Below are 128,415 nucleotides of genomic sequence, written 5' to 3' on the forward strand. Positions count from 1 at the left end.
GGCCTCTAATGGATCCTTTAAATTTCTGCAGTATCAGTTGTAATGTCTCCTTTTTCATCTCTGATTTTATTTATTTGGGTTTTCTCTCTCTTTATCTTAGTGAGTCTGGCTAATGGTTTGTCAATTTTGTTTAACTTTTCAAAAAAACAACTTTTTGTTTCATTGGTATTTTCTATTTTTTATTTTAATGTGATTTATTTCCTGCTCTTGTTTTTACTACTACTTCTATGAATTTTGGGTTTGATTTGCTCTTGCTTTTCTAGTTTTTTAAGATGCATCTTTAGGTTGTTTATTTGAATTTTTTTTCTTTTTAAAAATTTTTTGACATAGACACTTATTGCTGTAAACTTTTCTCTTAGTACTGCTTTTGCTGTATCCCATAGGTCTTGGTATGTTATGTTTCAATTTTCATTTGTTTCAAGGAATTTTCTTAATTTCTTCATTGAGCCACTGGTCATTCAGAGGCATATTGTTTGTATAGTTTCCAAAGTTCCTCTTGTTATTGACTTTTGATTTTATTCCATTGTAGTCAGAGAAGATACTTGATATGATTTCAAAAGTTTTGAATTTTTAAAGATCTATTTTGTAGCCTAACATATGGTCCATTCTTGAGAATGATCTATGTGGTGAAGAGAAGAATGTGTATTCTTCAGCCGTTGGATGAAACGTTCTGTAAATATCTATTAGGTCCATTTGGTCTTTAGTTTAGATAAGGTCTGATATTTTTTGGTTGATTTTCTGTCTGGATGATCTTTTCAGTGTCGAAAGTGGGATGTTGAAATCTCCAACTATTGCTGTATTGGTTGTCTATCTCTCTGTTTAGCTCTAATAATATTTGTTTTATATATCTGGGTGCTTCAGTGTTGGGAGCACATGTATTTACAGTTGTTACATCTTGATGAATTGATCCCTTTTATATCATGACCTTCTTTGTTTTTGTCTTGAAATTTATTTTATCTAATATAATTATAGCTATTCCTGATCTTTTTTGGTTTCCATTTGCATGGAATATCTTTTATCATCCTTTTCAGTGTTTATGTGTTTTTACAGGTGAAATGTGTTTTTTCACCTGTTTTGCAGGTGAAATGTAGGTCTCACCCAAGGCCTATTGGTGAGAGTCCTGAGAGTCTTGATGTTTATTCAAGCCCCAAGGACTATTTAGTGAGAAAATGATGAATCCTGCCAGGACTAGGTCTTCCCCTTCAGTGAAGCAGTTCCCTTCTGGCCTAGGGTGGGTTTAGAAGTGCCATCGAAGGGTGAGGGCCTGGGGTCAGGGGTTTTAGGAATTTGTTTGGTGCTTTATTTTACTGGGGCTGAACTGGTACCCAGATTGCAAGACTAAGTCCTCTCTGCTTTTCCCCTTTCTTTCCTCAAGCAGAAGGGCTGTCTGCTCATGGGCACCACTGGCCTGGGGCAGTGGTGACTATACCCTGACTACCACTGATGTTTATTCAAAGCCCAAGGGGTTTTTAGTCAGCAGTTGGTGAGTCCTACCAAGCCTGGTTCTCTCCCATCAGAGCTGCAGGTTCCTTTCTGGCCCAGGATGGGTCTAGAAATGTCCTCCAAGAGCTAAGGTCTAGAATCAGGGACTTTAGGAGTCTGCTTGGTACACTTTATTTGACTGTGGCTGAGCTGGATACCCAAGTGTATTATTAGTCCATTCTCACACTGCTATAACAATACTACCCTTTAAAATGTAATTTATAAAGGAAAGAGGTTTAATTGACTCACAGTTCCGCATGCTTGGGAAGGCCTCAGGAAACTTAGAATCATGGTGGAAGGTGAAGGGGAAGCAAAGACCTTCACATGGTGGCAGGAGAGAGAAATGCAAGCAGGGGAAACACCAGACGCTTGCAAAACCATCAGATCTTGTGAAAACTCATTCACTATTATGAGAACAACGTGGGGGAAACCACCCCCATGATCCAATCACCTCCCACTAGGTCTCTCCCTCAGCACCTGGGGATTACAATTCAAGATGAGATTTGGGTGGGGACACAAAGCCTAACCATATCACCAAGTTGCAAGACAAAGTCATGTTTACTCTTCCTCCTCCTTTTCTCGAGCAGAAGGTGTCTCTCACTGTGGCCACCACAGGTGGAAATGTGCTGGGTCACACCTGAAGCCAGCACAATACTGGGTCTTGTCCAAGGTCGTGGTGACTACAGACTGGCTACCACTGATGTTTATTCAAGGCCCAAGGGTTCTTTAGTCAGCAGGTGGTGGATCTGCCAGGATTGCAACCTTTCCTTCAGGGCAGTGGGTTCTCTTCTGGCCCAGTGTCGGTCTAAAAATGTTATCTGGGAGACAGTGCCAGGAGTGGGGGCTTTAGGACTCTGCTTGGTGCTTTATTTTACAGTGGCTGAGCTGGTATCCAAGTTGCAAGACAAAGTACTCTTTGCTCTTCCCTCTTATCCTGGAGCTGTGAGCTGTACTGCCTGAAGTTGGGGGAGGGATGATGCAAGCACTCCCTTGGCCACCCCAGCTGGTGTCTTACTGGATCTTGTGCACCCTGAATCCACTGGCTGTGAGCCCTGCACAGTACCAGGACTTGCCGGGGAATTGCGGTCCTTGTGGACTAGACTGCCTTTCAAATTCATTAGGACCCCAGAGTGCTTTAGCCAATGATGGTGGGCCTAGCTGGAAGTCAGGTTCTGACTGCTGGGATGGACAATTCCCCTCTGGCTAGGGCTTGTCTAAATGCTCCCTCTGTGGGCACTGGCCAAATTCTGCCCTGTGTTGCTTTCCGCTATGTTAGGGGAGCAGGGAGTTCCAATGCAAAGTCCCCCAATCACTTTGCTGTCCTTCCCCACAAGTGCATAGATTCTCTCTTCCTGCCACACTGCCTGACGATGAGAGAGACGTGGTATAGGCAATTCAAGATCGTCTTTCCTACTCTCTTCAGTACCTCTTTCCTTGATGTGATGTTAAAACTAGGCACTATGATTGCTCACCTGATTTTTGGGTCTTATGAAGGTGCTTCTTATGTGGATAGTTGTTCAATTTGTTGTTCCTGCAGTGCAGATGATTGCTGGAGGATTCTATTCAGCCATCTTGCTTTACCTCCTAAGAGAGAATAATTTCACCGTATATAAAGAGCTCATACAAATTGATAAAAAGGTGAAATTTAAGAAAGCAAGCAAAATATGTGAACTGGCATTTTAAAGGAGACGATGTTCAAAGGACTGATGAATATTTGAAAAGATACAAGAATACATAATGATAATGAGAACACATAGACATAGGGCGGGGCATATCACACGCCTGTTGGAGGGTTGGGGGCTGGGGGAGGGATAGCATTGGGCGAAATACCTAATGTAAATGATGAGTTGATGGCTGCAGCAAACCAACATGGCACGTGTATACCTATGTGACAAACCTGCGTGTTGTGCACATGTACCCTAGAACTTAAAGTATAATAATAATAATAATAATAATAATAATAATAATAATAAAAGATGTTCAATGACAAAACAAGATGCAAATTTAACCCTCCCTGCTTTTTTTGCAGATGTCAGAAGAGATGGATAATGTTACAGCTGAAGAAATTACAGACAAGCATCTCCAAAAAGGTTCTCAATAAGTATACCATAACTCTGATACTCTTCATTTTTATTTTTAAAAGATGTAAATGATTAATCCTGTGCCAGGGTTTCAGCTGGGAACACAAATTTCCTAAGGAATCAGTTTAAAGAGAAATTAAACGTCCTAAATAAAACAAGATGGGCATAAGGAAATACATAGAAAAATCAATGGATGTAATAAAGCTGAATTTAATTTTCTTTTTGTCACTGCACACGTAGAGAGATTCCACTGGCGGTGAGACTGTTTTAGACCACAAAGATACATAGGTGCAGAACCTGCTTCAGCAAACTTCAAATCTCAGGGAGAAAAATACATAAATAATGGTTGAGCTCTGGTTCATTCACCAAGCAAATATTTATTGAGCATGTATTATATGCCATCTGCCATTCTAAGTTATGGGAATAGAGTATAAACAAAACCAACTAGTCATTTTTAAATTTTACCAAGAAATACTGTGGTTAAACATGGAGATTCTCGTGACCTATAGTTAGTTATTTAGCTTTATGCTTACCCTTTATTTCTACAAACTTCTCTGTAACCTTTAAGCACTCAAAGGCAGGGAATAGAAAAAGTAAAAAGCAAGGCAAAGTGATCAATAGATCCTTAATTTTTTACTGTACCTAGGGGATTGCATGATCTTGCATGATCTCTTTTATTCCATCCAGTGAAGGAGCAGAAAATAACACATGACTTGGAGTACACACAAGGGCTTCAGACTTTTTTTTTTTTTTTTTTTTAAGAAACAGAGCCTTGCTCTGCTGCCTAAGGCTGGAGTGCAGTAGTGCAGTCATAGCTCACTGCGGCCTTAGACTTCTGGGCTCAAGCGATGGTCCCACCTCAGCCTCTCAAGTAGCTGGGACTACAGGCATGTATGTTAATTTTTTTTTTTTTTTTTTTTTTTGAGACGGAGTTTTGCTCTTGTTGCTCAGACTGGAGTGCAATGGCGCGATCTTGGCTCACCGCAGTCTCCGCCTCCTGGGTTCAAGTGGTTCTCCTGCCTCAGCCTCCCGAGTAGCTGGGATTACAGGCATGTGCCACCATGCCCAGCTAATTTTGTATTTTTAGGAGAGATGGAGTTTCTCCATGTTGGTCAGTCTGGTCTCAAACTCCTGACCTCAGGTGATCTGCCCACCTCGGCCTCCCAAAGTGCCGGGATTACAGGCGTGAGCCACTGTGCCTCGCCCCTCAATTTTTTTTTGTAGAGACAGAGTCTTGCTATGTTGCCCAAGCTGGTCTCAAATTCCTGGCCTGAAGCAATCCTCCTGCCTCGGCCTCCCAAAATGCTGAGATTGCAGGCATAAGCCTTCTTTATACTCTATAAAACTTTCCTTTTCTCTAATAGTTGCAAAAAGCAGGGGTGAGAATTTTGTAATGATTTTACAAAACTAACATAATTAAAATGGGTATCCAGAGACTTATCGCTCTTCTTTTTTAGATTCCTCTCTTTTCAGTTTAATAAAATTGAAGTAACCAGGCTTTGATATTTGTGTATTAGTATACTCCACAGAGATGTCTCACAGATTTTTAAAATCTGAGCTTTGTTTTTGTTTTGTTTTGTTTTGTTTTTGGCCAAAGATGGGCTCTGGCAAGTAGCTGAGGAAGCAACAAAAGAAGGTGACAGAGACCTACTATGTACCCACAATAATTAAAAATTTAAAACAGAGGGCTGAGTGCCGTGGCTCATGCCTGTAATCCCAGCACTTTGGGAGGCTGAGGTGGGTGGATCACCTGAGGTCAGGAGTTTAAAACCATCCTGGCCAACATGGCGAAACCCCATCTCTACTAAAAATACAAAAAAGAAAGTTAGCGGGGTGCGGTGGCGCACGCCTGTAATCCCAGCTACTCGGGAGGCTGAGGCAGGAGAATCGCTTGAACCCGGGAGTGGGAGGTGGCAACGAGCCAAGATGGTGCCATGGCACTCCAGCCTGGGTGACAAGAGCAAAACTCTGTCTCCAAAAAAAAAAAAAAGTTTAAAAAGAAAGTGACAGAGGATAGAAAAGTTGTCACAAAGAAAAACAAAAATCAGTGCTGAATGGGTGAAGGTATTTATTCCAGATGGAAAAGGGGAAAGGACATCTATTGGTCTTAGAGTCTAAGCTCTTGTAAGACAATAACCTAGTTTTCATAATTGTCATGAGGCTTAGAAATGCATGCAATTAAAGAATTTAATAAATACTTTTGCTGCTATTGTTGTTTAATTATAATAAAGTGTCATAAACTCTTTATTATGTTGGTTTCCCGATAGATTTAGATGCAGAAGAAAATCAAAATGTAGTAAAGACAATGAGAGGCAAAGTGAGAGAAAAGCTAAAAATTTCTAAGGTAATGCTTTTTAAAATTTCCTGTTTTCAAATTTACTATTTAAATGAGACATTTAGCACAGTAAAATTTTCTTTGTCAAAAGAGAGCTGAAATTCTGTGTTAATATAGCTCCTTAATTCCTAAAGCCTTCCTATATATATATTTTCCTTTTGTCTCATAACATCCTTATAATGTCAAACCTAAAGCCAGGAAGAGCTAGGTGATTTGGTCATAGTAATTATAAATGATATTTCAGTATGTTTGCTGGTATTTCATATACACATACCATACTTTTTAAAAGAAAAGCATTGCAAAGTATTGAAATTTATAAATTTTGGATAAAAGACTTATGAGCACCATTATGTCTATTTCTGAAAAGATTTATTTCTGTTGTGTTTCAGATTAATAAAGGTGAAAAATCTTCAATGGAGCAGCTCGTTGAGAGCAAAATATATCAAAGGTCCAAGGTGAATAACTTTTCTCTGTTTTTACTTTTTAAAACAGCTTTATGGAAATATAGTTTACATAGCAAAACTTCACCCATTTGAAGTGTGTGACTCAATGATTTCTAGTAAATTTACAGAATTGTTTAATCAATACCACAGTTTAATTTTTATCACCCAAAAAAGATTCCTCTTTATCAGTGATTGCCCATTTGCAATCACGCTCTATTCTTACTTGACATTACTTTTTATCCTAAAAAAAATTATAATAAAATATTGTTAAAAGATAAACTTAGGAACATTAAAATTTTAAAGAGTTTATTTGAACAGACAACAATTCATGAATTGAGGAGTGCCAGTCTGCAGATGGTTAGGGCTCCACCGAAGGGGCATGCAGGGAAAGCTTTTAAACGGTGCATGCGGAAGTAAGGCAAAGAAAACATTGATTGACTAGAATGGAGCAGTAGCCTTAAAGTTCCTCGTTAGAGATTAGTTGGCAGTTTCTGATTGGTAAAACTAAAGTTTCATTTTCGTTGGATAGGGCCATTCACACTGAGTTGGGTTTTGGTTTGCTTACATAGGAACTCAGGGCCCTAGAGCTGCTTCCGTCTAATGGTCTCCCAATTAATTATTTTCGACCCGGCGCGGTGGCTCAAGCCTGTAATCCCAGCACTTTGGGAGGCCGAGACGGGCGGATCACGAGGTCAGGAGATCGAGACCATCCTGGCTAACACGGTGAAACCCCGTCTCTACTAAAAAAATACAAAAAACTAGCCGGGCGAGGTGGCGGGCGCCTGTAGTCCCAGCTACTCGGGAGGCTGAGGCAGGAGAATGGCGTGAACCCGGGAGGCGGAGCTTGCAGTGAGCTGAGATCCGGCCACTGCACTCCAGCCTGGGCGACAGAGCAAGACTCCGTCTCAAAAAAAAAAAAAAAAAAAAAAAAAAAATTATTTTCACAATGTTATAGGTGATATCCAACTTACAGATTTTTAATGTGTAATCAATATTTGAAAAGTCAATGTGTAATCACATATTTGGAACTTGAAATGACAAAACAACTCATATTTTTAGAGAGTTATATTATTTAGAGTACAAGCTAAGTAGCTGTAACAAAAAGATTCAAAGTAAAGTGTTTTCATTAAGATAGAAGTTAGCTTTTTCTCTAACATAACAAGTCAGTAATCGGGGCTGATAGGAAAGTTTTGCCATCTCCAGTATGTGGTTTCCATCGGTGAGTCCAATGGCAAAGCTCTAGTTTTCCATTTGCTAGCGAAAGGGAAGGGGGAAAGAAAGAACCAAAGGATTTTAGGTTGATCTTTTAGGGGACAAGACCAGCAAACTGCACATATCATTTCCACCAAATGAATGTGGAAGAAGTGTCTAGGTTCCACTATTAGAGATGGGAGAAAAGACTGTAAAGAGCAAGTAATAGTTTCTGCCACAAGCACCTAGAGTATATAACTGCATATTTTAAAATGCAAAGGTTTTTTTTTTTTTTTTTAAATTTTTCTTTGGCTCCTCCACAGAGCCCCTCTTAGGTACTTAATAAAAATTATTTTAATTAAATGTAAAGGTAAAAGCAGACTAAAAAGTGATGTTTATGTGCATGTTATTCACTTAACACATGAATTAAAACATGCCTAAATTGGATTTAATTTCACTACGAATAGTAAAAACTATAAAGAGTTACAAAGTTTGTCAAGGTCAATCCATTGAGTATCAGGAAAAGGGATTAAAAGGAAGAGAAATTGACTTCTAAGAAACACAATCCCAGTTACCACACAGGGATATCTGCTCAGGAAGCAGATTTAAGCAAGCGATTTTGAGATGTGCAGAGATGATGGGGCGTAAAAGTATATACTGACAGTTCATATAAGCAGCACTGTTACAAGGTGAATAACTTTTAAGTTAATGTCATGCCTACATTGTAGGTACAAACAGAATATAAAGATAAGCTTTTATCTTATAAGATAAAATCTTATAATTTTATACTTTATAAAATTATATCTTATATAAAATTGTATCTTATAATTTTATAGTTTACATATTTTAAATTATTTGATTCCTAGAGACTATGAGTTTTACTTTTTATTATGGAATTGATTGCTTTCCCAAGCCTTCCTTAAAACAGTTCATTTTAATATATGTGTGTGAGAAAGAAGTGATGTGATTTATCAGTTCAAAGAGTCAGACTTTACAAGAGTGAAAAATGAGAGCTTCTTTATCAGTGGGTTTACAACTAAGAATATACCACTTTTCAGACTTTTAATTGCTTCTAACTCCATGAAAGATTGTGGGCTGAGGTGGCAGTCTGTGTGTGTGTGTGTGTGTGTGTGTATGTGTGTGTGCACGTGCACACACGCGCACACCTTAACAGGACAGCACTAAAAAGGAGAAAAAAGAAAGCTCCACTGGAGCCAGCATTTTGGTCAAACTCTTTCCTCCCAGACTAGAGTGAGGAGATAGTTTGGGAAGATGAAGATTTTGGCTCTATATTCTGGCTTTTCTTGCAGTTACCAGAACATTAGAAACAGAACAAAAATAAAAAATTCATGAACCAAACAGACTCAAAGCTAAATGTACCTTGATATTATCTGCCTTGGTGCTCCCTGTTCGCTAGCGAGATAACAATTATGTTTACCCTATTACAGAAAAGTATTTCCTTTACTTATAAGCAGAAAAAGCATTTATTTCAACACTAAATACTGGTTTATCATAGTTGTCTCCACAGACTGAAGTCTCATTGGATGAAAGTCTTTCATTTTTCATTCTGAGTGGTGAAGAAGGTTCAGCTTTGGGCAAGTCTTCAGAGCAGGTTGGATTTATTCTCTTCCCTCCCACCATCTCACTCTCAGGAAAAAATGATTCCTTATTAAAAGCGCAGAATGAAATACTTGGATGGGAGATGAAGTTTTATTATCATGCCTCTTCTTTTTGAATTGAGAAGCCGTTCATAATAATAAAACCTAGCATTTTATTGAGTGCGCTCTGAATGCTCAGTGATTACTAAGTTTTTAACGCGGATTGTAGCATTCAATCCTCATCTTAACTCTGAGGCAGGCCTTATGCTTATCTTTACAGGTGACGAAAATCAGGCAAAGAGGGTTAAGCCTTGATAGAGCTGGAAAGTCTAGGCTGTCAGCTCAAAAGCTAATCCAATCCCAAGGCCTCTTCTAGTCAGTCTCTCTCAGTCCCCCTCAGACTGTGTAGTCTCCCTGTTTCTCTGGGGTTGCCCTTTCCTCCAGTCCTACTTAGCCTCACTGGTCTTTCCCATCTCCTCTTGACTTGTCTCCCTATCTGCTGTTGTTCCTGGACACTTTCTTCTATCCCTCTGTACCTTCCAGTCTCCCCACAGTCTTCTTGAGCCCCCTGCTACCCAGTACCTCCTATTCCCAGTAGTTCTACATAATGTCTCTTGCCACCTCTTGGGCCCTCCAGATCCCTCAGGTCCCCTGTCAAGTCCCTCTGGGACCCCCATTTGCCTTTCTACTTCCACCTCCCAGTCCCTTCCAGTCACCTTTCTTTGCATTCTGCTCCAGTTCTTTCATTCTAATTTTGTTATTGTTGTTTTTCGCACAATTAAAAAAAAACTCTTTTAAAATTTTGAACAAGTAAAACATACACAGTATAAAAACGTAATGCAGAAACCCACAAGGAAGAAAATAAAAATCACCTGAAATCCCACTAACCTAAGATAGTCACTATTATCATTTTTTTCATACTTTTCTCTATGCTTAGCCCTGTACATGCACACACACAGTTTTTATTACTATTATACTTTAAGTTCTGGGATACTTGTGGTGAACATGCAGGTTTGTTACATCGGTATACACATGCCATGGTGATTTGCTTGCACCCATCAACCACATTAGGTATTCTTCTAATGCTATCCCTCCCCTAATCCCCCACCCCCTGACAGGCCCCAGTGTGTGATACTGCCCTCCCTGTGTCCATGTGTTCTCATTGTTCAGCTCCCACTTATGAGTGAGAACATGCAATGTTTGGTTTTCTTTTCCTGTGTTAGTTTCCTGAGAATGATGGTTTCCAGCTTCATCCAGGTCCCTGCAAAGGACATGAACTCCTCCTTTTTTATGTCTCCATAGTATTCCATGGTGTATATGTGCCACGTTTTTTTTTCATTCGGTCTATCATTGATGGGTATTTGGGTTGTCCAAGTCTTTGCTATTGTGAACAGTGCTGCAGTAAACATAAACGTGTGCATGTGTCTTTATAGCAGAATGATTTGTAATCCTTTGGGTATATACCCAGTAATGAGATTGCTTGGTCAATAATGGTATTTCTGGTTCTAGAATCTTGGGGAATTGCCACACTGTCTTCCACAATGGTGGAAGACACTCCCACCAACAGTGTGAAAGCATTCTTATTTCTCCCTATCCTCTCCAGCATCTGTTGTTTCCTGACTTTTTAATGATCACCATTCTAACTGGTGTGAGATGGTATCTCATTGTGGGTTTAATTTGCATTTCTCTAATGACCAGTGATGGTGAGCTTTTTTTTCATATGTTTGCTGGCTGCATAATGTCTTCTTTTGAGAAGTGTCTGTTCATATCCTTTGCCCACTTTTTGATGGGGTTGTTTTTGTCTTGTAAATTTGTTTAAGTTATTTGTAGATTCTGAATATCAGCCCTTTGTCAGATGGATAGATTGCAAAAATTTTCTCCCATTATATAGGTTGCCTGTTCACTCTGGTGATAGTTTCTTTTGCTGTGCGGAAGCTCTTTAGTTTAATTAGATCCCATTTGTCAATTTTGGTTTTTGTTGCCATTACTTTTGGTGTTTTAGTTATAAATCCTTTGCCCATGCCTATGTCCTGAATATTATTGCCTAGGTTTTCTTGTAGGGTTTTTATGGTTTTAGATCTTACATTTAAGTCTTTAATCCATCTTGAGTTAATTTTTGTATAAGGTGTAAGGAAGGGATCCAGTTTCAGTTTTCTGCATATGGCTAACCAGTTTTCCTAACACCATTGATTAAATAGGGAATCCTTACCCCATTGCTTATTTTTGTCAGGTTTATCAAAGATCAGATGGTTGTAGATGTGTAGCATTATTTCTGAGGCCTTTGTTCTGTTCCATTGGTCTATATATCTATTTTTATACCAGTACTATGCTGTTTGGTTACTGTAGCCTTGTAGTATAGTTTGAAGTCAGGTAGCGTGATGCCTCCAACTTTGTTCTTTTTGCTTAGTATTGTCTTGGCTATACAGGCCCTTTTTTGGTTGCATAGGAAATTTAAAGTATTTTTTTCTAATTCTGTGAAGAAAGTCAATGGTAGCTTGATGGGGATAGCATTGAATCTATAAATTACTTTGGGCAGTATGGCCATTTTCACGATATTGATTCTTCCTATCCATGAGCATGGAATGTTCTTCCATTTGTTTGTGTCATATTTTATTTCATTGAGCAGCGGTTTGTAGTTCTCCTTGAAGAGGTCCTTCACATCCCTAGTAAGTTGGATTCCTAGGTATTTTATTCTCTTTGTAGCAATTGTGAATGGGATTTCACTCATGATTTGGCTCTCTGTTTGTCTATTACTGGTGCATAAGAATGCTTTTGATTTTTGCACATTGATTTTGTATCCTGAGACTTCGCTGAAGTTGCTTATCAGCTTAGAGAGGTTTTGGGCTGAGACGATGGGGTTTTCTAAATATACAATCATATCATCTGCAAACAGACAATTTGACTTCCCATCTTCCTATTTGAATACCCTTTATTTCTTTCTCTTGCCTGATTTCCCTGGCCAGAACTTCCAATACTGTGTTGAATAGGAGTGGTGAGAGAGGGCATCCTTGTCTTGCGCCAGTTTTCAGAGGGAATGGTCCAGCTTTTGCCCATTTAGTTTGATATTGCCTGTGGGTTTGTCATAAATAGCTCTTATTATTTTGAGATGCGTTCCATCAATACCTAGTTTATTGGGAGTTTTTAGCATGAAAGGGTGTTGAATTTTATCAAAGGTCTTTTCTGCATCTATTGAGATAATCATGTGGTTTTTGTCATTGGTTCTGTTTATGTGATGGATTATGTTTATTGATTTGCGTATGTTGAACCAGCCTTGCATCCCAGGGGTGGATAAGCTTTTTGATGTGGTGCTGGACTTGGTTTGCCAATCTTTTATTGAGGATTTTTGCATCGATGTTCATCAGGGATATTGGCCTGAAATTTTCATTTTTTGTTGTGTCTTTGATAGGTTTTGGTATCAGGATGATGCTGACCTCATAAAATGGGTTAGCAAGGAGTCCCTCTTTTTCTATTGTTTGGAATGGTTTCAGAGGGAATGGTACCAGCTCCTCTTTGTACCTCTGGTAGAATTCGGCTGTGAATCTGTCTGATTCTGGGCTTTTTATGGTTGGTAGGCTATTAATTATTGCCTCAGTTTCAGAACCTGTTGTTGGTCTATTCAGGGATTCAACTTCTTCCCAGTTTAGTCTTGGGAGGGTGTGTGTGTCCAGGAATTTATCCATTTCTTCTATGTTTTCTAGTTTATTTGTGTGGAGGTATTTATAGTATTCTCTGATGGTAGTTTGTATTTCTGTCGGATCAGTGGTAATATCCCCTTTATCATTTTTATTGCATCTATTTGATTCTCTTCTCTTTTCTTCTTTATTAGTCTGGCTAGTGGTCTATTTTGTTAATCTTTTCAAAAAACCAGCTCCTGGATTCATTGATTTTTTGAAGGGTTTTTTGTGTCTCTATGTCCTTCAGTTCTGCTCTGATCTTAGTTATTTCTTGTCTTCTGCTAGCTTTTGAATTTGTTTGCTCATGTTTCTCTGGTTCTTTTAATTGTGATGTTAGGGTATCAATTTTAGATCTTTCCTGCTTTTTCTTGTGGGCATCTTGTGCTATAAATTTCTCTCTAAACACTGCTTTAGAGATTCCGGTATATTGTGTCTTTGTTCTCTTTGGTTTCAAATAATTTATTTATTTCTGCCTTAATTTCGTTATTTACCCAGTAGTCATACAGGAGCAGGTTGTTCAGTTTCCATGTAGTTGTGAAGTTGTGAATGAGTTTCTTAATCCTGAGTTCTAATTTGATTGCACTGTGGTCTGAGAGACTGTTATGATTTCCATTCTTTTGCATTTGCTGAGGAGTGTTTTACTTCCAATTATGTGGTTAATTTTAGAATAAGTGCGATGTGGTGCTGAGAAGAATGTATATTCTGTTGATTTGGGGTGGAGAGTTCTGTAGATGTCTGTTAGGTCCACTTGGTCCAGAGCTGAGTTCAAGTCCTGAATATCCTTGTTAATTTTCTGTCTCATTCATCTGTCTAATATTGACAGTTGGGTGTTAAGGTCTCCCACTGTGATTCCGTGGGAGTCTAAGTCTCTTTGTAGGTCTCTAAGGACTTGCTTTATGAATCTGGGTGCCCCAGTGTTGGATGCATGTATATATTTAGGATAGTTAACTCTTCTTGTTGCATCGATCCTTTACCATTAAGTAATGCCCTTCTTTGTCTTTTTTCATCTTTGTTGGTTTAAAGTCTGTTTTATCGGAGACTAGGATGGCAACCTCAGCTTTTTTTTGCTTTGCATTTGCTTGGCAAATCTTCCTCCGTCCCTTTATTTTGAGCCTGTGTGTGTCTTTGCATGTGAGATGGGTCTCCTGAATACAGCACACCAATTGGTCTTGACTCGTTATCCAATTTGCCAGTCTGTATCTTTTAATTGGGGCATTTAGCCCATTTACATTTAAGGTTAATATTGTTATGTGTGAATTTGATCCTGTCATTATGATGCTAGATGGTTATTTTGCACATTAATTGATGCAGTTTCTTCATAGTGTCAATAGTCTTTACAATTTGGTATGTTTTTGCAGTGGCTGGCACTGGTTTTCCCTTTCCATATTTAGTGCTTTTTTCAGGAGCTCTTGTAAGTCAGGCCTGTGGTGACAAAATCTCTCAGCATTTGCTTGTCTGTAAAGGATTTTATTTCTCCTTGGCTTATGAATTTTAGTTTGGCTGGATATGAAATTCTGGGTTGACAATTCTTTTCTTTAAGAATGTTGAATATTGGCCCCCACTCTTTTCTGGCTTGTAGGGTTTCTGCATAGAGATCCACTGTTAGTCTGATGGGCTTCCCTTTGTGGGTAACCTGACCTTTCTCTCTGGCTGCCCTTAACATTTTTTCCTTCATTTCAACCTTGGTGAATCTGACAATTTTGTGTCTTGGGGTTGTTCTTCTCGAGGAGTATCTTGGTGGTATTCTCTGTATTTCCTGAATTTGAATGTTGGCCTGTCTTGCTAAGTTGCAGAAGTTCTCTTGGATAATATCCTGAAGAGTGTTTTCCAACTTAGTTCCATTCTCCTCGTCACTTTCAGGTACACCAATCAAATGTTGGTTTGGTCTTTTCACATAGTCCCATATTTCTTGGAGGCTTTTTTCATTTCTTTTCATTCTTTTTTCTCTAATCTTGTCCTCATGCTTTATTTCATTAAGTTGATCTTCAATCTTTGGTATCCTTTCTTCTGCTTGATCGATTCAGCTATTGGTACTTTTGTATGCTTCATGAAGTTCTCGTGCTGTGTTTTTCAGCTCCATCAGGTCATTTATGTTCTTCTTTAAACTGGTTGTTCTAGTTAGCAATTCCTTTTTTTCAAGGTTCTTAGCTTCCTTGCATTAGGTTAGAACATGTGCCTTTAGCTCAGAGGAGTCTGTTATTACCTACCTTCTGAAGCCTACTTCTGTCAATTCATCAAACTTACTCTCTGTGCAGTTTTGTTCCCTTGCTGGTGAGGAGTTGTGATCCTTTGGAGGAAAAGAGGCATTCTGGTTTTTGAAATTTTCCGCCTTTTTCTGCTGTTTTTTCTTCATCTTCATGGATTTATCTACCTTTGGTCTTTGATGTTGGTAACCTTTGAACGGGGTTTCTGTGTGGACGTCCTTTTTGTTGATGTTGGTGCTATTCCTTTCTGTTTGTTAGTTCTCCTTGTAAGAGACCCCTCTGCTGCAGGTCTGCTGGAGTTTGCTGGAGGTCCACTCCAGACCCTGACTGCCTGGGTATCACCAGCAGAGGCTACAGAATAGCGAAGATTGCTACCTATTCCTTCCTCTAGAAGCTTCATCCCAGAGGGGCACCCACCAGATGCCATGCCATCCGGAGCTCTCCTGGATGAGGTGTCTGTCGACCCCTGCTGGGAGGTGTCTCCCAGTCAGGAGACACAGCTGTCAGGGAACCACTTAAGGAGGGAGTCTGTCCCTTAGCAGAGCTCGCGCACTGTGCTGGGAGATCTGCTGCTGTCTTCAGGACTGGCAGGCAGGAATGTTTAAGTCTGCTGAAGTGGTGCCCACAGCTGCCCCAGGTGCTCTGTCCCAGGAGATGGGAGTTTTATCTATAAGCCCCTGACTGGGGCTACTGCCTTTCTTTCAGAGATGCCCTGCCCAGAGAGGAGGAGTCTAGAGAGGCAGTTTGGCTACAGCAGCTTTGCCAAGCTGCGGTGGGCTCTGCCCAGTTTGAACTTCCCCGCGGTGGCTTTGTTTACACTGTAAGGGAAAAATCCACCTACTCAAGTGTCAGTAATGGCGGGCACCCCTTTCCCCACCAAGCTTCAGTGTCCCAGGTTGACTTCAGACTGCTGTGCTGGCAGTGAGAATTTCAAGCCAGTTAATCTTAGCTTGCTGGGCTCTGTCAGGATGGGATCCGCGAAGCTAGACTGCATGGCTCCCTGGCTTCAGCCCCCTTTCCAGGGGAGTGAATGGTTCTGTCTTACTGGTGTTCCAGGCACCACTGGGGTATGGGAAAAAAAAAAAAAAAAAAAAAAAAACCTCCTGCAGCTGGCTCAGTGTTTGCCCAAACAGCCGCCCAGTTTTTGTTGAAACCCAGGGCCCTCGCACTTATTCTAAAATTGATCACATAGTTGGAAGTAAAGCACTCCTCAGCAAATGTAAAAGAACGGAAATTACAACAAACTGTCTCTCAGACCACAGTGCAAACAAACTAGAACTCAGGATTAAGAAACCCACTCAAAACCGCTCAACTACATGGAAACTGAACAACCTGCTCCTGAATGACTATTGGGTAAATAACGAAATGAAGTCAGAAATAAAGATGTTCTTTGAAACCAATGACAACAAAGACACAACATACCAGAATCTCTGGGACACATTTAAAGCAGTGTGTAGAGGGAAATTTATAGCACTAAATGCCTACAAGAGAAAACACAAAAGATCTAAAATTGACACCCTAACATCACAATTAAAAGAACGAAAGAAGCAAGAGCAAACACGTTCAAAAGCTAGCAGAAGGCAAGTAATAACTAAGATCAGAGCAGAACTGAAGGAGATAGAGACACAAAAAACCCTTCAAAAAATCAGTGAATCCTGGAGCTGATTTTTTGAAAAGATCAACAAAATTGACAGACCGCTAGCAAGACTAATAAACAAGAAAAGAGAGAAGAATCAAATAGACGCAATAAAACTGACAAAGGGGATATCATTACCAATCCCACAGAGATACAAACTACCATCAGAGAATACTATAAACACCTCTATGCAAATAAACTAGAAAATCTAGAAGAAATGGATAAATTCCTGGACACATACACCCTCCCAAGACTAAACCAGGAGGAAGTTGAATCCCTGAATAGACCAATAACAGGCTATGAAATTGAGGCAATAATTAATAACCTACCAACCAAAAAAAGTCCAGGACTGGACGGATTCACTGCCAAATTCTACCATAGGTATGAAGAGGAGCTGGTACCATTCCTTCTGAAAGTATTCCAATCAATACAAAAAGAGGGAATCCTCCCTAACTCATTTTATGAAGCCAGCATCATCCTGATACCAAAGCCTGGCAGAGACACACACAAAAAAAGAATTTTAGACCAATGTCTCTGATGAACATCGATGCAAAAATCCTCAATAAAATACTGGCAAACCAAATCCAGCAGCACATCAAAAAGCTTATCTACCATGATCAAGTGGGCTTCATCCCTGGGATGCAAGGCTGGTTCAACATACAAAAACCAATAAACATAATCCATCATGTAAACAGAACCACTGACAAAAACCACATGATTATCTCAATAGATGCAGCAAAGGCCTTTGACAAAATTCAACAGCTCTTCATGCTAAAAACTCTCAATAAATTAGGTATTGATGGGACGTATCTCAAAATAATAAGAGCTATTTATGACAAGCCCACAGCCAATATCATACTGAATGGGCAAAAACTAGAAACATTCCCTTTGAAAACTGGCACAAGACAGGGATGCCCTCTCTCACCATTCCTATTCAACATAATGTTGGAAGTTCTGGCCAGCGCAATCAGGCAGGAAAAAGAATAAAGGGTATTCAATAAGGAAATAAGGAAGTCAAATTGTCCCTGCTTGCAGATGACATGACTGTGTATTTAGAAAAGCCCATCGTCTCAGTCCAAAATCTCCTTAAGCTGATAAGCAATTTCAGCGAAGTCTCAGGATACAAAATCAATGTGCAGAAATCAAAGCATTCTTATACACCAATAACAGACAGACAGAGATCCAAATCATGAGTGAACTCCCATTCACAATTGCTTCAAAGAGAAGAAAACACCTAGGAATCCAACTTACTAGGGATGTGAAGGACCTCTTCAATGAGGACTACAACCCACTGCTCAACGAAATAACAGAGGACACAAACAAATGGAAGAACATTCCATGCTTATGGATAGGAAGAATCAATATTGTGAAAATGGCCATACTGCCTAAGGTAATTTATGGATTCAATGCCATCCCCATCAAGCTACCAATGACTTCCTTCACAGAATTGGAAAAAACTACTTTAAAGTTCATATGGAACCAAAAAAGAGCCCACATTGCCAAGACAATCCTAAGCCAAAAGAACAAAGCTGGAGGCATCATACTACCTGACTTCAAACTATACTACAAGGCTACAGTAACCAAAACAGCATGGTTCTGGTACCAAAACAGAGATATAGACCAATGGAACAGAGTAGAGCCCTCAGAAATAATACCACACATCTACAACTATCTGATCTTTGACAAACCTGACAAAAATAAGCAATGGGGAAAGGATTCCCTATTTAATATATGGTGCTGGGAAAACTGGCTAGCCATATGGAGAAAACTGAAAATGGATCCCTTCCTTACACCTTATACAAAAATTAATTTGAGATGGATTGAAAACTTAAATGTTAGACCTAAAACCATGAAAACCCTAGAAGAAAACCTAGGCAATACCATTCATGACATAGGCATGGGCAAGGACTTCATGTCTAAAACACCAAAAGCAATGGCAACAAAAGCCAAAATTGACAAATGGGATCTAATTAAACTGAAGAGCTTCTGCACAGGAAAAGAAACTACCATCAGAGTGAACAGGCAGCCTACAGAATGGGAGAAAATTTTTGCAATCTGTGCAATCTACTCATCTAACAAAGGGCTAATATCCAGAATCTACAAAGAACTCAATCAAATTTACAAGAAAAAAATAAACAACCCCATCAAAAAGTGGGCAAAGGATATAAACAGACACTTCTCAAAAGAAGATATTTATGCAGCCAAGAGACACATGAAAAAATGCTCATCATCACTGGCCATCAGAGAAATGCAAATCAAAACTACAATGAGATACCATCTCACACCAGTTAGAATGGTGATCATTAAAAATTCAGGAAATAACAGGTGCTGGAGAGGATGTGGAGAAATAGGAGCACTTTTACACTGTTGGTAGGACTGTAAACTACTTCAACCATCGTGGAAGACAGTGTGGCAATTCCTCAAAGATCTAGAACTAGAAATACCATTTGACCCAGCCATCCAATTCCTGGGTATATACCCAAAGGATTATAAATCAGGCTGCTATAAAGACACATGCACACGTATGTTTATTGCAGCACTATTCACAATAGCAAAGACTTGGAATCAACCCAAATGTCCATCAATGATAGACTAGATTAAGAAAATGTGGCACATATATACCATGGAATACTATGCAGCCATAAAAAAGGATGAGTTCATGTACTTTGTAGGGACATGGATTCAGCTGGAAACCATCATTCTCAGGAAACTATGGCAAGAACAGAAAACCAAACACCGTATGTTCTCACTCAAAGGTGGGAATTGAACAATGAGAACACTTGGACACAGGAAGCAGAACATCACACACTGGGGTATGTCATAGGGTTGGGGGAGTGGGGAGGGATAGCATTAGGAGATATACCTAATGTAAATGACGAGTTAATGGGTGCAGCACACCAACATGGCACATGTATACATATGTAACAAACCTGCACATTGTGCACATGTACCCTAGAACTTAAAAAAAAAAAAAAAAAAAAAAAAAAAAACCAGGGCCCTGGTGGCGTAGTCCCCTATGGGAATCTCCTGGTCTGCAGGTTGAGAAGACCATGGGAAAAGTGTAGTATCTGGGCCCATTCCTCATTGCACAGTCCCTTATGGCTTCCGTTGGCTAGGGGAGGGAGTTCTCTGACCCCTTATGCTTCCTGGGTGAGGCAATGCCCTACCCTGCTTCTGCTCACCCTCTGTGGGCTGCACCCACTGTCTAACAAGTCCCAGTGAGATGAGCCGGGTACCTCAGTTGGAAATGCAGAAATCACTGGCCTTCTGCGTTGGTCTTACTAAGAGCTGCAGACCAGAGCTCTTCCTATTCCGCCATCTCGCCAGCCACCAGAGGTTTCTTTTGTTTGTTTTGTTTTGAGACAGTCTTAGTCTGTCACCCAGGCTGGAGTGCAGTGGCGCGATCTCAGCTCACTGCAACCTCTGTCTCCTAGCTTCAAGCGATTCTCCTGCCTCAGCCTCCTGAGTAGCTGGGATTACAGGAGTGTGCCACCACACCTGGCTAATTTTTGCATTTTTAGTAGAGATGGGGTTTCGCTGTGTTGGCCAGGCTGGTCTCAAACTCCTGATCTCAGGTGATCCACCCACCTCGGCCTCCCAAAGTGTTGGGATTACAGGCGTGAGCCACCACACCTGGCCACACAGTTTTATATAAGCAGAATCACAGTAGTCAATGGCAATTCCATTTTTCCAGTTGCTCAGTTGAACCTTGGTCTCATCCTCAGATTTCCTTTTACCCACATGCTTCAAATCCAATTTCTCACAAACCCTGTTGGTTCTGCCTTCAAAGTATTTCCGATTCGGATCCACTTTTCACCAGCCTCTCTGGTACTTCACCATAGCCTCTCATCAGAATCATTGCCACTGTCTCCATCTGTATTCACTATTGTCCCTGTAGTCCATTTTCCATACCATATAGTCATCAGAGTGACCCTGTTAAAATCTAAGACATATCTTTTTTTTTTTTGCTTAAAACTTCTAATGGTTTCCTACCTCACTCACAGTAAAAGTCCTTACAGGGGCCTTCAAAATCTACATGACCTGGTCCCCTTAGTACCTCTCTGACTTTTATTTTTCACTACTCTCCCCTCTGTCGTCTGACACCAGCCACATTGCCTTCCTTCCTGTTTCTCATTTACCGCAAGCTCCTGCCTCAGGGCCTTTGTACTGAGATGTCTGCCTAGAAAGCTCTTTCCTTTTCCTTAAGCTGTGTCCCCCACTAACTTTGGATTTCTGTTCAAATGACGTATTATTAAAGATGCTATGCCTGACAACCCTATCTAAAATAGTACTCCCAACCTACCCAGTCTAGCATTCTCTATCCTCTTACCTTGCTTTATTTTTCTTCATAACACTTATCACCACTTAATATATAGTTCTTTGTCTATTTGTTTATTTTCTTCCTGGAATATATTAGGCACACAATGAATATTTGAATGAATATTGATTAAATGGGTATCAAACATTCCTGTGCTCTTAATCAGTCATCTGACTTCCCTGCCTCCCACAGTTTGGGGTAAGGGATAGCCTTTTCTGGAAAAACAAAAGCAAGCCCTGTCTCTGATCCTCCAACCCAGCAGAGTATGCCAGGGCTAGGTGCTGTGGCTGTGGCCACTTTTCCTTCTTGTAGGGCAAGCATATTAGGTCAGTAGGATTAAAGAGTGGGGCAAATGGGCTTCTTGGGCATGAGGAAGTCAAGGTTTAGATGTGAGCTGTTTAGAGTTGTTTGGAAAAGCCGTCTGCCCTGCAGCTAGTGACTACTGTCCCCATCACAGAAAGGAGAATGCTATTCTTTTTGTAAGAGGCTGAGTTTGAGTGTGGTCCCTTCCTGCTGGGAGAAAGGGGAACCCTGGTTCCACATATCTCATCTGGGCAACCCAGAGTGAAGCCTGGGGTTACTTTCAGAAGGTTCTGCTTGTCACACCACAGTTAACAAGGCATGTTCCTGTGAGAAGGAGCAGGGACACTACCCCTTTTGTACAGCACAAAACTCACTTGTATCCATCTAGACGTGTATCTTCTGACCCCATTCTCCCTATCACATAATAGCCAACAGCACACACATTGCTCTGCTGTCAGCTGCAGAGTGAAGACCAAGAAAGTGATCTGGGATAGCAGATGGACTCAGACTAAGTGAGAAATAGTTGAGCAGGTAGGACTTGTATTGGTCGAGATCACAGCTTGTCTCAAGCTAAAAATATAGATAGATTGGGTAGGGCTCATAAAAAACAGACCCGCAGAGTCATAACTAGGCTAGAGTCCCAGATGACAGCCCGACATAGTCTACCATCAGGGCAGACCTTAGCTCTGAAGGCAGGTGGAAAGCCCTGGCCCACACAAGGGGTGTTTTAAAGGAAGCTTGGTTATGAGAGCTCCAGTTGGAGCAAAGAGGCCTTTGTAGTCTGTGACTGAAATCTTCAAAGAGAACCCCCATGTGGAGATCCCCCAAACCTTGCTCCTAGATATTGGCATACTTTATTTGAATTCTGAAAAGGATATCACAAAGATTTCTGGATATAAAATATCCTGATTTCATGGCAGGGATATAGGAGGGAGGGTATGATTATATGATTTTATATGAACCTAGTTGACGTTTAATGACATTACTTATTTAACTTTGTCAGTATTGATCAAGGCCATGTAGGATTCTCTATTCAAAGGAATTCTGTGATTAACTTGTTAAATTTTATTATTTACCCTAAATGTTTGCTTTTGAGAATCGAGGGATTTTTGTCTGACTCACACACTGTCTCTGTTGTTCAGTATGTATATATTTCAAATTAGATAAAATCATCCAAAAGAATGATTTTGCTTTCATGAATAGACTCATATTAAATTTATGAGTATGATATATTCATTTTAATATTTAGTAATGTATCTGTTTCCACATCTATGTTCAAATTGTTTATAACCTTTATATATATCATATATCAGAATTTCACTATAATCACTCTGCTACACTTCTATGCTGAATCTTTTCTTTCTTCTTTCGTTTTTTTTCATGAATACCTTGTAGAAAAAAGCATGCCTACTCGACAGCACTTTAGGTGGTACTGTTTTCTGAATGATGAGGAAAAAAGGGATTTAGGGTCACATGGTCTGATATATTTGGACCCTGCCCTACACTGTATTCTCAGTAGTTGAAATATTACAGTTCAGTATCTCAGAACATTTTCCATAGGGGAGGAAGGGCTATTTCAGTAGTCTTTCAGTGAAGAATTACAAAGATGGGCTATAGAAAAATCATATTTTATAATACTATACCTTAAATGAGTTCTAAGTTCAGTGAAATTTCATTGTAACACAAGTTCAGCTAAAACTTGGTCTGTGGGTGGCAGGATCAGACACACAATTCACAGTAAGTTTCCAGTACATTTCATTTATATGCATATTAATCACTGGAGACAAGCATGTAAACTTATTTTCCTTTTTGGTATTCAACAGAGACCAGTAAAAGATAGTTATCCCAAATGCTTTTCACTTGGTGTTAATTTACAAAATGTTGCTGAGAGTGAAGATGAAGAGTTTATGGAAGAATTCATTTTGACAGATTTACTCAAAGTAAAAGCTGCTGACTATGAAGATGATCAAGAACAAATAAAAAAACAGAAGGCAAATATTTTTGTACCAAGTAGTTCTCCAGGTAACATTCTTTTCCAGTAAAATATTCAAGTCATTAATGAATTATGTTATGGAATAATAGCTTTTCTGTAAGCTGGATAAATAAAAAGTACTGATCTAAAATTATAGTAACTTTTCTATATTTGTTTTTCATGACTTCCCTGAATTAAGGGAACTGATTAAGAGAACTCATTCTTCATTGAAAAAATATACACACATATATATATATATGTAGAGAGAGAAAGAGAAAGTGAGAGAGAGGCTTTCTGCTAGACTTTAGTAGTAGGGTGTAATTATAGTCGTTTGTACTACTTATTTGGTCAATATCCATTGAATATTTTGGACTTTAAAGTAATATCTAAGTTTTATTGTTACTAAGTGGTCAACCAGCGCAAACTGCCAAAAGATATGATGCCACGTATTTTAGAAGATGAAGGATTCTATATTCAGAGAAAGCCAGAAATATATAAAAAGACCTGCAACAAAATGGAAAATCGCCTGCTTAAACTAGAAGAGGCAAGTGCACCAGCTAACAAGTTAAAACACTGACTAGTATGTGACTTATTTAGCAAAATATTTAATTACTATACTTAAATATTTTTGATAGGGAAAATGTTGGTTTGGAGAGACTGGAGAAATAATGTCATTACCTACACCTATTAAACAGTCATGGAATTTCAGACTAAACATAAGGAAGGAACCTTTAAATCCGTTACTTAAGACCATATACAGAAAGGTAACCAACAATTTATTTGTAATTATGGTTAAAATTCTTGTAAAATCAATTATATCTGGTGGTTTTGTGGTGATGATTTATCCTTTAAAGATACTAAGTCTACTAATATAATATCTAAATCATGATGAAATGTTAAATAGCCCTTAAAATTATAGTTTCAAGGAATATTCAATGATATGGGGAAATATCCAAAATAAAATCTGAAGTGAAAAAAGCAGAATGCAAAATTATGTATGATGCTAATTTTACAAAAATAATGAATAAATGAATGATACTCAAGGTAACCACTATTGTAACTTCTACCACTATACATTACTCTTGTCTGTTAGTTTTACCTGTTTTATATAAATGAAACAATAGAATAGGTACTCTATATTGTTGTGTACAGCAATAGCTTGTTCATTTCTGTTGCTGTATAGAACTCCATAGTATGAAAAATACATTTATTTATTTATTAACCATTCTTTTATTGATGGATATAAGTTACATCCAGTTTTTGGCTATTACTAATAACACTACCATGAAAATTTGTACCTCTTCTGATAACTGTATGCATATGCATTTTCTGTTGGGTAAATATCTCAGAGTAGAAATGCTGGGTTATAGTTTTGTATATGTTTAGTTTTACTATATAGTGCCAAATGGTTTTCTGAAGTGGTTGTACCAAACTATACACAAACTAAGAAGTGTGTGAGAGTTTCAGCTGCTTTGTATTCCTGTCAACATTTGGTATATCTGTCTTTTAAATCACAGCCATTCTGGTGTACATAAGATGTATTTCACTGAAGTTTTAATCTGCATTTCCCTAATGACTAATGAAACTGAACACCTTTTCATGTCCGTTGGCTATTAGGACAGCCTCTTTTATGAAAGCTTGGTTAAGACTTTTAACCATTTTTTTCTTATTGGATTGTCTGCTTTTTCTTATTGATGTGTTGATTTCTGGATATGAGCCCTCATATAATCTACTCTATGGCTAATCTTCTGACTGTCTATTTTAGTCCATTCTCACACTGCTGTAAAGAAATACCTGAGACTGGGTAATTTATAAATAAAAGAGGTGTAATTGGCTCATGATTCTACAGGTTGTACAGTAAGCGTGATGCTGGCATCTGCTTGGCTTCTGGGGAGGCCCCAATAAACTTCTGGGAGGCCTCAGGAAACTTGCAATCATGGTGGAGGACAAAGAGGGAGCTGGCACTTCACAAGGCCAGAATAGGAAGAAGGGAGAGAAGAGGGGAAGTGCCACACACTTTTAAATGACTAGATCTCATGAGAATGCTACCACTAGAACAACCCCAAGGGGATGGTGTTAAACCATTCATGAAGGACCCACCCCCATGATCCAATCACTTTGCACCAAGCCCCACCACCAACATTGGGGATTACAGCTCAACATGAGATTTGGGTGGAGACACAGATCCAAACCATATCACTCTCTTACCTGTGCTTTTTGATGGGATATTCTTAATTTTAATGTAGTGTAATTTACCATTTTCTTTTTCTTTAGGGTTAGCACCTTTTATATGTTGTTTAAGAAACTGTGCTAGGCCGGGCGCGGTGGCTCAAGCCTGTAATCCCAGCACTTTGGGAGGCCGAGACGGGCGGATCACAAGGTCAGGAGATCGAGACCATCCTGGCTAACACGGCGAAACCCCGTCTCTACTAAAAACACAAAAAATTAGCCGGGCGAGGTGGCGGCGCCTGTGGTCCCAGCTACTTGGGAGGCTGAGGCAGGAGAATGGCGGGAACCCGGGAGGCGGAGCTTGCAGTGAGCTGAGATCTGGCCACTGCACTCCAGCCTGGGCGACAGAGCGAGACTCCGTCTCAAAAAAAAAAAAAAAAAAAAAAAAAAGAAACTGTGCTTACTCCAGGTGCCAAAAGTATTCTTCTGTTTTTATTCGACAGAGTTTATTGTTGGACCTTTCTCATTTAGGGTTACCACCCATCTGGAAAGTACTTTCTGTGTATAGCATTAGGTAGGGGGTCACATTTCATTTTATCCACATGGATATCCAATTGATTTAATACCACTTATGGAAAAAAATCAATAAATCTTTTCTCATTATAATTCATTGTCATCTTTGACATTAGTCAGCTGACCATCTGTGTCTTTAAAAATAAAGGACTAGTCAATGGAAAGACATCCCATGTTCATGGGTTAGAAGACTTAATATTGTTAAAAATATCCATATTACCCAAAGTGATCTGCAGACTTAGAGCAATCCATTTCAAACTCTCAATGACATTTTTTTACAGAAATGGAAAAAAATCCAATAATTAATAAGGAATCTCAAAGGACCTTCAAAGTAGAAGCTTTATATTCCTGACTTCAAAATGTATTACAAAGCTACATTAATCAAAACAGGATGGTACTGGCATAAAGACAGACATATGGACCAATGGAACAGAATGAAGAGCCCAGAAATTAACTCACGTATATGCAGGCAAATGATCTTCAAGAGGATGCCATGACTACACAATGGAGAAAGGATAGTCTCTTCAACAAATGGTGCTGGGAAGACTGGATAACCACATGCAAAAGAATGAAATCAGACCCTTATCTTACATCATACACAAACATCAACTCAAGATTGAGTAAAGACTTAAAAACAAGACCCGAAACTATAAAACTCCTAGATGAAAACATGAAGGAAAGCCTTTATAACATCGTTCTTGGCAGTGGTTTCCTGGATATGACACTAAAAGCACAGGCAACAAAACAAAAATAGAGAAGTGAGACTACAACAAACTAAAATGCATCTGTTGCAATAAACGAAACAATCACCAGAGACAGAAGGCAACCTATGGAATGGGAGAAAATATTTGCAGACCATACATCTGATAAGAGGTTGAAATCCAAAATACATAAGGAACTTATTGAACTCAGTAACAGGAAAACAACCCAATTAAAAAATTGGTAAAAGACTTGAATAGACATTTCTCCAAAAAAACCAAAAATGCATACAAATGGCCAACAGACATATAAAACATGCCTAACATCACTAATTGTCAGAGAAATGCAAATCAAAACCACAAGAAGATACCCTCTCACCTGTTAGGATGGTCATTATTTTTTAAAAATCCCCTGAAAATAACAAGTGTTGGCAACAATGTGGAGAAATTAGAACCCTTGTACACTATTTGTGGGAATGTAAAATGGTGCAACCACTATGGAAAATAGTATGGAATTCCTCTGCAGATTTAAAATAGAACTGTAATATGATCCAACCATCTCACTTCTGGGTATTTATCTAGAAAAATTGAATTTAAGATTTTGAAGTGATATTTGCATTCCTATGTTCATTGCAGCGTTATTCACAATAGCCAAGAGGTGGAAACAACCTAGCTGTTCATTGACAGTTCAATAAAGAAAACGTGGTGTATGTAGCCATAAATAATAAATCTTGTCATATGCTAAAACATGGATGAAGCTTGAAGATGTTATACTAAATGAAATAATCACAGAAGAACAAATTCTGCATGATTCTGCTTATATGAGGTATCCAAAGTAGTTCAGCTTCATACAAGCAGAAGGTAGAATGGTAGTTGCCGGGGGATTGGGGGAGAGAGAAATAGGGAGTTGCTGTTCAAAGGGTATAGAGTTTCAGTCATGCAAGATGAAAAAGCCCTAGGGATCTATGGCACAACATTGTGCTTATAGTTAATAGTACTGTAAACTTAAACATTTGTTGAGGGGAGATCTCATGCTTGGTAATTTTTACCACAAAAAATAGGACCATTCAGATTTTATATTTTCTGTAATTTGTCTTCTACTTTTACTTTTTAAAAAATTATTTTTTCTCTCTGAATTTTAGTTTGCATATATTCTATTGACGTGTCTTACCATTCACTTACATAGTTTTCTGCCATATTTTATCTATAGTTAAATCCACCCAATGATTTATTTCCCTTTCTTTACTTCTTTCATATATTTAAAATGTCCCCTTCTTCACCTTAAGAAAAAGATTTGGTGGTGTTTATTTGCCCTTGTGTTCTTTCTAGTATAGGCTTAATTTCTAAATTTTAAATTTAGAAATTTTTTTGCCATTTTCTTTCACCTAATTTCTGAGTTTAATTCTGATTTATGTTTTAAATGTCATATAACTTCCATATAAATTCAGCTCACTGTGAAAACCACATTTCTATTTATATCTGGTTTTGGATACCCTTCTGGTGTGCTTTGATTGCCTGTAGGCTGTTATTTTGCTCTTTATTCTTTTTTCTTATAGAAACTTTGATGGATTTAATGTTGATCGCTTTCTTCCGCTTATTTTTATATAAAATTATTTTTCCTAAACTTTTATAAAAAGTCTCAGTTCAAATAACTTTTCTATTTTCACAGACCTGTTGTTTTTGTGTCGTGTTAAAATATATTGTGGCTGGATTTCTGTAATGTCTTGGCTCTATTCCCTTCCCCAGATTTTTTCTGAACCTCCTCTTTCCTTAATTCCTGTGGTCCCCTACTTCTTAGTTTCAATTTCACTCCCAGTAGTTTCTATTCAGTGTGAAGCCTCATTCTGAAAATTCCTGGGAGCTAGACTCCTGCAGCTCCTTCAGTGCTTAACCCAACCATCCACAATTGGAGTGGACAAAACCTGTTCCAGTTTTAGCCGCTGTTTTTAAGTTGGCCTCCTGTACTTTCTGGTGCATTTCTGTTGGCTCTTTCGGACTCTTGTCAGGTCTTTCGGACTCTTGTCAGGTCTATCAGATGTTCCATTGCTTCTCTCTGCTGTCTCCCACACAATCGCCAATGCTATTCAGACCTTCTGAGTACTGATGATTTGTCTTCACTGACTTGTGTTTTGGGTTTCATGAGGCATTTCTTGAGAACTACTTCTGTTATAAATCTTGTCTGTGGATTTTTGGTTTTGCTGTCTAGTTGCTCTGCCTCTTTTAATATAGGAATTTGGGAAGATCTAAAACTGTACTGCCACCATATTTTCAGACCAGCCCATCTGCTGACTTCTTAATTTTACATATTTTCAATACATTTTTTGCTTGAAAGTGTTCATTCGACATTTAATTCTTCTGTAAATATTCTAATTTTCTTGAGATGTATTTAGTCTTTTCATGGGTTTTTGCTTCTATTTTTAATACAGTAATAATACCTACTTTAAAGTTCATATCTGGTAACTCCAATATTTGGATCATTATGAATCTTTTTATTATCTGTTTTTGCTCTTGGTTTTGCTCATTTAGTCTTGCCTGTTATTATGACAGGTGATTTTAAAAATTGTATTCTACATTATTATATATGAAAAATTATAGAAGCCCTAGATGATGTTGTCTTCCACCAGAAATGTCCCATCCTTTGCTTTGTTAAGCGTGTTGAGTGAGGATGATCATCTTCATCCAACTAGGGACTTAACTGATTTAAAGACTGAATTACAGTTTTGGTAAGGCTCAGTCTGTCTCTATATTTTCTGTTTACCTAGCATTTTCTCTGCTTGACTGCAAGCAGGGCAGGGTTTTTGTTTTGTTTTATTGTCGGCTTGTTTTATAATTTATTGCTAACACCTACCCAAAGGCCTAGCATTGAATGAATGCTTGTGTTATTTGTAATAGAACTCGTCACCTCAGTGCTCTATGCTTTTAGGGTCCTAATATAATTTAGAAGATAAAGACTGGCAGAAGTTCACTGGCGTAATCTTAGAAAATGTTATTTCCTACAAGGTGCTTATCATACCATGAGAGACTAGCAATATCTCTGCCCCATCCTAATTCATAGTGGAACACAGTTGTCAAGATTTTATAAATGGCACCACCATACCAAACATTACAATATCTTCATGTATTTTCCCAGTTGGTTTACTATAAAAGAATCAATTACCATGAAAATATAAAAACATAAAAGAATAAAAGAGGAGGGAAAAGCCCTGCTATTTGTCTTATTATTTGATATTATGTGGCATAATTTCTAGACTTAATAGTGACAATGCATTTTATCTAAATTTTGCTCTGGATATAGCAGAGATATTTTGGTGTAATTATCTGGGATCATTGCTTTTAGGAGAGAGGGCTTTGAAACAATAACAATTTGTTGAATGAATAAATAAATGAACAAATGCGTCATAAAAAGTAAATGCATAATTTACAATTATTGGAGAAATATTAACCACCATTCAGGTTAACCTTTGTAATAATCTAGAATCCCAAGTTGGAAACCACTGGGCTGAACAAGTAATTTCCTTTTAGTGCATCTGTTCTAGCTTCATCCAAGCACAATTACAATATTTCATGGACTGCTATAATTTGGAAAAAATGTAAAGGCCATCTCACTAACTGTCTAAATTGAGTTTTAAAATTCATTCTTGCAGCTCCTGGGATTTGAATGTGTCTCCTCTAAAATTCAGATTTTTTCAGTGTGATAGCATTAAGGGGTAAGACCTATAAGAGGTGATTAGGCCAACTAAGGCACCTCCGCCATTGTCAATGGGATTAGGTGCCCTTATAAAGGGGCTTTTGCCCTTCCACCATCTGCCAGGTGAGGACACAGCATTCTTCCCTTCCAGCGGACACAGCTAAAAGGTCCACACTGGACATGAGATGCGGTGTCTTACTCTTGGACTTCCCAGCCTCCAGAACTGAGAGATAAATTTCTGTTCTTTATAATTTACCTAGTCTCAGGTACTCTGTTATAGCAGAACAAATTGACAAAGACAGTAGCATCCTTAACAGATTGTGTTCTAGATTTTGTGTCAGACAAATGCCTCTACCTGCCTTTCTCTTCTATCTTCTTCACATTTTTCGTGTTGCCCAGCCAGCCTTGAAGGAAAAGCTGATCTACGGTCTCTCTCCAGAATAAATATAAGGGCAACCAAGGTAGATATAACAGTTGTATGCATATCAGAGTCCTGTCTTTGCTGCTGCCTCTGCCAGGTACTTTAACAGCTTGTTGTACCTCTGCTATCCCAGGTACCCTATTTGCCTGCTATTTGCTGATTAGTTTCATCTGACTATTTGACGATGACCTTCCCTCTGCTCCCATTTCTAGCACTCTTTTTATATATTTATGTAGATTTTATGTATGTCAACCAGCTTGGATGTTTTTGTACTTTTATGTAGCCTTTGATTCATTGCTGCCTAAAGCTTTATGCTTTTGGTATAACACACTTACCTAGTTCTAGAAGCCTACTTAACCCACTTAGTCAAGGGCTGCTTTTAACCAATGTGTCAGGGAGTTTGCTACCTCTCAAAAGAATTCATTCTAATGTTGGACTTTTTTTTTTTTTTTTTTTTTTTGACGGAGTTTCACTCTTTTTGCCCAGGCTGGAGTGCAATGGCACAGTCTCAGCTCACTGCAACCTCCACCTCCCAGGTTCGAGTGATTCTCCTGCCTCAGCCTCCTGAGTAGCTGGGATTACAGGTGTGCACCACCACACCTGGCTAATTTTTGTACTTTTAGTAGAGATGGGGTTTCGCCATGTTGGCCAGGCTGGTCTCGAACTCTTGACCTCAGAAGATCTGCCCGTCCAGCCTCCCTAAGTGCTAGGATTACAGGCGTGAGCCACCGCGCCCAGCGGACAATTCTAATTGTTCTTTGTTTTCTGTTGTTAAAGTCTGTCTCCAGGTCACTTCTACTTATTTGACCTTGTTTGGCCATAGGGAACACATAAAGTACTTCATCTATGTGACAGCTCCTCAAATGTTTGAAGCCTACAGTCACTTCCACCTTTAGTTTTTGCTCTCCAGTCTAAATTGCCTTCTTTGGTTGTTGCTAGATATTCCACCACCTCATTTACCCTCCTGTAGCTTCTTAGTACTGTAGTCAGCAGGTGCTGAAGAGGCCAGGACCAAGGGCAGAGGCTTGTGTCACTCCATTAGAAACCCAAAGCAACTGAGCAACACAGTTATTCAACCAGTGCTGGATCTGCTTAACAAGACAGGATTCTCTAGCTTAGGAACTTTAATTTTCAGAAGTTCATTTACAATTTAGTTGTTTTAAACTGAAAATGATTTTTCCTTGGTGTTTTCTTTCCTGTTTAATGGCCAATTTACCAACTTATTACCTATTGCCTAAATCTCTCAGGTGAAATCAAGAGCAGGTTTCCCCTTTTATGGGTTGGCTCTTACATAGAGAAGAGACTTACCAACCATAAACAAGCTTTATTGCTGTTTGTCTGCCTCCCTGAAACCCAGTAAGGAAAAAGCAAAGGTTTCTAACTCAGGAAAAAGTAAGGAGGCAGAGATTTGGGCACCGTACAGATGGCTTTCAGTCCTTGAGGAGCATTGGGTCTGCCACACCAGGTTAGGGGTGAGACAACATTAGGTGTAATAGCAGTGGCACAGACTGAAGAGCATATTACACCATATTACACCAGACTTATCCAGAGAGTGGGCTCAATGTGCTCCTATTTGGGTTGATGCATTCATGGCTTTTATCAGGAGTGCCTAGGCATTGATGAATCAAGCTGCATATGCTAAGTAACTCACCAACCCTTGTAAATTGCATTACTGAAAACCAATGATATTGAGCACATGCATATTCAAACATGTATATAAATTCAAAATAGTGGACTAAATATATATATATTTTTATATATATATATTTTATATATATATATTTTTATATATATATATATATATTTTTTTTTTGAGACAGAGCCTCGCGCTGTCGCCCAGGCTAGAGTACAATGGTGCGATCTTGGCTCACTGCAACCTCCACCTCCCAGGTTCTAGCGATTCTCCTGCCTCAGCCTCCCGAGTAGCTGGGATTACAGGCACCCACCACCACGTCCGGCTAATTTTTGTAGTTTTAGTAGAGACAGGGTTTTGCCGTGTTGGCCGGGCTGGTCTTGAACTCCTGACCTCAGGTGATCCACCTGCCTCAGCCTCCCAAAGTGCTGGGATTACACAAGTGTCAGCCACCACACTCAGTCTATTCCTTTACTTTCTTAATAAACTTGCTTGTACAAAAAAAAAAAAAAAAAAAAAAAGGGTGGTCAGGTGTGGTGGCTCACACTTGTAATCCCAGCACTTTGGGAGGCCAGGGTGGGTGGATCACGAGGTCAGGAGATCAAGACCATCCTGGCCAACATGGTGAATCACCATCTCTACTAAAAACACAAACATTAGCTGGGTGTGGTGGCATGCGCCTGTAGTCCCAGCTACTTGGGAGTCTGAGGCAGGAGAATCACTGGAACCCGGGAGGTGGAGGTTGCAGTGAGCCGAGATCGCACCACTGCACACTGCATTCCAGCCTGGTGACAGAGTGAGACTCGTCTCAAAAAAAAGATGGACTGAAACAGATGAATCATATTCCATATGATCTAAGGCCTATGGACTTCAGAAATTTAAGGACAATCTGGTATCCAAATGGAGACAATCTCATGTACAAAAACAGGTGCTTTTCTTTTTTCTTTTTTTTTTTTTTTTTTTGAGACGGAGTCTTGCTCTGTGCCCCAGGCTGGAGTGCAGTAGCGCAATCTCGGCTCACTGCAAGCTCCGCCCCGCTGGGTTCACGCCATTCTCCTGCCTCAGCCTCCAGAGTAGCTGGGACTACAGGCGCCCGCCACCTCGCCCGGCTAATTTTCTTGTATTTTTAGTAGAGACGGGGTTTCACCGTGTTAGCCAGGATGGTCTCGATCTCCTGACCTCATGATCCGCCCGTCTCGGCCTCCCAAAGTGCTGAGATTACAGGCATGAGCCACCGTGCCCGGCCAAAAACAGGTGCTTTTCTTATAGGAATTGCTTAGAGGGCCCAGTCTCCTGAAGATAATTTCCCAGAGGATCACCAGTGTATCCATTTATAAACAATGTTTTAATAAGTAATTCTCTTTTAACTCTGGCCCACGGTTCTATACACCATTTGTCATAGTGTTTCCATAGGAAATTATTTTTGGTTTTATAACTTGAAAGTCCAACTTCCACTCCACCAGCACACAATGGTGAGATAGATGACAATAGTTAATAGCAAGATGATTAAAATGCTGTAATATAAATATATTTGATGAAATTAAGTCATAATCAATTTAAGGAAAAAGAATCAAATTATTGTTTTTTGTTTTCCTATATCTCTTGATTTTCCTTCAATTGAAATGTTACTTTTATAAAGAAAAGTTTCTTATAATTTCAAAAGAAACTGAATCAAATTAACATCATGCACTTATTTTTCTTTACAAGGCAATAAAATATGACCTGGGAAGTTCATTTATGAACAAAATGGAAGGTCCAAGGGAAATATACCAATTAGACCTCAACATTGTGGGTTTGCAATTCAGCCATCATCATCTCTTCAATCAAGAACAAGTATTATGTGCTAGGCTTCTCCAACTATATGAATGTTTTCAGGACAGGCAGCAACAGAATGTATCTCAGCTGCTTTATGAGAAGGTGAGAATGGCTTTCATTATAAAGCTAAACATTTAATATTGAAAGAGAAAAAATTCCTTGTCCAGAGCAAATTATCAGAACATTTTCTAAATATTTAAGTAGAACAATGGTTCAATTTCAGTTTCTCTGAAAAGAAACTGTAGGAATTGACTGACTGGGGAGAAAGCTTTAAATATATCCAATGGCATATTTATTTACCACAAATGGTTTACTAATCAATGGTATTCTTGGTCCTATAGCTCAAGAAGAGTATTTGAAATGATTGTTACTGAAAAGAGCCATGTGGCTTTTTTAAGTCTTGTAATAAAGTATTTTAATTAAAATATTAGAAATCTTGAATCTCGTAACAAATCTGAAGAGTCTTGGTCCGAAGCTGATTAATCCAAGTAGTCATCTCATGACATCATGAGGGTTATATGAAGTCTGAAGAGAAATAGGAGGAGTACCCACTGATTACTTTTACAAACTTGTGCCTCATTTAAACTCTCTGCTAGGTTTCTGATACATGAGCATGTTGTTGACTAGTGTTCTCTTGGGAAAGGTATTTTGATAGTATGTCTCATTCAACTAATGAATACATTTGAAATCAAATACTCATAAGATATTTAATGAAACATTCAATCCCGATGGAGCCACAAAGCCATTTCAATAAACTGGACATGAAGTAATTATGAACCTTCATAAATATCTGTTATGAACCTTCATAAATATCTGCTTTTTTATTTTTATTTTTGAGATGGAGTCTTGTTCTGTCACCCAGGCTAGAGTGCAGTGGCGTGATCTTGGCTCCCTGCAACCTCTGCCTCCCGAGTTCAAGCGATTCTCTTGCCTCAGCCTCCCGAGTAGCTGGGACTACAGGTGCCCACCACATGCGTGGCTAATTTTTGTGTTTTTAGTAGAGATGGGGTTTTGCCATGTTGGCCAGGCTGGTCTCGAACTTCTGACCTCAGGTGATCTGCCTGCCTTGGCCTCCCAAATTGCTGAGATTACAGGTATGAGCCACCACACTCGGCCAATATCTGCTTTTTTTTTTTTTTTTTTTTTTTTTTTTGAGACGGAGTCTCGCTCTGTCGCCCGGGCTGGAGTGCAGTGGCCAGATCTCAGCTCACTGCAAGCTCCGCCTCCCGGGTTTACGCCATTCTCCTGCCTCAGCCTCCCAAGTAACTGGGACTACAGGCGCCCGCCATCTCGCCCGGCTAGTTTTTTTTTTTTATTTTTTAGTAGAGACGGGGTTTCACCGTGTTCGCCAGGATGGTCTCGATCTTCTGACCTCGTGATCCACCCGTCTCGGCCTCCCAAAGTGCTGGGATTACAGGCTTGAGCCACCGCGCCCGGCCAATATCTGCTTTTTAAAATACAAGTTTAAAACCCACAGGACTTAATCCTTTTTTTTTTTTTTTTTTTTTTTTTGAGATAAGGTCTCATTCAGGCTGCAATGCAGTGGCTCAATCATGGCTCACTGCAGCCTCAACCTCCCAGGCTCAAGCTGTCCTCCCACTTCAGACTCCTGAGTAGCTGGAACTACAGGTGTGCACCACCACACCTGGCTAAAGTTTTTTTCTCTTTCATAGAGACAGGCTTTTGCCATGTTGCCCAGGCTGCTCTTGAACTCCTGGGCTCAAGTGATTTGCCTGCCTTGGACTCCTTAAATGTTGAGATTACAGGTCTGAGACACCATGCCCAGCCAGGAGTTAATCTATTTGATTTGATGGAGCAACTGTGTGGGAGAACTTAATAGATGAACACCATGCATTAGCAATATCAGAATATTTCCTAAAATCAATATTGGATATTCTAACTTTTAGTAAAATATGGCCATTTTTTAAATGAATGAAGGAAACAACTCAGATTAAAATGCAGGTCATTTAAAAAGTGATTTGATCTACAGATTTCTGCTTTACAGAATTTTTTCCAATAATATTATAGAATCTTTAAAGTCTTATCTAACAATATCAATTGTAGTTTATTAGAGTACCATCTATTAAAGTATATATGGACTCTAGGTTTATTTTTCATGTATATGCATGGCTCTGTGCATAAAATAAAAACTTTTGGGGTTATTATTTGCAATATGTTTCAGTATTATTATTGTATTAGGAGCCAAATGTAATTTCTTAGCAGATTTTTACTTGTTTTCAATTTATTCTCTTATATGAATATAAATATTTTCTCTACCTCCCAGTAAATTGTAAAAAGAGAAATGTGGTTGGAAGTGTGCATAATCTTCTCTTCTAAGGTGGAGAAGAGCAGTGGGGAAGAGAAGAAAAGGCCACGTGGTGCAGAGCGTGTCCGTCGGCCTCCCACCAAAAGATTAATTTCTTAAACATGGATAATTTAGACACTGGGTGTGAAATGTACGGCTTTGCCTGTTCCCAGTGTTTTCAAACCAATTCAGAGTAGTGGAAGAGTCATTGGCATCCAAAAAATTCTTAAACTGAAATATGCTCCTTTATATGAGTATGAATTCCACTTAAAGAACAAAGAGGGATGTTGCTGATAGTATGAGAGAGTAGAAAGGATGCTCAGCTATGCAGACTTCTGCTCTTTTTCCCTCTAGCTTTAAAAAATTGTACAAATAATACAGGAATACATTCACACTGGAAAAGATTAATTGTAGAAGTGTCAAGATGTGAAAGCCCTAATTCATTCCACACCTCATAGTTTGGACATCCTTTAGCTCTTTAAGTACATCCTTAAAGTTCTCTTCTCCCTGTATTTCTATATGTATGTATGCCATGATTGTTTTTAACATAAATTGGATCTTACCATATGTATTATTTGGCAACTTGGTTTTTTTTAGATACAGCATCTTGTTATGTTGCCCAGGCTGGACTCAAACTCCTGGGCTCAGGCAATCCTCCCACCTCAGCCTCCCAAGTAGGTGAGACTACAGGTGTGCACCACCATGCCCAGCTGGTTTTCTGAAATTAATACTCTATCTTGGAACTTTATATGTATCACTATTATATATATATGTCCATAATATAGGTTTATTTCAATATATTTAACATATTTAATCACTCCCATTCAATGGCACTTAGGTAATTTCTTTATGATTAATAATGAAGCAGTGAATATCCTTGTACCTATATATTTGAGCACATCTATGAAAACTTCTATAGGATAGACCCATAGAAGTGAAGTTGCCTGGTCAAAGTTAAGGGTATATGCAGTTTAAACTTTGTTAGAAAGTGATAAAATGCCTTTTCCAAATGTTTTTCCAATTTGGATTTCCACTGGCAAGGCAGGACAGAGTCCACTTCCCAGAGACTTCACCAATATTCAGTATTATTTTCTAGCTTCATCTTTAATTAATTCATGAGTTAAAAAATAATATATAGGCCAGGCACGGTGGCTCACACCTGTAATCCCAGCACTTTGGGAGGCTGAAGCGGGTGGATCATGAGGTCAGGAGATCGAGACCATCCTGGCTAACATGGTGAAACCCCGTCTCTACTAAAAATATAAAAAATTAGCCTGGTGTGGTGGCGGGTGCCTGTAGTCCCAGCTACTGGGGAGGTTGAGACAGGAGAATGGCTGAACCCGGGAGGTGGAGCTTGCAGTGAGCCGAGATGGCGCCACTGCACTCCAGCCTGGGTGACAGAGTGAGACTCTGTCTCAAAAAAATAAAAAATAAAAAAATAGTAATAATAATATACATATATATTTTTTCTAGATGTAAGTCCATAAAAGAAGTATATCTTTTAAATATGTTTTATATATTTTTGTCCTATTCTGTTACTTGATTTAAACTTTATTATATATTTCAGCGAACATTTTAAATTAAAAAAAATTCTTTTTGAGAAAGGTCTCACTCTGTCACCCAGAGTGCAATTATAACTCACTTCCGCCTCTTAACTCCTGGGCTCAAGTGATGCTCTCACTCAGCCTCCCTAGCTGGGACTACAGGTACATGCCACAACAACCAGGTCATTTAAAAAAATTTTTTTAGAAACGAGGTCTTTCTATGTTGCCAGGCTGGCCTTGAAATCTTGGCCTCAAGCAATCCTCCTACCTCAGCTTCCTGAGTTTTCGGAATTACACGCATGAGCCACTGAACTTGGCAAGCATTTTACATTTTTACGAGGTCAAATCTGTTAATCTTTTCCCTTGTGAATTTTAGATTTTTTTTGTTTGCTTCCTAAGCTTCCTAAGACCTTCTCTAGCCCAAGTTTATCAATTAGCCTATTTTTGGTTGCAATTCAAGGAAAACTTCATCTCAGTTACTTCAGACAATAAGGAAAGGCATTACCTCATATTGTCCAAGTTAGGGCAGCTCTAGGTTTGGTTAATTTGGTGTCTCGACAATATTATCAACAACCCTAGCCTTTTCTGTCCTTCTCTTCATCTTCAGCAAGTCGACTTGGGGTTAGCCCCACTCATGGAAGCTAACCAAGTGGCTGCTCCAGTTCAAGGCATGCTGGTCAGATAGATAATATGCAGCGTAGTGTCTCACATTGAGAGCCTTCTCCAATCTCTCTCTTGTCCTGCAGCAGATTTCCCCTAATATCTCATTGACTAGAATTATTTCACATGATCATGCCTAAACTGTTCATTGGCAAGAATGAAATTGCTGCAAATAGCTGCACTAATCAGTTTACCTCAAAAACACATGGAAAATGGTTGAGCAATTGAGCAAAATTGGTGTTCTGCCAACCAAGAAAAATGATCCTTTAAGGACAATGAATAGTGTCTGACAGACCAAAATTATAAAGACTTCCTTTTATATATCCTTGTGGTGTATATTATATATGTGTTTGTATATGTGTATACATATGGATGTGTGACTATATGTGTGTGTGTGTGTCAAAGGGCATGTGTGTATATAATCTCCAGCCTTTTCTATCTAGAGTTTATATCTGTGTCTCAGGTGAGACTGGGCTCCAACTCCACTCTTTCTCCCAAAAGATCAGCCTAATATCCAAATACCATCATTTATTTCCCTATTGATTTAAAATACTAACTTTATCCTATACCAGCTGCACATATTTATTAACATATAGGTTTGCTTGAGGACTAGTATGGTCTAGTTCCATACTGTTTCATTACCATATTTAATTATTAAATTATATGTCATAGCACAAGTACCTCCTCATTGTTGTTCTTTTCTAGAATGTTTTTGGATACCCCATAGATTTTATCTTCCATATGAACCTTAGAATTAGCTTGTCACCTTCTATTTTTAAAATCCTGTTACCATCTTTATTGTGATTGTGTTGTAGTGTTACATTAATTTTGAAAGAAATTTGATCCTCATAAAAATTGGGTTTCCTCTTCCAGGAATATAGTTTGTTTTCCTATGTTTAGGTCTTCTCGTATGTCTTCCAGTAAAAGTTTATATCAATTGACTCTAGTCTTGAAGTTCCCACAAATTACCCCTACCTGTGACAGACTTCTCCTTTATGTGTTTTAGGGCCTAGTTTCCTCCTATTCTATTGCTCTATGGATGTTACTCTGTTTTATACCTTCTGTAGTATATCTTGTTCTCTTGATTTTATTCTTCTTGTTTTCCTACATTATGCACTTATCTGTAAAGACAGTTATCAGTATATTTATATAGATATTGATGTGATGATGGCAATGGATGTGGATAAAGACAGACATATGTTTTTTCTGTAACTATGGGATTTTAGGTGAAAGATAAGATTGGTACCTGTGCTCAATATTCCTTCTTGATCTAATGACATTTCTTTATATCAATTGATGAATTGATTGTCTAGTAATGTTCAAGATACTAGATGTTATTAGATACTAAATTGATGTTTATTGCCTACATAGATATTGAGGCTCTTCTCAGTTCCTCCCCAAGGTGCTTATATAAAATATATTGTGGAAGATAAGCCAATAATACACACAAAGTTATACATTTGTTCTGCTGCTGCACGCACCTTGACCTATAGGTGAGCTGGAGTAATGGTAACAGGTGGATAAAATATACCAAAGAGCTCTTTTTTTGTTGTTATAGCTGAAAGCACTGACAGATGCTACTGAATTGTCAAATGAAAATTCAGAAATAAACCAGCTGACGAGAAAATCTTTACAAGATTATTATTGGCAAATAAGGTAGGTTTTGAGCCATTCATGTTCATCAAGCATTCATTAGGTAACTTCTTTAGACAAAGTACTGCACTTGCTATGGAAGATAAAGAAAAGTACACAATCCCTACTTTTTAGGCGATTACAGAAATGGTTTCAATCTTTTTTAAGACCCACGTTTGTGTAAAAATATTTCACAGGGGTGCCATGTGAAAGTAATTCTAGTTTTAACATCCATTGATTTTTTTTAAAAAGTTGAAGAACTATAAGTTCATGAGTACTTTGAAATTGACTTGGATTATATTGATCTGAAGTGTTAGTGTATATTTGATAATTGGTGCACATTTACACATGTGCCAGATATGTTATTATTTCAGAGTCTAAAGACACTATTTCACAAGTAGTGGATTTAAGGACCCCTGTAAAAAGCATGGTCTACAAGTTGGGAGCCATTAGCATATAGACTGGAAAGCGAAGTTATGAAAGTGTGAAATAACTGGAAAAGTAATTCCAAGACAAAACATATTCATGTGTCACAGAATCTCTAAGAGCAGGAAAATTCACTGGAAGGTATTCGTAATCAGAAGACAGCCTTCATTCAGATTTCTGACATGAATTTATACAACTTATTTAGCCTAAAATCTATCTCAGATTTAGAATTTAACTTAAAATAGTCCCAGATTGGCATTGGCACCAAACAACTGGCAAAGCAAATACATATTTTTCCTGAAAGACCACAGTTTTAATCCTAGCTCAGAGATTATTCAAAGATATAACACTTTAAGGAACATGAGCTTACAGTTTACAACCTCTTCTATCACACACGCACAAAGACAGCATGAATAAGAGCCAGAAGAAATAATAGAAGGCTCATACAAAGCAAAAGCTTAAGAAAATAGAATGATCAAATATAGAAAATAATAGAACTTTTAAAAATATGATTTAAAAATAAAAGACAAGCTTGAAAATATGATCTACAAACAAGATAGAGTAAATTACTGAGTACTTCTTGAGCTATTTTTATATAAGAAGAACCAAAGAGAATTTATAGAATTGAAAAACATAAAGTGAAAATTAAAAAAATTCAATGGAAGGAATTTCTAGGAAGATAGAAGAAGCAGCAGCACTAGGAATTCATCTCCCCACCTAGACAGCAGTTGTACTAGCAGAGAACCTGTCTGATGTAACTACAGTTGTCCCTCAGTATCTGCAAGGGATTGGTTCCAGAACCTCCTACAGACACCAAAATTCATGGATGTTCAAGTCCCTTGTATAAAACGACATAGTATTTGCATATAACCTATGCACATCCTCTCATATACTTTAAATCATTTCTAGATTACTTATAATACCCACTACAATGTAAATGCTATGTACATAGTTGTTCTACTGTATTTGTTTTTTCACATTATTTTTTACTCTTGTATTGTTATTGTTATTGGCTTTTTAAAAAATGTTTTAAATCTGAGATTGGTTAATCTGTAGATGCAGAACTCATGGATATGAAAAGCCTATATTTTGGAACTCTGGAGTGTATTGAAGGCTTGCAGCATCCAGAGGAAGGCTTGGGTGGTAAATTGGGGTTAATTTTGGTCAATGTCAGCTGTTAGCACAGTAGCAGCTATCTCCCCACCCCTACCCCTCAGCCCCATGGCAGGCAGCTGTGCACATGTTCCTGGAGTAACCCACACACATTTTTCAGGAGCCCAAGGTAAGCAAAAAGGACCTTATCCTACAAATATTGGGAACATGTGCTCTGATCACTGCTTGCTTCTAATCACAGAGGTGCAATGAGAGGGGGACCATTATTGTTGTACTTTTCCCCATTGTTGCAAGCCCCTCTATCTCTGGATAAAGTGACTTCCAGGGGATTTAAAAAGCTGGTGCCCCTTCCGCACCCCTTCATTATTTCTTTTTCCTCTTTTGGGATCCAGATATTAAAGACTATGACATTTAAAAGCAACTGCATATACAGGGAAAATTAGAAAGTGACCACACTGCACAGGGAAAGGCATCGACTCAGAAAAGACCTGAGAGGACCTTATGTTTATACCTCAGCCTGATCCTGGGCACAGAGACAGCTGACAATGATGTTTTTGTTTGTTTGTTTGTTTTGGAGACAGAGTCTTGCTCTGTCACCCAGGCAAGAGTGCACTGGCACGATCTTGGCTCACTGTGACCTCTGCTTCCCGGGTTCAAGCGATTCTCCTGCCTCAGCCTCCCAAGTAGCTGGGACTACAGGCGCATGCCACCACGCCTGGCTAATTTTTGTATTTTCAGTAGAGATGGGGGTTCACCATGTTGGCCAGGCTGGTCTCGAACTCCTGACGTCAGGTGATCCGCCTGCCCTGGTCTCCCAAAGTCCTGGGATTACAGGTGTGAGCCACCACACCAGGCCATGATTTTTTTAAAAAATAACAATAACAAAAAACAGCAAGCCCTGGGAAAGGAGGACAATGTGATTTCTAGAGTTACCACATTATTAGATTCAAATATCCAGTTTTCAACAACAGAAAAACACAAAGGTGTACAAAGAAACAGGAAAGTATGGCCAACTCAAAGGAAAAGAATAAATCAACAGAAACTGTGCCAAAAAAAAAAAACCTACTAGATAAAGACCTACTCGATGGCAGATCTACCAGATAAAGACTTTAAAACAACTGTCTTAAAGATGTGCAAAGAACTAAAGAAAGATGTCAAGAAAGTCAAGAAAACTGTATGTTAAACCATGCATAAACAAAATAGGCCAGATGCGGTGGCCCCAAGCCTGTAATCCCAGCACTTTGAGAGGCTGAGGTAGGCAGATTGCTTGAGGCCAGGAGTGCAAGACTAGCCTAGCTAACATGGTGAAACCACATCTGTACTAAAAATACAAAAATTAGCCAAGTGTCGTGGTGTGCACCTGTAGTCCCAGCTACTCTGGAGGCTGAGGCAGGAGAATTGCTTGAACCTGGGAGGCAGAGCTTGCAGTGAGCTGAGATTGTGCCACTGCACTCCAGCCTGGGCAACAGAGTGAGACTCTGTCTCAGTAAATAAATAAATAAACAAATAAACCACATATAAACAAAAAGGAAGTAACAATAAAGAGATAGAAAACTGAAAAAGAGAATGAAGCTGAAAAGTATAATTGAAATGAAAAAGTCACTAGAAAGATTCAAAGGCAGATTACAGCAGGCAGAAGAAAGAATTAGTGATCTTGAAGATAGGACAATGTAAATCATTGAATCTGAGCAACAGAAAGAAAAAAAAAATGAAGAAACACAAACAGAGCCTAAGAGACTTGTGGAACACCATTAAGTGGACCAACATATTCATTGGAGGAGATTCAAAAGGAGAAAATAGAGAAAAAGAAAGAAATGAAGATAAAGGGTAAGAGAAATGAAATAACAAAGAGATAAACAGAAATTAACAATAAAACTATAATAGGGAAAATCAATACACTCAAATGTTGGATAAAAATTGATAAACTCTGGGAAAGCTGATCAAGTGGAAAAAGTGAAACAGCACAAATATACAATGTCAGGAAAAGAAAGGGAACATTACTATGGATGCTGTATATTTTAAATAACTTTATGCTAAAGAATATAAACATTTGTATGGAAAAGACAAATCTACACAGAATACAGCTAATCAAACATATTCAAGAAGTGAAAGACAAGGAAGAAAAGAAAAACCTTAAGTAATTCAATAATTGTTAAAGAAATCAATTTGAAACCTTTCTGCAAAGGAAACTCGAGGCTCAGATGACTAGAGTACTTTCTAGAACATTTAAAGCAGTGGGTCTCAAAGTATGGTCCCCAGACCAGAATCATCACCTTCACCTGGGAATTTGTTAGAAATGCACATCATCCAGTCTACCACAGACCACTGAATTGGAAACTCTACAGGTAGGGCCTGGCAATCTGTGTTCAGCCAGCCCTCCAGGTGATTCTGATGCACAAAAAAGTTTCACATCCTCTTATTTAAAGACAAGTACTCTTCTTCACAAACTCTTTCAAATGAAAGAAAAAGAATCTACATTTTCAGCTCGTTTAATGAGGTTATCATATCCTTGAAATTAAAACCTGGCAACCGTATAAAAATATTGCAACTGAATTTCATTCATGAACATAGATACTAAAATACTAAACAAAATTTTATCAAATAATACATTATAACCAAATTTGGATTATTCCAAATTGGAATAATCCAAGGAATGCAAGGATGGTTTAACATTAGAAATTAATTAGTGTAACTTAACATACTAATACAATATGTTAATTAGCGTAATTTAACATACTAATATAATGTGTTTGCAAAGTTATGAAACATAGAAGAAACTTTTTTAAAACAGTATGTTACTTCAATATTCTAAAAATATGATTATTAGCCTATCAGGCAAAGTACCTTTAAATTTGAAGCAGTGTTCTAATTGTTAACCTGAAAAAAGTGTAATAAATACATTATACAATTTCCAGGAAATCTGGAAATACATGGAAGATAGTGTATTTATTTTATTTTTTTCTGATTAACAATTTGATCCATTGCTTTCAGTTTAGAGGTACTTCATTCAAATAGGTGTCAAGAGGTTGAAGAAAAATTGAGCATATGAAGACTCAGAACACTTAAGCAGTTTTCTTAAGTAAGTTGGAGAACCGCAGTTAACACTGGGTTTGTCGACTCCAAGTATCTTGCTATCCTTTCTACTATATCACACTTCTTATGGCACTTACTCAGAATGACCACACTCCTTTAAGTATTCTTGTTTCACACTTCAGCTACGTGAGTGGACTGGGAGGTAATGGAAGCTTACAAAAAAATGTTGGTAACTGGAGGCTTACAAAAAATGTTGGTAACATTTACAATAAACACCTGTTATCCTGAAGTACTCTGAACCTTGATATCACATGGGGAAACAGACATTGAATGACTTATTACAAGTGTGATGAATATTTAAAAGGAAAAGCATGAAGGGATATAAGAAAATTTAATTTTGTTGTGGGGGCTTTCAAGCAAGGCTGTACTGAGGAAGTGATATAAACTGAGTTATGAAATATATATTTTCTTTTTTTTTGAGACAAGGTCTCCATCTGTTGCCTGGCCTGGAGTGCAGTGGCGCAATCACGGCTCACTGCAGTCTCAACCTTCTAGGCTCAAGTGGTCCTCCCACCTCAGTCTCCTGAGTAGCTGGGACTACAAGTGTGCACCATCATGCCCGGCTAATTTTCATAACTTTAGTAGAGACAGAGTTTCACCATGTTGCCCAGGCTGGTCTTGAACTTCTGGGCTCAAGTGATCCACCCCACCTTGGCCTCTAAAATGCTGAGATTATAGGCATGTACCACCATGCTTGGCCTTGAAATGCATATTTTCTATCTTCATGCACTTTAACTAAATAAGAATCCCTCCCCAGCACTTTCTTAGTGTGACTCAAACTCTATGGTACTAGGCTACCACCATCCTTTCCCATCAAGACCTCTTGAGATTTTGGCATCCTTAATCTAAGCCAATACCTCACCAGTGGCTTTGGAACCATCCAACTAGAACTTAGGTGGCAAAATAAAAGTTGTGGGAGCATGCATTGGAAGGGACATGCACCAGCTGATTTGCATCTTCTTTTTTGTAAATAATGAAGTGCCAACCAGAAATTAACTAAATCCTGAATAGACAGCGAGCACAATTATCAAAACATAGGGGCTTTCCACTCCCTTTCTTTTATTGCTCCTTTCTTCCACTATTGCTCTTCTCTCTTTGGTACTTCAGAATCTTGTAGAGTTCTGGCAGGACTCATTGGCTCACGCTTATAACCCCAGTGCTTTAGGAGGCCAAAGGCAGATCACTTGAGGTCAGAAGTTTGAGACCAGCCTGCCCAACATGGTAAAACCCCATCTCTACTAAAATATAAAAATTAGCCAGGCATGGTGGCACATGCTTGTAGTCCCAGCTACTTGGGAGGCTGAGGCAGGAGAATTGCTTGAACCCAGGAGACGGAGGTTGCAGAGAGCTGAGATCGCACCATAGCACTCCAGCCTGGGCAATAGAGTGAGACTCTGTCTCAAAAAAGAAAAAGAAATATCGTAGAGTTATAGCTAGGCTATTTGTTTTCTCAGGAGCATTTGCATTTTAGCAGGGCACTTTTGAATAGTGAAAAGCCATTAAGTCATAAAGGAATGAATTTCTAATGGAATTGCAGTGGGTAACATAAAATATAGTAACATGGGGTTCAGGTGTGTATAAAATGAAAAAAATAAGGTGGGGAGGGAGTTCAAAAGAGTTATTGCAATCCATTCTTCCATGCCACCTTTGAAGGCTTTTAGTTCTAATCCACTGACAAATTTTTGCTCTGTTATTTTTGTTGTAGTAATACAAAACAGATGTATGACTTAGAAAGGGGAAAGGACCTCTCCCTACTACGCAGTATATTACGAACTTGGAAACAGATTAAATCTCTTCGACAGCGACAAGGGTTTACAAGCACCCCAATAAAGTTACAGGTTCAGAGGTAAGTGGCTGCTCTATTTGCTCTTATTGGTCTCCTGAGGAACTGCTCATGAATAAGTAGGAATTCACAGTGACTAGGAAGACATCCAGAAGCTAGGAAACTATTCCACGTAGTCAACAAAGAATTTGTATCTTAAATATATAAACATATATATATGCACATATATATTGAATATATAAAGTGGAATTCTTACAACTTAAGAAAACCCAATTAAACATGGGGAAAGAATTTGAACAGACACTTCACTCAAGAATGTATAGGGATGGGAAATGAACACATGAAAAGATACTCAACATTGTCATGTCATTCTCTATTGTCATGTCAATAGAGAAATGCAAATTAAAACCACAATTAAACAGTGCTACACACCTATTACGATGGCTAAAATCCAAAACTAAAGGAAAGAAAAGACAAGACATTAACAAATGCTGGAAAGGATGCTGAGCAATGGAAACTGATTCATTGCTGATGGGAATGCAAAATGGTACAGCCACTTTGGAAACAGTTTGGCACATTCTTTTAAAGATGAATGTGGAGCCAGCAATCATACTTTAGATGAAACACATGTTAGATAATTTGATAAAATCATAAAACCATGTCTGATGGAGGAAATAATTTCAATTCAAACTCAAACACTTAAGCTGTTTGTGAACTCACAGGGAAATAACTAATTTTCTCCCCACAATCCATTGTCCTGGGTCTTTTGGTTTTCAAAAGAATAAAAAGTTAGTACAATTTCAGGCAAATAAGAAAAATGTTTATTTTGTTGATTTTTTTTTTTTTCCTGCTGCAGTGTTTTGTTGTTGTTGTTGGTTTTAACAAAAGTGCTTTGGACGGTTTCTAAACCTAAATCCAGCATTGAACTTTATCTTAGACTCCTAAATTAATGTAAATGTAATGACTTGCTTCTAATCCTTTAAACCAACCTGACACACCCATGCATCATGAATCCTTGAGCAACAAAGAGGAGACACAGATGTCATAGGGTTACCCAAAACAATGTCTTTGGACCCATATTGCCTGCTCAACACTAACTCTTGTTGCCACTATTCTGAACTCCAGTCCCACCTGAGGCCCTTCGCATTTGTTCTTCCTGACATTCAACTTTTCCAGCTAACGTTGGCTTGAATTCGTCTCTCCAGACTGCCTCTCAGCTAAATACCACACTGTCATTCACCAGGTTGGCCCCAGCTGGGCTAGCCCCAGCAACCCTAAATTGGGGCATTTAGTTTAAGCAGTTAAAAGTATCATTCTGATCAATTAGAGAAGCTATCTATTTGAAGATGTTTCTCGGAACTGTTTCCTGGCCAACTTTACCACTGTTGACCTCACAACACACCTGGTCCTTGTGAGCCCTCACTGAATAAACTTGTAGCTAGGCTTCCTGGAGAGATAGTACTCATGATAAGAAGGCGTGGTACCTAGACACTGAGCTCAGGTTATCATTTCATCATGTATTTGGTTTGGGGCATGTTGAAGTTGATGTGCCTTTGAGATATCTCTAAATAAAGCAATTGAGTGGGCAGCTAGGTCCATGGTCTGTGGCATAGTAAATAATCATAATTGAAGATATGAGTGTGTATGAAACTGCCTAGGGAGAAGGCAGAGAATAAGATGAGGAGAGACCCCAAGCACTGAATCTTGAGAAATTGGTTTGAATAGCTTGGTAGAGGAGGAGAAACTAGAAGGACAGAGAAGCGCCTGTTATAGAGTATTTTGCCCCAGAGGCAAGGAAGCGGGAGTGTTTTAAGTAGGAGGAAGTGGTTAGCAGTTATTATCAGTTAAGTTCACTACTAAAAATGTTCATTGGATTTCCTGACATGGAGATTATTGATTATCTCAGCTAGAGCAAGTTTTAGAAAGTTACAGGAGCAGAAATGAGGTAGCAGAAAGTTGAAGAAATAGCCCTGTCTTCTCGTGCAGGTGGCAAACTCTCCTTGTTAAATGTTAGCAACACTGCATTCAGCTTAGAGAGACTGGATGTGTCAGTCGCTATAGGTGATAGATTGTATTGTCTTCTGCCCCTGAACCCAAACCACAGCACTGGCAAATAACACAGAGAACCCAGATTTCTTATATTGTCTTCACTCATGTTCTCTGTTTGGCACTGGCTACCTGGAGAAGATTCAGATAACTGCCAAAGAAACTTTTAAAATGAGAAAGAAAATGCAAGCTATGCAAGCAGGAAATGCAACAACATTTGATAAAATAGCATCAGGACCTTCATCATTTCCCAGAGTCATTTGGCTCAGAATAGAAAGGAGGAAGCGATAGACCCTGCCGCAATAGTTTCCCTCAGAAGAAAATCTGGGTATAACACCCATTGTCTAAGTTACTCATAACACTTATTCCCTAAATTATTATAGATTGAAATCACTTAGGAAGTTCTAAAACGACTGTTCTAATTTAATTAGTATGGGGTATGGTCTGGATATCATGAGTTTTAAAATGCTTCACTGGTGATTTTAATGTGTAACAAAGGTTAAAAGCCATTGGTATTAAAGAACAGCAAGTTAATTGATGTCATATTGATTGCCCTGAAACCAAAGAAAATAATAACATTTATTAAGTGTTTGTTTTACTCCAAGTCCTGGGTTGAGCACTTTACTTAAATTAGTGTATTTAATCCTCACAACAACCTAATTTTCAGATAAGAAAAGTGAGGCATAGAGTTCTTAAGTAACTTGCCCAGATTCTGTAGTGCCATTAATGAGGCTGGGTTTTCAGCCCAGGATGCTACCATACAGATAATATCTGCACTTAGTCACCTGTATTCTATTTCAGAAGGCAAAAAGCATATAATAGCTTTTAAACAGCTCTATTGAGATATAATTCACATACCATATGGTTCACCCATTCAAAGTCTCCAGTTCAATTGTTTTTAATAAATTCCCAGAATTATGCAACCATCACCGCAATGTAATCTTAGGATGTTTTAGTCACCCCCAAAGAAATCATCTTCCCATTAGTGGTCACTCCTCATGTGTGCAGACATAGGCTTTTCTTTCTTTGGGTATATGAGTGGAATTCCTGGGTCATATGGTAACTCTGTAGTTAACATTTTTGAGGAACTGCCAGACTGTTTTCCAAAACAGCTGCACCATTTTACATTCCCAACAGAGCATATAATTCTTTTACCAAAGGATTTCCTTCTTGAATGATTAAAATGGAAAACCAACTTATACTGAAAACAATAAACTTTTACACTACCAGAAAAACTTGACTCCTAGATCAATAATTTTCTGACACTGTTCGGATAACTGAGATTTTATCGAACTACTAATAAAAGAGGAATAATAGTACTTACTTCATAGGGTTGTGATAATTAAATCAGTCAATACATGTAAAGTACTTACACTATTGCCTGGCACATACTTAGTAAGTACTCTATAAGGATTAGCTAGTAGTAGTAATAGTAGCAGCAGCAGTGGCAATAGTGCTAATGCCATGAACTGTTTACTGTTTATGCACAAACACCAACTATGACTTACCATTTAATATCACCATGATCACCTGCCCTTATACCTGCTCGGGTTCTCACAGCTTCAAAAATATGAGAGAAAGAAAAATGAGAGGAAACAGGGTATGTGTCCTTTAATTTTTATCTCCCCATTCCCCTGTTACTTATTCTCACCAGAGGAAAGGTTTCTTGATGCCCTTAGAAAGGGCTGTAAACACTAATGGTAAATGTACTGAGAAAGGAGAAATCTCTGGAAGCTGAGAACAAGCTTATAAAGTTTTTTTAAATATTTATCAAATTGGTAATTTCCTTAGAATGTAAAATTACTTGTAAGAGATTGGTTTTGTGTGTATACGTGTGTGTGTGTGTGTGTGTGTGTATGTATGTGTTTTGGCAAAAACTGAAACAACTCTCAAATACCTCCATTATTTCTGCTTTCAATAATTCTGTTTATTATTAATTAGGATAAAAATGAATAAATGTGATGAACAAGAGCAAATCACAGAAATGTCTGAAACTGAGAAGAAAAATGAAGGAAAAGAACTTAATGGGAAAAAACAGGAGGTATTTATATTGCAAAATAACATTAAACTCAACTAGTTGTAATATTTTATTTTTTGATAGAATATGAAATCTTGGTATTTCTAACAGTTATCCAACAAAATGACAAATACATGAAATAAATGAATTTTAAGAATAAATGTCCTACACAAGGGATATACATGATAAATTATATATTTATTTTTTTATTTCTAGAGCCTCTCATATCTAGCTTCAGATGAAACAGAAATTGAAAGAATAAAGCCAATTGCCTTGAGGCCACAACTTTCTTTCACTGCAGAATTAACAAGCTTATCCAAGTGTTCATTGTAAGCATGTTTAAATTATCTATTAATTGGATTGTTTTTAATAATAAAGTGAGATTTTTTGAGTGAGTGCCATATGCCAGGCACTCTAAGTTTTTAAAAACACATTTTCACATTTAATTGTCACCATAGCTCTATAGAGTTCCATATTATCCTTATCTTAAAGCAGGAATGTAGCTTATGGGAAGTTAAATTGCCCAGGTTCACACATCTAATACATGACTGAGGTGGGACTTAAACCAGTTTGGTGTTCTATAGAAACTGTGGTGTCTTCACTGCTAGGCTTCATATATTGATAATTTGTGGGGGGTTTTTTGTTTTGTTTTGTTTTGGTTTTTGCTATGGTAATAATTTTTGTTCGGGTATAAAAAGATATAAAGCCACTGTAAAAAGTAATACACCATTGCCTTTGCTTGTTAAAGGAACTCTGGCTCTCATAAAAACTATTTCACATCAAGAGGGCCGGGCCCCCTAAACAATTTTCTTCTTTGACATTACAAACTTCTTTACTTCCCAGTTGTGATTTCTTCCTTGAGCTATAATGTTTTCTCTCTTTGCCTAGAACAGTATGCAAAAACGGACATCGTAGGTAACCCCATTTCTCCACCTACTAGGCCTATGGATCCCATCTCCCTTAAAGAGGATATGGCAACTTAGAGTACTAGGTCTAAGTTTTCAACATCTCTCTCCCATGGCACACTTGGTACCAGTCCATCTTTGAGTATTGGGAATGTGCATCATTTAGCAGTGTTGGAACATACTGGGTACTCAATAAATGTTTACATTTATTAAATGAATGAATGGATGATCACATTAACAACCAAAAGAGCAGCAGACACAAAGTCACAATTATCACCACCCACTTTCTGACCAGAGAAGTGCAGCAGTGAAGAAATCCTTTATTTGTTCTGCACCTCCTTCCAAAAAGGGCCTGAGATATTTTGTTATGTAGGACACTCATATAAAAGGACTATCTAAATAAGGGTAAGAATACAGGAGCCATAAAATGAAAGTTGGAGTGAGAGAGAAGAAAGAGGAGGAATAAGATATTTGTGCTGGAAAACCTAGACTAAAACTTAGTGGAAGTCAAGGCAAAAGGATGTATGGTGTTTTATATCTTTGCAAAGCCATTGCCATCTGAAGATAGCATTGCCGTCATCTATTTAAAATATCCAATTGAATAAAAACTCATTCTCCAGAAAAGAATAATATGTCGATATAGAGGATAGAAGTGAAAAGAATAGAGAGATTAGAGAGGAATTAAAAAGAGTTTACAGGTGAAGAGAAAGGCAAGATTTCCTGAAGATAATTATAACCCTGAATCAACAAATTTTTATAATCAATTCATGAACTCATTGTTAAAACTACTTTTAGAGGGCAACAGAAAGGGTAGCTTTTACTTAGATATTTCTTGAAAGGTAATTGGGAATATGGTCAAAAGAGGCCAACAGGGAGATAAGAATAAGTAATCTTTTGTCCTCTAACTCTTTGAGAAGGTTACAGAGATGGACGGGTAATAGGGTAGAGACATACTGGGCCCATAGGGTGATTAGACCGGGGAGCAGAAGGGGATTTTATGTTTCAACTTAGGGTTTATCTTCCACCCAGCCTTCTCCCTTCTGAAAAAGAGGATCAAGTCTTAAACATCATTAGGTGAGTTCTCTTGCAGCTAGGAAGATATTCAATAAATGTTGGTTGACTGAATTAAAGAATGAATGAAAGACTCTAGGAGTTTTATATCAGTCAAGGGATCAACTTATGCCTCAACAAGTGTTTTCCCCAGGGAAATAACCTGGCTTGCTCCTTTGATCTTTGGGTTCAGAGATAGCGTGGCTTCCCCACTGTCCTGGAGAAAAGGGGTACACAGCCTAAGGTGATTTACAGAGACCTTTAAGAGAACACAGCAAGCCTGTTGCCGTAGAGCCACATCTTTGAAGTTATTGACAACATGGTGTGTGGAGGGTTGTGTGTTTGTGTATGTAGTCTATGTGTGTGTCTTTTTAAAGTTAGAAAATATTTTTAAATTCTTGATTCAACCTCCCCTCGCCATTCCCAAGCCCCTCAGTTTTTTCCTCTCGTAAGACATGTGGTAGATACGTGGTTTAGTCTCTTTAAACTGTAATTTAGTGAAATAATAGCTGAATGATTTATAGCACCTTGATTTTAGTTCTTCTAGTTTTGAATGCATATTTTGGGTACATCTCTTTCGTTAAAAACATTTGACTGGGAAGAAGAAATTTTTATCCACATGTAGACAAGTGTTATTTGATGTAAAGATAACATTTGTCCTCTGAAATTATCTTCTGTTTAACATGCTAATATACATTTTGAAAGAACAATATGTTATGTTTATTGTACTTTCTAAGGGTGATTTAAAGGTTTATTTAATTTTTAGAGATGAACAAAAAAGAAGAGCCAGAATTCAGAAGCTCAAATACTTTATTAAAATATTTTACAACAATAAACAGGTTTCTTGTACTTCAGTATCTCCCCTACAGTTTGATTTTAAAGTCATGTTTCAGCAAATTTTCAATATTCAGTTAATATATTGGCCTGAAGTGATTTGCTTGGAGGTATGCCATTGTCATTTACTTTCGTATCTTATTTTATGCCATACATAATTTAAAATTTTTTGTCAGCTACAGTTATATGTGATCAGTAATTTCTTTGATGTTAAGAGATGGACTGATCTTTATGTGTAGATGATATTTATAAATGTATTATTCACCACCAGTCTCTTATACTGTAAGTACAAAGTTATTTGATTTGTAGTGTTCCAAATACTCCTCTCCTGCTAAAATTTCTGCACCCCTGGATGTGCAACACTACTATTCATTTGCAATGAGGTGGAAAAGTGCTGTTTAAAGTATTATGAGTATCATAGCTATTTTAAGTGTTGAATGATTTCTATAATATGAACTTCCACATCCCTGACTTGGTGGCTTCAGTCTCTTGCTGTATTTGTTCTTCCTCTTTTTTTGGATTTTTAGGTCCCTCTAAGAATCAGATGAAAGAATATACATACAAAAGATCCCCAGTCTCTGTGCAAAGATCCCACTGTAAGAACCCCCACACTAATGGAAGAAGAAAATAGGATGATGGAGAAAAATGAGAGACAGTAAAGGAGTCTAGACAAGAAGTCCTGGTGGCAATAATGGGGTTAAACTTGAAGCTAGACTAGAAAAAAAAGTTAGGAGGGAATAAAGATTTGTGTGTAGGAAGGGAGGCGCTTGAGGAGTAGGGAGATAATTGTAGTCACAAATATAAATCAAAATTATTTTTATAATGCCGAGAATAATTTTGCTCTCTCCCTGATAGATGTTCTATTCATTATTCATGTATTCAGGTTTCCACCATCTTACAATGTCCCTCTGTTGAAATTCCTACATTAAAAATATGCCGACTTTCCACACTGCATTCCTAATACAAAAAAACAAAACAAAACAAAAACAAACAAGAACTATACTTTCCTACTGTTGTCCCAAAGTAAATTGTGATATAATAATCCAATCACGTGAAGTTTAAAATCTGCCTCCCCAAATAGGTAAATGTGTATTTTGAGTCCTTTATCATCCTATCACTTAGCACATGAGCCTAACAAACTAAGAAGCAGGGAGGGAGAGGAATCTAGTTAGAGATAAATTCACCATTAGCAAATGCAAAAATTCCAAAATAAATCGATATGACCTAGCCTAACAGACTTTAACCTACTTTTTTAATTCTTTTTTTTTTTTTTTTCTCAGATGAAGTCTCGCCCTGTTGCCCAGGCTGGAGTGCAGTGGCGTGATCCCAGCCACCACAACCTCCACCTCCTAGGTTCAAGCAATTATCCTTCCTCAGCCTCCCAAGTAGCTGGGATACAGATGCCCGCTACCACGCCCAGCTAATTTTTGTATTTTTAGTACAAAAATACTAAACGGGGTTTCACCATGTTGGCCAGGCTAGTCTTGAACTCCTGACCTCAAGTGATCTGTCTGCCTCAGCCTCCCAAAGTGCTGGAATTGCAGGCATGAACCAACATGCCTGCCTTTAATTCATTTCTTACTACTACTCTTTATTCATTCATCACTTCAGCCAAACTGAGCTGCTTGTCTTTTCCCACATGTGCTTGTAATTTCCTACCTCTTAGCTTTTGTACATGTTAGCTGCACCATTTAAAAATGCCCATTTTTTCATTCTTACCACTTTTAAGATGCTCAATCTCATCTGCATCATGGGGGACAAGACTGGCTCCTGGGAACCCTCAACTGATAAAATTCTCTATCTCAGTACACTTACCTTGCTGTGCAGGGGTTGGCCTCCAGCCTTGTAGTCCAAGAACCTGGGTTTGACAGTCCACTGAGAATGCATCCTACATACCCTAAGCAAATTCACAAGGCTGAAGTGTAAATGCCAACTCAACAATTGAATATATCAGTTCATGTTCTCTGAAAGTTAGCCAATTTACTAATTTATAATTAAACTTATTTCACGGAGCTACAACTCCTACAAACCTTTCTGCAGTAGGGATGCCTTTGTCAAAGGGACCAGTGTGTTGTCTTAAATTCTCTCTTACAAGGAAGTAAAACCAGATAACCAGAAAAAATATGTGCCTCTTTGACTTTCCTTTCTCTTTGCTGTATTGGCTAATAAGTCATCACGTTGATTGGCACATTCTTTCTTATCTTTCAAGGAGCAATTTTCCCCTCTGATTTCCTTCTTAGAGCACATATCACTGTTTTCCCAAGCACTGACAACACGGTATAGGTCAAAATACGATTTTTTTATTGAAAAAAGTTTGCTTAGGCTGGGCGCGGTGGCTCCCACCTGTAGTCCTAGCATTTTGGGAGGCCAAGGCAGGCGGATCACCTGAGGTCAGGAGTTTGAGTTCAGCCTGGCCAAAATGATGAAACCCCGTCTCTACTAAAAATACAAAAATTCGCCAGTCGTGGTGGTGGGCGCCAGTAATCCCAGCTACTCAGGAGGCTGAGGCAGGAGAATCGCTTGAACCTGGGAGGCAGGTGTTGCAGTGAGCCAAGATTGTGCCACTACACTCCAGCCTGGGAAACAGAGCAAGACTCCATCTCAAAAAGAAAAAAAAAAGAAAAAGAAAAGAAAAAAGTTTAGCTTATAGTTATGGCAGTGAAGTTACATGGAATTGTAGTAAAAAACACACCATATAGAATTAGAAAACCTGGGTTTCATGCTCAGTGAACCTCTATGGGACTGTCTACTCAGCACCCCCTTTTCCTTTCTTCTGGAGCTTTTCCTGCCTGCCCGCTCCCATAGCTTGTTTAACTCATCCTTGAATTTCATGACCAATGACTACCTTTTTCCTAAGCAATTCAACCTGAGTCTCAGCCACTTATAATAAAAACAAACATATTTTCATATAGAGCTTCCATTTCCTCACTTATAAAATGAGACTGTTTATTTCCTATAATTTTTATCAGATTTACATGAAATCAAAAATTTTAAAGTGCTACACAAAATTAAGTTACTATGATATTATGTTGTATGTACCTCATATATGTATTCTCAGAACTGTATTCATAATCCATTATATTCAATTCATTTTCTATGAAGTCAGTAAAAGGGATTACACTTTCAAGGACATGACTGGCCGCTTTTCTCATAATCATGTGGATGAAATGCTATAGAGCAATACTTATTTTATATTCTGGTATTTTAAAAAAATAAATATAAATATGTTGTTAAGGGTGCTTATTTTTTCCTTTTTCTATGTTGTATTTTTAGTGAGCTATCAGCCATTTCTTTTATATTTAGGTTTATGAAAAAAGTAAAAGAACAAGCTTACTGGCAAAACTATATTTACCTTTACCTAACTACACAGAGCTGAAAGGCAAAACCGTTTTGCAATATGTAGAGTTTAGCTCTGATAAGCTGGTCATGCCTGCCGACGGAGAAGTAGGAAGCAGTGAGTTTATTAAAAATACTACATTCCCCCTATTTTCTTCCTGAGTACCATATTCCTAAATGACCCTGGCTCACTCACATAAGTACAAAATCCTGTATTTACAATATTCTTTTTTTTTTTTTTTTTTGAGACAGTCTCACCCAGGATGGAGTGCAGTGGCTCAATCTCAGTTCACTGCAACCTCCACCTCCCAGGTTCAAGCAATTCTTGTGCCTCCAGTAGCTGGGATTACAAATGCCCGCCACCACGCCCATCTAATTTTTGTATTTTTAGTAGAGACAGGGTTTCATCATTTTAACCAGGCTGGTCTCAAACTCCTGATTTCAGGTGATCCAACCCCTCAGCCTCCCAAAGGGCTGGGATTACAGGCGTGAGCCACTGCGCCTGGCCCTGTGTTTACAGTATTCTGTTAAAAATGAATTAAATTATTCATTCAGATGTTAAACTATATTGTTTAAAGCTTTGTCTTGGGTCAGATTTTTGGGAAATTTCAAATGAGCAGTTAGCACCCATGCTTTTTGTAGGCCATCCAAGACAAGGACAGAATGCTGTCTGGAAAGCGAGCTCTGCTTTTGAGTGGGCTGGCTGCTCTCCCTCTACCTCTCCTTTAGTGAACCTATAGGTGCTCGCTGACATATGGATTTGTCTTTGAACTGCATGGGGAAGGGAAGAAGAAAATGAGGGAGGGAAGAAAAGAGGGAGGGACAGAGAAAAGGAGAGAAGAAAGAAGGGATGTTTCTGTTATTCGTTTTTCAATTGCTTTTACTCCTCTTATACAGTTAAATGTAAGTTAGTGCGTCTCTGAGAGCACTGTCATTCCTCTCCTTCTCCCCATTATTCCTTTCTTTCACCTTCCTAGGGGTTTTGAAACTACTTGGGCCTTTTTGGTGAAAAGTAAGGAAGTATGAATGAGTGAGCGAGGAGGAGAGGGGAAAAAAAGGGCAGAGAATGAGGGAAGAATAGAGTTTGCTTCAAGTCCAGATGAAGCAGAAAAATAAGCTTATGGAGACCTGGGAGAAAAGACTCAGGACTCAAAAAATTTAGGGAACACTGGGCACTCAGCAAAAGTTTTAAGAAGTATTGTTAAACTCTGGAGATTAGATGCAGAAGACTTGGGAATGTAGGGAAGGAGGAGAAAGAACTGCTTGCTGGCCTCTTTTTCTGCTGCCAATAGTCCTTTCTTGCTGGAAGCCTCTCCCACAGAGAATGGTTAAGAAGCCTCCAGGCATAAAAGGAAGAAAATCGTGATATTCATCTCTACATATCATCTCAATCTTTACCTTATCTTTTGTAGTCCTTGAAGGATTTTAGAGAGGAGATGAGGGAGAGCACTAAGATAAGAGTGGGGTTAGGGCCAGGCGCGGTGGCTCATGCCTATAATCCTAGCACTTTGGGAGGCCAAGGCAGGTGGATCACCTGAGGTCAGGAGTTCAAGACCAGCCTGGCCAACATGGTAAAATCCCATCTCTACTAAAAATACAAAAAATTAGCCAGGCGTGGTGGTTGACACCTGTAATCCCGGCTACTCGGGAGCCTGAGGCAGGATAATCACTTGAACCCAGGAGGTGGAGGTTGCAGGGAGCCAAGATCACCCCACTGTACTCCAGCCTGGGCAACAAGAGCGAAACTCTGTCTCAAAAAACAAAAAAAAGAGTAGGGTTAGCACAGATCTTCCTTTGTGTTCCTAGAATTCCACAAGTAAAACTCAGGAAAAAACCCACAATGTGCTTCAACTGCACTTAAATCAATTCATATGTTTTTAATGCCCTTTATATACAGATGTGCCTTTTCTTCTTGAGGGAAATGGAACTGAAGAACTCTGTCTTTTGACATCAGGAAAACTTAGCTATTCTCTATCATGGAGCTTAGATGAAAATGGTCTTCCTCTGATACCTATGTCACAGTCATTGAGATCTTCTTACTGCAGGTAATAAACTTTTATCTTTGAAAAATAATGCCAGGTCTCAGCAAAGCATCACACAAAACATATTATGTGTAAAAGAGAAAACTTGAGCAGGAATAGGAAGAGTTTAGTTTATTTGAATGTTGATTTATCTTTTATTTAAATCATTCTACTAAGGTAGTATGTGTATTTATATGTAAGAGAATGTGTCCCTTCAATGCTTGGAATTGTAGCCACACAGATGATGAGAGAGTCATTCCCAGAGTCCTTCACTTGTAGGCAAAGGTCAAGACTCCCAGGAATTTATTTCTGGGGCCTGTATATCTCCCAGTCATTCTGGATTAGCAAAGAACCATTTATGCATTATCATGATTCTGGGAGTTCCCAGAAGAATTGGGGTTAATTTTCAGATTAATTATTTGTGGGATTACTAGAAATAAGTACAGTAAATTCTATGAAAATGATGATAATGCTGGCTTCCATAATGTGCTATGTTTGAGGGAAATGGTAAATATAAAGGAAAAAGTTTAGTTCATCATTTAAAATAATGAACAATGATAACAAAAAGATATCCTCTCCCCTCCCCATCTTAACACATATTTTTAAAAATAAATGGAAATGAAAAGCGTCATACAACTATATGGCATTCTAGAAAGGGCAAAACTATGGAGACAGTAGAAATATCAGTGGTGCGAGAGGTTCCGGGGGAAGGGAAGAATGAATAGATGGAACACACAGGATTTTTAGAGTAGTGAAACTATTTTGCATAACATTATAATGGTGGATACATGTCATTACACAGTTGTCAAAACCCACAGAATGTACAACACCAAGGGTGAACCCTAATGTAAACTATGGACTTTGAGTGACAATGATGTGTCAATGTGGGTTCATGGACTGTGAAAAAAAGGTACCACTCCAGCAAGGCATGTTGACAGCTGGGGAGGCTGTGCGTGTTTATGGGTATGGGGTGCATGGCAACTCTCTGTGCCTTTTGTTCAATTTTGCTGCAAATGTAAAACTTCTCTAAAAAATTTTATTTAAAAATATAGTTTTGAAAATTGTTACACATAACTAGATTAAATGGAAATCAAAACTGAAATTAGAGAGTGTTTAAAAAATAACAAGGAGAACATTATATATAAAAACTAGTAGCATGTGGCCAGAGTCATAGTAAGAGTTCATAAAGGCTTTTCTTCGGTATGTAAGAAATTGAAAGAGAAAAAAACTAAATGGCAGTAGCACAAGGAGATCATTGGTGTGAAAGAAACTGAGGTCGTAGGGATAGTTTACTTACGAGTTTGACAATAAAAAATATGCTAAAAAAATAACAGAAGACCAAAAAATCAAGGTACAGATTTCTTAAAAATTGGGGCCATATTTATGTTCTTAAAAGAAGTGATTAAAAGTGATGAGCTTACAAAAGATTGAAATCAGTGGGGCAAAAAGACCTAATATATTGGAAAGAGTATGAAGTCCTTCAGAGTCCGGAAGGTATCAAACCAGAACCCAAGTGAATATCTGTGGTTCTGGAGAAGAGAAACTCTCTCTTCCTCAACTCAGGGAATGAGACAGTCACCACTATGAAGACAGAAATGGAACTTTGATGAATGTCCTTGTTTTGCTAAGTAAATGAGGTCATCTTCTTAGAGACCTGGAGAAGGGCATTTTAAGAGCAAATCTTACAGTTATTAAAGGTCATTCATTTTGGAGCCAGTGGAAAAGTTTTTAATACCCAGAACTATTATTTTATTATATTTCTTAATATTTCTCTAGCATAGTCTCCACAGCAGCTATTCCTAATCTTTGCCTCATCATAATATTCTTCGCATTTTTCTTGGAATGAGATGTTTGTCCTTCTCACTCTGAGGCTAACTTTTATGCAGGTAATTTGGAACTCTCTGTATTTTACAATTCTACTGATGCATTTATATCCTTTTCTTCCATTATCTTCAACTTGTCCATCTCCCTAGGCTGTTGGTCTTTTGTACCCAAAAGCCTTCTTTGTTTTAAAACGAACAAGCACAAACTCAAGCACCTGATTAAATCCTGAAGCCCATTTTGGCTAGTTTTTCCTGCCAGAGTTCTCCTGTGTGTGGCCTACTGGTCTGCATACATTCCCTTCACTTTCTGTTCACACATTCCCTTCCTAACCCTACCCACTTGTCACTGAAGGTTACCAGCAAGTGACCTTCAAGCCATATTCATTGGCTTGTCTCCATTGTCTTACAATTCCTATTACTTGGAAACTCAAGCTTACAAAAGATTGGAAACAGTTATATGCAAGGGTGGGACAGATGACAGATTTCAGCAGGAAGTATATTGCAAGAGAGGTTTTCAAAGTCCAGGGCCCTCTCTAAGTCAAGCTTTAATACCACGTTAAACACAACTCTCTGGCTGGGCGCGGTGACTCACTCCTGTAATCCCAGCATTTTGGGAGGCCGAGGTGGGAGGATCACCTGAAGTCAGGAGTTTGAGACCAGCCTGGCCAACATGGTGAAACCCCATCTCTACTAAAAATACAAAAATTAGCTGGGCATGGTGGCACGTGCCTGTAGCCCCAGCTACCTGGGAGGCTGAGGCAGGAGAATCGCTTGAACCTGGGAAGCAGTGGTTGCAGTGAGCCAAGATCATGCCATTGCACTCCAGCCTGGCGACAGAGTGAGATTCTGTCTCAATAAACAAACAAATCAAAAAACAAAAAAACAAACAAACAAAAACCACACCTCTCTTATCTAAATGATCATTGTCTAGAGTTTTCATTTTTAAACATGAAACAGTTTTTCTTACACTCGCTAGTTAATAACATTTTTAACATTTAATAACATTGACTTTTATGTTTACCTTATTTCTTATTTCCCATCCTTCATTCTCGATTTACTTTTCATGCTGAAAGCATGCTCCTTTAATGATTCTTTCAGTTAGTTTCTATGGATAGCAAAATTCTTTAGCCTTTCTGGATCTAAAAGTGTCTTTATTTTGTCCTCATTCTTAATAGTTTAGGTGAGTAGAAAATTTGAGGATGTTCTTTATTTCCCTTTAGCACTTTGAAGCTGTTACAGTACTGCATTATCTATTGGGATTTATCATTGCTATTTATAAGTCCGCTATTGGTCTAAATGTTGGACTTTTATAGGCTATATTTTCTCTCTGATAATGTTGAAATATTTCACTTTAATTCAGAGACAGAAAGTGGAATAAAGGTTACCAGGGATGGGGAAGGGAGAAATGGGGTTATTGTTTAATGTGTACAGAGTTTCAGTTTGGGATGAAGAAAAAATTCTGGAAATAAGTAATGATGATGGTTATACAATGCTGTGAGTATACTTAATACTACTGAATCGTACACTTTAAAATGGTGGTAAATTTTATATTATGTATCTTTTACCTTAATAAAAAAGGAAGAATTTGCCATGAAAAAAATTTTGCTTTATCCTTAAAGTACTGAAATTTTACTATACCATGTATGTGTGGATTTATCATTATTCCTTTTCCTGCTTAGCAGAATAAATTTTATGTTTAAAGACTCACATCTTTCATCAATTACAGAAACGTCTCAACCGCTATTTCTTCAAATATTACTTCTTCACTATTTCCACTCTTCTCTCCTTCAGGATTTCTTACTGAATTTGTATTGGAGCCTCTCAGTCTATTATTCATTTATTTATTTTTGAGACAGGGTCTCACTCTGTCACTCAGGCTGGAATGTAGTGGTATAATCATAGCAGCCTCAAGCTCCTGGACCCAACAATCCTCCTGCCTCAGCCTCCCTAGTAGCTGAGACAGTAGGCAGGTGCTACCACGTCCAGCTAAATTTTTTCTTGCTTTCTGTGTTTTCTTTTTAAGAGACAAGGAGGTCTTGCTTTGTTGCCCAGGCTGATAAACTCCTGGGCTCAAGCGATCCTCTCACCTTGGCCTCACAAAGTGCTAGGATTACAGGCCTAAGCCACTGAGCCCAGCCAAGCCTCAGCCTAACTATTATTTCATATTTTTATGTTTTTATTTAATCTGCATCCTGGATGAATTTCTGGGTACTATTTTTTAGTTCCTTAATTCGTTATTCAACTTTGTCCAATATAAGTTTTATTTGACTTTTATGTTATAATTTTTACTTTTATTTTCTGCTGCCAAGTTTTCTGTTTGATTCTCTTTCATATCTACATTTTCTTATTTCATTTTGGCATTTTGTTCCATTATTTCTTGCATTTAAAAGTGAATTATTAATTTTCATTTGTTTTTACATCTTAAGCATACTTCATTAAAATGTGTTTGGCAGACTTCCATAAAATGAATTTCAGCTAGAATTAATTTAATGTTCTGATAGTTGATACTGTTGATTATTTTTCTGAGCGTGGCTTCATTGCTCAGAAGTTTTGGTTAGCAGGGTCATTTTGAGTTGGAGAACTTTTGGGTGATTTTGATTTACAGGTTTCTGGGTTTTTGGTGGGTTTTTTTGTTTGTTTGTTTTGTTTTGTTTTGTTTTGTTTTTGTTTTTTCTCTCTCTCCTTCTGTATCTACCCCTCCTTACCTGATGGTTCTGAATTTGACTTCATCTGTCCTCCTAAATCCAGAAGTGGGCCGTAAGCCTACTTACTGGGTAGGTTGGGAGGTTGGGTTGTTACACTGGGTTGCTATTGGAGTCATCACAGATCTAGGCAACTGGTGAGCTGTGAGCCTGGTTCAGTTCCTCATTATGAGGCAGTGTCTGTGTCCCTTTGCCTCTCTAGACTCATAGCTTTCTAAAAGCCACAGCCGCATGCAGTGGTCAGTATTTTTTTTAAAGGTCCCTTTATTTAAGCCCCACCCACGCCCTCAAATCTTTGGCTTAAAATGATAAGCCTGGTGCTAGTTCCCTGTCTCAGGAACTGAGCCCACAACCACCATGGACTGCTCATCAGCCTGAAGCCCAGCAAGCCCACAGTGCTATCCCCACTCGCCACTCTGCCTTTCTTTTCCATTTCTGGTTCACAGGAATGTTTATCTTAGCTCTCAGCACAGTTATATTTTTAACTGTTTTTTAACATCTTTATTGAGATACAATTCACAAACCATAAAATTCAGCCAATTAAAATATGCAATGCAATGGTTTTAATGTATTCACAGAGTTGTACAACCATCATTACAATCTGGAAATGGATGGTGGTCATGGTTGCACCACATTGTGAGTGTACTTAATGCCACCGAATTGTGTATTTTAAAATAAAGTGGTAAATGTTTTTTTTTTTTTTTTTTTTTTGAGACGGAGTCTCGCTCTGTCGCCCAGGCTGGAGTGCAGTGGCGCGATCTCGGCTCACTGCAAGCTCCGCCTCCCGGGTTCCCGCCATTCTCCTGCCTCAGCCTCCCGAGTAGCTGGGACTACAGGCGCCGCCACCTCGCCCGGCTAGTTTTTTTCTATTTTTTAATAGAGACGGGGTTTCACCATGTTAGCCAGGATGGTCTCGATCTCCTGACCTCGTGATCCGCCCGTCTCGGCCTCCCAAAGTACTGGGATTACAGGCTTGAGCCACCGCGCCCGGCCTTTTTGTTTTGTTTTGTTTTGTTTTTTTTTTTAAAGTGGTAAATGTTATGTATATTTTACCTCAATTTAAAAACATGGTGGCTGTGGCCTTGCATTTGGGTGTATAAGCCGAGGTCTTGGGGCCTGCTAGAATTAAAGCTCGCCTCTTTCTTGGGGCCATGCTATACTTTGATTCTTTTGTCGGAAATAAGATGTAAATATCAGGGCTGCATTAGATAAACAACAATCAAAGAGTTTTCCATGCCTTTTATAAAGTACTGCTTCCAGCTCTCCGTCATCAAAGTAGAAATCTTCAATTGAAAAGAAGAGAGGGGGAGGGGAAAGGACGAGAGAAAGGGAGGGAGGGAGGGAGGGAGAAATCTTCAATCATTTGACTGGTTTTGACCCAAGGAACAGCACTGCTGTGAACCATAGCCCACAGCTATAGGAGCAGCTGGGGGAATCATTGTAGCAAGGCTGTGAGATTTTTATTACTTTCTCTGAGGCAGAAACCATGGGACTATGTTGAAATTCAATTACAACTTTCTTTGTTGTTTGTTGTTTTTGTTGTTGTTGTTAAAGGATATAATGGGAAAAGTTTCTCTCTAATCTATTCGTTAAGATTTAAGCTTTACCTGAGGCTATCTTCTAGGGGATCTGGGCTAAGATTGTTTCTGGAAGGAAAATTTATTACATGATGGTGTCAAGGGTGTCAGGTCCTAGCACTCTTGTGACATAGATATCAAAACAGTTCAAAATGAGGGCAGACATGGGAAGCAAAAGAAAAGAAGAATATGCAAACTTCACCTATTAGTAATTTTCCTCACATCTTACCATACCATACATTGGCTTTTGCAGCAATAGCCTCAGAAGATTCATCAAAGAAATATGAACGAATGGGAAGGAGACAGTGTAAAATGTGTGCCCATGTTTGGGCTAAGACGTTGTTGAATCCATGTCAAAACTGTATTTCTGGAATCCCAATTTATAGACAGGAACCTTTCTGGACTACTTTATAGAAAGGATTGTAGAAATTTGGATCGTAGTCCAAATTCCTCTAGTTACACATGATAAGACAAATTCTCTATGAAGAGACAGATTAAATCGCTGGGATAATTGATGGCTCTAAAGAAATCCTTACTCATTAGAGTTGAATTCCTTTTGCACTTAGTCGCTAAGAATATTTTATGAGTCTAGCCTATCTTTTACAGCTTTCCAGCTTTTGAGATTATCTCATGGCTGGGCACAGTGGCTCATGCCTGTAATCCCAGCACTTTGGGAGGCCAAGGCAGGCAGATCACGAGGTCAGGAGATTGAGACCATCCTGGTCAACATGGTGAAACCCCCTCTCTACTAAAAATACACAAATTAGCCAGGTGTGGTAGCACTTGCCTGTAGTCCCAGCTACTCGGGAGGCTGAGGCAGGAGAATTGCTTTGAACCTGGGAGGCAGAGGCTGCAGTGAGCCGGGATCGCGCCACTGCACTCCAGCCTGGCGACAGAGTGAGACTCTGTTTCCAAAAAAAAAAAAAAAAAAAGATTATCTCATATGATCAAGGATGGTCCTCTGGCACATACTTACCCAGTTACTTGCATTACTTTCTGTTATGTTTCCACTGTAAAGATGTAGCCTAAAAGTGGTTTTTATTTTGTGTGCTTTCTTAATTTTGCTTAGATTAAATTTCAATATTGTACACCCTGTGAAAAGAAAATATTTTAATAAGTTACTATGCTTAGGGTTTACATAATACATCCAATAAGCACCATTCATTTAAGCATCTACAATATTTTAGCTGTTATATACAATATAGATGGCAAGGATCAATATTTACGGACTATTCTTAATAAGGTTACTGTCTCTTACAAACATTTATCAAAAAGCTATGATACAAGTTAGAGTGAGAACTAGGAGAGATATCACATCTCAACTTTCTATTTTATCCATAAATACAGAGGATGGATAAATTTTATCTTCAAATACCCAGAATGGGTACGTTTTTACCCTATATAACAGTGTATTGTATGTAATACATATATTGTTTATTGTATGCGAGTTCACAAAATATTTTCTCTATGTTAGTATGTTAAGGAATGTAGATGCGAGAAGTGTTCCTGGAATTCCATGGCTCATTAATGAACAGAAGCTTTTTGAATGGGCAAATGAAGTCAGAATTGATCCAAATAATCCAGAATATTCTGATTTAATGGAATTTGTTATGGTAAGTTAAAGCAAGTATCAATACTGTAAACATATTCTGTTTCCTAAGCTCTACCCCCCTTTCTCCCCTATAGTTTGCTATATATTTTTCTAGGCTCTAGGGTTTATGTAAAAGTAAATCTGAGGACAGAAATCATTTTCAACTAGTGTACAATACTGTAAAGACAATTAGAAACTCAGCAACTGAAATAATTCCTCCTTTAGGCCTGATGGATGGTCCTCTGCCACTACTTAGCAGCCATAGCACATCCGACAGTCTTTTATGCTAACATCTATTGTGCAGTTACCATGTGCCAGCCATAGTATTAGATACTGAAGATATTGAGATGATTTATAAATACACTCCTTCTCTCAGACTCTATTATGTAGTCACTTCTACTCTTCTTTATTGCCAGCTGAACTGCTGTATGTACCTCACACATGCTTTCTTCATACCTTTATTCATGCCACTGCTCTGCCTAGAAGGGCATCCATAACAGTTACCTTATTCACCCTGTAAGTCTAATAAATGCTTCCCTGGTAACCTCAGTTAGGCACTGCATCTTCTTTCCTTGCTTTCCTGTTAACCTTTCTTCTACTTTTTTAAAAAATCAACTCTTATGACTCTAATTTCATTCTGCCTTTTACTGTAGGTTTTTTTTTTTTCAGACGGAGTCTCATTCTGTTGCCAGACTGGAGTGCAGTGGCGTGATCTCGGCTCACCACAACCTCTGCCTCCCAGGTTCAAGCGATTCTCTTTCCTCAGCCTCCTGTGTAGCTGGGATTACAGGCACGTGCCACTGTGCCCAGCTAATTTTTGTATTTTTGATAAACGGGGTTTTACCATGTTGGCCAAGCTGATCTTGAACTCCTGACCTCATGTGATCCACCCGCCATGGCCTCCCAAAGTGCTGGGATTACAGGTGTGAGCCACTGCACCTGGCCTACAGTAGTTATTCATTCATATATTTTATTTTTCCTTGTGGAACTACAGCTAATAAATCTGTGTCTCTCTGATGGCAGCTAGCATTATTCCTTGCATGTACTATGCACTCACATTTGCATTTGTTGAATAAAACAATCCATAAATTAGATTGCTGCAAGTAAGCTCCCTAGATTAGAGCTTCTCACCTGAGGTGCAGAATTGGTTATAGGTATACAGAAGTATTGATCCTCTCTCAACTCAGGACAACCGGATAGGAACACTCTCATCTGTCCTATCAGTGTACAATACAAAATTCAGTGTACAGTACAAATATTTTCGTTTTCTTTGTAACTCATGACTGGGAAAAGGTTGGAAAGCCACAAAGGCTGGATTCTATTTTGTTTTGTTTTATTTATTTATTTTTTTTATGTTCTACACTACAAATTCAGTTGCTCCATTTCCTACTTATATTGCCATTCAGATCTCACAGTTGAGGGGGAAAAAGTCTTTTGAAGTAATTCCTGAATTTTAAAAAATTAATATTTTAAGTAAAGGCTTTGCATTTTTATGTTTTACAGTACATGAGACTTAAGGGGCAAGATATTCCAAAGTATTTTCGTCTTGAACAGTTGCAAGATGAATTTAACTTTGTTTCTGAAGAGGAAATGGCAAAGAGTAAACGTTTCCAGCTATTGCAACTTAGAAATGCAGGTCAATTAGATAATTTCCTTCTACAGCAAATGCCCCTCCATGACACAGAGATTCCAGATTTACTCTTCCAGGTATTTGGTTTCTATTTGAATATGGCTTATTGTATGATAAAGTTAAGTTTGCTGCTTTAACCCTATCTTAATTTATTTCTGTTTTTTTAAGCTAATAATCTATAGACAGATTTCCTCCCTTCTCTGTAGACATTAAAAATGTACGTATCTCCCAAATTCCAGAAATTCTTCAGCTTGACTTTACAATTTAGTGTTGTCTAGTCTATTCAGTATTCAGCAGCCAAAATCCTTTAGGCATATTCTAAATTTATGTAACTATTGTATTTTTGTTATCATAAAATGTATCACCGATTTAAAAGCGGCTTTGGGAGTAAGGGGGAGAGACACTACCGCAATAAATTTAAACATTACTTATAAAGCCCATCTCAATGTTAGAATCTTTAAAATATTTCTAAAAGAAAGCAAAAGCTGGAATGCACAATAGGTTCTCAGCAGCTGGTGCCAGCTAGCTCTAGCACACTATCAAATAAAGCTAGCTTTTCATATTAGTTGCTTTAAGTTTGCTACTTGGTGAAATTTGGATATGGATCAAATATTAGATAATACTGGAGAATTGCTGGTGGTGCTTATGGCATTGTGGTTATATAGAAGCACGTCCTTAGTCTTTGGAGATTCATACTGAAGTATTTATCTAGAGATGCTTAAAGTGTCATGATGGCTATAATTTACTTGAGAATATGTTAGCCGAAAATAAAATAAATAAAAACAGGTAAAACAAATATGATAAAATGTTAATTATTTAATCAATGGGGTAGGGATATGAATTTTAATATTTCTTTTTTTCAGTCAGGTGCAGTGACTCATGCCTGTAATCTCGGCACTCTGGGAAGCCGAGGCAGAAGGATAGTTTGAGTCCAGCAGTTTGAGACCAACCCGGGCAAAATAATGAGATCTCATCTCTACAAAAACATAAACAAAATTAGCTGGGCATGGTGGAGCACACCTGTAGTGCCAGCTACTTGGAGGCCGAGGTGGGAGGATCACTTGAGGTCAAGGCTACAGTAAGCTGAGCTCCTGCCACTGCACTGCAGCCTGGGTGACAGGGTGAGACCCTGTCTTAAAAAAAAAAATTATACACACACCCACATACACATGTGTGTGTATATATATTTTTACTTTTCTATATGTTTGAAAATATGAAAAAAATTAAACAAAAATAAATAGCATCTAATATACCAGTAAAACCCCACTAAAAATGTAATTTAATAAATATATAGGCCGGGCGCGGTGACTCAAGCCTGTAATCCCAGCACTTTGGGAGGCCGAGACGGGCGGATCACGAGGTCGAGACGGGCGGATCACGAGGTCAGGAGATCGAGACCATCCTGGCTAACACAGTGAAACCCCGTCTCTACTAAAAAAAATACAAAAACTAGCTGGGCGAGGTGGCGGGCGCCTGTAGTCCCAGCTACACGGGAGGCTGAGGCAGGAGAATGGTGTAAACCCAGGAGGCGGAGCTTGCAGTGAGCTGAGATCCGGCCACTGCACTCCAGCCTGGGCGACAGAGCAAGACTCCGTCTCAAAAAACAAACAAACAAACAAACAAACAAAAAAAACACAAATATATCACTTGTAAGAGCAATAAAGACTGTAAGATACATAGGAATATATTTGACAAAAGTTGTGCAAAAACTCAACAGATAACATTTTGAAGTATTTTTGAATGATATACAAAAGAATCTGAGTAAATGTTCATTGATAGGAAGAGTCAACATTGTAAACTGCCAAAACTACCCATATTAAGCTGTAAATATAGAAATGCAATTCCCAACCAAAGAAATAGAATAGGCTTATTATGCATATGTGGAAATTTTATATTTGACAGCATTGTCTTTACAAATCAGTTGGAAAAGAATGAAGGATGCATTAACTGGTTCTGGAATCGTTATTCATACATGTGGAAAGAAATAAAATTAGATTCAGATATCAGAAAAGAAATAAATACCATGTGTAGTGAAGATTACTTGTGAAAAGCAAAACTTCAAATGGGCATTTCAATTTTGGGATACAAAGGTATTTCTTAAATAAGACATGAAAAGTATAAATGATAAAGAAGAAGATTAGTTAATTTTTCTTTGAGATGGAGTCTCACTTTGTCACACAGGCTGGAGTGCAGTGGCGTGATCTCGGTTCACTGCAACCTCCACCTCCTGTGTTCAAGTGATTCTCATGCCTTAGCCTCCCTAGTAGCCGAGGCTACAGGTGTGCGCCACGACGCCTGGCAAATTTTTGTATTTTTAGTAGAGACGGGGTTTTGTCATGTTGCCCAGACTGGTCTTGAACTCCTAACTTTAAGTGATCTGCCTGCCTTGGCCTCCCACAGTGTTAGGATTACAGGCGTGAACCACAGTGTCTGGCCAGATTAATAAATTTTATAACATTAAAATTAAAAGCCTACAGATTAGAAAAGTTATTCCCTACATATATAAAATTAAAATATTAATATCCAGAGTATTGTGTTAACTCCTAAAACTTAATACCTTAAAAGTAAATAAAGTGATGTGAGGCCGGGCACGGTGGCTCACGCCTGTAATCCCAACCCTTGGGAAGGCTGAGGTGGGCAGATCACAAGGTCAGGGGTTCGAGACCAGCCTGACCAATATGGTGAAACCCCATCTCTACTAAAGATAGAAAAATTAGCCAGGTGTGGCGGCACACACCTGTAATCCCAGCTACTTGGGAGGCTGAGGCAGGAGAATCACTTGAACCCAGGAGGCGGAGGTTGCAGTGAATTGAGATTATACCACTGCACTCCAGCCTGGGCAACAGAGTAAGACTCCGTCTCAAAAAAAAAAAAAAAAAAAAAAAAAGGTAAATAAAGTGGTATGAAATGGCAATATAATATTTTCTTAAATAAAAGTTGTTACTTGCAAAAGAATTAATTTCAGGATTTCTTATGGATAATTAGAAGGACAAGTAACTTACCTTCAGATAATGGAGCATGCGTTGTTTCATGGCTGAAGATTCTAAAGTATTTACTTCATTATTTTTGTATAGTCTTTAATAATATCTATAATATAAAATCATTTCCAAGTGCTTTGGGGATATATAATACTGAAAATGCATAAATAACAAATGCAAATTTACTTTATTTAGATGAAGCATCCTGACAAATAATCTTATACTGACTATATATGTCATATTAAAATTATTGATTATAGTCAACACACGTTGACTACTTACTATATGCCAGGCCCTTTACATATATTGTTTCAATTAAGTCTCACAAACAATCTTGTGACAGAGGTATTATTATTATTATTGAAGAGGAAACTGGGGTCTGGAGCAGTTAATCAGCTTTTCCAAACCACACCAGTTAGTAAATGCCCAGGCCAACTTGAACCCAGGACTATCTGCTTCCAATGCCCATGCTCTTAACCACTTATTTTGTTTTTAGTGATACAGGGCAAATGCATACATGAAGAATCTTTTCTCAATCCTCTTCACTTTTTAAAAAATCATTTTCTCAGTCACAAATCTTGTTCTTAATCATTACTCTAATTTAAAAGATGAATGGACTTCAATCTAGACCCAAACAGAATATAGTTAGAAACTGGTTTTAGCTCATCCTCAGTGGGAGAATCTAGAAGAAATGTTTTCTTCTCTCAGTCTCAGAGTGTTTCTAGTGTCTTACACATGGACTGAAGTGACTAGTGATATTTATTGCAATGTATCATATGTAAACTCTTCGTTACATTCAAAAGTGAAACTAACAATTCTGTATTTAGGAGTATGAAAGTCAGAAAGAGAAGGAGGTATCCATTTCAGATGTAAATTCTATTACAGCACAAAGGATTAATTCTGCCAATTTGCTGAAAAAGGTAACCACACAGTATCAGAAATATATTTGCATTTGTTTTTGTGAAAACTTGTCTACTAGATCCATGGTATTATAGTCCTTCCAGAGAGTCAAATGGACGAATCCACTCACTCGTCACCTCTTTCAGATCACTGAGGAGTTTTCTGTTCTTTTCAGACCTCTTGATGAGAGTTAGGTTACTTCATTGACAGTGAACTCATTATTAAAGCACATCCCAAACTTTTCTGTTTAAACATAAAGTTTAAAGACTTCCCATCTCTTCTTTGACTCTAAAAGTTCACCTTGAGAGATACCCCATCATTTTGCCAGAACCCCTGTATTTACTGGTGCCTCATGATGTCATGGACCATAGCAATTCAGGAGATGAAGGGATGAAGGAGCTACCAGAGGCACACAGACAGTATTAGAAAAATAGATATGCTTTGAAACAAAGCCAAATAGTGAACGTTTACAAAACACTCTAGCAGAGCCTTAACTAGGTTTGAGTGGAATCCTTCACTGGATTTCATGCCTGATTTCTGTCGACCCCTCATCACGCCACTAGACTTAGTTAGCTTAGTGCAGGGGCGACATCTACAGCTCCTTAGTGCCTAGCATAGTATCTTATACTTAGAAAGTGCTGATAAATGTTTGAGAAATTAATGAATTAAAGGATGGGAGCTGAGGTGGTTTCTACAACTCCTACAAAAGTAGACTCTCGGCCGGGCGCGGTGGCTCAAGCCTGTAATCCCAGCACTTTGGGAGGCCGAGACGGGCGGATCACGAGGTCAGGAGATCGAGACCATCCTGGCTAACATGGTGAAACCCCGTCTCTACTAAAAATACAAAAAACTAGCCGGGCGTGGTGGCGGGCGCCTGTAGTCCCAGCTACTCGGAGGCTGAGGCAGGAGAATGGCGTGAACCTGGGAGGCGGAGCTTGCAGTGAGCCGAGATCGCGCCACTGCACTCCAGCCTGGGTGACACAGCGCGAGACTCCGTCTCAAAAAAAAAAAAAAAAAAAAAAAAGTAGACTCTCACCCACCTACATCTTCTTTGCGGTAGAGCACCAGAGCAGCCTTGCAGGGTAATTTGAAAAGAAGCAGGGAAAGCTACGGAAAGATATAAGAGATACATTCCAGATCCCTCATGGGGACAGGTGAGAGACAACCGTGTATAGCTAGTAGACCCCCAGGCCGGTGTGTTCTAAAGACCTGTTCTTACTACCCTGTGTGTCACCGGCAAGTAACCAAATCACTGAGTCCCACTTTATTTTTTACAAAAACGAACAATATTAATGCTTGCTTTGCTTTACATCCAATGTGAGCAGCAAATGAGATCAAACTGCAAGTATTCCTCTAGTTCGTACACTATGACTGTGAGATGGAATGTGAACTGCTGTAGCTCTCCCAGGCATGAGACAGCCCCCTTTTTCACTGGCAGCTGTGTTTCCCACTCATCCCTGACTCTCTTACTTCTTCTTTACCCTAGCTCGCTCTATTTTTTAAGTTGGGATGTGCTTTAATAGTGAGTTTGTGCTCTTGGGAAATAAAGAAGTGTTCTTGCTTATAAGAAAAGAGAACACATATCCTTCTTATCCTGTTTCTTCTTTTTTATGTAAGGAGAAACCCAGGAGGGAGGGTAGCAGACGGTTAGGAAGGACATAAGAGAGCAAGTATCTGAGAATGCTTGAACTTCATACAGGAATCCCGGAAAGGCACTTTCCAAACATTTTGTATTTAGATTTTAACTCCTTGTGAAGACTTCTTTGCTATCTGAGGACAGTTTAAAACTACAGGTTTGAAAAATAAAATAAAATGAAACTACTGGTTTGGTAGTTTTATGGGATAATTACTATAATCAAAGATACTGGAGAATTTTGCTCCTGGAGGCCTATTAGGGCCATAGGTACCTAAATCCTTCCATGGGAGGAACTCATGCAACTGTGAGTTATGTGCATTACATTTCCTGCTGTGTTACTGGAGTCAGTGATGGCTGAGGCCAGGGTTACAGCAGTACAGAATGAGGTCCCAGTAGTCTCAAATATTACCAGAGAAAACTTTTACTGAAACATTTTCTCTAAAAGGGTAGCACATCTCTTCAATCTGTCCATTTCATTAATTTATTCAACAAATATTTATTGAGCACCTACTATAATTCCTGAGCTCCTTGAGTATACTATAAGTCAGATAATGGGAGACACATTATTAGTATGTTACAGAGTGAAAGGTGCTATGAAAAATAAAGTAGGAAGAGGGAATAGGCGTTCTGGCGGAGGCAGAGGTAGGGGGCGTTGGGGTGAGTAGGGGCACAATTTTAAATAGAAGTAGTCAAAGAATCTGGTAAGAAGGTAACACTTCTGCAAAAGACCTAAACGAGATGAGGAAGATAGCCATGGAAGTTTAGGGAAAGAACATTCTAGGCCGATGGAACCAGCGTAGAAAACTCGGCATAGAAGCACACCTGGCCTGTGAGAGGAACAGCCAGGAGCTCAGCCTGCATCGTGCCAAGGGGGAGTGGGAGAAGAGAGAGAGAGTGGCCAGTGAAGGGGCCACCGAGGTCTTGTTCACCTTCAAGGGAAACAATTTGTTGTCCGTGTGGCAGGATAATTTTTAGGAGTTAGTTATGTTTTTCCCATTCGTCTCTCACCACTTCATTTTCCTACCTGCTTCAAGAAGATAACTAGGGTCTAGGTTACGTTGTCTCCAGAATGATCTTTGACAGGACAGAAAGCAGAAAATTGCCTCCAGACCTGCCTCTGTCTGGTTTCGTATCTGAAAAACTAAAGACAGGGTAAAAGGAGAAAGGGAAGGATTTCCTCAGACTAAAAAGGAGATGTTCAGAGTCCTTGGAGGAACTAAGGTCTGTGGGTTCTCCAAGTAGGAAGAGCTCAAGGAGATGGCTTCCTTCACGCACTGACTTTCTTGCCAGAATGAGGTCTTGAAGTCAGAATAGGATTGACTTGAAGGAAGTACAGAAATGGGATCACATTTCCTTGTGTTTGTAGATCAAGACTCACATCCATTACTAGTGGCTATTGTAGAAGTGGATTCACAGGGCAATCATCTCCTTTGGTGAAAACTAGTTCTGGCCACATACACTGTGAGTTAGAGGAAAAAAATAACAGAGCAAAGAGTTTAGGATGAGATGAACTGGATGTAGAAGGACAAAAAAAAGTGGAAAGAAATAAACTACCTTTGGCGTGACAGTGTGAAAGTTGGAAATGACTTTAATAATGGCAGCAAACAGAATAGTATTTTCACTTGTCTAATCCCCCACTCCATTCATTGCTTGCAAAAATTAGGAGTAAAATATAGTGGCACCAGTAGCATTGTAAATACTTAACCTTAAAATATAAACAATACATTTATTTATTAAATTCTAAAATTTTTTTAGGTGAGAAGGTTGATAATGAAGAGAATTGTTAAAATTAGCAAATGTAACTTGTCAGATATTGTGACTGATTATGAAGAAATTGTATCTACAAGGTAATTGCTAAAGACTATTAAGTATGAAATATAAACCTTTAAGATAATCTCTTTAAAATCCTCTAAGTTCTCTATTTCTATTTTAATTAAGCCATATGTCAGAAGATGCAGTTTCAGATCATAACGTGAAATACAATGACTTAAAATATTTGGTCAATTTAAAGTTGCATTTTGGGATATCTACATGATATATTTTCAATTATATAGTATTTGGGGGCAGTTTTTTTGCCCTCTCCTTAGACAGGTTTTAGGGCAAGAAAGAAAAATTCAAGAAACACGTTTGTCCCAAATTAGTTTTGCCCTAAGATTTCCTGTCCTGAGACTGCTAAGGGAAAAGATGTTGCTGCTAGCACCATGCTAAGCCTGTAATCTCCCCCTTGCAAAACAGAAAATCCTCAGCTGTACAAAGGTGCTGAGATCCACAGGCAGCAGCTGGGAGAGCGTTTGGTGAAGTCACTCAATTCTCATACTGTTCTATCTGTGAACTAAGGGTAGGAACAGGGCTGTCTCTGGGAAAACTCCTTGGAGGACACATGCAGACTCAGAATGATCAATAAGGTTTTAACTCATTTAGGATGCTGAACTCTATTGTGTTTTACTTTTCAGTCCTTGAGGGAAAAATGAGTGTGAACATAAAACTATAATTCTATGGATTTGTGTTGCCCAGGTTGGCGGCATATACAACTAATTCTAGTTTCAGAGCCATGTAGAAAATGTTAATATTCGGGCACGTTCAAGAGAATGATTCCTGAACAATGAATAATCTTCCAAAAGATCATCATGTTTCATGGCTTTACCTCTCAATGTCCATGTCTCTGTTTGGACCATGTACCCAAAGGGCAAGGAGCAATCACGGTCTCTCTCAACATGAGGGAACATAGCATCTCTTCCTTCCTATGCTAAGAAAAAGATTTCTCCTTGAGTTTAAGACAATTCGGTCTCCCCTCCATAATGCAGAGAATATGGTTCAGAATAATGGTCTCATTTCAATTACTCAAAAGACTGATATCTTTAAAACCAAGAAAACAAACGTAATGATCAATTTTTACTCTTTAGCCAATTGACAGATGCAGTTTGTCAGTTTGTTGAACCACGGAGAAAGTTAAAACCTCAGAGGAAAGAAAGGAAAAAGGTCAGAGCGCAGACGATCTCTGATGGAGATATTAAGATTCTTGTCCGAATAGTGAGGGCCTATAATATTCCCACCAGAAAAACAACAATTAATAGGTAAGGCAATATGCCCAATTTTTAGAGTTGCAAAAGGTCTACCTTAAATATGATAATTCTCCATGCTGTTCTATTTGTAAACCTTCGCACTTTGTTAATGCTCCATATACATAAAATGAATGAAAATTGAAATCTGCATTTGCATAGTCAAACCTACTGTCAGTGCCATGTATTAAGAGTTTTCTGAGGTTCAAGATTCCCAGAGTAACTTTAACATGTATATTTTGAGGGTATGGGCTGCATTCTCACCTTCTTATACTGTATCAAGTAAATGCCTTTGTCTCTATTCCCTGTTGTGAAAATTCTGAAGCTTCTGCTGCCAACTGCCCTATTCCATGCCACTGACTCTCTCAGTACTGGAAGCAGAAAGCTGGAGAAAATGAGTGGGACACTAATTTTGTTTTGGGAAATGCCCCAGGAAAGCTGTGAAGCAAATGTAGAATGGTGTGTAAAATCAGAATTGCTACAGTTACACCCTGCTGTGTTTTAGACCTGCTATTTTTAGGTAACATCTACAAATTGTATGTGCCCCAGTGGGTTTTATTTGTGTTTTGGGGGCAGAGGATACATGGGGCCAGAGTGGACATCACCAGTGGATGGGCAAAGTACAGCATTATGAATATTAAGTGCCCACATGTATTTAGTGTATCCTGGATATTTAGTGTCTCATATATTTAGTGTCAGTATGATTTATATATTACTAATATTTAGTACCCAAATGCCTTAAGAATGTTAGGCATTCCCCTCTGTCTGTGTTCAATACATGTGCCCTGCTTGCTTACATTTATGCCTACCACAACTCATGAATTCTTCCTATGAAAAACAAACGTTTTGCTTACTGGCTACTAATCTATAGTTAACATCTCTTAAAGGTTTTGCCACTGTCTTACAAATTACAGTCTTGTTCATCTAAAAGAATTAAATATGCTCAAAACAAATGCATATTTCAAAAGCTGTTTTGTGAAATAAAGACATATAAAATCCCCACCATTTTCTATAACATCCTGCTGTTAAAAAAAAAAAGAATATTGTAACACCAAAAAAGTAGGAGGGATATATTCTTAAAGTATAACTTGTAATATATATATATATATAGTGTGTGTGTATATATATACATAGTATGGTCTAGCCCTGTGGGGCTTAGTGGGTGTTCTCCCCATGTGCGGAGATGAAAGATCATAAGAAACAAAGACACAAGACAAAGAGATGAAGAGAAAACAGCTGGGCCGGGGGGACCACTACCACCAAGACGCGGAGACTGGTAGTGGCCTCGAATGGCTGGGCGCACTGATATTTATTACATACAAGACAAGGGGGCAGGGTAAGGAGGGTGAGTCGTCCAAGTGATTGATAAGGTCAAGAAAGTCACGTGATCATGGGACAGGGGGCCCTTCCCTTTTAGGTAGCCAAAGCAGAGACAGAAGGCAGCATACATCAGCATTTTCTTCTATGGCACTTGTAAGAAAGATCAAAGACTTTAAGACTTTCACTATTTCTTCTACCACTATCTTCTAAGAACTTCAAAGAGGAACTAGGAGTGAGGGAGGAGCATGAAAGTGGACAAGGAGCTTGACCATTGAAGCACAGCACCACAGGGAGGGGTTTAGGCCTCCAGATGACTGCGGGCAGGCCTTCATAATATCCAGCCTCCCACAAGAAGCTGGTGGAGCAGAGTGTTCCCTGACTCCTCCAAGGAAACGAGGCTCCCTTTCGTGATCTGCTAAGTAACGGGTGCCTTCCCAGGCACTGGTGTTGCCACTTGATCAAGGAGCCCTCAAGCAGCCCTTATGTGGGCGTGACAGAGGGCTCACCTCTTGCATTCTAGGTCACTTCTCACAATGTCCCTTCAGCACCTGACCCTATACCCGCTGGTTATTCCTTGGTTATGTTAGTAATACTACAAAGAGTAATATTAAAAGCTAATGATTAATAACGTTTATACTAATGACTGATAATGTCCATGATCATCTCTACATCTAATTTGTATTGTAACTATTCTTATTCTAACTATTTTCTCTATTACACTGCAACAGTTTGTGCCTTCAGTCTCTTGCCTTGGCACCTGGGTAATCTTCCACCCACAATATATATTTTAATTGACATCCATCATGAATAACTTGCCCTTTCTTCCCCTTTTACTGAATACCTGTGAATATTTTATCATAGACCAGATCTAATCCATAGTTCAGTATTTAGGAGTTGCGCTTCCAGAGTAGTAATTATCAAATGTTTAGCTGTAACCACACATGATATGACAATTCAAAGCAAACTCAGTAAGAACCATAGATACTAACTTATATATCTTCATAAGCACAGGAAAAACCCACCCACTCCTACCAAAACTAATATTAAAACTAATTAAGGTGTATGTCTCTATATTGTTTTTCCTGAAGAGCCTTGGATATGCCTACTTGTTCAAAATCATCTATATCTTGCCTCAGACATAAAGAAACAATCAAATCAGTAGCCTCAGATGAGATCTTACATGAGATAAGTATTTAACACTTCTATAAAGTACAATATTGATTATGTTATTTTGAATTACAATTGACTCTTAATTCATCTCTCCATCTATATTTTCTTTGGCTTCCAGTTTATTTTCCATGACACAGTAAAGGTGGCATTTATAAAATGTAATTCTAACCATTTCATTCCCTGCTCTCAGAGTCTGTGTGATAAGGTATAAGCTCCTTAAAATGGCTACAAAATCTTCAGGCATCAGGCCCACGCCTACAATCAGCCTCATCTCTCTCTCTCCTGCATATCATGCTACTCCTTGTTCCACGAGGGCCCTACTAGTTGTTTCCTTTGCCTGGAATGGCCTCGACACATATCCATGTTATTGTCCAAATGAACTACGATTTAAAGTTTCAAAGCACACGCTCAAACAATGATACTCTCCTTATTGTCACCCCCCAAAAGTTAATAATTCCTTTTCCTGAATAATTTTCATACCTTAAAGATATTTTTCTAATTTCTCACATTTCATTGCACTTGTTTGTTTACCCGTATGTTTTCCCCTGATAGACTTTAAAATCCCTAAGAGAAAGTTCTGTTTATCTTTAGATCCTAGAAAAGTACCTGATATAGAATAGACACAATAGATGTTTATTCAATAGATAAATAAATAATGGTCGTTTGAAAAACTAGAAAAATTAAGCCATGTTTTGCCAAGTAATTTCCTAGGCCTCTATCTTTATTGACTATATACAGTATTTCAAAATCTAGTCAATGTTTATTATGTGTTTCAGGATACTGTAAATCCATTCGTGGAAGTTTCTTTCCAGCACACTGTATACCAAACCAATACAGCAAGTGGATCTCATCCATGCTGGAATGAGGAAATTAAAGTAGATTTTATGTAAGTTGGAGTTCATTTTTCCATAGCTCCTAAAAAAAGAGCAATAACAAAATTATTTTCTTGAGCCACTTATTGAAAATAATTATTGAAATAGGCTTTATTTAAGCTTTTAAATTATGAAATATTTGATGCACATAAACTAATGTATATTGTATAGCATAATATATAATCTATATGTATATATAAACATAAGTTCTAAAGAAAAGTAAATGAATACCTATTTATTTACCATCCAGCTTAAAAAAATATAATATTACCAACACCTTAGAAGGCCCTTTGTGCCATTACCTCATGGCATCTTCTTTCTTTCTCCCCAGAGGTAATAACCATGAATTTGTGTTTATCATTCTTTCTCTCCTGTACGATTTTACTTCATAGGTATTCATCCCTAAGTATGTATTATTTACTTATGTATGTTTTCAACTTTATATAAATTGAGTTATATTTGTGTATTCTTCTGTAATCTTGTTTCTTTAATCTTAATTATTTTGAAAGATTCATCCATATTCATGCTTGTAGCTGTTTGCTGTGGTCTAAATGTGCTCCCCAAAATTCATGTGTTGAAAACTTAACTCCCAATGTTGGGAAGTGAGGCCTAATGGGAGGTGTCTTAGGCCATGAGAACTCCACCCTTATGAATAATGGCATTATTTAAAGGGCTTGCAGTGTAGGTTCACTTTCTTCTACTCTTCTGCCATGTAAGGACACAGCATTTGTCCCCTTTTTCCCTTCCACCTTCCACTATGTGAAGACACAGCAAGAAGGCCCTCACCAGACACCAGATGCTGACATCTTGATTTTGAACTTTGCAGCCTCCATAATTGTAGGAAATAAATTTCTGTTCTTTATAAATGACCTAGTCTCAGATACTCTGTTATGGCAGCACAAAATGAACTAAGACATTGTTATTTATTTATTTTTACTTCTATATTGTATTCTGTTGTATAAAAATGCCATAATTTATTTATACTTTCTTCTGTTGATGAACATTTGTCTTTTTGCTAGTTTTCGCCATTGCAAGCAATATTGCTTTGGACATTCTTGTACTTGTCTTCTGGAGCACATGTGCAAGAGTTTCTTTTTAAGATAGTGGCTCTCAGACCTTTTTAATGTATTCAAATCATCTAGACAGCTTTTTTTTTTTTTAAATTAGGACAGGATCTCACTCTGTTGCTCAGGCTGAAGTGCAGTAGTATAATCATAGCTCACTGACTCAAACTCCTGGACTTAAGTGATTCTCCTGCCTCAGCCTCCCAAGTAGTGGAGACTACAGAAATGTACCATCACACCCAGCTAATTTTTAAAAAATTTTTATTTTTGTAGCACTAGGGTCTCACTATGTTGCCCAGGCTGGTGTCAAACTCCTGGACTCAAGTGATCCCTCTGCCTGGCCTCCCAAAGTGCTGGGATTACAGGCATGAGCCACCACACTTGGCCTGCTTCTTAAAACACAGATTGGTAAGCCCACTTCTCTAGTTTCTAATTCAGTAGGTCTGGGGTAGGGTCTGATAATTCCATCTTTAGCAAGTTCCCAGGTGGTTCTAATGCTACTAGTCAGGTGACACTTTGAGAATCTGTTTTCTAGGATATGTGTTCAAAAGTGGAATTGCTAGGTTGTAGCTGAAGTCAGCTTCAACTTTACTAGACAATGCCAAACTCTTTTCTAAAGTGATTATATCAATATACACTCCCAACAGCAGTATATACAATTTCCTTTTGTGCCATGTCTTCAATAATATTTTGTATTTTAAAAATTATTTTTCTCAATATGGTGGATCTAAAATTATATTCTCATTGTGTTTTAATTTATAATTTCTTCTTTTTAAAGAGTCAGGGTTTTTTTTTTCTTTTTTTTTTTTTTTTTAATTAAGAGACTTTATTTTTAGAGCAATTTTAGGCTCACAAGAAAATTGGGTGGGAAGTACAGAGTTAACCCCTTCACCACAGCACATTCACAGCCTCCCTCAGCATCAACATCTGCGTTGTGTGATATTTGTTATAATCAATGAGCCAACATTGATACATCATTATCAACCATAGTCCATAGTTAACATTAGGGTTCACTCTTGGTGTTGTACATTCTATAGGTTTTGACAAATGTACAGTGACATGTATCTACCATTATAGTATCACACAGAATGGTTTCACTCCCCTAAACATCCTGTGTGCTCTGTCTGTTCATCCCTCCCTCCCCCTGGAACCTTGCCAACCACTGATCTTTTTACTACCTTCACAGTTTTGCCCTTTAAAGAATGTCATTGTGTACATCAAGGTTCTCCAGAGAAACAGAAGCAATAGGATGTAGACAGAGAGAGAGAGAGAGCGAGCGAGAGATTTATTTTAATTGGCTCACATGATTGTGGAGACTGGCAAGCCCACAATCTGCAGGGTAGGATGGCAAGCTGGAGACTCGGGAAAGAGTTACAGTTTAAGTCTGAAGGAAATCTGCTGGCAGAATTCCCTTTTCCACAGGGGAGACCAGTCTTTTGTCTATTAAGGCTTTCAACTGATTGGCTAAGGTCCACCCTTATCATGGAGGATGATCTGCTTTACTCAAAGTCGACTGGCTTACACTATACCTAAAAAATACCTTCAGAGGCCAGGCGCGGTAGTTCACGTCTGTAATCCCAGCACTTTGCGAGGCTGAGGCGGGCAGATCACTTGAGGTCAGGAGTTCAAAACCAGCCTGGCCAACAGGGTGAAACCCCGTTTCTACTAAAAATACAAAAATTATCTAGCTGTGCTGGTGGGCGCCTGTAATCCCAGCTAGTTGGGAGGCTGAGGCAGGAGAATCACTTGAACTCGGGAGGCAGAGGTTGCAGTGAGCAGAGATCACGCCACTGCACTCCAGCCTGGGCGACAGAGGGAGACTCTGTCTCAAAAACAAAAAAACAAAACAAAAATCTTCAGATAAACATCTAGAATAATGTTTGACCAAATATATAGAAACTGTGGCCTAGCCCAGTTGACACATAGAATTAGCCATCGTAGTCATATAGTTGAAATCATGCAGTATGGAGCCATTTCAGATTGGCTTTCTTCCATGAAAAACATGCCTGTAAGTTTTCTCCATGTCTTTTTATAGCTTGATTGCTTACTTCTTTTTACTCCTGCATAATATTCTATTGTATGGATGTATCACAGTTTACTTATTTATCTACATTGAGCTTCTTTTCATAGGTTCATTGGCCATTGGTATTTTCTTTTCAGTGAAATGCCCTTTCATTACTTTTGTCTATTTTTCTTTTTTTTTTCTTTTTGGAAATTATTTTATTTCTTCCATGATGATTTAGAGGGACTATCTTCAAATTAGTACAAATATTTCATAAATAATATCTAGCTGTTTTCTAACCAATTGAGTAATTTGTTGCACAATAAGCCATGTCACGTCTAAGCAAGAAATACATTAAGTTTGACTAGTAAAGACATTACATGAATTAGGATACAATTAAAATTTGCTTTAGATATTTATTTGAGGGAGAGGACACCACACTTCTACTCAATGAAGAGAAACATTTTTACAGTCCAGAGGTCTTTTATTATCATTTTTTTTAACACCAATTATGCCATGACTTCATAGGGAATAGGTTCCCCCGGCAGCTCAGCCTCCTTCCCATTGGTTCTCACAAAGGGTGCTTCTCTGAGTGGAGCAGGCTGGTGCTTCAGTTGAACCCAGGTACCTTTCTCTCTGGCTTCTTTTTCTGATCATTTTCCTTCACATGTTTCAGGAAGCTGTCTCCACTATTAGAGTGCTTATGTGCTCAATACACACATTAATTCTCTTGGCAAGAATCTTGCCCTTCTTTGTTTACAACAATGCCAATAGCATTACAGATTCTTCCAGTTTTGCCGTGGTAACACTTGTGGGCATTCCTTTTTGAACAGTACCCATTCCTTTGATGTCTACAATATCACCTTTCTTATAGATTCGCATATACATGGCCAAAGGAACAACTCCATGTTTTCTAAAAGGCCTAGAGAACAAACATCGGGTACCTTTCCTCTTTTCCTTTGTGTTCGTCATTTTGGCGAACTATGGAAGATGGCTGCTCTAGCCGAAAGGATACTTTTCTCTATTTTTCTATTGTTTTGTATTTATTTATTTATTTATTTAGTTAGTTAGTTAGTTAGTTAGTTATTTTTGAGACGGAATCTTGCTCTGTTGCCCAGGCTGGAGTGCAGTGGCGTGATCTCGGCTCACTGCAAGCTCCGCCTCCCGGTTCACGCCATTCTCCTGCCTCAGCCTCCCGTGTAGCTGGGAGTACTGGCGCCCGCCACCTCGCCCTGCTAAATTTTTTTGCATTTTTAGTAGAGACAGGGTTTCACCGTGTTAGCCAGGATGGTCTCGATCTCCTGACCTCGTGATCCGCCCGCCTTGGCCTCCCAAAGTGCTGGGATTACAGGTGTAAGTCACCGTGCCTGGCCTGTCTTTATTTTTTTTTTTGAAGCAGTTCTTATATATTACTGATACCAGCCCTTTGTCAGTTATATGTGTTAAAACTATCTTTCCCTAATGACTTGACTTTTCATTTTCTTTATGATGTATTTTGATGAAAAGAAGTTTTAAATTGTGCCAGTCCTTTCCTTTATGGTATGTCCTTTTAAAAAATCTTTAATAAATAGTGGTCCTCCTTTACTTTCCTTACTTTAGAACATATGTCAACTTGCATTAAAATTTTAGACCATTGCATTTTCTGAAGAATTAGTGAGGATATCTTTTTGAATAATATTCCTGTATATAAAAGTATTTTTAATTAAAATAGTTAATAAATCAGATTTTTAAATCCAAAAAGAAATATACACCTATGTTCCTGCTTGCTACCAAGAAGGAACAAAACAGATATAGACTAGAATAATCCTTTATGCAGTGTTTAGGGACACACACATACACACACTCGTGACCCAGTAAAATGAATCTAATTCCATTGCCACTTCCTTTAGTATTGCTATGCTTTACTGCTGGGTATAAATTTCTTTCATGAGCAGGTATGTGTAGCTATTAAACATCTAAACATTTTTTCAATTAATATGTTTCTTTTTATTTTGAAAGGTGGGAAAATTGACTTCTTATTCATACACGTAGAGCAGGATTGTCTTATGGATTAGCCATCATTTTATATTATTTTTCTATAACTTATTTTCTATAATTTCCTATGAATATTTTATATTTCATGTTAGTTCATAGTTTATATGATTTTATAGGATTTCTATGCTTTGTCCGATGCCTATGTTAACATATATCCCTCACTAACAAAGGCTAAAGGAACTCTGAAGAACTGACATAATCACTTGCATATATGTGATGACATCTTGGAGGCTATGTAAACATTCACATCCCAGCCACCCCTTCTGAAAGTGAAAGGCTTCAAATCCTAAACAGGATTTGCAAAGAAAGGGAGACCCTGTTTGTGCCATTATTTCAACTTAGGGGTAGGGGAACTATAACGAAAAACACCTTAGAATTTTGTTAGCTTAGATGCTATGGAACTTCTGCTATTAGCAGAAATCAAATTCATTCTTCTGGATTCAACATAGGCTCAATTATATTTTCAGAGTTGTTGGCCAGAGTTCCTAAACAGATATTCTTGTTATTTGGCTACCTGTCTGAATCTTGTACCTCTCACTTTGCGTTGTTCTCTGACACTTGCTTTCTTGAACTATTTATTCTTTGTGTGTGAAGGAAATTATTGACTTAAAGGGAGATCTATTATATAATATCACATAATATCAAGTTAAATAATTAACATATAAAATGTATTTGTTTGAAAAGTTTGTAAATGTAAAATATGTGGTCGTGTGTGTTTGGAAATACCTGGAATATTAATGTAGACATTAGAGTTAGAAGAAGTATACTGTATTAAATAAATTTAGGAGAATATAAAACAGTCAGTAAGATACATAAACTTATAAGTGAACTAATGAGAAGATTTGGGAGTGTTTGCATCCTTGCAATTATAGCAGTGAAATAGGCCAAGAACAATGTGGAGTACAACCAAGTGGATCACAGGCTTTGGATAAGGCAAAACCATCCAGCTACTACTTTTTGATGCCTTTGGTTTAAGACCCCAACTCCCCTCTTCTTGTGACAGTTTAGTGAACAAAAACCACAAGCAAATTGATAAGTAGTCATAATAAATAATATTTATAAGTAATAAATAATAGTAAATAATTAGCTCCATGAGCCCTTCCTGGAGGAAGAATTATGGTAACATTTGAAGAACATTTTAATAGAATACAGAATGCAAAATAATGCAGAAGGACTTAAGTGATGTCAGGAATAGACTAATAAGCTAAAAAATGTTGTAAGGATGACAGTTGTCCTTTCTCCTGCTAGCGTAGTGTTATAAATAAGTATTGCCTCCCCTGCCCTTTCTTAGGTTCTGGCAGCATGAATGAAAGGAAATCCTTGAGGAACAAAGTAGGGGAGTCAGCTAGTTATTTTATCACTAGGAAATACAAGGAAACTTCCACTTAAAATTGTTCTCTAAACTCAACTAGCATTTTTCAATCATCATTGCTTGTAGGTTTCAAAAAGTTACAGAAGCTCTTGAAGATCCTTTGAAATAGTGGTTGCTTCCTTAAGCAACAAGATTCAACAAGTAATGTCAGTGGCAGCTGTACACGGAAAAGACCTGGTCTTTGGAGTTTGTCAGAACTAGGTGGTAGTACAACCTGTAGGCCCAGCTACTCGAGAGGCCGAGGTGGGAGGATCACTTGAGCCCAGCAGTTCAAGATCAGCCTGGGCAGGATAGACCCCTGTCTCTAAAAAAGTATATATTATATATATATATGTGTGTGTGTGTGTGCATGTGTGTGTGTGTATACACACACGCACTAAATAAAAATATTAAAAAGAAGAAAAGCTGGGTTCAGATCGGGCTCTGTCATTTGCTGGTGGCATTATCTTGAGTAAGTTATTTAACTTCTCAGAGCTTCAGTTTCTCTGTGTAAAGTAACCTATTGTACAAGATTGAGATTGCCATCACTGTTAAATATTTGATGGAGATTCAGTACACAAGCTGGAGCTGAGAGTAAAAGTTCATTGCTCATGATATACACTATCCTTTCAACTACCTCCAAGATGTACTTAATCAAGAATGCCATCAGCGGACAGCCTGCAAAATTAAATGCACTCCATTATCCCAGTTTCTGCTTGGAGAAAATTAACATGGGAAAGAGAATAAATTCTGTGATTTATTTATTTATTTATTTAGAGATGGAGTTCTAGTCTTGTTACCCAGGCTGGAGTGCAGTGGCGTGATCTCTACTCACTGCAACCTCCACCTCCTGGGTTCAAGTGATTCTCCTGCCTCAGCCTCCCGAGTAGCCGGGATTACAACCGCCTGCCACCAGGCCCAGCTAATTTTTTTTTTTTTTTTTTTTTGTACTTTAGTAGAGATGGGGTTTCGCCATGTTGGCCAGGCTTGCCTCGAACTCCTGACCTCAGGTGATCCACCCATCTCGGCCTCCCAAAGTGGTGGGATTACAGGCATGAGCCACCGTGCCTGGCCATAAATTCTGTATTTAAAATCATATCTATTAACTGAGAATAAAAGAGCATTTTATCTCTATGGGAAACTAGCAGAATTTAAGATAGGTGAAAAATCTATACAATACTCCAAATAATCTTTGCAATTGATAGCTATAGTGAAAGCCTTTCTGTTCAACACTTAAACGTTTTTATTTTTCATCTTAAGAGAGATGTAAATTACAAAGCACATGCTGGCTCTAATGAAAGGTAGCAGCCAGTCTTCAAAATATACAGCTTTTCCTTAGTTTATACTTCATAAAAGAAAACAACACAGGTGATTTTATAGTTCTTTATGAATAATGCTGTTAGGAAATAAGTGGATTTTGAGAAAATTAAGCATTTGAATATATTTTTCTTATTTGCAGCTCACCAGGACATGATTATAGCTTCTCAAGCTTATCTAAAATAAAAGATAATATATATATCAACATTTTTGATGAAATGATAACTGAAAAACATGAGGTAAAGTAGAATAATTATAATAGCCAATGCTGGAATAATTCTAAGGTCAAACTGAATGAAGTCTAGTAACACGTTTGTAAATATGATTTTAGATGCAATGTCTATATCCAACATTTTCTTGAAAGGATTTGAGGCAACTTGCAGTAAAATCAAACATATGACAAGTCAGTTAAAAAATAACAGAGATCATAAACCACATATAGGAGGAGGAGGAATAAATATACCAAGAACTTGGGAGAAGTAGGTTTCTGCAATAGAACATTACATTTAAATGTGAGCTTTCTGTAGCCAATACAGAAATATAATAGGTTACATATTTCTCATTATCTGATCAAAGAAAATACACTACTACTACAAAAGAGATCAAATTATTCCTAAGGCTAAAATTCAGTTCTACTTAATCTAATTTCTAAAATTACGGACTATCTTCCTCATAGTTGTGTAAAAGTTCCTAGCACAATGCCCAGCACCCTAGCAAGCTCTAAAATAAACGTTAGTTTCCTCCCTATTGAACTTGCTACTAAAAATATAAAAATGCATACCCATAGTATCTACTCTTTTAAGGTATGTAGATTAAATGCTTTAATAGAAATGTTTTCCAAATTATATGGCTATGCTACTGAAGGAGCAATTAATTCTACCTGGAGGGACTGGGGATCCATGTCAGAGAAGTTGAACAAGACCTTGGAGAGTAAGGTACAGGAACGAGCCTTCTGTAAAAACCACTGCAAATCGTAATGACTGTTTTCCAACCCAGTTTTCCAGGAGATACAACACATATTCTTCTTAAAGAAACTTTAAATCAACCATGATAAACGCTGAGGGTAAAATATTTAGCAATAATTTGGCGATAGCTTTTCTCCAAGGAGTTAAACTGAGTAATGTTCTGATGATCAACACTGATAATGGGTAAAGCTTAGAAAACCCAAAAGAATGTCTAACCAATTTTCTCTCTCAAAAGTGAATTATCTCAAAGACTAATTTGGTCAGAATTCAGTAGCAGTTGATTAACAACTGAACCCTTGAAACTGCTTTGCATTGTTATTAGAGTGAGATTGTTGTTATTGGAATGAGATCCACATGCTTTAGGTGTCAGACTTGTTTGTGACAATATTGGCATGCTCTTTAAAAAAGGAAAGGGCCTTGCATTCTTGCCCTCCTCTCATGGACAGGGTTTTAGGGGAGCTATGGGCCAAAACATTCCATTGTCTTGTAAAAGACTAGAGCTAGGCTGAGCCCCGAGATAGCTACGCAGTTGAAAGAAGGTTTTAAGTTATCACTGAACATTATTTTGTCTAGAAATGTTTCATTTTTCCTCTGTGCCCCTCCTGTATATTTTCTTCCTGCTATCAACTGTTTTCTTACTTCCCACAGATCTCCCTTTCTTTAGTTATGTATTAGCAGAAAGTTGAAGACTTGGAACTCTCACAGACACGTAGCCTATTTTTAATGCTCGGCATGAAAGAGATGGGCTGAACTGCCTTTGGAACTGGCAGAGCAAGCCCCATGCATACTCCAGATTTAAAACCTAGGTTAACTGAAAGTCTAACAGAAATCCCAGTAGCCACGGAAAGACCTTAAACTAACCCAAAACTCAGATATTGGTTTAAATACTTTTAAAAAATAGTTATTTTCAAGATTTTAAAATTTATTAGCATATAAATTTTCAGCAATAGTCTCATAATTTTTGACTTGCCATTATCTACTCTCCTCTGACTTCTAACTTTATCCAACCTTGTCTCTCAAGTATTAAAAAAATTATTTAATTTGGAAGATGTTTGACTATTCTTTAAAGAACCAACTACTGAAATTGTTTTTACTTTTCACTTTTTTGGTTTTCTAATTCATTTATTTCCACTTGTATATTAATTTTTTCTCCCTATTCCCCCAGGACTATAATTTTTGTATTTACTTTTGCCAAATGTATTGAATGCCTAGTTTGTTTGATCTCTTGCCTTCTCATAAATAATGGAAACATTTGGAGACTATAAATTTATCTCTGTAAACATCTTAGACTATGTATTTTATATTTAGTGACTTGTTTATTTTATATATGTAATATATATTATATACATATAATTAATATATATATATTACATTTTCTTGCTTGGCCTAACAGTCTTCTAATATTGTATCTTTGCATTTTCAAATGTTTGAAAGACTTTTGTATAAACTTTTGATTTTAAATTTCAGTTTTATTACCTTGTGGAAATCATACTGTACATTTGAGCCTTTAGTTCCATGGTTCATTTAATCAAGCCACTGTCCCAACTCTGTGACTGTTAATTAACATACAAAGGTGTTCATCCTGATGACAAGATAAGGAACCCTATTGGGCAAGCTGTGTTGCTCACAAAGAAATTATCTTCCATGACAAAGATGAAGGGGTTACTTTGATTTACAAGGGGTTGAGAGACTAAGTATACAGATATCTGAGTTTTATTTATATAGAGTTATTTAAAGAGATGGTCCAATCATAACAGCACCTCTTCCACCATTTAACCATCAGAGTGCCTGGCCCTGCTTCAACTTACACCAGGATATGCAAACTTACCACATACACATTATAGCTCCGGATATTAAGTCTTGTTTTTATCACTTGATAAACTACACTAATAGATTCCTTAAAGGTTGCTTCATATATAATTCATATTGTTGATCTTAAAATTCTTTCATCGCTTCTCAGAGAGGATGCATAAGGAACCAATTTTACATACTTTTTATTTTTATTTGACTTTGAAGTTCAGGGGCACACATGCAAGTTTGTTATACAGGTAAACTTGTGACACGAGGGTTTGTTGTACGGATTATTTCATCACCCAGGTATTAAGCCTAGTGTCCATTAGCTGTTTTTCCTGATCCTCTCCCACCTCCCACCCTCCACATTCCAATAGGACCCAGTATGTGTTATGTCTCTCTATGTGTCCATGTGTTCTCATCATTTAGCTCCCACTTAATAAGTGAGAGCATGTGGTATTTGGTTTTCTGTTCCTGTGTTAGTTTGCTAAGGATAATGGCCTCCAGCTCCATCTATGTAGGGAACTAATTCTAAAGTGAACTTTGATAGAGCTATAATCTATAGCCTGAGGCAAGGTAGACCTAAGAAGCCTCCAGCATCCCTGGGACTTAGGATGGAAAGATTAATGCAGTTGAGAGCACATCTGTCAGAATTCCAAGGACTTGATTGCTACAAAGCTACCTAAGTGTGCCTATTACCTTTTAGACTAGAGCAGCACAGTCCATCTTGCTCAGCTCTATTGTTGCTGGTTAGCCTCTGGATCTAAAAGACCCTTCTCATATTCCCTGGTAAGTAGATGGGGTAACTTCTTAAGTACAAAAAGTTGGAAGGGCTCCTAATGTCCAAAGCAGTGGTTATGAACTAAAGGGAGGAATCAGGGTTTTGGCAGCTTTTTTCAAACTTCAGCTATTTTCTTTCATTTTCCCTGGATTCTCTGGCCTTTGGTTGATGAAATGAAAAATATAAGTGGCCAGAAGATCATAGGGTGCTGCCAATGGGAGGGGTGGTGGTGGGAGCGAATGCCAATCCCTTTTATGCCTAATCCCTGCTTCTCCCTACTACAAATACTTTCTCTAATTTTGAAAACAGTGTTATTGAGGAATGATTAGCATACAATGATCTGCACATATTTAAAGTATATAATTTGACAAGTTTTGATATATGTATATACCAATGAAACCGTCATCGCAATTAAGATAATAAACATATCCATTACCCTCAAAAGTGTCCGCCTGCTCTGTTGGCATGTCTACCTCCTGCCAGCAACCAGTGATTTGTGTTCTGTCACTATCGTTTCTATTTTCTAGAATTTTATAGAAAATGGAATCCTATGGTATGTGTTTTGTTTTTTTTTTTTTTGGTTTTGCTTCTTTTACTCAGAAAAATTATTTTCAGATTCATTCATGTTGTAGTTGTATCAAACAGTTCTTTTTATTATGTAGCAGTATTCCATTGATAAACATGCATTTCATTGCTTGTTTATATATTCACCTGTTGATGGACATTTAGTTTTCATTTTTTGGCTATTATAAATAAAGCTGCTATGAACATTTGTATGAAGTCTTTTTATAGACAAATGCTTTCATTTCTCTTAGTAAATAAAAATAGCTGGATATTATGGTAAATGAATATTTAAGAAACTGCTAAACTGTTTCCCAAAGTGCTTGTACCACTTTTTATGCCCACCAATAATGTAGGAGACTTCCAGTACTTTCACTTTCTTACAAACACTTCGTCAAACTTTTAAACTTTAGCCACCCTAATAGTTGTATGGTGGTTTCTCATTGTAGCTTTAATTTGCATTTCCTAATGACTAATGGTGTTGGGCACCCTTCCATGTAAATATTTATTTGCCATTTATATATCCTCTTTGGTGAGGTGTCTGTTCAAGTCTTTTGTCTATTTTCTTATTGAATTTTGGGGGTTCTTTGAATTCAAGTCCTTTGTCAGATACATGATTTGCAAATATTTTCTCCCAATATGTAGCTTATCTTTTTATTTTCTTAACAGTGTCTTTTGAAGAGCAAGGTTTTTAATTTTGATGAAGTCAAATTTATCAACTTGCTTTTGATGTCATGTTTTTTAAAAAGCTCTGTATTTTGCAACTCTGTTTCTAGGTTCATACGTGTTAGATATACATTACATATTACATATATATTTCTTTTTGATGAATTGATTCCTGTATCACTATAAAATATCTCTCTTTATTCCTGATTATATTTCTTGTTTTTAAATGTTTTGTCTGTTATAAATATAGTGACTCAGCTTTCTTTTAATTAGTGCTTGTATAATATATTTTTATTTTCTTTTAAGCTCTGTCTTTATATTTAAAATGGGTTTACTCTAGACAGTATACAGTTGAGTCTTGCTTTTTTATCCACTCTGACAATCTCTTCCTTTGAACATACGACCATTTACATTTTATGTAATTATTAACCTGGCTGTGTACCATCTTCCTATTTATCTTCTGCTTATCCCAACTATTCTTTATTCTTTTTTCCTGCCTTCTTTTGGACTGATGGCATAGTTTTATGTTTCATTTTATCTCCACTATTGGCTTATTAGCTATAATTGTTTGTTTTGTTAACTGTTGCTCTCAGGTTTACAATATTATCTTTAATTTACCACAGACTATCTGTACATAATATAGTGCCACTTCACATACAGTGTAAGAGCAGGATACTATAATATAATGCCTCCATTTCTCCCTCCTTGCATTGTGCTAGTGTTGTCATACATTCTACTTTACACAAGTCATAAACTCCACAACAGATCATTTTCTCCCAGACTATTATTTTTTGCTTTAAATAGTTATCTTTCAAAGAAATTAAAAAGCAAGAAAAACACATCTTTTCTATTTACCTTTTCTTTTTTTAAAAAAAACAGAATGACTTTTTATATTTACCTGTGAGTTTGTAAAACTATTCATCACATGATATTAAGTAATAAAAAATTATTTATTTTCATAGGATCACTGTCTCAAGAGCTGTAGTGCTCACTCATATATAAGAAAGAATTGGCTTGGATCCATTGTCTTCCCTTTTTCTGCTCTTCTGCAACAATCTGAGGTAAGAGAAAATGCTTCTTTGCTCATTATTCTAAGTTTTGATCTCTGGCTAATAGAAACACTAATAGAAACACTTTCTGTTGTCTTTGAATCAGACTCTGTGATTGGCAGGCTGGTAGGTCAGTTAAGACGATCCTGTATTAGAATGTTATGGGCTTCTGAAGTGTTTGAAGATTTGAACTGTCTCTAGACAGTTCTTCAGAGTGTTCACTAACAAAGAATAGGACAGTATCTTTAGAGTGTTCACTAACAAAGAATAGGACAGTATCTTTAGAGTGCTCACTAACAAAGAATAGGAAAACTAGTCTTAGGTCTTCAAACAACATTTATATTTGCATAAAAGAGTTCTATAAGATCAGATTCATGAAACATTCTGATTAGTGGTGTTGCTTTGTAATCATGGGTACCAGGAGTTTCAGCTTGTCAACACTGTTTATTGACCATGGTAAGACTTATGATTTGCACCTAGTCTCTGTGAGACCCTCAGAGGGCTCTGCTGTTGGGTTATTATGTAGCAGGAAAATGCCTACATGACTAGCAAAGTAGAAAAGCCCCAGCCCAGACTTCACTGTTACTTCTTCACTAAGTGATGGTAGGCAAGGCACTTGACATCTCTGACACCGTGGCAGACACTGGAAATGTGAAAATTCAGAAATGAATTTTCTACCTCAATGAGTTCAGTCTATGGAATAAAACGAACATTTCAGTACAATGTGATAATATTGTAGTGCTTTAATAGAGGTATGAGATAGGTACGTGGGAACATACAGTATGGAGTGAGTACCTTACTCTTCCTGGGTTGCAGGTGGAAATGCCAGGGGAGTGGTTCAGAGTTTGGTAGATAAGAAGAGACTAAGGAGGAGAATGAAAGATCAAAGAAGACTTAATATAGCCGATAACTTCTGAATTAAGTCCTTAAAGATGAATTTGTCAAGCAAATAAGGGCTTAACAAATTGGTCAAGCAAATAAGGGCTTAATTTAGATTGCCTTTTACTACCCTGCTTTTCCATCATGGGTTTCTTCCTGCCTATGTGTCCTGACACCCAATTTCCAAGGAGATAACATTGCTCTCAGATTTATTTCAGAGATAATCATTTAAATATATATATAAATCCTAGCTCCTTTGCTTGTCAAGAATTGTGAGCCTTGTTTATTAATTGCATGAAGTCACCACTGTACAGTGTCATAATAGTACATAAATGGCTGCCATTGTATACCAATTAAAGTGTTAATGAACTTTCTGTTCCTACTACCTGGCTGTCATGTTGCCAACTAAAGCTATTGGTAAGGAAGTGGGAAAGAACAAATATCACATAGGAGAGTAGAGGTGCCTGCACAGTGTGCAATCACATGAAGTCATGACGGCACGTGTTTCAAAGACTGGCAATAGGAATAGACATTGTTGGAGGTACAGCTACAGGGCTTCCTATGTTTGTAAGTCCCTGTGGACATTGCTCAGTCTTAGGCCAGACTGCAGGATACAGTGGTAGGAAAGAGTGTGGGCCTCAAAGGTGGACACATCTGAGTTGTAATCCTGGCTCCACTACTCATTAGTTTTGTGATCTTGCACAAATACTTCAATTCTCTGACCCTCAGTTTCCTTATTTGTGAAATGGAGATAAGGTCAGTGTCTACTCCATTGAATGATGCGATCTATATCAAGCACTTGGGGTCTTGCACATTAGTAAGCACTCAGTAACTATTAGCTATCATGTTTCTTTTGAGACAGCATCTCACTGTGTTGCCCAGGCTGGAATGCAGTGAGACAATCATGGCTTATTGCAGCCTCAACCTCCAAAGCCCAAGTGATCCTCCCACCTCAACCTCCTAAGTAGCTGGGACCACAGGTGTGCACCACCACTCCCAGCTAGTATTTATTATTATTATTATTATTATTTACCTCTTACACACACGCACATGCACGCACGCCCGCGCGCACACACACACACAAATTCCTCCTACTGTGGACCTGAGGGTTGTCTTTCTTGCTGTTATACATTTTCTCTTTCTAGACCCAATACAAAATGTAACATGATCTTTTAGCTTCTTCTCTGAGCCTGCATTAGATTTTCTAAGAGCTTTATCACTGGTATCGTAACTTGCTTGTTTCATTCCGTTCTTACTCCTACCCTCTCTACATAGTACCTATTAGGCAGGGACCCAAGGTGTCCAGGGTACCTATGAACACATCACCACAGAGAACCTGCTCATTCCTGGGCAAGTACAAATGAGTGGAAGCCCATTCATACAAGCAAGCCAGCTTTCTGTGATGGAGTGGACTCCGCTGGGCCTTAATATTTGACTGATGTTCATTTTCATCATGCATAATCCATAATCCATTATGCTGATATACTCTTTCAGATTAGTGGAACATTTCAAGTAACTATTCCACCAGTTTTGCTTGGGTATACTTGGAGTAATACTTATGTATTTCCTAAAGAAGATTCTAATGAGCAGAATTTAAAAGAATGTACATTCTTAAATATTTTTGCTACCATTGAACCTCAAATATCGTATGTCACCTGTAATCCAACACTAGATAAGGTAGGTTTTTTACATTGAATTTCTTTTATATATACCATCAAAGAAGTATAAACTATTTTAAAAACCAGTAATAATAATTTGAAAGATGGCAAAAATAAACATTGGTTCTTGATATTTTCCTGTGAGAACAGTATAGTACAATGTTGAAATACTTTAAATTTTATTCCAGTTTTTAGATCAAACAGAGGTCTTGCAGAGAGCACAGATTTTTAAAAAGAATTGTAAGGCAATGTTTCCCAACCGAAGAATCATAACTACTGTTTTTAATGATGAAGGGATACAGTTCTTAGTCACAAGATATATCAAGGCATTAAATCCACCTCAGCAACTTCTGGATATATTTCTTCACAATTCTAATGCAACATTTGTAAGTTATAATTATTTTTAACAGCTTCATTGTGATTAAAGGGCATCTGTGAAGAATCACTTTTACCTTTTGTGTATTTGGGTTCAATCTAGTGAATTGTCTGTCCTCAGAATATTTGTACTGTTTGTGAGTCATAAAGCTCCCTTAGCTGGACTCTTTAAGCTAAAATCAAAAGTTCTAATTTAGATTGCCTTTTGCTACACTGCTTTTCCATCATGGGTTTCTTCCTGCCTGTGTGTCCTGACACCCAATATCCAAGGAGGTAATAGTGCTCTCAGGTCTATTTCAAAGACTATCTTTATCTTTTAAAAAATATGTACAAATCTGAGCTCCTTTGCTTGTCAAGGATTGTGAACCTTGTTTATTACTTGCATGAAGTAACCAGTGTAGAGGGTCATAATAGCACATAAATGACAGCTATTGAATATCAGTTAAAATGTTCATGAACTTTCTATGTTAACACATTGTTTATTTGCACCCCTTTCTCCTTTCCTAGATTAGTCTGAGTCTTTGTCTCCAGCACTATAGGGGAAAAATACATAGTATAACTTCTATTGTTTGAGAAAGCACACTGTGCTACCCTAATATCTCCCTGCTGTGGCAGCTTATAATAAAGTTATATTCACAAAAATAATTGTGATAGATTTGAACCAAAAAACAAATAAAACATTTGCTATTCTTTAATATCTTAAAATGTTTTAACAGTTGTAAAGTATGTGTTTAATGTGGAAACATATTATTTTAATATTTAACATTTTAATAATTAATAAATTACTAAATAATTACTAAATAAATATAAATACAATATTATGGTTACATGCACCCTGTGCAGTCAGTCCAACTTGGGCTCAGTTTCCCAGGGACTTCACATATTGTATTAGCCACGGAACCCAGGGCAAGTTATTTTATTACTCCAAGCTTATTTCCTCTTCTCTAATACTAGAATAATAATAGTGTCTCCTTTTATAGGCTTAGATTATATGCTAAATGAGACAGTGCATGTAAAGCATTGTGCTAAGCGATGGACATACAGTACACACTCAATAAATGTGAATATTATTCTAGGACCTCATTGCTCGATTTGTATCTTTGATTCCTTTTATGCCTAATACACCGGATGAAAATGATGGTTCTGATATATGGATGACATCAGAGGTAATAAATTACATGTTATAATTAAAATGTATAGTATTTCTCTTAAGGAAACCTTTTAAAAATATTATGTATTTATATATTACTTTGCCTTGTGAAATTTAAAAGTATTTGATAATTTTATACATCATCTTCAGCTCCATAACAATCTATGGAAATAATTCATGAATACCAAAAATCTTTTCAACATTCTAAGTGGTAGCTCATGAATATTTTGACTCAACGGGAATTCCAGGAGTATAATATTATGCCATTCTCCAAAGAGCAATATGACCTGTCACTATGGAGTTGGCCAGACCCTGAAGTCTTGTGCAAGTGCTGTCACTTCCCAAAAGCTTTCCCCCATTACCCCCATGTGAATGAAGAGCTCGTATAGCAGTGCTCTTCCTTAGCACTTAAAGTCCTCTTTAGTCTGATTGCCAAATAAAATACAGGCCCCATAAGATCTTCAGGACAAACTTTAAGTAAGAAATTATTTGTTGTTTATCTGAAATTCAAATCTAACTGGGTATCCTCTAAGTTCTTTTCTAAGTCTGGCAACCCAAAGTAGAGTATTTAGAGTATTTCTTCCATTTCAGCTTAAATCATATTTGTGTCATAAACCATGAGTGTATGACTGATTCGGTTTCACAAGAAAAGAATTATTTTCTCTCACCTAACACACAGTCTTTGGAGTAAAACAAACAAACAACCTTGGTTCAATTTCCTAGTTCAAAGGCTTCATAGCTATGTGACCTAAGAGAAGTTAACCTCTTTGGACCTGAATTTCCTTATCCATGTCATACAGGAGTTTTCAAAAGACTAAATGTAGTAACATGCAAAGCATCTGGACCTCAGGAAAACTTAGTTCCCTACTGTCATCCTCTCCCTCCTCCTCTGATAAAATCCAGAACCTTCTTGGCCTGACAATGAAGACTGTTGTTATTCTGCCCTTAGCTCACCTGTTCACACAGTTCTTTCAGAAGGGCCTCCTTAACAATCCTCCCCAACTCCCATCCTTCACCATCAGGTTCAGCCAATGCACACTGATAGGGCCATATCAGTTGTTCAAACATTGCAGTGCTTCCATACTGATTAGTAAATAGTCATTGCCATGAGCTCTCTAGCTCCCCAACCCTTACCCCCACCTCCCTGGCCCCCACAGCTCCTTCTCAGGGACTGTATTGAACTAGAGAGTACGTGTCACATCATTTTTTTTTTTTTTTTGAGATGGAGTCTCGCTCTGTCGCCACGCTGGAGTGCAGTGGCACGATCTCGGCTCACTGCAACCTCCGACTCCCTGGTTCAAGCAATTCTCCTGCCTCAGCCTCCTGAGGCCAGCTGAGTAGGTGGGATTACAGGCACGCACCCAGGCCCAGCTAATTTTTTTTTTTTTTTTTTTGTATTTTAGTAGAGATGGGGTTTCACCATATTGGCCAGAATGGTCTCAATCTCCTGACCTCATGATCTGCCCACCTCAGCCTCCCAAAGTGCTGGGATTGCAAGCATGAGCCACCGCACCTGGCCACATGTCCCACTTAAATGGTGTAGCCACTAGTCAGCAACAGATTGTTGCCATCTGAACATTTGGACTCAAGTCTTTGCTAGAGTTTTGTTTGTTTGGTTGGTTTTGTTTTGTTTTGTTCCCCAACAGAATCCAGAAATCCAGAGTTTTCTATGAAAATGTTCTCTCTTTTTTTGACATTCTGGGTGCCAAACAAAACACACCAGTAGACTAGAACTAGGTCATAGACCACCAGTTGGCTACTTCTGCTATCCTTTTTCTCCCCTGCTATATTGCTGTGCTTTACTGGGCACTGTCTATTTGATCTGTTACATACTGCTCAGCTGTTCAGCTCTTTGAGTTGAAGAAGTTTCAGTCACTTTTCCTGACTAACATCCAACTCAGATTTCTTCCTTTCTTTGAGTTGAGAGTACTATATTGGTACAGGACAGGATGTAGTTCCACAGCCCAAAGGATCACTTCCTGCAAACACTGTATGATTCCCTATCAGATAAGGTTCCTCAAAATACCAGTCCATATGTCCCTGCTTGCCCAGGGCACTTTAATATTTGTCCTAAACAAAAACATCCCATTCTGGGTATAAATTGTCTGGTCACTCTATACAATATCTACATTAAGTGTTCTATAATAAAGGTGGCCCCAGTGCTCCAAGTCAATGTTCTCTTCCTCTAATGCCCTAGCAAAGCTGGAGCTGTCTGCTCTGCTGTCAACTTAGCAACTTGGTAAAAATAAATGTGTTTGGGACTGGAGTGAGTAGAGGTGCTCCGCATCAGTTAGATGCTTGCATTAGTCAACTTTTCCGCTCTTTTCTTTTTTTGTTCCTATTGCTTTTGTTTTGTCTTAGCGCTGCATCAGTTTGGCTATTGGAAATAAGGAGGAGCATGCCATCCTTCTCTGTAATTTCTTTCTGTATTTTGGAAAGAAGGCACTGGTCCTCTTGGGAACCTCTATGTTACAAGTAAGTGCTGGAGTTCATATTGCAATAATGTAAGCAAAAGGAAATCAGATTTCAGCTGCAAGTTTAGAAGACTTCAAACCCAGGTTTCCATCTCTTCACAAACTAATTTGGAATTTCATGGGCAAGCAATGGTTAAGAGGATAATGTTTCCTTTTGCTTTTCTCCTTTGTAAAATAGTACTAAAAATAGTGCTAATCATACTGGGAATATTAAATTACTTAGTACATATTAAGGGACCGAGAGCAGCACCTGGACTCAATAAAGGTGGTGGTGGTGGTGGTGGTGGTGGTGGTGGTGGTGGTGGTAATGTAGTAATAGTTATAATGCAGTTGTGGTGGCTGTTATCCATCCTTACCACCATGATCATCATATGGTTTTTGTTTTTTGAGATGGAGTTTCACTCTTGCTGCCCAGGCTGGAGGGCAATGGCATGATCTCGTCTCACTGCAACCTCTGCCTCCCGGGTTCACGTGATTTTTCTGTCTTAGCCTCCCAAGTAGCTGGGATTACAGGTGCCCGCCACCACACCTGGCTAATTTTTTGTATTTTAGTAGAGACAGGGTTTCATCATATTGGCCAGGCTGGTCTTGACTCCTGACCTCAGGTGATCCACCTGCCTTGGTCTCCTAAAGTGCTGGGATTACAGGCATGAGCCACCGTGCCCGGCCCATCATATGTTTCTAATAAGTGTATTTTAAGATCTATAAAAAACACTTCTCCTCATGCTCCATTGCTGAGGTTTTAATCTTATAAGAAGTGAGCCATGAATTAATGTTTCCCTATCTGAACTGTTTATAGCTTAATTTATATGCTTCTTCTACATTTGTACCACCAGACAGATATTATTTCTGAACTGTTTCTACCCCTACCATGAGTATCTTGCTAAGTGTCAGTATTTACAGTCTTGCCTTATGGTTTTTGTCATGATGATTTATTTCCCTATATTCTCTTGACATCATTTATTATTTCATTGCCAAGCTTGTTAACTATTAATAGAAGTTCATTCCCTCTATATGATCCCCTGCTGTAGTTGTAAGTGCCACTAGATGGCAGTAAACAGTCAACAATATTTTGGCAACTATTTGCGTTAGTACCTGTGGACCAATACTGCAGGAGGTAGCCCTGCACAGTTTCACCTCAGCCATGTGGTTAAGGTAAAGCCTCCTCTTTACTATAAAGACGATGAGCACAGAGACCAAGAGCAAGGTCTGTGGAGTCAAAGAGAGCAGGCTGCACAGCGTAGTTTTAAGAATATGGGTTTGGGGGACAGACAGACACAGGTTTAAAACGCAGCAATTGCTGAGCATGGTGGCTCATGCCTATAATCCCAGCACTTTGGAGGCTGAGGATGCAGGATTGCTTGAGCTCAGGAGTTCAAGGCCAGTCTGGACAACACAGGGAGACCCCACCTAAATAAATAAATAAATAAATAAGCAAGCCAGGCATAGTGACACATACCTGTAGTCCCACATACTTAGGAGACTGAGGAGGGAGGATCACTTGAGCCTGGGAGGTCGAGGCTGCAGTAAGCTATAATGGCACCACTGCACTCCAACCGGGTAACAGAGTGAGACCCTGTCACAAACATAGACAAAAAACCCAGCAGTGCCACTAACTATATGATCTCAGCCTTGTTTACTTCTCTGAGCCTCAGTTACCTCCTCATGAAACAGGAGTAGTGCCACTCACAGGCTCTTTTGACAAGCCTCTTAACCTCTGATTCTTTATATGAAAGATGGGCATAACAGTCACCCCTTCCTGCCAGAATTTGGAGTGAATGAAAGTGACAAAGTTAGTGTCAATTCTTAGCATAGTATCTGATGCATATAAATACTCAATAAATGTTAAATATTATTTAACATTATTATTATTACCTAAAAAATTTTATTCTTTGCTAGGATAGGATTACACTACAAAAGGTCTTATCATTCAGAGTAAAATAATAGCAACATAATAACTACTTTTTATTTCTCAGACTGGTTTCCTGCATACTTTCCCTTTAGCTTCTAATTGCAGATCTTGTTCCCAAATTTAATTTAATGGCTTTTTAACTTTACTTCGTTTTGTCAGAGCCTTAAGCCAATTTCCATTTCCTATCTCTGCCTGTTGTTCACCCTCAGTCTCCAAGTATATTCTAACCAAAGCAGGGATAGTCCATATAGCATCTTGTATGAGTTAGACAAAAGTGCCCTACCTCAAAACACTTCAGTATTATCTGTTGGGAAATCCTTGTAATACACTGATTTGTTAAAACAACAGCCGTGTTACCATCAGGGCACGCTTTGCAGGACCATACATGACAGCACTGGCTCACAAGTTTTTTCATCTGAATCCTCATGCTAACCTGGGGCTGAGGATTTCTGGAGCTTTGGTGTTTTTGTTTGCTTGCTTGTTTTTTCGTTTCAAAGAAAATGTAAAAGCCCTCAAAAAGGCTTTTATTTATTTTTGTTGTTTGTTTGTTATTGAGACAGGATCTCATTCTGTCACCCAAGCTATAGGGCAGTGGCATTATCACAGCTCATTGCAGCCTTGACTCTCAGGCTCAAGTGATCCTCCCACCTTAGCCTCCCAAGTAGCTGGGACTACAGGTGTGTGTGCCGCTGTGCCCAGCAAATTTAATTTGTGTGTGTGTGTGTGTGTGGTAGATACAGGGTCTCCTTATGTTGCCTGGGCTGGTCTCAAACTCCTGGGCTCAAGCGATCCTCCCACCTCAGCCTCCCAAAGAGCCGGGATTACAGGCACAAGCCACCACACTCTGTTAAAAAAGGTTTTAGAAATCAGAATCATCACAGTATAATTTCCATATACAGAAATTATTAAAATCCACCAAAAATTACTTTCTTTTTTCTCATACAGGGGCATGTGGCTTATGTAGTAACTCAAGAAACTAATGAATATTTGCTTTGGAATCCATCAACTGGCCAATGTTATAAGCAGTTTGACCCGTTTTGTCCCTTAAAAAGCGTAGATTGTTTGTTTGATGATAGAAATGTAAGTATATGGGGAAAAAAAGTCTTGAGTTCTCTCCTCAAGAGTCACCCTGGCTACACACTAGAATCACCTGGGGAACTTTAAATATGGAGAGTCTATCAGATTCCCTAGGGCATGCGGCCAGGGCAATCTTTTATCCTGAAAGCTCCTCCAGGTGCTTGTGTAGTGCCTTCAAGGATGAGAACCAATGAGGTAGTCTAATGATCATGAAACCCTAGAATCTCTTTATCTCCTGCCTCAGAAACCCCCTGGGATTCTGCCACTTCATTGAGTAGTAAGACTGTAAAATTTTGCTCCTTCCTTACCAACAACGGGCCTTGTGTTCCTATGGACCTACACTAATGTTATGTTAATGTTTTCATAGGTCTGGTTTAATATTCAACAAAATAATACACCAATGGCTGTATTTTTTGACTATTCAAAGGAAAGTTTCTGGAAGCAGTTGCTTCCAAAAAACGTTCAAGGGACAAAAGTACAAAGCATACAGGTAAATCATATTTTCCCAGGTGTGTCTATATGAGAGTTACCATTGCTTCTAATCTTTACTAATTGTGACAGCTCTTATTATGTTTTATAGTTGGTTGCTTACTGAAATATTTGGCAATATTAATAAAAAACCAGTTTTCTCTGCCATCCAGCTCATGGGCTCTTTCCCCTACTTGCAAAAAAAATAAATTGAGAAGAAAGTGACATCTCAAGTGCAAATTTAGATGCCAAAATAGAATTTAAATTTTTTTCATCATAAAACATAACATATAATGTTCAAGATGTGTAGTAAGTTCTTACTCTGATCTAGCCCTCCCGTGCCATATCTGTGGTAATGATCAAGTAGAAAAATTGACAAACAAAAAGCTTTCTGGACTCCCAACCATGATAGTTGTCTCCTGGAATAGAAACAGGACAGAAACACTAGCAGTGAGTAGGCTGGAGCAGGGATGGCAGCAAGATCTGAAATGCTTCACGAAAACCAGAGAACCAGAGCAAGCATCACTTTTTAAAGACAGGGACTGTGGTGGGGCTACTTTACTTCCATATTTTTGAAAGGAGATGGGAAGGAAAGCTGTAGACTCACTGTCTGGGGCCCAGGGGACAGGAGACCAAGAAGTAACTCAATCACTACATGGTTTGGCTAATGGATCTGTGATGTACTCAGTATTACTTTGGGAAGGCACTAGAAATACCATGTCAACAGCTGTTTCTGGATCGAGGGCCAGCTGTGGCAGGGTGTCGGCAATTGCAAAGTCCACAAATGAGGAGACAGGAGCCCAGAGGGAGGGAGGGAGAGAGAGAGAGAGAAAGGATAAGAGAGAGCAAAAGAACAATAGAAAAATTAGGCAAAAGACAATTCATAGAAGCAGTAACTTACATGCTAAACCTCACTCATAATCAAGGAAATACAATTTAAAACAATAAAATCATTGCTGGACATGGTGGCTTATGTCTGTAATCCCAACACTTGGGGTGGTTAAACCATGAGGATCACTTGAGGCCAGGAGTTTGAGAGCAGCCTGGGCAGCATAGCAAGACCCTGTCTCTAAAAATAAAAACAAAAGAATTACCCAGGCATGCTGATGATGCACATGTGTAGTCCCAGTTACTCAGGACGCTTAGGTGAGAGGACTGTTTGAGCCCAGGAGGTTGAGGTTACAGTGAGCTATGATCGCACCACTACACTCCAGCCTAGGAGCCTACTGCAAGACCTTTTCTCTAAGATAAATAAACAAGAAAAACAATAAAACTATTTCACATACATAAAATTGGCAAAAAAAAAATGTGTGATTATACTAAGTGTTGGCAAAGAGGCAGAGAAGTGGTGGGAGCGTACATTTCTGTAAACATTTTCGAAAACAATATGGTGATAATACTTGGTAAAGGTAAAGATGCTCAACCTTTGATCTGCCAATTCAATCTTCTCAGTATATACCGCAGAGGAACATTCACAGGGAGACAAGTACAACAACGTTCATTATAGAATTGCTTGAAATAACAAAAATGTGAAAGAGTTCATCAACTGGAAATCAGTACATGAGTTGTGAAGTACTTACACAATGAAATCTAACGTATGGCAGTAAAAGATGAATGAACTGAGCCAATTTACAGTTGTTCCCAATTTGACTGTCAGTGCATTACATCAGAATCTCTGAGGGTGGAACCCACATGCCAGGAGCTTTGAAGGCTCCCCAGTTGATGCCAGTGTGCAGCCAAGGTTGAGAATCACTGGCCAAGAGGCATGCATATCTACATGAAAGAATATAAAAAATGTAATGCTGAGCAAAATAAAGACATGAAATGGCATATACAGTACAAAACCATTTATGTGGAGTTTGAAAGCAATATATTGTTTATGTATATATAGATATGTGGTGATGTAGAAAAGCATTCATGGAAATGATAAATACCAAATTCAGATTAGAGGTTACTTTTGGGGAGAGAAAAAAAGGAACGAGATTAAGGAGCAGTATACAGAGTACTTCAAGTCTGTAGTATCTTATTTATTTTTTAGAAGTCTAAAACAAATATGCAAGAATGCAAAGATCAGATGTGTAGCTAGGTGGTAGGTATGCCAGGTGAATGTTCATTACATTATTCTCTATGTTTGCCTGTATAGATTGAAGGCAATTCACACTATCAAAAAGAATGCATGGTGGCTGTGGGGGAAGAAATCAAAGAGGGCCAAAGTGTATAAAGTGATGGGTTTCTGACTGGGCACAGTGGCTCACGCCTGTAATCCCAGCACTTTGCGAGGCTGAGGCAGGTGGATCACTTAAGGTCAGGAGTTCGAGAACAGCCTGGCCAACATGATGAAATCCCGTCTCTACTGAAAATACAAAAAAAAAAAAAAAAAATTAGCTGAATGTGGTGGTGCACACCTGTAACCTCAGTAACTTGGGAGGCTGAGACAGGAGAATCACTTGAGCCCAGGAGGCAGAGGTCGCAGTGAGCTGAAATTGCACCACTGCACGCCACTCTGGGCAACAGAGCGAGACTCTGTCGGAAAAAAAAAAAAAAAGTGATGGGTTTCTTTCTCCTTCAACATCTCTTTCCCAGTCTCAAAGAAGTCACTGTCAGTAGATTTTCGTGCATCCTTCGAACATTCTCCATGCAGATGCAAGCATATATAGGTATTTTTATATTTCCTATTTGAAAAGTTATTTTAAAGAAGGGGAAATATGCTTCTCTCTCTTGAGCAAGCCACATTTAAAGCCTCTACAGCCCATACGTTGCTTTGCCCATCCCAAAGCTGTGACCAAAGCATTGCTGCCTCCCAGGGGGAGAATAATCTATTTCAAAATGAGGCTCTTGTTCGTTTAATGTATAATCATTCTCTTGTTCATTCGGGTGATATTTATTGATTTCCCGCTATGAGCCAGTATTATGTTAGATGTAGATACTACAAGAAAAAAGACATGTCTCAGTGTTCTTGGAACTTGGATTCTAGAGGAAGAAACAGAAGGGAACAAGCAAGTGTAGTACAGAGTGATGAATGCTGTTACAGAAGATATGACGGTGCTTTGAGGAGTGCACAGCAGGAGGCCCTGAGGGAGGGGAGTTGTAGGGGCTTCCTGGGAAAGAGTGATGAGAAGCATGAGTGAGGAAGGGTGAGCAGGAGCTGGCCTAGATAAAAGTCAGGAATGAGAATGGTCCCGAAAGACAGCAGGAACAGCGAATGGGAAGACCTGCAGTGGCAAGGAGATACCTGTCCAGGAGCTGAGAGGCCAGGCTGGCCAATGCTGGGGTGGACAGTCCTGGTGAGAGTTTGGGCCTTTGTTCTCAGGGCAGACAGAAGCCAGCATCTCTAAGGCAAGGGCTGCTGTGATCAAAATTGTGTTTGTAAAAGCTACTCTGACTTAGGGCTGAAGCTAAAGCCTTCTGCCAAGTTGAATCTATAAATATAAAACTCATAGTTGTGTTTAACTTGTATCTCTATTTACTTCTTTCCTGTGGGTTCATGACCCTCCATCTTCTGTCTTGCCACAGACATCCCAGAATAAACCACTATCTAGAGTGAACACTATCACACACAATTGTGAACACAAATTTGAATGTGCGTGAGGAGAATGTGGGTACTCAGAGGTGGTGTTAACAGGGAAATCCCCTTGAAGTTTTGAAGGACATGAGTGCCCAGAAAGAAAGAGGCCATTGCCAGAAAAGGAAAGGATAAACACACCATCAACTTCTCAAGTCAGCATAAACCAGGCCTCTTTTTCAGGCCTGAAGGTGGCCTAACTCATCCACAGCAGTTGCCCAGTGAGGGGTGGACAGCCACTGGGGACAGTAATCAGGGAATTCCATCCACCTGTCCTGTGTGAGATAGCTGTCAGCTCCTGCAAGATGATACAAAGTCATTCTTCCCTTCCTCAGTATCTCCCATCCCCTACCATGCTGTACTGTGGGGCTCCTCCCTGTGCCTGGGACCATCTCTAATCCAGTGCTCCTCCACCATGGCAGGCATCAGAGCCAGCAGAAGGGGAACTTGTTAAAACATAAGTTGCTGGGCCTCACTCACAGAGTTCCTGATTTAGTAATCTCAGGTGAGGGCCAAGAATTTGTGTTTCCAACAAGTTCCCAGATGTGAGGTTGCCAGTCTGGAGCCCACAATTAGGAACCTAGAGGCCTATCAAATGTTGCCTCCTTTTTACATAACCCTCATTCCATTCACGAGCGGGAAACGTCTGTCCCTGTCCCTACAGCTGCCTCTTCCTCAGCTCAGGAATACCCAAAGTAAAAACTGTCTAAACCCAGCCCCTTACTCTTGTCCATGTGAGCCCTGCAAGGAGTTGAGGGTTGGGTTGGCAAGGAACTTGAGAAGTCCTCCTCTCCTCTCAGCAAATCCTGCCCAGGAAGGGAACTAGAAGAAATGTGGAATAGCACTCTTCCAGGCAAAGGCTTGGAGACAGGGGAGGTTGAGATGGATTCTCTCTCTCTCTCTCTCTTTCTCTGTGTGTGTGTACGCACTGTGTGCATACACACACACAAACACAAAGAACTGGCTTCTTCCAGCTGAAAGAAACAAATAATCAAAGAAGGAAGATGACCAACCATGTTAGAATGATGATAATATCTGATGGTTGTTGAACATTCCATATGTGCCAGGGTTTACATGTATTACTTTATTTTAAAATCTTCACAAAACCCTAGAGCAGTAGGTACCATTATTATCCCTATCTTAAAGACTCAGAACAGAGAGGTAAAGACTTTGCCAAGGTCACAGTGGAAGACACCAGTGCAGCTGCCTAAGATTATTTGGTAGAATCCATAATGTGTCAAATACTTGTTTGAAAAATGAATTGGGACACCAGGTTGTTTTACCCATGAAAATATATCTTTTGTAAACCCCATCCCGTTCTGGTGAAGCAGTGTGAAAATAAAAGGAAATCCTGTGGTCTGCATGTTACCTATGGAATTGAGTGTTTTTGCCACAGAAGCCTGGTTTGTCTTCCTCCTCATTATAGCTGGCATTCCAGGAGTGACTGTGATATAAACGTGGTCTCTAGAATCTATCCTGACTTTTGGTTGTCTATTTCAGCCTGAAGAAATAATGTATTTTGAAACTGATAAAAGCATGGTAGAAGATCTAAGGAATAGGTACTGTGTTTTCCCTAATCTCTTGTTGGGTTACCTTTCAGTCTTCTGACCCACTCCATTCAAAATACCTGCCAGGTTAGCAGCAGAAGCATGAAAAGGGTTCCAGCTGGCCCAGTGGCTCACACCTATAATCCCAGTTTTCTGGGAAGCCAAGGTGGAAGGATCACTTGAGCCCGGGAGTTTGAGACCAGCAACATAGGGAGACCTCATCTCTACTAAAAACAAAAACAAAAACAAAAACAAAAAAAATTAGCTGGGCATGATGGCATATACCTGTAATCTCAGTGACTAAGAGGGGAAGGATCACTTGGGCACAGGAATTTGAGGTTGCAATGAGGCATGATCACACAACATACCACTGCGTTTCAGCCTGGGCAACAGAGTGAGGCCTTGTGTAAAAAAGAAAAAAAAAAAAAAGTTCCATTGAACCACCTGGCTCTTGTTACATCCATGGAAAAGTGGCCCCTCTGCCATCCAGGGCATTCTTTGATGGGACAGACTAAGTTAACTCTGGAAACATTGTGGGCCCCCACTGGAAAGTTCTCAACATAGATGCCTGTTGAGCCTATAGTAATAATAATGCAGTAGTCAACACTTCTTGAAAGGACATGAAGGTAAATGACCCGTGACTTGACATCTGGTAAAAACATCCCAGTTAGGCCATAGAAACAGCAGTACTGCCACTGCCGGACACTCCCAGCCTCCCAAGCACCTACACATAAGTGCCTGAGGAAGTCAGTCAGTCAAGCCCAGAGGGCCACAGGCTTTGCAGCAGGACTCACTCCCAGGCCATGTGTGTCAGAGGCTTCTAGATCTGACTGTCACCAGTGGCTCACACTCACATAGCAGGCTGGCATGGAAGCCACTACCAACAAAGCAACACAGAGCATGACCAAAGCAACTTTGCCACTCCCTTTCTCACTAGCACACATCTCCCCCCAGGCCCCCACCTGTCATTCTTACTCTTCGTTTCCCAGTTCTGAACAAAAAAGGAAGAAATGCAACAGGGAAATGGTTCCCAACTGGCTTTCATTATAATTGCTTATAGAAACTATTTAAAAATACAGATGTCAGCGTCCCTGGATCAGTATCTGGACGTGAAACATTTTGATAAGGCCCTACAGGTGATTCTGATGCATAGCCACTATTGAGACCCTCTACAAACTCCAAACTACTTAGTTGCACTATGAACTAAGCTAAGAAGAGACCTCCAGCACCTTCTTCTATAACACACACTGCAGTTAGAGAATCAATGCCACACAGTCATCCTGCACAGGGAGGCTTTTCAGGAGAGCCCCATCAACCAACCCACACTGTGTCCCCTCTCTCTCCTCCCTGGCATATTCATCCCCAGGCACTGTTCTAGGGCCTGGATATATATGGGTAAAAATCCCTGCCCTTCTGGAGCTTACATTCAAATAGGGGGAAGCTGATCACCAAACTTAGCTGTCCAGTGCCTTGTTTCCTCCCAACTCTGCTTGCTAAATTAACTCATGTAATAATCCCATCCCTGCTAACATCATCCCAGACCAGATGTCTGGATTTTTATAAGGGCAGTTTCTTGGAAACAAAATGTCCAAGTCAAAGTCTTGAAAAGTAGGAATGTCAACCCAGTAATCAGATGGTAGGTGTTGTTAAATCACACCCAGTAGGCAGCTGCCTACACACGGGTAACTGGAAGAGAGATGTGCCTTGGAGAGTTAATTGCCGGCTATCCCCAAGAGGCTTCTTGTCTTCCCAAGCCAAGTAAGAGCCTGCCTCTCCCCAACTTCATTAATGGGAATGATGGCAGATACCTTTAGCTATAGAGGTCTGGTTTCCTCCTAAGTCCAAAAAGTATCATTCTCATACTTGAATAAAAGTCACAGGCCAGGCATGGTGGGATTACACCTGTAATCCCAGCACTTTGGAAGGCCGAGGAGGGCAGATCACCTGAGGTCAGGAATTCGAGACCAGCCTGGCCAACGTGGTGAAACCCCATCTCTACTAAAAATACAAAAATTAGCCAGCTGTGGTGGCAGGTGCCTGTAATCCCAGCTACTCGGGAGGCTGAGGCAGGAGAATCGCTCGAACCTGGGAGGCAGAGGTTTCAGTGAGCCAAGATCTCACCATTGCACTCTAGCCTGGGGACAAGAGTGAGACTTTGTCTCAAAGAAAAAAAAGTCACAAAACTCATTACATTTACTAAATGAGTTATAACTTGTCATAAAATTACCTTTGGATTCTTACCTTAGGATCGAAAGGACTCTGAAGAGTAAAGTGATGGAATGGCGACCTAAACACCCAACACATTGGAATCGACAATGTACTTTTATTTTGCGACAAATCCTTCCTAAGCTGGAATTTGGCATAGGAAGCTTTGTTTCATCTGAAGGAGATAATGAATTTGAAAGAATACTACAATTTTATTGGGTTTGTATATGATTTAATGCATTAGTGACATTTGTTTTATCTATGTTGTTAATTGCTAAATAATAGCAGTCTTAAATATTTATTTCTGAAATGCCTTTTATCTTGATCCTTAAAGATAGATGCTGTAGCATTAAAATACACTTACTGAAGAATCAATATTGTTAAAATGTCCATACTACCCAAAGCAATCTACAGATTCGATGCAATCCTTATTAAAATACTAATGACATTCTTCACAGAAATAGAAAAAAACAATCCTAAAATTTATGTGGAACCACAAAAGACCCAGAATAGTCAAAGCTATCCTAAGCAAAAAAACCCACAAAACTGCAGGAATTACATTACCTGACTTCAAATTATACTATAGAGCTATAGTAACCAAAATAGCATGGTACTGGCATTAAAACATAGACCAATGGAACAGAATAGAGAACCCAGAAACAAATCCACACACCTAAGTGAACTCATTTTCAGCAAAGGCACGAGGAAAATACATTGGGGAAAAGACAGTCTCTTCAATAAATGATGCTGGGAAAACTGCATATTCATTTATGCAGAAGGATGAAACTAGGCCCTCATATCTCACCTTATGCAAAATCACATCAAGCTGGACTAAAGAGTTAATTTAAGGCCTCAAACTATGAAATTGCTACAAGAAAACATTGGGGAAAGCCTCCAGGACATTGGTCTGAGCAAAAATTTCTTGAGTAATACCCCGTAAGCACAGGCAACCAAAGAAAAAGTGGACAAATGGGATCACATCTACTTAAAAAGCTTCTACACAACAAAGGAAGCAATCAACAAAGTGAAAAGATTGAGAGAAAATATTCAGAAACTACCAATCTGACAAGGGATTAATAACCAGAATATATGAAGGGCCCAAACAACTATAAGAAAAAAAAATCTGATTTTTAAAATAAATGGGCAAAAGACTTGAATAGACATTTCTCAAAAGAAGACATACAAATGACAAACAGGCATATGAAAAGGTACTCAACATCATGAGAGAAATGCAAATCAAAACTAAATGAGGTATCATCTCACCCCAATTAAAATGACTTTTATTCAAAAGACAGACAATAACAAATTCTGGAGAGAATGTGGAGAAAAGGAAACCTTCATACACTGTTAGTGGGAATGTAAAATTAGTACAACCACTATCGAGAATAGTTTAGAGGTTCCTCAAAAAACTAAAAATAGAGCTACCACAGGATCTAGCAATCCCACTGCTGGGTATATACCCAAAAGAAAGGACATGAGAATATGGAAGACATGCCTGCACTCCCATGTTTGTTGCAGCACTGTTCACAAGAGCCAAGATATGCAAGCAACCTAAGTCTCCATCGATAGATGCATGGATAAGGAAAATGTGGTGAATATACACAATGGAGTACTGTTCAGCCATAGAAAGAATGAGATCCTGTCATTTGCATCAACATGGATGGAACCGGAGGTCATTATGTTAAGTGAAATTAGGCACAGAAAGACAAACATCACATGTTCTCACTTATTTGTGGTATCTAAAAATCAAAACAATTGACCTCATGGAGATAGAGAGTAGAAGCTTACCAGAGGCTGGGAAGGGGAGTAGGGGGTTCAGAGGGAGGTGGGGAATGGGTAATGGATACAAATAGAAAGAATGAATAAGACCTAGTATTTGATAGCACAACAGGGTAACTATAGTCAATCATAATTTAATTGCACATTTAAAAATCACTAAAAGAGTATAATTGAATTGTTTATAACACAAAGGATAAATGCTTGGGGGGATGGATAGCCCGTTTTCCATGATGTGACTATTATGCATTGCATCATTGCATACCCATGTCAGAATATCTTCTCATGTACTCTCTCTATATATATATATATATGGTACATACACATATAGTATCTATATACACTATGTGCCCACAAAAATTAAAAATTAAAAAAATGCATTTACTTATAAACCAAGAGACTGCAAATGTATTGAAGAATTATTACTAGGACCGTATTGCATGGCATTAACTTGGAAACAGTTATATGTTTTATGATGTATAAATTACAGGTTTTGCAAAGAGATGTCCAAAAGGAAACCACTCTGCAACCAAAAAACTAAAAAAAAAAAAAAATCTCTAGTCATAGGTCAATTCCCTGTTATTGGTTCTGGGCAAGAGGACTCCAGGCAAGCTTCATTATCTTCTACATGCGAATTACAGTGGTCCTTTGGTATCATTAGGAGATTTATCTCAGGACCCCCACAAATACCACAATCCAGAGATGCTCAAATCCCTTATATAAAATGCCATAGTCTTTGCATATAATCTATGTACATCCTCCTGTATACTTCAAGTCACCTCTAGATTACTGATAATACCTGACACAATAGTTAGGTATTATAAGTAATAATTACAAATAGTTACACTATATCGTTTTCTGTTTGTTTTTTATTGTTATTTTGTTTGTTTTGCGACGAGGTCTCACTCTGTCACCCAGGCTGGAGTATAGTGGTGTGATCATAGTTCACTGTAGCCTCAAACTCCTGTGCTCAAGCAGTCCTCCTGCTTCGGCCTTCTGAGTAGCTGGGGCTACTGTACTTGCCACTATGCCTGGCTAATTTTTAAAATATTTTTGTAAAGGTGGGGTTCCACTATATTGCCCAGACTGGTCTTGCACTGCTGGGCTCAAATGATCCTCCAGCCTTAGCCTCCTGAAGTGCTAGGATTACAGGATGAGTCACTGTGCCCAGCCTGCTATTTTTTATTTTTATTTTTTTCTGGATATTTTCAATTTGTGGTTGGTTGAATCCTCAAATGTGAAACCCATGGATATGAAGGGCCTACTGTACTTCTAAATTTATACATTCAGTCAGGCCACTGACATCTTTTTGGATGGTAAAAAGACATCTCAAACTCAGCAAGTCCATAAACAAACATGCTGGGCATCTAGTATATTGTTAGGGTCCTCCTTTCCTTCTACTCTACCCCAAGCTCTGGGCGTCCTTTTACCTCTTCTTCCCTATAAACTGGCTCAGTGGGTTTTTGAAAACCTCAGCCTCCCGAGAGGTAGACTCTGTCCCCTTACCATACAATAGACTGGAGGGTGTCTGCTAGGGAACTCTCTGAGATGAAGTAAGGAATCTATTGGGAGTTGAGTACTTAGGTGGGAAGGGAGGGATCTACAGGCACTATTCACTCACGAACAGGGGGGAAGTTGTTTTTGCTTTGTTTTGCTTTATTTTAAAGCTTATAAACAATAGAAATTTATTTCTCATGGTTCTGGAAGCTGGGAATTCCAAGATCAAAGTGCTAGCAGACCTCAGAAATAATATCACACATCTACAGCCATCTGATCTTTGACAAACCTGAGAAAAACAAGAAATGGGGAAAGGATTCCCTATTTGATAAATGGTGCTGGCAAAATTGGCTAGCCATAAGTAGAAAGCTGAAACTGGATCCTTTCCTTACTCCTTATACGAAAATTAATTCAAGATGGATTAGAGACTTAAATGTTAGACGTAAAACCATAAAAACCCTAGAAGAAAACCTAGGTAATACCATTCAGGACATAGGCATGGGCAAGGACTTCATGTCTAAAACACCAAAAGCAATGGCAACAAAAGCTAAAATTGACAAATGGGATCTAATTAAACTAAAGAGCTTCTGCACAGCAAAAGAAACTATCATCAGTTCGAACATCAGAGTGAAGAGGCAACCTACAGAATGGGAGAAAATTTTTGCAATCTACTCATCTGACAAAGGGCTAATATCCAGAACCTATAAAGAACTCAATAAAATTTACAAGAAAAAAACAAACAACTCCATCAAAAAGTGGGCAAAGGATATGAACAGACACTTCTCAAAAGAAGACATTCATACAGCTAACAGACACATGAAAAAATGCTCATCATCGCTCGCCATCAGAGAAATGCAAATCAAAACCACAATGAGATACCATCTCACACCAGTTAGAATGGCAATCATTAAAAAAATCAGGAAACAATAGGTGCTGGAGAGGATGTGGAGAAATAGGAACACTTTTACACTGTTGGTGGGACTGTAAACTAGTTCAACCGTTGTGGAAAACAGTGTGGCGATTCTTCAAGGATCTAGAACTAGAAATACCATATGACCCAGCCATCCCATTACTGGGGATATGCCCAAAGGATTATAAGTCATGCTACTATAAAGACACATGCACACGTATGTTTATTGTGGCACTATTCACAATAGCAAAGACTTGGAATCAACCCAAATGTCCATCAGTGACAGACTGGATTAAGAAAATGTGGCACATATACACCATGGAATACTATGCAGCCATAAAAAAGGATGAGTTTGTGTCCTTTGTAGGGACATGGATGCAGCTGGAAACCATCATTCTCAGCAAACTACCACAAGAACAGAAAACCAAATACCGCATGTTCTCACTCATAGGTGGGAATTGAACAATGAGACCACTTGGACACAGGAAGGGGAGCATCACACACCGGGTCCTATTGTGGGGAGGGGGTAATGGGGAGGGATAGCATTAGGAGATATACCTAATGTAAATGATGAGTTAATGGGTGCAGCACACCAACATGGCACATGTATACATATGTAACAAACCTGCATGTTGTGTACATGTACCCTAGAACTTAAAGTATAATAAACAAACAAACAAAAAAACTGACAAAGAAAAAAAAAAGTGCTAGCAGAAAAGGGGCTCTTGTACATATAATACACCTTCTTGCTCTTTCTTCATATGGTAAAAGAAGCAAGGCAGGTTTTGCTTTGTTTTTAGTAGAATTAGGGGATAAACAGATAACAAAGCAGAAATATAAGCCAAGGTTTAAAATGTGGAGTACCTATGTAAAATAATCAATTTAGTAATACATAGTCTACAATAATGAAACTGGACTAAACCCTGCAGCCCATGCTCAAATCCTAGTTTAACTACTCAGTAGCTTTGACCTAGGGCAAGTGACCGAATCTCTCTATACCCTCTGCTCCATTAGAAAACAGGTATTTTTTAAAAAGTTACCTATTCTATCATTGTTTTGAGGATTATGTGAGTTAATAATTACCATAGCACCCAACACCTATTAAGTATTTAGTAAATGCTATCTATTTTTTTCTTCTATGTGCCAGGCATTGTGCTGGGCACTGGAGTTATAGTGGTACACAGGACAGATACAGTCTTGTACATCTGCAGAGATTATGGGTTAGAGAGAGACCAGAAAACAGGTAACTGCAATATATTTTATTAAATAAGCTCAGGGAAGGACAGTGTGCTACACAACCACATGGGAAGAGCATGTGAACAGATTTAAGGATCAGGAAAATCCTCCTGAGCTAAGCAATTACAGTGTGAAAGAATGGTTGTCATCTATACATTATTAAATAGGTAATTTTCCGTAGGACCGTGTTCCACAATCCTTTAATCCCGTCATGTAGTAGTCACCTAGTAAACATAAGCTGAATCGATGTTGAATAAATTGTTCTGAAATTCTCACTTAAATCCCCCATATGTAGAATCAAGTAATTTTCTCACCAGCAGTTTGCTGTCTAGAAAGTTTGTGGAATGTTACCTGTGCAGGCTTTGGACTCAGACCTGGTTGTGCTCCTCTCTATCTGTAAAGTAAGGATTATAATAATACCTACCTCATAGGGTTGTTTGAGAATTAAATATGTATGTGAAGCATTTAACTGTACCTAGAACATAATTTAGCACCCACAGACAACTATGATAGTATTTTATGAGTACTATTTCTTTGAGGTTTTTGTGATCTTTTTGCATACAGTAATTCCAGATTACCCAGTTGTAATGTGGGTTTATGTGCTGTTGTGTCTTTGATCCAGGTCACGGGATTTCCCATCCAGATGCCATACACTGATGTACAGTCAATTATTGATGCTGTTTATCAAACTGGAATCCACTCTGCTGAATTTCCCCAGACAGAGTTCGCTTTAGCTGTATACATTCACCCATACCCAAACAACATATTATCTGTGTGGGTCTATTTGGCTTCCTTAGTTCCACATCAATGAAAAGGAAGCAGAGCAAAGTAAAAGATTGTACTATAGGCCTCTAATACCAACAAAAACTTTTCTGGTACCTTGAGATTTTGCTGTTTATTCTCAAGTCCAGCTAAGTGCTGGGCCCAATTTTTTATTCACTTACAGAGTTGGGCACTATGGAGACTCGCACCTCTGAGTGAGTCTTTGAGGAGGAGTCTAGATGAACTTCTCACCAGAGACCTCTCCAGGGAGGACCTTTGGATAGTCTGGCTGTCTTGGGTCATTGTCTGCAGTAGGTCTTATTCTGGGAAAGAAGCAATTTTGGCCTCTTCTCCTAAGGCCAATGTTTCTCAAATTGTAGAATTCACACCATCTCCATTTGAATCATCTGGAGAGCCTTGTTGAAAATGCAGATTACTAGATCCCACTCAAGACCGGCTGAATCAGCACCTCCGGGAGTGAAGCTACAGAACCTGCATTATTTTCAACAAGCCCCCCAGATAATTCTGATGCACTGTTATGAGGGAGAGCCCAGCCTTATAGAATGTTTTCAGTACTAAACTAAGGCTGGTACGTTTGATGCTGGGTCTGATACAATTCAAGATGGAAGCTGCTTAAGTGGAAAACTAAAGTCATTGCCTCTTGTGAATAAAATGCTTATTTCACTGGTAAAGAAAAAAAAGAAAATCTACCATGTTGGGCTGATGTTGGCTTCTAGAAGCTTCTCAAAAGTTTGCACTTGGGATGCTACTGACATGAAATTCTTACAGCTCCAAGTATTTGGAAGGAACTCCCAGGAAACTCTAATCTAATTTCTCCCAATTCTGTGAGGGAGGAAATGGTCTTGACAAATCTCAGGACTCCTTTTTTCCTTAGTGAGCAGCCCCCAACTCTGCCTCTGGCACTTTTTGCTGCCTTGCTTTCTTAGTAGTGGCTTATCTAGATCCTAAGAGCCCCTCAAGAAAGGCTGGACAGGTCTAAGTAGAAAGCACTATACTTTCTTCTAGTTGATTGTTTTGTCCTTCATTAAAAGAAATGTGTTTATATAATTTCCTTACATATGACAAAACAACTTGTCAAAAAGAAATAATCAAGGAATATGGATTTCCAAAGGTTGACCAGAGCAATTTTGTATGAGGTAAAGATAAGAGAACATTCACCTCTCCCATTGCAGAACCACTGAGGTTTCTTGGTTCACTCCCACAAGCAGAGAGCAGAGACCCCAAATTTATCTGCAGGGAATACCCAATCTATATCCGTTTCCTAAATGTGCATGGGCTGGTGCCAGAAAAGGCCTCACTTATTTGTGGTGATGTTAGTCTTGGACCAAGCTTGAGATTACTAGAAGAGGCAAAATAGGGACATGGGTGAAGGAATGTTTTTTTCTCCCAGGTTAAAACCTAACTGTATGTATCTTGTGGCATGCATAAGAAAACTGATCAGAATTTTTACTTTTAATTTGAATGTTTTTGTTTAAATTTAATGTGAAGTTTTATTATTAAACAAGTCCCCCACTTTGATTGATTTAGCACAAAATGATGCTGATGGAAAGATGAGGACGCCAAAGACAGGCTGAATTCATACAACTCATTTCTGTACAGCTTTGAATATTTACATAGCTATTTTATTAGTTGTTCATGGTTTTTAGAATTGATAGGCTGCTTAAGAGTAGGGTAGCAAGTGTTCATAGGAAAGCATGGAGGACCTTTCTATATTGTATCCTTTTTACATGTGTGTTACTTTTACAATTAAATTTTTTCCTGAAAATCATGAAATTATCTGTAATGAATCTTTTTTTCATTAAAATGTTTCAAAATACATGATATTAAGTGGAATGTATAATTGCAAAGTTCTATATATCATTCCATAACTAACTACAGGGCATCCGTTACATGCCAGATACTGTGTATTATCTATTTAATAATGTGCTGGAGCACAGTGATGAAAAGACAAAGACTCTACCGGTGTGAGGCTGACATGTTTAAAGGGGAAACAAACCACAGCAAGTAAGTGAGAAGAGTTCAGGGTGTGATGAGTGGTCTAAAGGAAACAAATAGGATAGGATGATAGAGAAGGACTTTGGTGGGGATGAAGGGTGTAAGCAGAGCAGTCAGGGAAGGCCTAAGGAGGTAACATTTAAGCTGATATTTTTAAAATGATTTAACATTAGAATTGCATTCAGTTGCATGTAACAGAAACCTAACCACAGTAGCTTAACCAAACAGGGATTATTTTTCACACATCTGCAAGTCCAGAGGAGGCAGTCCAAGTTTGGTGCAAGAGGCCTACTAACTTCATCCAATTGCTTTGCCATCTCTAAAGAGACTTCTATTTTCTAGCCCAGTGGCTTTCAAATTTCAGCAGGTATAAAACTCACCTGAAGGGCTTGTTGAAACACAGATTGCTGGGCCCCACCCCCAGGGTTTCTGATTCAGTGGGTCTAGGGTGATGTCTGATAATTTGCATGTGTAAGTTCCCTGGTGATGCTGAGACGGCTGATCTGGGGAGCACACTTTGAGAACCTCAGTTCTAGCTTCACAACCATTTTCATGGCTTAAAAATGCAGAAAAGGAAGGGGAAGACAGAGGATGCCAACTGGTTCCATTCTTTTAAGAAAGCTTACCAAGAAGCCATGCCAGTAACTTCTACTTACACCCCTTTGGCCAGAACTGTATCACTCCTAGTCATAAGGGAGCCGGGGAGATCAAGTATTTTAAATGGACATATTGCTCTCCCAACTAAAGTCAGTATCCTATTGGTAAGGAAGAAGGAGAGGGTGGCTGTTGGGTAGGCAAATCACAGAGTCTGCCACAGATGAGAGGAAGCCAGTCATGCAAAGACCAGTGGCAAAACGCATTTGAGGTAGAGGGAACTGTGACTGTGAAGTCCTTCAGTCCAGAAAGAGCCGCCTGGGGAGGGGAGAGTAGTAGCACATAAGTCTGGAGAGGTAGATAGGACCAGATCACGTAGGTCTTGGTAAAGAGTTTGGATTTTATTTACAGTGCAATAGGAAATCATTGAAAAGTTTTAAGCAACTGAATAAAATAATATTTTTCTCTTTTATATTTGAAATTACTTTTAAAACTATTTTTTACAGATACTCATTATTTTATTTAAGTGCATAAATGTCATGTTTTTTGAAATGCAGGTTTTATTTTTCTTTCCTGGTTTTCGCTTGGGTCCCTGTCCACTGCTCTTCTCTCCCCCACCCACATTGTTCACTTCTTCTACCTTCTTAGCAACCATGTTGTATGTATCTTTTCACTTCACCAACATTCTCAAACATTCATATGCCAACACACACACATATGCACATATATGCATCTGTCTTAGAAAACTGAGATGACACGATGTATGTTTTTCTGTATATTGTTTTTTTCCTTCAAAAATAATACAACCCCTCCAAGTGAACTATTCATGTTTCCTAAAGGATGCATAACATTCTACAGTGTGGGCAGGACCACTGCATACACTTAAGGAGGTTATGCACCACATGACTCAAAAGTTTATGTGCATGGACCCCTAGAGTTGTGTAGTATGTAGAAACCTTGGTTGTAAATGTTATTTATTATAGCTTTTTCAACCATTCCCCTACTGATGAGAATTTCTTTTGGTCCACTTGGTTGACATGTTTATTTTTCTATATCCTTGCTACTTTTGTGTCTATGAGTTCTATTACTGAAAGAGGAGTGTGAAGTTGCCAACTGTAATTCTGAGTTTCTCCATTTCTTTTTTTTTTTGAGAAGGAGTCTCACTCTGCCGCTCAGGCTGGAGTTCAGTGGCACAATCTCAACTCACTGCAATCTCCACCTCCCAGGTTTAAGCAATTCTCCTGCCTCAGCCTCCTAAGTGGCTGGGATTACAGGCATCTACCACAATGCCTGGCTGATTTTTGTACTTTTAGTAGAGATGAGGTTTCGCCATGTTGGCCAGGGAGTTTATTTCTTCTTTCAGTTTTGTTAGTTTTTGTTTCATGTATTTTAAGTTCTATTGTTAGATAGACACACATTTAGGATTTATGTCTCCTTAATGAATTAACTTTTATCATTACACAATATCCCTCTTTAGTCTTAGTAATTTTCTTTGCTCTGAAGTCTGTTTTGTCTGATGTTAATGTAGCTACTCCACCTTTCTTTTGATTAGGGTTTATGTGTTATATATATTTTCATTTTTTATTTTTAACATACCTATATAACATTTGAAATGAGTTTCTTGTAGACAGCATATACCTGAGTTATGGTTTTTTGTTTGTTTGTTTTTTGAGATGGAGTCTCGCTTTGTTGCCAGGCTGGAGTGCAGTGGCGCAATTTCAGCTCACTGCAACCTCTGACTCCTGGGTTCAAGCGATTCTCCTGCCTCAGCCTCCCGAGTACCTGGGATTGCTGGTGTGCACCACCATGCCCAGCTAATTGTTTGTATTTTTAGTAGAGATGGGGTTTCACCATGTTGGCCAGGATGGTCTCAATCTCCTGACATCATGATCCATCCACCTCGGCCTCTCAAAGTGCTGGGATTACAGGCGTGAGCCACCGCACCTGGACTATGGTACTTTTTATACCCTCTAATAATCTCTTTTTTAATTGGTGTGTTTACACTTAATGTAATTATTGGTATGTTTGGACTTAGATCATTTCATTATTCGCATTTCATTTGCTGTTTCAATTCCACTATTTCCTCTTTCCTGCTTTCTCAGGTTATTTGAACATTTCTTAGTATTTCATTTTAATGTATATATTTTTGATTATGTGTTTTTGTATATAGATTTTTAAGTTTTTCTAGGGATTATCCTAATACACATTTAACTTTTCACAGCCTACACAGAATCTACTTTTTACCACTTTTAAGTGGAATGTAGAAATCTTACCACATATTCTTTTGTTCTTCTGCTTTTATGGTATAATTGTCTAATATATTTTATCTGTTGAAGTATATGCTGAAAACACTAGAAGACAATGTTCACGTGTTTGCTTTTAACCATCAAATGTATTTTAAAGAACTCAGTGGAAAAGAATGTTTACCTAGACATTTATCACTCTGTTGTTCTTCCTTCATTCCTGATGTGCCAAGTTTCCTTCTGGTATTATTTCCCTTCTGTTTAAAAAATGTCCTTTCGCAATTCTTTTAGAGCAGGTTTACTGACAACAAATCTTTGTTTTCTTTCATCTGCGAATGTCTTTAATTTCATTTCTGAATGATATTTTTGCAGGATATAGAATTCTGGGCCTGACAGTTCTTTTCTCTCAGGACCTAAAAAAAAATCTCAACCTTTATTTTAGATTAAGGGGGTATTTGTGTAGGTTTGTTACATGGATATATTGAATGATGCTGAGGTTTGAGATATGAATGAGCCCATCACTCAGGTAGTGAGGATAGTAACCAACAGTTTTTCAATCTTTCCCCCTTCTCTCCCTCCCTGCTGTAGTAGTACCCAGTGTCTATTGTTGCCATCTTTATGTCCATGAGTACCCAATGTTTTGCTCCCACTTGCGAGAATATGTGATATTTGATTTTCTGTTCCTGCATTAATTCACTTAGGATAATGGTCTCCAGCTGCAACCATGTTGCTGCAGAGGACATGATTTCCTTCTTTTTTGTGGCACCTCAGCATTTAAAAAATTTTGTTCTACTTCTCTCTGGTCCTCTTGGTTTCTGGTGAGAGATCCATCATACGTTGAATTTTTCATTTTTCCCCTATAATGTTTTGTTTCTCTCTGGTTGTTTACAATTTTTCTTTTTCTCTAGTTTTTAGCCGTTTTGTGTGTGTGTGTTTTTGTTTTTGAGACAGAGTCTTGCTCTGTCACCCAGGATGGAGTGCAATGGCTTAATCTCGGCTCAGTGCAACCTCCACCTCCTAGGTTCCAGCAATTCTCCTGCCTCAGCCTCCCAAGTAGCTGGGATAACAGGTGAGCCTCACCATGCCCAGCTACTTTTTGTATTTTTAGTAGAGATGGGGTTTCACCATGCTGTCCAGGCTGGTCTCAAACTCCTGGCCTCAAGTGATCCACCTGCCTTGGCCTCCTAAAGTGCTGGGATTAAACAGGTGTGAGCAACTGCGCCCAGCCTAGTTTTTAGCAGTTTTATCATGTATGTGGGTATAGATTTCTTTGCGCTTATCCTTGTTAGCATCAATCACCTGAGTTTCTGAATGTGTTTTTGTCTTTTCTCAAATTAGAGGAATTTCCAGGCATTATTCTCCCAAATATTTCTGTACCATATTCTTTCTCCTTTCCTTCGGAGACTCCAATGACATAAGCATTAGACCACTGGGTACTATCACACAGGTCTCCAAGTCTCTGTTCATTTGCTTCCATCTTTTTTTTTTCAGATTGTACTATTTCTATTGATCTACCTTGAAGTTCACCGACTACTCTGACATCTCCATTCTCCTAATGAGCCCATCCAGTGAGTGTTTTTAAGTTTTGTGGTTTTTTCTATTTTTTTAGTTATAAATTTTCCATCTAATTATTCTTTATGTATTCTATTTATTTGCTGAAACTTCCTACCTTTCCATTCATTTCAAGGAAGTTTTCTCTTCTTGGAGCATTACTATAATAGCTATTTTAAAGTCTTGTCAAATAATTCTCTGTCATCTTAGTGTTGGTGTCTGTTGATTGTCTCTCCCATGAGAATTGAGATTTGTTTTTGTTCTTCGTAGGCTGAGTAATTTGGGTTGCGTCCAGGGCAATTTGAATATGCTATATGTTAGGAGATTTGTGTCTTACTTAAATCTTTTGGAGAGTATTGATGTTTTTTGTTGTACCCAGGAATCAATCTGGTTGACTTTAGGCTGCAAGTTCTGGCTAGCCTTCTGTGGGTTGTGGTTTTGATGTCAGGTCCATTTTCAAAGTCTTTCAGTGCTACTCAGATCTGTCACATGTGTGTGCTGCTTAGTGGCCAGCCAGTGCTCTAAGCAGTTCTCAGAGTTTTTAGTCTTTTCAGAGTGTATCTACGTATGCACAACTCAGAGGTAGCCCAGTTGTTCATAAGCACTTTGTGGGATCATTTTCCAAAGCTGCTCCTCCCTCTCCACAGTCTCCCCAGTACTTTTCAGTTTCCTGGGCCTCCCTTTTTCAGTTCTCCAGCCATAAAGTTGTGGTTTTTAGTTACACCTCTTTGCCCACACTTCCCATTATTGTACCTCCATCCAGAGTAAGGCAGTGGAAAGACAAAGGAAAACAAACAACCACAGCTGTTCTGATCAGATAAGAGGCTTTCCTTTCCTAAGTTCTAGGCACCTGTGGGCCCCTATGACCACTGTTGTGGCTACCACCAATCTGCTGAAGATTGCCTGGGGGCTACAGCAGGAGAGAGAGGAAAGAAAGAAAGAGAGAGAGAGAAAGAGAAAAAGAGAGAAAGACAGAAAGAGAGAAAGAAACAAAGAACGAATGAACAAATGGGAATTGCCTCACTCTGAGCATTAGGAGACTCCTTTGCTGTTCCTCATAACAAAAGGGATTCTCCTAGGGCTCTCTCTTTCTGTGCCCGGGTGCCCATTTCTAGATTTCAGGCTTCCTGAATCCAGGCTGGGGGATCCTGGAGGAAGAAGGGGTAACTCACCACCAGTTTGGTGATATTTCAAATTAAGGTATTCTTCCCCAGTTGCCTGCTACTATTTACTTTACATTGTCTTCAAATAGTTGCTCATGCAGTCTGTCCAGATTTTATAGTTACATTCAGTGGGAGAGACAGGATGAAGCTGGCTTAATCCATTGTGTTAGCGTTCTCCAGAGAAACAGAACCTACAGAATGTGCATGTGCATATGTGTGTATTTACCTATCTATCTGCATATATATGTGTGTATATGTGTATATGCATATACACAGAGAGATATAGACATATAAACTAAGGAATTATATCTATATCTATAGTTATATATCTATATCTTACATGATCATAAAGGCTGAGGAGTCCCAAGATCTGCTGTCAGGAGCTGGAGACCAGGAGAGTTGACAGGTAGTTCCAGTCTGAAAACCCATAGGCTCAAGATGCAAGAAGAGCTGATGTTTCAGTTTGAGTCTGAAGGCCAGGAAAGACCTATGTCCTGGCTCAAATAAGTTGGGCAGCAGGAATTCTCTCTTCCTCAACAAAGTGTCAACCTTTTTATTCTTTTCAGGCCTTAAACTGATTGGCTGAGGACCACTCACATTAGGGAGGGCAATCCACTTTACTTACTCTATGATTCAGATGTTAATCACATCCAAAAACACCCTCGCAGACACATCCAGAATAGTATTTGACCAAATATCTGGCACCCAGTCTTGGCCCAATCAAGTTGACACATAAAATTAATCATCACATCCATCTTATCCAGAAATAGAATCTTATATAGCATTTTAAGATTTGGAATATTTTTCGTAAATTACAGATTACAAATATCTGTAGATTACAAATACCTGAAACAAATTTTTTATAAAGTAGACTTAAAAACTATCCTTAACATTCTTCAACATGCTAAAACAGTTTGGAAATGTGATCTAGGAACTCTTAACTATCAAGCTCAGATGTGATTTATCTTTTTATGACCACTCCAACTACTAGGTGATGAATATTTTCAAGAAGAACAGGAGTAGTTGCAATAAAACCAGTGAAGAGACTACTGTACAAGTCCAACTGAGAGATGGTAGATATGAATAGTAGTTGCAACAAGTTGAATACTACAAATAGCAACAAATCAAGAAACGAGAACCAGAGCCCAGGGATTTTGGCTCTGAGGCCTTTGCATCCAGTAGAATATGATGCTGCCATTAAAAGGAATCCTGGATGTCCTGTTATGGAAAGTTCGCCGGAATATTCTGCATGACAAAATCTAGGTACACAACGGAGCATGTGACACACTACCATTTGTACACAAAATGAGGCAAGGGAGTTTTTTATATATATATGCATGGGTATAAATACCTGGATATCCCTGGAAGGCTACAAAAGAGTAATGGTGTCGCCTCTGGAAAAAACTGGGATCGGGGAGGGAAAGAGACTTGCTAGTCACTGTATACAGTATTCTATGGCTTGAAATCTACCTTTTTCATGCATTCATTTAAAAAACTTAAACAATTAAAAATCAGTGCTTTTCCACTGTCTAAAGTTCCTTGAGTTACAGAAGCTTTCCAGAGAATCTAGTCCCACCTCATCTCTTGTCAAATCTACCTGTGCCTTACGCTGCAGTCACAATAGACTCTGCAGTTTCCCTATTCTGCCCTTTATATAGATGTTCTGCCTTTTTACTTCCATTCTTTCATACCGTTGGTAATCAGTGCTTCCTTGACTTAGAACATCTTTCCTATCTCTTCACTCCAGACATACAGTGGCCTCTATTTTCACTCCAAACACGCCTTCACTTTAGAGTCTTTGCATGTACTGTTCCCTCAGCCTGATATGTGCCTACTGCCTCACTTCCCCTTTACAGCCTTTGCGTGTACCGTTCCCTCAACCTGATATGTGCCTACTCCCTCACTTCTCTCAGGCCTTTGCATGTACCATTCCCTCAGTCTGATACGTGCCTACTCCCTCACTTCCCTCAGGCCTTTGCATGCCTTACCTTATCATGAAACAAAGTCCACCCATGGTCACTTTCTTTTCCTTTTTTTTTTTTTGAGACAGAGTCTGGCGCTGTCACCCAGGCTGGAGTACAGTGGTGCGATGTCAGCTCACTGCAACCTCTGCCTCCTGGGCTCAAGCGATTCTTCTGCCTCAGCCTCCTGAGTAGCTGGGATTATAGGTGCCCACCACCACACTCGGCTAATATTTGTATTTTTAGTAGAGACGGGGTTTCACCATATTGGCCAGGTTGGTCTCGAACTCCTGACCTTAGGTAATCTGGCCTCAGCCTTCCAAAGTGATGGGATTACAGGCGTGAGCCACCACACTCAGGTCACCCATGGTCACTTTCTAGCCTTTTTTTCTGTTTTTCTTCACATCACTTGTCACCATGTGATATTTTTGTTGTTGTTGTTCATTCTCTCTCTCTTCCTAGTGGAATAAAAACTCTATGAGAGCAGAGACTTTATTTAGGAGTTAAGTAAATACCTTATTGTGTCCACCTTGCTCTAAAGGAATTAAAGAAATCATAATAAGCCTGAACTCTGCATTTTAAGGATTTACAATCTAAGACACACTAGGGCAAAACATATGTGTAAAATGAACATTAATCCATAAAAGGAAATGGACATTGAAGTCTTCTCATCACAAGGCAAGTCAGAAAATAATAATGATTTCTGAACAAATATATCCCAGTGAACAATATTTTCAAAGTAGAAACCATAAATACAGTCTACTTCTTATACTAACGATTATAGTCTGTGCCCCATTTTTCTGAAAGTATTCTTAAATAGGCCCTGGATGGTTAAGTCATTTAGAAACCAAATTATTATAAAGTTGTTTAATAGTCATGAAATGGAACCCAAGGAGGTAGATATTATTTAAATGCCATTAAAAACAGCATGAAACTTTTAGCCTGATGTGTCTACCTTCACTCTAGAGGACCCCTGCAACTGAGAGACAGGCCAGGACAGCCTTCTCCCTGGACTATGTCAGGTTAGGCTGGGATCTGCCACCTTCAGCTTCTGAGTTTCCCTTTTCTTGCCTTTGGTTCCTGCGGGCCTGCTCTCCTGGGTATAAGCATCGTCTATGGATAGGGTACAGCTCATATATATGTCTGCTGATAATCTTCAAATGGATGAAGATGCCACCCAGAATCACGTAACATGTATTTATCACTTTGTAGTAGTTCTTTATCATCATGTATCTTTTTGGACAAAGGATTCAAAGTAAAAGGGGTGAAGTTTTTAAAATATTTACGCTTTACTATTAAGAGATTGATCTACAGTCTCAGAAAAGTGGGCAGTCTCACTGTCCTAGGGTTACCATCCACCTCTTTTGTGATAATCCACCAGAGGTTAAAATAGAATTGATTAGGTCTCTTCTAATCACATTTCAGCCCCCATATCACCTCAATTGACGTCGGAGTGTTCTCACAGTTGTGCAGTTTCCTGATTTACGAGCACAGATGGTTAATTACATCCACCATGGGTTTGACAAGCAAGGTTACTAGAAGTAATCTTAAATCGCTTCAT

General features: G+C 38.6%; 1 protein-coding gene and 1 long non-coding RNA gene across 2 annotated transcripts; one reads left to right on the plus strand and one right to left on the minus strand.

Annotated features, from left to right (window-relative positions):
- The first annotated feature begins 3,511 nt into the window (after positions 1-3,511).
- Positions 3,512-118,039, plus strand: CC2D2B (coiled-coil and C2 domain containing 2B). Its single transcript, XM_025397706.1, is given in 33 exon segments — positions 3,512-3,572; positions 5,831-5,907; positions 6,288-6,353; positions 9,049-9,144; positions 23,089-23,287; positions 23,645-23,781; positions 23,873-24,001; positions 34,127-34,336; positions 40,302-40,399; positions 46,713-46,853; positions 50,778-50,877; positions 51,070-51,182; positions 53,575-53,752; positions 56,946-57,096; positions 58,876-59,023; positions 66,576-66,714; positions 68,196-68,399; positions 72,128-72,220; positions 75,592-75,683; positions 76,740-76,910; positions 79,304-79,424; positions 80,162-80,271; positions 88,168-88,264; positions 93,752-93,850; positions 96,212-96,394; positions 96,564-96,761; positions 97,827-97,916; positions 100,262-100,375; positions 103,232-103,366; positions 103,731-103,853; positions 108,894-108,952; positions 111,187-111,364; positions 117,187-118,039. Coding segments are annotated over 33 exon segments (4,299 nt in total). The 3' UTR covers positions 117,376-118,039.
- On the minus strand, positions 105,236-106,788 carry LOC112632067. The gene is made up of 2 exons (XR_003121247.1): positions 106,587-106,788; positions 105,236-105,604 (listed from the first exon to the last, which is right to left on the minus strand). It is a non-coding gene; the product is annotated as an uncharacterized LOC112632067 (long non-coding RNA).
- Positions 118,040-128,415: the final 10,376 nt, after the last annotated feature.

This window comes from Theropithecus gelada, chromosome 9, assembly GCF_003255815.1.
Source record: "Theropithecus gelada isolate Dixy chromosome 9, Tgel_1.0, whole genome shotgun sequence".
In the NCBI taxonomy this organism is placed as follows: domain Eukaryota; kingdom Metazoa; phylum Chordata; class Mammalia; order Primates; family Cercopithecidae; genus Theropithecus; species Theropithecus gelada.